General features: G+C 41.2%; 15 protein-coding genes across 20 annotated transcripts; 6 read left to right on the forward strand and 9 right to left on the reverse strand.

The window, feature by feature from the left end:
• Nucleotides 1-204: 204 nt before the first annotated feature.
• LOC140281661 (uncharacterized) lies at nt 205-3,718 on the forward strand. The gene is made up of 8 exons (XM_072376161.1): nt 205-432; nt 520-618; nt 1,280-1,411; nt 1,563-1,688; nt 1,835-1,963; nt 2,520-2,598; nt 2,912-2,938; nt 3,035-3,718. The coding sequence occupies exons 1-8, from the start codon at nt 205-207 to the stop codon at nt 3,565-3,567; spliced, it is 1,353 nt and encodes a 450-aa protein (XP_072232262.1). The 3' UTR covers nt 3,568-3,718.
• Nucleotides 3,719-4,115: 397 nt separating this feature from the next.
• Nucleotides 4,116-8,450, reverse strand: LOC140281874 (CD209 antigen-like protein C). Its single transcript, XM_072376377.1, has 6 exons — nt 8,146-8,450; nt 6,911-7,012; nt 6,219-6,326; nt 5,857-6,017; nt 5,344-5,468; nt 4,116-4,324 (listed from the first exon to the last, which is right to left on the reverse strand). Exons 1-6 carry the CDS (start codon nt 8,210-8,212, stop codon nt 4,207-4,209), a joined length of 681 nt encoding a protein of 226 aa, XP_072232478.1. The 5' UTR covers nt 8,213-8,450; the 3' UTR covers nt 4,116-4,206.
• A 724-nt stretch (nt 8,451-9,174) lies between these two features.
• Nucleotides 9,175-11,353, reverse strand: LOC140281994 (uncharacterized). Its single transcript, XM_072376522.1, has 3 exons — nt 11,121-11,353; nt 9,702-9,799; nt 9,175-9,567 (listed from the first exon to the last, which is right to left on the reverse strand). The coding sequence occupies exons 1-3, from the start codon at nt 11,278-11,280 to the stop codon at nt 9,508-9,510; spliced, it is 318 nt and encodes a 105-aa protein (XP_072232623.1). The 5' UTR covers nt 11,281-11,353; the 3' UTR covers nt 9,175-9,507.
• Nucleotides 11,354-15,928: 4,575 nt separating this feature from the next.
• Nucleotides 15,929-21,959, reverse strand: tp53 (tumor protein p53). Its single transcript, XM_072376928.1, has 11 exons — nt 21,653-21,959; nt 20,889-21,016; nt 20,727-20,808; nt 20,400-20,576; nt 19,144-19,318; nt 18,927-19,039; nt 18,480-18,589; nt 18,266-18,390; nt 18,088-18,179; nt 17,940-18,010; nt 15,929-17,257 (listed from the first exon to the last, which is right to left on the reverse strand). Exons 2-11 carry the CDS (start codon nt 20,957-20,959, stop codon nt 17,164-17,166), a joined length of 1,110 nt encoding a protein of 369 aa, XP_072233029.1. The 5' UTR covers nt 20,960-21,016; nt 21,653-21,959; the 3' UTR covers nt 15,929-17,163.
• Nucleotides 21,960-26,832: 4,873 nt separating this feature from the next.
• LOC140281931 (solute carrier family 2, facilitated glucose transporter member 4-like) lies at nt 26,833-39,569 on the forward strand. The gene is made up of 11 exons (XM_072376445.1): nt 26,833-27,088; nt 28,996-29,091; nt 31,732-31,892; nt 35,143-35,267; nt 35,385-35,500; nt 35,774-35,936; nt 36,867-37,054; nt 37,199-37,303; nt 38,220-38,321; nt 38,413-38,616; nt 38,714-39,569. Exons 1-11 carry the CDS (start codon nt 27,056-27,058, stop codon nt 38,936-38,938), a joined length of 1,518 nt encoding a protein of 505 aa, XP_072232546.1. The 5' UTR covers nt 26,833-27,055; the 3' UTR covers nt 38,939-39,569.
• A 778-nt stretch (nt 39,570-40,347) lies between these two features.
• On the reverse strand, nt 40,348-44,218 carry LOC140282001 (Y-box-binding protein 2-B-like). Of its 4 annotated transcripts, none has more exons than XM_072376533.1 (10): nt 44,060-44,218; nt 43,149-43,212; nt 43,024-43,057; nt 42,859-42,948; nt 42,525-42,767; nt 42,363-42,445; nt 42,075-42,285; nt 41,437-41,568; nt 41,294-41,357; nt 40,348-40,930 (listed from the first exon to the last, which is right to left on the reverse strand). In XM_072376533.1, the coding sequence occupies exons 1-9, from the start codon at nt 44,136-44,138 to the stop codon at nt 41,322-41,324; spliced, it is 972 nt and encodes a 323-aa protein (XP_072232634.1). In that variant the 5' UTR covers nt 44,139-44,218; the 3' UTR covers nt 40,348-40,930; nt 41,294-41,321. The 4 variants fall into 4 exon arrangements, with proteins under 4 accessions (XP_072232634.1, XP_072232632.1, XP_072232633.1 ...); XM_072376531.1 differs by having other exon boundaries at nt 41,294-41,360; XM_072376532.1 differs by having other exon boundaries at nt 40,348-41,357.
• A 3,150-nt stretch (nt 44,219-47,368) lies between these two features.
• LOC140282356 (eukaryotic translation initiation factor 5A-1) lies at nt 47,369-55,066 on the forward strand. Of its 3 annotated transcripts, XM_072376935.1 has the most exons (6): nt 47,369-47,764; nt 49,505-49,677; nt 50,153-50,257; nt 53,211-53,342; nt 53,459-53,531; nt 54,389-55,066. In XM_072376935.1, the coding sequence occupies exons 2-5, from the start codon at nt 49,510-49,512 to the stop codon at nt 53,519-53,521; spliced, it is 468 nt and encodes a 155-aa protein (XP_072233036.1). In that variant the 5' UTR covers nt 47,369-47,764; nt 49,505-49,509; the 3' UTR covers nt 53,522-53,531; nt 54,389-55,066. The 3 variants fall into 3 exon arrangements, with proteins under 3 accessions (XP_072233036.1, XP_072233035.1, XP_072233037.1); XM_072376934.1 differs by having other exon boundaries at nt 53,459-55,066; XM_072376936.1 differs by having other exon boundaries at nt 49,508-49,677; nt 53,459-55,066.
• Nucleotides 55,065-60,377, reverse strand: gps2 (G protein pathway suppressor 2). The gene is made up of 11 exons (XM_072376930.1): nt 60,240-60,377; nt 59,677-59,794; nt 59,202-59,311; nt 58,922-59,034; nt 58,759-58,838; nt 58,597-58,676; nt 57,931-58,102; nt 57,743-57,826; nt 57,221-57,297; nt 56,087-56,176; nt 55,065-55,855 (listed from the first exon to the last, which is right to left on the reverse strand). The coding sequence occupies exons 2-11, from the start codon at nt 59,768-59,770 to the stop codon at nt 55,763-55,765; spliced, it is 993 nt and encodes a 330-aa protein (XP_072233031.1). The 5' UTR covers nt 59,771-59,794; nt 60,240-60,377; the 3' UTR covers nt 55,065-55,762.
• A 775-nt stretch (nt 60,378-61,152) lies between these two features.
• LOC140281612 (gamma-aminobutyric acid receptor-associated protein) lies at nt 61,153-64,204 on the reverse strand. Its single transcript, XM_072376110.1, has 4 exons — nt 63,961-64,204; nt 62,522-62,600; nt 62,308-62,426; nt 61,153-62,163 (listed from the first exon to the last, which is right to left on the reverse strand). Exons 1-4 carry the CDS (start codon nt 64,048-64,050, stop codon nt 62,083-62,085), a joined length of 369 nt encoding a protein of 122 aa, XP_072232211.1. The 5' UTR covers nt 64,051-64,204; the 3' UTR covers nt 61,153-62,082.
• Nucleotides 64,205-66,308: 2,104 nt separating this feature from the next.
• Nucleotides 66,309-76,154, reverse strand: ctdnep1a (CTD nuclear envelope phosphatase 1a). The gene is made up of 8 exons (XM_072376338.1): nt 75,422-76,154; nt 72,783-72,849; nt 69,340-69,458; nt 69,172-69,243; nt 68,835-68,951; nt 68,628-68,739; nt 68,309-68,393; nt 66,309-67,591 (listed from the first exon to the last, which is right to left on the reverse strand). Exons 1-8 carry the CDS (start codon nt 75,524-75,526, stop codon nt 67,531-67,533), a joined length of 738 nt encoding a protein of 245 aa, XP_072232439.1. The 5' UTR covers nt 75,527-76,154; the 3' UTR covers nt 66,309-67,530.
• Nucleotides 76,155-76,751: 597 nt separating this feature from the next.
• elp5 (elongator acetyltransferase complex subunit 5) lies at nt 76,752-79,312 on the reverse strand. Its single transcript, XM_072376933.1, has 8 exons — nt 78,989-79,312; nt 78,837-78,897; nt 78,630-78,710; nt 78,093-78,304; nt 77,661-77,836; nt 77,481-77,576; nt 77,284-77,384; nt 76,752-77,196 (listed from the first exon to the last, which is right to left on the reverse strand). The coding sequence occupies exons 1-8, from the start codon at nt 79,041-79,043 to the stop codon at nt 77,088-77,090; spliced, it is 891 nt and encodes a 296-aa protein (XP_072233034.1). The 5' UTR covers nt 79,044-79,312; the 3' UTR covers nt 76,752-77,087.
• A 321-nt stretch (nt 79,313-79,633) lies between these two features.
• phf23b (PHD finger protein 23b) lies at nt 79,634-84,781 on the forward strand. Its single transcript, XM_072376931.1, has 5 exons — nt 79,634-80,149; nt 81,405-81,436; nt 81,549-81,641; nt 82,473-83,076; nt 83,161-84,781. The coding sequence occupies exons 1-5, from the start codon at nt 80,122-80,124 to the stop codon at nt 83,352-83,354; spliced, it is 951 nt and encodes a 316-aa protein (XP_072233032.1). The 5' UTR covers nt 79,634-80,121; the 3' UTR covers nt 83,355-84,781.
• A 9,541-nt stretch (nt 84,782-94,322) lies between these two features.
• Nucleotides 94,323-102,332, forward strand: LOC140282353 (phospholipid scramblase 2-like). Its single transcript, XM_072376932.1, has 8 exons — nt 94,323-94,437; nt 94,987-95,075; nt 97,494-97,750; nt 97,886-97,928; nt 98,184-98,404; nt 99,646-99,807; nt 100,381-100,542; nt 100,634-102,332. The coding sequence occupies exons 2-8, from the start codon at nt 95,063-95,065 to the stop codon at nt 100,691-100,693; spliced, it is 918 nt and encodes a 305-aa protein (XP_072233033.1). The 5' UTR covers nt 94,323-94,437; nt 94,987-95,062; the 3' UTR covers nt 100,694-102,332.
• Nucleotides 102,333-103,350: 1,018 nt separating this feature from the next.
• Nucleotides 103,351-113,128, reverse strand: tnk1 (tyrosine kinase, non-receptor, 1). Its single transcript, XM_072376927.1, has 14 exons — nt 112,908-113,128; nt 111,017-111,195; nt 110,198-110,262; nt 109,931-110,098; nt 109,155-109,307; nt 108,786-109,063; nt 108,567-108,693; nt 108,272-108,418; nt 108,048-108,142; nt 106,727-106,945; nt 106,097-106,167; nt 105,024-105,487; nt 104,832-104,927; nt 103,351-103,748 (listed from the first exon to the last, which is right to left on the reverse strand). Exons 2-14 carry the CDS (start codon nt 111,177-111,179, stop codon nt 103,572-103,574), a joined length of 2,223 nt encoding a protein of 740 aa, XP_072233028.1. The 5' UTR covers nt 111,180-111,195; nt 112,908-113,128; the 3' UTR covers nt 103,351-103,571.
• A 3,133-nt stretch (nt 113,129-116,261) lies between these two features.
• trmt44 (tRNA methyltransferase 44 homolog) lies at nt 116,262-134,045 on the forward strand. Its single transcript, XM_072376609.1, has 11 exons — nt 116,262-116,803; nt 116,876-116,993; nt 119,174-119,393; nt 119,475-119,543; nt 119,901-120,008; nt 121,027-121,098; nt 122,358-122,464; nt 122,815-122,998; nt 123,942-124,281; nt 130,918-131,034; nt 132,880-134,045. Exons 1-11 carry the CDS (start codon nt 116,467-116,469, stop codon nt 133,113-133,115), a joined length of 1,908 nt encoding a protein of 635 aa, XP_072232710.1. The 5' UTR covers nt 116,262-116,466; the 3' UTR covers nt 133,116-134,045.
• Nucleotides 134,046-138,026: the final 3,981 nt, after the last annotated feature.

Here is a 138,026-nt window from a genome sequence, read left to right on the forward strand (position 1 = left end):
ACTTATTTTTTCTCCACAGTGATTTGTGAGGAAGTCATCATGGAGAAGAAACCTAAGTCTAACAAAAGTGAGTTGTTTTTTTTAATGTTTATGTTATTTTTTTTTCATTTTGAATGAAGAACAACTTTGGACGCTGTGAGGAAATTATGTGGAGCATCATGGAATTAACATTCATTCAAATGCATGTCTCGTTTATCATAAGACATGTATAACATGTCTCTGCTGGTCAATTATGTGAAGATGACATTGACTGACACCCTCCTTACCCCCCCTGCAGGGGTGAGCATACTGCTGAATACGGAGGATGTCAGCAAAACCCAGAGCAGCTCCATCGGTGCCGTTCGCTGGACGCTGCCTGATGAGAGCATCCAGATTCACAGCTCGGCTCCCAGTATACACACCAGCTCAAACAGCCTCACAAAACGCTCACAGGTGAGCCGCAGGCTTAAACCCGTGCGTTTCTCCTCCGTCATCCAGGGTGTGATGAGAAAGTGAGCAGGTGTGTGTCCTTTCTTATAGGAACATCGTCGTCAGAGCAGCCTGATGGACCTCCGCAGTCTGCAGGAGTGTGTGCAGTTCATCCAACACTGGAAAGAGCAAGTGGACCAAGTGTGCAAGGTAGGACAGGAGAGGGAGTTATCCTCAGTCTTGTAGTGTAAATTCAGAGAGAAGGGTTCAGAAAAGTGGTGTTAGAAAGAAGGGACAAGACGAGGAAGTACTGATATTAAAAGTTTAACCTTTTTTACTTCAACAGTAACATTCAGTTTACATTGAATGTTTGGATAATAAACACTTGGACAGGTTGCTCTGCCTGGACAGACACATTTCTTCACCTCTAAGTAGAATAAAACATTTGTGACTTACAACAGGCTCCATTGTTCCCAGCTGAAACAGTGCAAGCATTATAAGTCTATGGGTCGTCCTAACATGTGGAAATTTCTGCTGATCTTCAAGCAGTTTGTCAACTTCTCTTAAAAATAAAATGCCAGAACAGGATCACGGGTTTGAATAAGCACTGTTTGAATAAGCTTTGCTATGGGAAATACTTGCTTGTTAGGGAAGGAACTGCATGGCGAGCTTAAAGTTTATGGAAACCTTTATAGCTCGGTTATGTGACCCTGCAGCTCAAACTGTAGACAAAACATGTAGAATGGATGCTGACATTTTGTGAATTAATGACAGTTTTATTCTTTGACATCTGCAAAACAGAAAATGATGTGAAAAAAATGTTACTTTTTCCCTTTGAGTTGAAACATGGCTGAATCTTGTGTTTTAACAGAGCGGAAGAGCCTCAAGGAAAAGTGTTGCTGAGAAAGAGAACCGGAGTTCAAACAGCCGTACTGAACGCAGTCTCGAGGAGAGCAGGAAACTCATCCTGGAGTGGGCTGATGAGCTCCGCCATGTTGACAAGGTCAGGACTCACACTGATATGTATCAAGAATGGGGCAGTTGAAGAGAAGTGGTCATACAACAGCTCCACATATAGAAAAGGACTCAATTGTGTTATACAGCAGATAAAATAGCTAAATTCATATATTTTCTCACTGATTTTGTGTCCTTAGTTCCTGAAAGACACCCCCTGGGCATCCGAGTATCAAGAACATGAAACGAAAGAAGGCCAGGATGCCGCAGAAAAGGCACAACAAAGGATCATGGAGTGGGCGAAAGAGTTGCACGAGGCGACTGAGGTGAGGAGTCGTACAAGTAAATTAAGTAAAGGCCCGAAAAAAATGTTCTAGGCAGATAATAAGCCAACAAAAATCCAGCCAAAGTTAGAGTTGTCTTGGAAAATAGAGCCAGATCCTGCAGCTGAAATGAGTATTTGTGTTTGCAGAGCTGCGGCGTGTCGAGTGACGAGCTTGGTAAAGTGCTGCGTCTGCTGGGCCTGAAGAAAAAGCGGCTGGTCAAGCTGCTGCCGCTGCTGGAGTTCATCACCTGGTCTCTGCTCAAAGAGGAGAGCACGGTGAGAAACGCACACATTTCCAACACAGAACTGTCTGAGCAAAAGGAGAGAAAATGTATGTAAAGGTAGACATATTTACATATGTATTTACAAAAGACATTTTGTTGCCTTAAAATTGTGTGAAAAGGTTAACAGAACCAGACCAAAGCACTGAGACAGTTTTATGCAACATGGAATTTGACCGATTGATGTGGCATCAATAAATGGACTTTGAGATTAATTTCATGTGATTCTAATCTGCCTCTGCACTGATAACCCTCAAGTGTCTTTGATAACCGGCACGGAAGATTCTGCTGGTTAACGCTGATGATGTTGGGTTTTACGTTACAAAGCTGGACGTTTGAGGGAATATTTTGCTGTTGTTGCCTGGACTAGAAGCCCGAATAGTTCACTTTAAATGTACCAGATATTCTGCAACAAGGCTTGTATTTGGACATCAAAAGCTATTAAAACTTTTAGGTTCCACACAGTTCTAGCCTTTAGGACTTTGGTCTACTTTGTGGTGATAGTTTAACAGTCTGTTATTGTTTTAATTTTCACGTTTTTTCCTTTACAGACAATGGTTCCACGGTTGTGGTTATTGGCAAAGCAAAGGACCTGGAAAGCAGGAATTCCAAGATACATCCCCAACTCAGGTGTGCACCTGAATTAAAAGGAAAAATACTATAACTGCAGACTGAGGAAAAGGGATTGATTAAAATGAGTTTTCAGAGCTCGTAATTCCCTTCTTTAAGGCAATCTGATCGTAAAAACCATAATCACACTTGTTTGAATCGTGCGCAGTTCTTTGAAGAACTTCCAGAAGAATACTGTAAAAGAACAGAAAGTTTTTGACAGATATTGAAATTAGAAACCCTAATATAATCCAACACAGCACCCCTAATCTTTGGCAGCTTCTGGTTTGTTGATCAAGTTCAAGTCTGATCAATTCTGTGTCTCTGTTTTCAGTTTGGAGTTGGATTTGCAGTGCAGCAGGTAAAATAAACCTACACGTTAACCTGACTTCACGCCATAGAACAAACCCATTAGACGTTTCAGTCATCACAAAATATTTCCTCTTTTTCCTTATAGCCGATGTGATTCTCGACCCCATGACCAACAACCCGTGGCTTCAGATTTCAGACGACCAGCGCAGGGTTCAGGAGGGCATCTCAGCGTCCGACGTGCCTGACAGCTCCCAGCGCTTCGACAGCTGGCCCTGTGTGCTGGGCTGGGAGGGGTACAGCAATGGTCGCCACTACTGGGAGGTGGACATAGCAAACAACGGCTACTGGCGCATTGGACTGACCACCGCTGATTCCAAGCGACAGGGCCGCCTCCCCATGACCCCGAAGGACGGCTACTGGACCTTGTGGCGAAGCACACATAATTTCTACGCCTGCAGCATCCCGGAGACGCAGCTGCCCATGAGCCTTGTGCCTCGCCGCATTGGGATCTACTTAGACTACAAGGAAGGCCAGATCTCCTTCTACAACGCAGAAACCAAAACTCACATCTACACCTTCACCGGAAGCTTTAGAGGAAAGCTGTACCCTCTGTTCGCTCCGATGGACGGTCGCACACTCATGACAATCATCCACCCAGACAAAATCTCTCCGGACTGACAGAGAGGAGCGTTTAAATGCTTATTTGGTCCTCAGGAGAATTCAGCTTTCCTTAAAAGGAAAATTAAGTTAAAATGATTTGACCTCAAGCAAAATTTGCAGAGAGCTGAAAAGGAAGATTTTATGAAAAGTCATCAGACAGCTTTCGGACTCTCACACATTTACTCCAATTCCCTAAATGTTACTTACTTATTACTCTCAATATCTCAGATAAAACCTTTGAGGACTGAACTGTATCAAAGTGCTAACGGTCTTGCTAATAGCTTTAATAGATCAACAGATCAACCAATCATAGCACTCTAAATATATATACATATCTTTGGAATAATGTTAGAAACTGAGATGTTTGCGAGACAATGAAGAACACAAACTGTAGACATGAAAATGTTCTGAATCTTCATTCATGCATGCACTTTATTCTGCACATAATACACTTTTCACATGAAAACGCATTTTGCGACAAACATTTCACACCGAATGCTTCAATGAACAGGTCTGTTTTAGCTTTTTAGCTTTCAAGCATATTGTCAACTTTGCATCACACATTGTAGCTTTAATTAACACGTGAAACTGTGTGTATTTTGGTCATTTTAGAGCATTTTGTCCATATAAAGAGTGGGAGGATGTTTGCAGTGCCCGTCAGGATTCTCTTTTACAGGCCCAGGGTCCATATGCTTCACATTCAGCTGCAAACAGACTCCTGTCTCCCCTCAGGTCTGCACAGTCCCTGTAGTCTGTGTCCCAGTGCACAGTCACCCTTTAAAACACACACGCACTTTTGTTGGTAATGAGAGTAGAAAAGCCACCCAACATAAACTCAGCATTTAAATCCACATAAACATAAAGCTCCTGAAGGAGACTGTAAATTGCATGTTGGTTTGTGTATTCAAAGTGATGGAATAATGTAAAAAGTGTGTGTGTGTGTGTCAGCGTACGTGCTGTATAAGTGATGTAATGTTACAATAAAAGCAAACAGTTTCTTAAAATTAAAACAGTCTCGAGTTTGTGTTTTACACAAATACATTGCAGAGTGTGTGAGCTACATGTTGAAATGCTTTGGCCTAAAAACCCCAGAATATCACATCAGTTCTGTCACAATGCCGTCCATAAAAAGATCTGGAAGCAGTCATCAGTGCATTTTTATTTATCGGCGCCCTCTTGATTCTTTAATCTATCCAGTATGCAGCCACCAGGATTTGAGCGTGTATCCAAAATGCCGATTCCTGTTTGTTGTTTTTACTCTGCAAAGAATTTTTCGAGGCTTGTTTTGGACATGTTTTATATAATCAATTATCGATACGAAAAGCAGAGTTTTCAGCAACAAATTGCTTTGAATGCAGCAGTTCTGTCATTTCCTTGGTGAAATAAAGTTACTATTAAAGTTATCATTTGTTTCTCCTTGAGTTAAATGAACTCTTCTTTTTTTATATATATACCTTTACAGTATGGTACAAAAGTCTCGAGCCTTTCCTCGTTTCTTTATATTTTGCTTCCAAACAGCCAGACTTTCTTCTAATCTTTCACAGGGGTCCAAAGTAACAGTTCTCCAGGCTTTCTGAAGGTCTCTGAAAGTTTTTCTGTGGGCATTGGCTGCTTTTTTCACCCATTATTCAGTCTAGTTCTTGTTCTATTTTGTTACTAGCAGTCTGTTACAGAGACACATAATTGCATCTAGAACACAGTCTGACAGACATAAAATCCATCAGATGTGTCCCAGATGGATTCACGTGTACATTTCTGCTCTTAAAGTGTTTTCAAGCTGCAGATAGGACTCACGGCATGTAGTGCTGGACATCCGTCCCATCCCACCACAGCCACTGTCCCTCCTCTTGGTTGTCTGTCAGCCCCACCCACAGGAAAGGAAAGATGGAGTACTTGCTCATCACTTCTTGAAGAAAATCCTGCAGTTGATGCAACATTTGCAGAACATTACTCTCATCTGTTATCTGATGTAATATAAATCTATTGTTTGAGTGTTTCCAGCTGATCACAGACATGCAAGAGACACATTTTTATTTTGAGAATTTGGCTTAAAAAGCCGACGTAATTCTAATTTATACAAGATCGACCTGAGAAAAGTTCGATGACTTTTCTGAGGTACTGATTGTTATTAAGTGTGATGTTCAAAGTGATTATTCAGTTGGTCGAATTAGTCGAATCCTTGCTCATTTTGCTCTGCTGTCTCTGGGGTCACTTCCCCTTTTAGGTGGAGTTTACTTCAGCTTTGGTGCTTCTCTCATCTCTGTGTAGAAGAATAGACGCCGGTATTCTTCCACAGTGCACAGTTACCATCTCTGCAGAGTCTCTGATCACAGCCAGGCTGCTGTTGTGCTGCTGGCAGAACTCAGCGCTCTCATTCCACCGAAGATTTTCTTGCTGCTCGGGTGAGAAGAAGTAGCAGTGACTCCTCCAGTACAGCCAGCCGTCGGGACACAATCTGCACCTGGAGTCTCCACACAGAAAGACAGGAGCACTTATCCAAGTATAGGGGGGGGACACCCCGCAGCCACCCGTCTTGCAGAAATGACCCCAAATTAGCAGTGAACACACCTGACAAAAGTACTTACTGTGGTTGATGCAGCAAAAAAAGACCCTTTGAGATGTCATGTTTTCTCGTATGTTCGGACCATAAAATCAGAGGCATATCTTACCTTTGGTGACAGTTTGCAGCATCTCGTTCAAGTCATGGCGCTCTCTCTGACACTGCTGCAGTTGCTCTCTCGATGTGTTCAAAGTCTGATCCACTTCACTCCGTGTCACTGACGAATTCATTTTTGAGTACAATTTTAATTGCTAACATGTTTGACTAAGACATGTTTCTCAGCCTCCTTTACAACAGATCTGTAAACTCGTCTCAGCCTGTCTGAGATGCTCCGGTCCTGTCCAGTCGTACTGACACCTTACGTGTAAACCCAGTCAGGAGACAGCTTCGTACAGTTTATTCTTTGCATAAATTTGAAATTTAAATGAAAATTTATGTGGTGCATGGGCTTTTTAAAATGTATTTATTCATATTATTGATCGACTAAAACCTGTGAGGAGATTAATAAAGGCACGTGAGGGTCTGCAACTTTATTATCATTGTAGATCATCAAGCTCAATTTGAACTTTGATAACCTTTTGTGAAAAAACATTTTTATAAACATCTTCCAGGCTCATGTTTTCTCAACTTTATTGAAACATGTTCATGACATGAAATGCCAAGTAAGCTAACACCCTTAGAGTTTATATGACTTGCTAATCATTGCACTCTCTTTTGTCTACATTTTACTCGTAACAACTCATAATCTGTCAAATGAATCATTACAGGCATACATATTTAAACAAATGAACTTCCACTCACCACGTAAAACGTAGCCCAAAATGAGACCTGCGACTAGTGCTGTTGTTGCTGTAGCAAAGGTCACTCCAGCTGTCACATACCAGGTTTGGCAGCATCCAGCATCTGTAAAGGTACAAAAATAAAGTTAAGTATCTCAAACATTTTGGAAATTATGAACTTTTGTAGACAAAAATTGGGTTTCTTTCTGTTTAGGGGCAAAGGTGTGTTTTAGTTAGTTCTAACAGTACCTTTGATGGTTATATTCAAACTTCACATAGTACTATGAAGTACTATAATACTGTGCAAACTCCTCATTTCCTTATATGTAGCCAAGAAAACAGGAAATAAGTGCTGAAATGTATTGGAACACATGCAAACATACAGTAAATACAGCATATAAGGCATAAACAGAGTTATTACAATTATAACAATGTTGCCTGAACCTTCTTAGACAAGCCTTCTGTCATTTCTTTAAGGAGTCTTCAGGAATAGTTCTCCGGGCTTCTTGAAGGACATCCCAAAGCTCTTCTTTGGATGTTTTCTGCCTTTTGTTCCGTTCTCTGTCAGATGATCCCACACTGCTTCGATAATGTTGAGGTCCGGGCTCTGGGGAGGATTCATCCCTCCATAAGACACTGATTTTCAGTCCACTTCTTGTGTCATTTGGCATAGCTCAGCCTTTTCTCCCTGTTTCCCTTCCTTAAGAATGGCTTCTTGACAGCCACCCTTCCATGGAGACCATTTCTGATGAGGCTTGGGCCAACAGTAGATGGATCAGCTGAAGGTCCAGGTGCATCTGTCAAGTCTCTGCTAATTTTTCTCCATTTCTTTAGGACATCACTGTTCATATACTGTAAATAGTTTGTTTCTTTTTTAGGCCTGCCACTTCTTTTGTTCTCTACTTGTCCAGTTTCATATCATAGCATTTTTGTAGATGCAGTGAAAGTAATGAGAACAAATGATTTGTCTTTGTAACAGGCTGCCTAAAGATGCACTTTCAAACTGGTTCTTTGTCAAGTTATCAGTTATTTGTAGACACTCCAGTTCATCCTTTGAGTTATGTGCCTTGTCCAAAGCACCGATAAACTTAGCTGTGCTTCACAGAAAAGAGTTGAAGTCAACTATGTGACTCTTTAATATCAGATGACATTTAGTTTTTCTACTTTCAGAGTAACACAATCCTAAATCTCTCTGATTCAAAAGCAGGGCCGTTTAAAACAACTCCTCTGGAAACTCAGGAAAGAGAATAATCTAACCTGCAGACTTGTCCCTCTCGTCATCTTCTCGGTGTCTCAGTGAAGCATCCATGCTGCCACTTGTCATGCTCTTTGTACCTTTACTGACCGTTTCCTTGACTCGTATACTTCTTCTCCTTTTCAGAGATTTAGCTGAACAAAATATATGCACTCAACAAACAGTCATATTTTAAAGGAAGTTGTGAAACTGTAAAGATGATTATTAATAACTGCGCCATCTCGGACCTTGAAGTGTTGTACCGAAGGTGTTACACGCGCCTATAATTCACAGGCTGCGTTCAGGCAGCTCAAGCAGAACTTCTTGTTTTTAGTACGACCCGAATTCATTTCTCATTGTAAGTGAGGCCAAAGTAGCAGTTTTTTTAAATTTTACTTCAAGTATAATCGATTTGAACATTTCTTCATTCGAGATTTGGGAGTTTAACATTGCTTGGAAACGTGAAAATGTGCATGTCTGCATGAGCTCAAGAAAACCAGCCTGCAGACTGCCCTGCGCAGCCGTGTGACGTTCAAGAGCGGCCCATTGAGTTAAAAGTCACTCCTGGTTGCTGGAGTGTCAAACTCACTCTCATTAATCCAACTCACTGATTTTTGTTTAGCCTCCTATCTTTATCTAATTCTTTTTTTTCAGACGTTACATAACTACATGGCCTTCTGCCATCTAGTGGTGATATTTCTGTTAAGTCCATACATTTTGTTTGTGTCGTTGATATATGGGAGGTGGAGGGGATGGGTTGGGCCAGTTGTGGGCCGGTGCAGTCAGAATTGTCCCGGTGGATTTTTGTGTCCCAGTAATTATGTTAACACCATGTGATCATAAATATCTTCCCATATAGATGCTTAGAAGGAGCAGTTGTGATGCTTTTAGAGAAGATGACCCAGATGTAGTCTGGGACAGATGTGGCAGCTCTGGAGCGCTGTGATCACTTGTGAAAATGGGAAATAACCATGAACAAAGCAGGAACTCTCCCCTCTCCTATAACTTACACAGACATTTCAATTCAAGACAAATTAAAAGTGACAATGAGCATCAATTCAGTATTTTTATTTTTCAACCTGTGTAGAAATAGATGTGTGCAGAATCCCGGGAAACAAAACAAATACCAAACATTACATTGAAAAGAATGCAGCAATCAAATAAAACATGCAAAGTGTTGTTTTTGTTTGTTTTAAATGCAAATGTCAGAGTACATTTTCATGAATTATAGCCTCAGAATTTTTTTTCTATGATCATAAAACAGCTGTTTCTTTCTCTGCAGCACAGACCTTTTAAAATGATCATGTTGACAAAAGGCAGAACATTTCTATGTCAAATAAAGGTTCAACAACACAATTCTGAGACTTTTTGCATCCTTTGTACTTTCATTTTTTGAGTTCCCAAAAAACCTCGCCCTTCAGCAGGTCATTGAAAAGTTTCTCCAACTGCAACAAAACACAAAAGCAAAGGTTCACTTTGAAACCAGACATTGTTCTGGATAACAACTACAGACGTTCGGCCTGCTTTGGTAGGAGTCCAAACTGGATCCAGCAGTCTGTGTGTTGACTGGCCCACCTACCTGTCCGTTTACATAATCTGCTGCGTATTTGGGATCACAGGCGTCGGCCTCCATTGTCGAGCATATCATGGAAAGACTGATTTCCATTTTGTCTGGATCTGCGAAACAAACAGATTCTGTGAGACATGTAAACATGAGGCCAAAAGAGACTCATTCAGAGGTCAAATTTGTAGAGGAATAAACACAGTCCATGTGCTGTGAGCAAAAAAACATGTTCTGTGTCTTTTGTCACAGTGTTAGCAGTTAGATAGATTATCACACACACTTAAAGATTTTCCAAACTTTGACATGATCTTTGCACGCTCCTTACTCACCATTCCAATCACAAGATTTCCTAACAGTTTGTGGACACCTGCTCACCTGTTGCTGCACTTTATCAAACACCTGGGCAGTGATTAAGGAATTTGTCCAGCTGAGAAACAAGGTCCCTCCAAGCTCCTACTCAATATTGTTATGGCCATGCTGAGTAACACATTCCTGTCATCGGTTCTCAGCAGCAGTTTTACTTCCATCAGGTGAGTCTCATGGCCACCAGTAAGCTTTGGCCAGAGAGAGTTCGACTTTCACGTCTTTGGATGAACTCTTAACAGCAAATATCAGCAGAGCATTCAAAGGATTCCTGTAAATGCTTTCTATTAACCTATCAATTAAGCCAGCGTGGGGAATGAATGAATGAGTTTCCTGTGTGGGGAGGATTTATTGCCTTTACTTTTTCCAGCCTGCTCACTTGATGATTTAAATGCAGATGTGTCCAAATACACAAAGCGCTGACTCTACACTGCTTTAACCTCCTGTGACCCACACAACTCTGAATATGTTTGCTGCCTGCCAACACTACCTCAGCACAACACAACTAAGGGTCTCTGATACTTTTAAAAAGGCAAGAAATGTCATCAGTAAGCTTTTCTTACATCTCACGTTAAGTGAAAACCATTTAAGACAACATGAAGCTGGTGAAGATATTAATGAAGTGTGTAAAGCCGTCGTCATAATAAGTTTGCTTTAACTCTTTTTGTTCCCAACATAAATCGTTATAAGCTATTTTATAGTTTAGAGTCATTATCATAGATCTATGATGTATCAATATAGAAATCTTGGACACATGTTTTACTGTCAGACACTGAATATCAGCTGGCAAATTATGTCATTTTCTTAGTAAGTGAAACAAAATAAAAAGAATTCAATAGTTTGTCTGGTTTTGGCAACCATTTAAGAAACAAAACTTGCTTAGTTGCCTCCAAACTGAAAACCTTTTGGTTAACAACCACCACTTTATTGTTTACATATCGCCTCAGTTTAACTAAAATCTGCAGGAACATCCAAGCAGGTTGTGGCAGATTTTTCGCACCAGGTTTGCGGCTAATAAAGCGTTTAAAGACTTGCACCAATTATGACGGTTTTTAGGTCTGACGTTCTCACCTGTAGATTCGCTGTGGATTCTTGGTTCACTTTTCCTTTTTCCTGCCACTGTTTGCACTTGAAATTGATACTTGCTTCCCGACTTCAAACCATCAAACTTAACATAGGTTTCACCAGAGACTTCCTCAGAGTGGCTCTCGTCCCAAAAACTAGAGGACATGTTGACCAAAAAGGTAGGTTTTATTACGTTGGAAGGGGCAGTCCACTCCAAGGTGATGGAGCATGTTGTTTTGGAGGAGACTCTAAGGTTGGTAGGAGGAAAAGGCACTAAAAACATAGAAGCAAGACACAAATAGACAGGCATTCGTCAGATTATTTGCATTCCAAAGATTAAATGTGATGTAATCAAGTTTGATTATAGTCAATTAAAATAGTGTTTTTTTTTTAACTAATCAGATACTATTCATCCATCCATCCATTTGGGGGGTGGGGGTTGGAGCTGGAGCCTATCCCAGCTGTCATTGGGTGAGACAGGCGGGGTACACCCCGAACAGGTCGCCAGTCCATCACAGGGACACACAGCCATCCACGCTCACACCAATTACCGGTGACATGCACGTTTTTGGTGGGATGAAGTACCCGGGGAGAACCCACGCATACACAGGGACTAATCCCATACTAATATAACATATATATATATAACATAAACTCTTGTCTATGTGTACTGCATTTCTACTGCCCAGATGTGCTTTTACCAATATAATAACAACTCACGGGTAAATTCGGATGCGTTCACTCGCAGGCTTTTTGAATTTCCACTGAGAGCAAACACAACCACGGTGTAATAAGACCCAGAAGCCAGTGAATCAAACGTCAGCTTAGTATCTGTTAGGTTTTTCTCTTTGAAACGTTTTTCATCCAGCCAAAGCTCAACGGTGTACTTTAAATTGTCCCCTGTGGGAGGATTCCAGGTGGCAGTGAGGGAGTTGTGTTTTGTCTGCACAGTCAGGTTTGAAATCGGTCCAGGAGCTGTGAAGGAGTAAAAAAAAAGTCCGATTAGTGACGTTAAACATTGTGCGTCAAAGTTTTCTGTAAATCAGCATTTAAGAGTTACCGGTATATTTGGCGATGGTCTCGTTGTTTCCCTCCAGGGTGTGGTTGGCCAGCGCTGTCACAAAAAGATAGATTTTGCTGCCGTTCGGCAGCCCCGTTACGTGCTTTGTGAACTTATCTTTGCTCGTATTTTCATCAAACAATTCCCTGTTATGAAGAGAGACCGTTACTGAACCACGGAACTAAAACTGCTGCGGCTACAAATGTTGGATGTCAACAACACCATCCGTGCCAAAACAATGATATAAAATATGATCTTTGCAGGTTATGCACAAACACGTACATATTATTGTGGTTCAAAGCCGTCACTCTGAAGCCTGTGAAGTTTCCCTCAGGTTTTGTCCAGTGAAGAAACAGAGAGTCTCTGGTAATTTCAGATACTTTCAGACCGGACACTTTGCCAGGCCCTGAAAGTGAACAAGCAGGGAAACATAAAACAGACAAAGCATCACTGTGTGCTTACTGGTAACAACTCAAAGTGAAACTCTGCAGGTGTAACTGGGTCAGCTGCAGCTCCAATTTGCCTTTGCCGATTTGAATTTTAGATCTGAACAGTTGCTCAATAGTGCTGATTAAAGTGTACTTCCTGTTCAGCTTCTGCACTAAAAAACAGAGAAAAATGTCTGTGTAAAGTGTTATGTGATGCAAACTCACTGGTACACGCTGCAATGCTCGATTCTTCACTCCAAATGGACTTCTGCTGGATTCCAGTGATGACGCTGAAGGTGTAGCAGCCCCCAGGTATCAAATTTTCAACCTCTGCGCCCTCTGTCTTTTCATCCATGTGACGATTCTGATATTCAACACGGTAGAAATCCCAGTTTCCACCTGGTTTCGCCCAACTCAGAGACACCGTAGTTTCTGTCACTTTGAGGACTTTAAGATCTTTGACTTTGGCAGGTACTGAAAAGAGGAGATGTATTTTTACTTTAAGCATCATCTGTTTGTGGAGCAGCATCACATAAAGTGAGATGACTGATCAATCAGAACATGTTTGAAAACGGCACAGAAACTCTGCAAACACGATTAAGAGTTTGATTCAATTCAGTTTTATTTATATAGCGCCAAATTACAACAAACGTCATCTCAAGGCACTTAAATAATATAGTCCAATTCAAGCCAATTGGAGTTCAATTCATTGTAATCATAATCCAATGAAATCCAATTAATTCATGTCAAAATAATACAGTTCATTCATATGGAGCCAATTCAAAAACAATATCCTAGCTAAGTTTGTGAAAATGGGCTCAAAGAAGTCTACAAATTACACGTAAATGAAGTCATTAAACTACTCCGGTTTTCTTTGTGCTTTCTCCTCTAATGTGTTGTAACACAGCAGCTCTATTGACCACATGAACTGGATGCAACTCACAGGTGTAGAGAGTGGTGCTCTGCGGGTTGAGGTCTCTCTCACACTTCACAGGGAACACCTGGACCGAGTAGAGGGTGCCTGAGGTGAGGTTACCCAGGTCATCGGTCATATCGGTCAGATTCTTCTTCAGGTCCATGCCGTCACCTTTGACCTCCATACGGTAATGGCTGACGTCACTGGGCCCACGCTGCCACGACAGCGAGGCGCTGTTCGACGTTAACGTGGTCACATTGATCTCGTCTACGAAACTATCTGTTTATAAAAGATAAAAAATATTTTGTTTGCATAGACAGAAACCTGGGTGAGATTTCTCATTCGGTGCCAACTTTGTTGCCTTTTATTTGAAAAAATAATCTGATATTGGACTAGCTTAAGGAATGCAAGATGCTATATTTGTGGTTTGTTCACCTTCGTAACAAATAAAAGGAAGACGCTCCAAGCAGCTCTTTTCAACCCATGGCCCGAAGGTGAGCATGGCCACACAGGAGTCTTCTATGTACTTTTCGTTGGTCTCCAGGACGACTGGCGGCTGCAGGGGTGAGCGCTCATATGCTGGTGTGGCCACGCAGGGTGACCCCGTGGTGTCTCTATGATAACTATATGCTGCGTTGTTCTCGGTGGTGGAAACTGTATCTGACGTGTTTTCAGCCGTTTCTCCTAAAAGTTCGATAACGTCCGTCGTGTTCTCTGTAAATACTGTAAAGTCGGTCACATTTAGGTTGGTGAAGGCAGTGGGGATGTGAGTCTGAGTGGCGGTTATCTTTGCTGGGTACGTGCATGAGCAGCTGCAGCACTCTATCTTTGGAAAAGAGGATTTAAACACAGGCCAACCAGGGTGCCAGTTCTGGAAGATCAGGGGATCCCTGTTGGCCCACCGGGTCCAGGACATATTGGACTCCATGGTGGAGTTCCTGGTGGCATTTCTGGATGAGTTTGAATTCTTGCGAAGTCCGATCCAGTGGTCAGAGTTGAGCATTTGGGTGATGATCTGGATGTTTTGTGGAGTCAGACTCACCAGGTCTTTGAAGCAGATCTGACCAGACATTAAAGACCAGTTATTTATTTCGTAGTTGAGCTAAACAGCCAGAGTTGCCAATGATAGAAGATGGATTTCGGATAACATTTTCATAAACATAGAGAGCGAGTCAAAGGAGCAGGAGCAGTTCTAATCATTTCTGTGATGGTGCTAAGTTTTGTTTCCCAGTAGAATTTACTGAGGGTTAAATTATCTCCCCAGAACAAAGTCGGGATCAATGCACAGGCCTTTGGTGATCTCATGACTGGCCCCGAGGTTTAACACAGACTATTAAGATCTCTGTCAGAAATATAACTGCCGTGCAATTTAACAATAAGGTCACAACTGAGGAGTTCCTTTGACGGACTCGGTGAGCATTTTTATAGTTAGAATTTGTGGAAAAGCAGCCAGATGCAGGATTTGCAAAAAAAAAAAAAAAAAAACTCCAGCACAGCTGAAGGTAGAGGTAATTTTTCTAATTACTGGTGGACACAGTGTAAGGATTTAATCTGATGGCTGCTTCTTACCTGGCAGTGGTTCCTGGCCTCGTCCCAGGTGAGCTTTTGGGGTACTGTGACGTACTCTCGCTCTGTAGCCGTGTGCATCAGCACCACAGCTGGGGAGGAACACCAGAGACAAGTCTTATCGTACACAAAAACTCATTTTAAAGAAATAAACAAGATGGCATGTTCTTTCACTCTATTTATCCTCTGGCACGTTTAGCTGCTTTTTGGGAAACACAATCCACAAATGTTAATGTACAACCAGCTTCGCAGAGGCTTGCATTTGTTGCCTCTCTCTTTTTAATGAAAAAAAAAAAAAAAAACAGAAATTACCAACCTATACCAGCAATAACTCACAACCCGTCCTTCTATACGTTTTTGAAGGTGCTGCAGACAGAACAACTCACCTGCAAATAAGGAGACAGCACACAGGAACAATAATTTTCTCATGTTGATGACTCGCTTCTGAGCTGCGTTAATGAAAAAAAAACAAAAGTGCTGAACAGAGCGACCATAAATTCATCCACCTTCAAAATGACAGCAGGCTGAAATGGCTGCTGGCTCATTACTGAACCTGGGTTTAGATGCTCCCAAAGGAAATGATTTACTGTCATACAACACCGCCCACAGATAACGAACAACCTATTTGAATATGATCAAGGCTCCCTTCAGCTCGAGCATCCGTATGCAGTGGATTTGCATCCATATAACACATGCAAATCACTTATTTTTGCTCACAGGACACAACAACCCATTGAGACAGAATCTCTTTATTTAGGATTGAAGCTTTATGTATGTATATATATATATATATATATATATAAAAAAAAAAAAAAAGACAATTAGTAAAAAAAGAAACAAACAAATCCATAAAATGCGAAAGAAAGTATTGAAACATAAACCTCTTATACAAAACTAAGATCCCATATGAATATAAAAAGGTACAGAAAACCCAGAAATGCCTCGACATGTTCTGTGGCAGTGTAAAAACAAACAGTGGTCTTTAAATCCAATGGACAGTGATTGGTCACAGAAAAACCGAAGTGCTGATAAATAATTTCACTGGAAACATAAAATCACAACCAAGTTGTGCACAGTGATGAGTTCAGCCCATGTTTGATATTTTAATAGCGTTTGCCCCATAAAAAAAATCTCAAGAATTCTCTTGAAGTTATATTTTTTACTTTCAAATCATCCATTTAAATGCCAGGTTATTGCTCTTCTCTTCATCTAAGACGTACACTGCGTTGGAAATAAAAATTTTTTTAATAAAAAATAAACTTTTTTTTTGGGATGTTCCTGCCAACCCCTTTAAAAAAAAAAAAAAACATCAAATATCACAAACATGTTCCTGATGAGCTAAATCATGTAAAAAAACAAAACAAATCAAAAGCTACTCCGATTACACTGATCAATGACGAAGTTATAGTTTATTTACAGCTTTGCGACGGGGAAATATAACGTAATACCATGTGGTGCTCAGCTTCAGTTTGGCTTAACGTTGGTGGTTTTTACAGCTTTGATTCGACGCTCAAACAGCAGGTACAATCAAGAGACACCAAGTCATAAAAATAGGCTGGTGTGGTTTTAAAGCCTGCGATTGTATGGGCTGCAGTGCAGTCAATACAGCATCATTAAAAGGAGGTAAACACTTTTTCAAGTTCAACAATTTGGACTTTTTCCAAATAAATGGCAGTGACTTGTTAGGTTTTTCTAAAATATATGAAAAAAATAAGCCTTTAAGCTGTATTTCCTGAATACCTAACAAACATGGAGAGAAATTTAAAAAAAAAAAGAGCCTTCCCTGCCAATTTCAGCACCCTTAGAGAACTGTAAAAGTAAACACCTCGAAGCCGCCCATGGAAGCAGATGGCAGCCTGCTTTGTGTTCAACTGCCCTCCTTTTGCATAATCCATTCCATAAATGTTATTAGACATAAAGACAGTGATAAAAATACGGGAAACAGCCTGTGTTGTACAGTAACTGGATCGTTTCATGAGTAAGGATGTGAACTGGAGTCAAACACAAACTGAAAAGTCGACGGAGACGAGATGGCTTGATGAAGGAAAAAAGGCCTGCGGTCATGCTCCCGGCGAACCTTCAGTCGCTGTCGCTTCTCTCTCCTCTCTGCAGGAGCCGCTTCCCGTTCGTCGGCACAGCTACTTCCGGCTTGACCGATGCCTTGTTTTTACGGCTTGGGAAAGAAAGTCGGATAAAACACATTTAGTCTAAAACAAGTTAACACGAACACGTAAGAGATCATAACAAAGACATGAAAAAGTACCGAGGATTTATCTGTGGAAGCACAGAAACTGGACTGTGAGGGTCATAAATTTCAGATGAAGAACCTTTCGCTGTACTCCAATTCTTAAAATCCATTTTCCCCTCATCAACATATTTCAACCCACAAAATTTGCCTTTTGTTTACACACCGGCTACCATGCTGGGATCTGTGTGGACAACATCTTTGTTCAGACAACAAACACATCCCCAAACTTTTCACTCTGGTTGCTGAACTCTGGTCACCTTCCAGTTAACTGGATTATGTGGAAGCAGACTGATAAACACCCATATTTAATACAAACCGTACGAGTCAAATCTACTTATTCAAAGTGAATGAGTGGCTGTGTCAAACTTCGATGAGCAAAAGACACGTTTTCACAGTCGACCCGCCTGCTGCAGGTTGAACAAAAACACACAGCAACCTCTAGTGTCCCGTTAAGAGGACAGCAACACAGATGACACGTTTACATGTCACAACTAGCCTGCTGCTTCATCTGTACCGCTCCTTAAAAGCCCCCCTCCACTCTCTGGGAGTCATTTCATGGCATGCTTAAACATAAACGATAAATAAAGTCCCAATAAGGACACCTTACCCGTCCTTCTCCAAGAGCTCGAGGCCGTCGTTAAGTTTCTTAAGCATTTCGTAACGCTCCCGACCGCGTACCTGCAGCAGAAATCAAAGTTCACCATGAAAGTCTTGCGACTGCGTCCAGGTGTGTGACAGCAGATGCATTTACTTACCGGCAGAAGAAACACCTCTTTTTCCTCCTCCTCCGTGCTCGAGGCAGACTTGGACTTCTTCACTGAAGCAGCTTCGGGCGCAGGGATGCTCTCTGAGAAACAAAAGCAAAGTCAGCGATGAAAAAAGAAAACAAAGGCAAGCAGAAACCACCCAGCAGCTAAAACAACAAAAGCTTACTTCTTTTCTTTGTTTGTTTGGTGCCGTTCTGTGTCTTGTTCTTATTTTCCTCCTCAGTTTTTCTGTCTCTGCCTGGACATGCACAGACGCGGACCTCAAAACACCGTCTGCCCAAAACCAGACCCCTGGAGGAGCAAGTTGACAAGAGTCAAAGGCCACACCAGGATCATTCATATCCCATTAAGATAGGATGAGCAACAACTCATCAACTTACTCTGGCGTTTCAAGGGTCAGGATGGTGAGGATCGGCCTGCGATTCATGCCCCCCATGCAGGAGCTGTTGCACATGAAACTAAGCAGGATTGTGGTCATCTCTGAGCCCAACTGAAACAGGAAAGAGAACAGATGGAGGAATAATGGATTAAAGCCGTTACCTTCAGAACTAAAATAAGTCACCACTGTAGAAGAACGTCCTGTGTTTCTAAGCAGTGGAGCCGTTATCCAGAGAAGACGAGGATCCACGTCGTTCTAATCCTACAAGTCTACTGTGGGAATTTACCTCCTAAACATAAACTTGCTCTTATGGCTGATTTACGGATTTAAACGATAAAAGACAAACGCAGAAAACAGTTTATACACTTATAAAAAAAAAAATTTAAATTAGATGTAGAAACCAGTCTAATTACCACGGTGATTTAAGGCACATTAGGGGGAGTCATACCTGTGGAGCCTCATAAGGAACAGTCACACTCTGTCTCTTGGTGACGAGATCCTCAAAATAATGGGCAAGCTGGCTGCCCTCCACCCTGATCAAATGGCTGCGATGCTCCGTGGCTGAAAGACGGACAGAAGACACGTCAGAACGGTTTTGCTTACAGTTTGATGCCAGTCACAAATATTTAAAACACTTTTAAGACATTTCAGAAAAGTTTCCTTACAGTCCTCGTTTTGGTGATGGGGACATCGTCTCACGACTTCGCCCACATGCTCAGTCTTTTTATAAACTGCTGTGGCCCTGACAAACGCACCCTGTGGAGGCTCCTTGGTGACCAGAATTTCTATCGGACTGGTCTTCGCAAGCTGGCAGTAGAGCTTATTCAGAAGCTCTGAGAACTGAAAGAAAGCACAGATAGAGACAAAAATGTCAGCATCAACTCACTTACTGCTTTATAATAAATTTAAAAAAAAAGAAAAGTAACAATCACACACTGTAAATACTTTGATCAAACAGTTTAACTACTGATCACTTCAAAGAATAAACTAAATGTCAGGTATGTAATATTAAAATCAGCTTTTTTAACCCTCTGAGCTCTGAAGGAAGTCTGCTCAAGAACATGTCCCGTCATGTCAGAGCTGTGCTTTACAACCACACTACACCTCTCCTACAGACCAGAGCACCAGTCGCAGGAGGCGGGTGTTTCAGGGCAGACCACCCTAAGATCAACCGAACTGTCCAACCACAGCACACAGCTGGATGAGTCACCCTGGACCCATACACACCATTGGCTCTTCGACAGAGTGACTTACTCTGAAGCTTTAAAATTAAGTAAATCGTCACAATGAATGAGACGCTACATGAATTGCACCACGAGAGATGCGCAAGAACGGACCTTCAATGCAATTCCAAGGTGAGATTTTTTGGCAATTGTTAAAGATCTTATATTTGACTTTTTTTTTTTAGATACCTGCGGGTACCAAAATCTCATAATCCTACCACAATCAAAAGCTTTTATTTTATTTGGAAGAACTTTCAGTTTGTGTTTATAAGTTTGTAAATTAAAAACAATCAGCATCATCAGTTTCAACATTTTACAACAAAATTACAGATGGAACAGAGTTCTACTCAAAGACGCCTCAGCCACCAGCAGCTGTTGAAATCCCTTGTTTCAGATGAAGTGCTCTAGCTTCGGCTTCTTATCATTTCTGGTTACTGGATAATCTGCAGCCGGTCAGACTGAACTGTTACCTTTTGAGGAGACTTATGTAAAACGGTTTAAACTATACAACTAATAATCGTGGAGTAGTGTGTTGAGTTCTTATCACGTTACTCAGAACAGACATAAAGCACAACCTGGTAGAGATACACTTCACTGTCCTCTGTGACGCGTTAACAAATCTTGTTTAAAAATCAGAAGAAAACACAGATACAATTATTATTCCATCATTTTTACGGGGCAGGTGAAGAACAACTTACGGTAGATGTGACAGACTTTGCTGTGCCAGACTGCTGAAACCGGAGCTTAAACCCATAATCTCCAGGGTAGTCTGTGGTAACGGGCACAGTGGAGGTAGAGGGGTTAAAGCCATCTTTGGCCACCGACTCGCTGGCCAACTCAAAAAGACCCTCATCGAACCCGTTTAGTTCCTGTTCCTTCAAGAAATACAGAAGAGGGAAAATTATTCCAGTATTATTAAATAAACATAAGTTTAGACTGAAATTACAATAATAACTGGACAATCTTTATACGTTGCTGTAATTTAGTTTTAGGTTTCAGTGTATGGCATGGACGTGCATATTTACCAGTAAGTACAGGTTGCCTTCTGCAACCCATTGTTGAGGCGCCTGATCGGACGTGGGGATAGAGGAGATGGAGGGAGTCTGCCTACAGAAAAACAACAGAGACCAACTGACAAACTTTCCTGGATGTTTTTAAATCGCTATGTGGTATGAAATTTTACTTACACACTCTCCCACAGCTCCCTAAATGAGTCTTGACTCAGTGGTAGACTTTCAAATTGGTCCTCTTCCTTCATTTTATCTCTCCCTCGTTTAGAGCTAAGAAAATCAGGAAGAGCCAGGCTTCAAGAGTGCTGTGGGGATAAACAGGAAGTGAGGACTTGTTGAGCACAAATTACGTCAAAAGTTCCACCACAGATTCAAACAAGTTGTGCCAAACACATTTGAGATGCAATTTCACACCTTTGTTATATTACCAATTTCAACGAACCCCAAACAGTGTCTAAATATTAAATGTTTGGTCTAGAATAATGGAAAAGTATAACTTCAAGAAAAAAACTTTAAGTAAAGTAAATAAATGCCAGTCTCGCGTTTAAAATATGTGGTAAAATGCTACTGACATTTACAAGTTCATTTTTACCCAATCATAAATACTATGTGTTACAAAAAAAGGAATTTACTTTAAACTAAGAAAGACTGAAGACCTGTTTTTATAAAAACACCTGTTAAGATACCATTTCAAATAAAAAGCGTATTACTAGAATTTATATACGGTTTAAAATTAAACTCCTAAGACAACACAAAGAGCACAGCATAAACAACAACAAACAAATCTACTTGCAAACGTTAGCTATCGTCCATTTTCTATCAAACCGGATCAACATCACTGAATGAAGCTAGCATCAGTTATTCGCCAAGTTGTTGTTTTAATCAAATTTCCATAAAGACATTTTGATTATAAGGGTTTCTACAGACAAATAATCACCGACCTTAACAAAGAGTCTTCAGCTGTGTTGTGTTTGCTAGCAGGCTCCGCGTTAGCTCAACAAGCTAAAAACGTTAGCGATACGTTGAATCGGCTGACTCACCGCGGCTAGCTAAACTGCTGCAAAACTTTACTTATAGTTCAAATAAGTTGCCCTATGGTTATCTTAACTTAAGTTACGTGAATGATCGAGGTGCTACTTTAAACGTCCAGCTATGACAATACAAGAGTGTGACTTCTCAAGCGTCGAAAAAGCCAAAATATTTTGGCCTAAAGCTGAGCACGTTGTCGGGGATTCCCAAAGACCAAGAGGGTGGAGGGGCAGGATATATGTGCGTGCGCAGTCCAATCATAAAGCGATAATCCATCGTGACGCAATGCCGCGCAACACTGCTGCATTTATCCCTATCGGAAATATGGCGATTATAAGATTTTTGGACTTAGTCAAAAGTTAACGGATTTTGTTATTGGAATTTTGCAGCGTATTTTAATGTTTCATCCCTTCGAGAACAAGTAACACGATTTTATTTTTTGTGTGTGTTTTGTTACACTTTTGACTGGACACAGAATTACAACTATGTCTTAATAGATATTACGCGACATAGTTCTTTTAGTTTGAGTTTTTGGAATTAAAATATTTAAGTAAATAGAAGGTGGTTTCAGTAAAGACTGCTGTTGCACCATATGTGAAACTGATTGGCAAAAATAATGCCGGTTAGACATGCGCAATTATTCAGTTTGATGATATGCAAATCGCGATTATGACAGCTTCTCAATGAGCACCTGAAGGCAACATATGGTGACGTCATGAAAAAAAAAGACAAATTAGCAGATAGCAAAGTACCCCTGGAACTTAAACATATGCCCAGTTTTAGGATGACCAAAATATGCTTTAATAACAGTGAGGCTTGTTGATTTTTTTCTGACTGACTGTTTGAATAAAAACGTTTTTACGTGTCATTTGCAAAGTTTTTTGTTTTTATCATGTTGTAAGTTGAAAACCAGCAGCATTTCTAGTAAAGCTGGAGCAGTTGACCAGTTTATGACTGATGGGTGAAGCCAAACTTCTTTCTCTATTCAGTTAGGTCAGAGGTCAGCTCTGAAAGGGGCCCTCAAGAGAGTAAGGTTAGCGTTTTACTCGAGGACTGTTGGTGTATGCATTCCTGGTCATGTTATTTTTTATATAGATTATGCGTAACTTTGAATTAAAACCAGAGTTTGAGTTGAAATAGACAGATTTCCCACATCAGCCCTCTTAAGTCTTTTCATAATCTATCCTAACAGGCTGGATGATGCTGCTTCTCTTTACTTTGCCTCCCCTGATGAGATGACTTCTGCACCTTTGGAGCCCAGAACTGCAGAAAAACTCTGCAGCTGTGTCATATGATTTGTGCAACAGAGCTGGTGTCTTGTCAAGAAGTGTCCACCAGAGTTACATTCAAACATTCATCTGTGCATGTTGGTTCTTGTCCATCACATGGCAGTTCCTGGTGCTACTTCGGGGAACTGTGTCGGTATGACCTTTGAATGAATGTGCTGATGGAGTCTGTGAGCCGTCTCTGAACTTGTTCCAGAGGGTCACTGTACATAAATACAATAGTGAGGTTTAACAGGCCATTATTTTATTCTTGTAATGCTGCAGCATAACATCGACCTAATCCAATGCTATGTGTAATGTAATATTTTCTCATTATGTTTATGCCATTACTGTGGGAACAAGAAGCCATTTCCAGTGGCTGCCAAACTTAAGCTTCAGACTGGAAACTCTTGGCCTCAGCATTGTTTCAAGGTTTTATTTGCTTTCTCAGAACCATTCAACACTTTAATGAAAATATCCCACGATTAAAGAAGTAAACATAAACATTTGAGCTAATTTCCTTTAATCCTCGCTTCCCAGTGCAGGTAATTTAAGGAACAGATCTGAAGCATTAAATCAACATCTTCCCTCTTTCTTTGCAGTACAACTTAACTGAAGAGTCTTGGAAATATGTTCATTTTCTTGCTGAAAGTTAGGGTCAGTGTTGCTCTGTTGATATGAAGCTACTTGAGAGTTGGGAGGAGTCTAGTATCTGCAGAACGTGCCCATTACTTGGTCAGATTTAGTCATTCCTTCGAGAGCCATCCTCGTCATATTTAAAGTTTACAGTGTTCACTGATAACGAGGCGGATCGTGGACATCCAGATGTCCAAAAAGAATCATCCATCTTAAATGACCTGAGGTACAGGAAGGTGGTAGAATTTCTCATTCTTGTTTTTATGAGACCACTGAACTCTGTTCGCTGACACAATCATGTGGTTAATAAATAGATCACAGCTGTTTAAACCAATTTCCCAACACATTCTTATTCCCAACCTGTCACAAATGGACAGCTGGCTAAGAGCCATTCGCATCAGTTCTCAACACGCAGAGAACCCCTCTACTGTCCCTTTCCAATGAACAGATGACTGCTCTGTAGCTTCACACTGCCAGTTACCCTTCAGTAGAGGTGGATTATGCACCGGCTGCAGAACTAGTAAAAGCCAACAGAAAAACATCATTACACAGTGATCACTTAAAAACAAGGAGGTCAGAGGCGAGTAGGACAGTCACTCCACTCCTAAGCATAGAACTCATGTTTGAGACTACTTTATTTGTCTGTTTCCATTGTTTTTTCTGGTAACTGTGTCAACCTCCTGCTTTATCTTTTACTTCCTTCTCATGTACTAATGTATGGGTTTGCATGTTCTCCCCATGCATAAGTGTGTTATTTGCTGGTATTCCAGCTTCCTGTCACTATAAAAAAAAACAACATGCATATTAGGTTAATTGTGGCCCTGTGATGGACTGGTGACCTGAATTGGATGAAGCAGATATAGAAAATGGATGGATAGATAGTTGGAATGTTTTGCTGGCTTTTTTTCCATATTGCCATGCTGATGTTTCCAGCAGCTGTCATATTACCAGCTTTGCAAATCAAACCCAGCAGAACGAAAAGGGATGCTTTACAGGTACCGTGTGTTCAACATCGACACGGCGGGCTCCTGAACCACTGGTCTGCGATGAGCTTGGAATGACATTGAATGGGTTTGCAACTTCCTTTTTATTGTACAGAGATTTCTCTGCAGTCTCTGAATGATTCATTATTTTCTGATGAAATCCAAGTTGTTTGTGATTTTATGTTAGGAAACATTATTCCTAAATTGTTAAATTATTTGCTCACACAGTCCTTCACAGAGTGGGGAACATATATAAATTGAAAATCTGAGCAATCTGATTGTTTGTTATATCATCAGATTAAAAAAAAATGTTTCTGAAAATGTCAATAAAAGACGCATGTTTAGATTCACTGTTTAACTCAAATTTTGTAGTTAAATCTAACTTTGCCATCATGATAAAGTGATTTGATCATTAATAATAACAGAACATATACGTGATATAAAGTGCCAAGTAATAAATTATACTAATTCAGGCCTCTTCTGGTGTTTGTTTCTTCTGTCTTAGATCACATGATCTCACATTTTTTCCCAGGAGACAACTGGACCAATAGTGCAGATTGATGAGAATGTGTGACACATGCAGTTCAACACCTGCCATCCATCACGCGACCCAGTTCGTTGTAGCATGATTTTGAACCAGCTGACCCCACCAACAACACACACCTTATATATAGGTTATGACAAGGAAGAAGGGTATTTACACATGCAGTTGCTTTGCATCACTGGAGAGGAGTCACGTGGTGGACGTGTGTGTGTTTGTGGTGGAGTGGCTTTTCTTTTTTTGGGTCAGATAAACAGTAAAACATACACTGACTGGCATCTTTACTTTAGAGACAAACCGGGTGATATTTAGTGATGTCAAATAGAAGCTAAATGGGTGTTTTTGGTTGAAAATGAGGACTGCATAATGCCACTTGTGTGTGTTAGTGTATTTATATCATTTTCCAAGTCTGTACGTGTGTCTCCGTCAGCGTTCTTGGCTCTCTCTGTATGAATTCATATGATATCCTCTGGACTATCTTGTCTTTCTCTTCTTGGTTGCACACACCAAGCCTCAAATGTTGGCGGGGGCTCTACGCCACTGCTCTGATGGTGTTAAGTTTCTCTGCATTTAGTCAAAGTCACACATGACTCTGCTTGGGGCCCTGGCTTTGGTTGAGGGGTGTCAGATTGTCCTACTGTTTCGCAATGTGTGCAGCAAAAGGAAATAAGCAAAGGCGGCGAGCTCCAAGGAGAGAGCGGCATGAGGTGGGGGTGTGTCTAAAGGGGTGGGGCTGAATTAATTTATTGAGTGATGTGGACCAAGTATCTTTCCAGAGAACTCTTTAGTACATCTCGCCACCCAGGAAGCCCTCCCACAACACATCCCCTCAGACCCAACGGTTGTCCCTCTTCAAACTTTCCCTGACCACAACCACACTGCTAACTCAGGTGCCACAGCCCAAATTTAGGATCCACCTGTTGCCTGCTGGGGGGGAGGATGAAGCTTTGTTGTGTGCAACAGAGAGTGAGCTGGGGGGTTGGTTATGGAATAGTTATGGTTATGGTGGTGTTGTGGGGGGGCTGAAGTGTGTGACCTCGTTGGCATGTGATCTGAAATAGAAAGGGATTTGAGACTGTTGGGAAGACAGACAATGACAACCAGACGAGCCCCTCTTTGCTGCAGATGAGAAATGTTGACTCATGGTGCTGGATTCTGACCCGAGTTCGCTTCATGCCCAACACCTGTGATAGATTCTGATATTTGTATGTGAAAAAAGTCAAATGATTCAACTTTCAGTAGACTACAGATCATGCACCTTGTGGGGGAGATTTTTTTTTTCTGCACCAGTTGGTAATTCTCAGCAAGGTTGGTTGTCATTATGTAACAGAGCTCATAAATTTGGCCCCTAAACCAAATTTAGCACTGTTCAGATCTGTGGAACGTGGGCTCTTGAGATTGATCAGTGATTCCTGATTTAAAGAGGAATCTAAACATTTAATCACACTCTTTGCTTCATCTCCTTCAGATCATAATATCAAGCAGATACCTATTCTAATTCACCCCAGTTTTCTCCCTCAACATGTGCTATTTCTCTTCAACCAATGACAGTTAAGGTCAAGATAGCTTCCTGCTTGCGTCTCGACCTCTGTCGCCGGACCTCAAGATCAGGCCTCCTCCCCTCCCCTTTTTCTTCCTCCCCTCTCCTGCGTAGTCTAGAGGCGTGCACGTGGCTGTCACTCTATCCCCAGCTGGACGGACAACACAAATTTAAAAAAAGGGAGGACAACCTGCAGGACAGGACGCGCTAGGTTTGTCACTTTCGGCTTCTCCAGTGGATTTAACAAATCTGTTCAGCTTTTGGTGCTGAAGCGTACAAGGTTTAAGCGTAATTTGGCACCATACGCATCTGTCATCAAGTGCCACCGGGTGCCTGGAGCTGTCAAAATCATGCCGGCCGGGTTTCAGCAGCTCGGGGGGGAGGTAATCTATATATTTGTTTCTTCATTTACTATCACGGAATTCATGTGAAGAGTTTTGTGTTGCAGGGAACTTTTGGATAAGCCCGTGAGTATTTCGATGGGAAGATTTTACGCACGGATATATCTCTGCTGCACTCTTCGAGAAATGTCATGATTTTTTGGGAACGGTCGTTTTTCTCCTGCAGTCCAACAAATATGAGAAGCAACTTAAGACAAAGACATGCTTTTTTTGTTGTTCCTCCTTTGAACTTGTATGATAGATTAAAAGCTCTGCATATACTGTAGACCCAAGAGGTGCTCTATGAGTGTGTGTGTTTCAGTGGGTAAATGTGTCCTGTAGAGAAAAAGTCCTTTCAGTGATCTCTAAAACAAGAAAACCCCAGTTTAAATGCAGTCCATCCAACTCCTATAATCTTTGGAAACATCTAATCCAGTTAATTGTACTGCACTGTTGACCAGAGTCTAAAATCATTGATGACTGAAAATATCACCAATCTATGATTAAGGCTTTTGCAACAGACGGTAAGCTTATTGGGCCATCAGAAATCAGTACTGTGAGCTTATCATCAGCCACAGAACAGGGTTGACAATTATTTGTGGTACCATAGAGGTGACAGTCCCTGAATCTGCTCCAGTAAGTTTGTGGACAGAGTTTGCACTTACATAGGTGACGTATTTAAGTTATTTTACATAAGATTAAGGGATCAGTGGAAGGTTTTAATCTATAGGGATATATCTATGCAGAGCATTATAATCTTAATAATAATATTAATCACATACAACAAGGCTATAACTCAATGGTGTGTGGTGACTTGGCCTACCAGGTAGCCCAGAGCAGGTAGAGAAAAATTCCTGATAGGTAATAAATAAGTTGTAAATCAATTACTGAGCATTCATATATTTGTTGTGGAATGCAGTTCAGGTTCAATAAAGGAGAACTGGCTACTTATGATTCACCTTCACAAACACACACCCTTCTGTTTTGGTTTTTAAATACTAAACAGCACTTATCCAAAGACTCAACATAGCAAGGTCAAGAAGCAGAGATAGCGACTTATTTGGACCTCTGACGCTCAGTCAAACTTTCGAGCTATATCTGATTTTAGTGTAAATATATAATAGTTCCCATGGTTTTATCACAAGCCCTTGTATGAAATTAAATCAAACAAGACACATCAGTCAGTTTTACTCATTGTTTTTCCTTATCTACAAAAAAAGTAATACGATACAAATTAAAGCTCAAATTTACCTATGAAACAGTTTTTTAACCCTTTTATTCTGACCAGGCCCACAACACCAGAAGGTCAACTTTTCAGGAGGTTTTGTTGTCACCCTGATGGGTGAGAAATTCTCTGTTTATCCAGCATTTCTTTTCAGACTTGATTAGGTCAAAGCTTGCAGACGACTACACTCCAAACACACGTAAACCTGAAGTCAGGTTTTCAGGCACGATATCATCTAACTTTGTACTCTTAGTAACTTGTGTGTTAGTAAGCGGGTGTTCCTTTGTGGAAACTTAAACTCTTTGCTGCCGGGGAGGATTTTAATTTCCCCAAGGTCATCTCATCTGTCACCGTGGAAACAGGTGCCCGTGGCCTGATGGGAAACTAGAGGGAAGCTAAAGTTCAGGCGAGTAGCCAGTGAAGTCATGAACGGCACTAAAGGGATTGTCTCTCATCAGGATCACAGTTATATATAGTTGATATTAGTTGAGCAGTGATATAAGTGTGTGTGCTTGAGTGTGTGTGTTAAAACTAATCCTATCTGCAAACTGAAGCTCTCAGATAATTTGCCATTAATACAGCGTTATAAAGACATTTCTCAGCATTATTCCCCGTATGAAAATTGTATTAGATTTTTGTTGTTATTCACCTCTCTGTGTGCTTTTTGTATGTGTTTGTTCTCCAGACGGTGACTGGAACCCTTGCTCTGTCAGTATTCACGGCTGTTCTGGGATCTCTAACTTTTGGCTACAACATCGGAGTCATTAATGCACCTCAGAAGGTAAAAAAAAATGGCATTGATCACTCAGATGACGTACACAATTAGCCAATGATATCCAGAGAAATCGCTATGCAAGTGCCAGCTTGTAGCATTTGACCGAATGTAAACTTAAGTGTCCATATTTCACCCTGACACATTCTGCATCACGTTGTTGTTACCAGGTTAACTGAAGCGTCAGCTTTTCAGGAGGTTTTGTTGTCACCACGATGGCGCTGTGGCTATTCTGTTTATCTAGCAGCTTTTCACATAGTTTCTCCTGGTTTCCTGATATTACAAGGTGGCATGTTTGACATCATAACACAGTTATAAGTGATATTTAGATAACAAACTTGAAGTAGAGAAACAACGCCACACCTGTTATGCTATGAAGACATCCAAAGCAAAGAGGATAAATGCAAAGGGATCACATGAATGGCTCATATTCCACGTGGGAGAAAATAATTATATTTTGGAACAACTAAGTTGTGTCAACAATATGATGGAAACAGACAGCAATGCCAAAACACGTCATATATTTCCTTATGAGCAAGGAGAGAATATACGGTTCTATAGATAGATATATGTAGATATATATGTGTGTGTGTATACATATATAGTTGGAGGCACAGTGTTCTTAAAAGACCAACTTGCTCTAGAAATAAATTACGCTGCTGCTCATATTGCAGCCACATCTGGTGTTCCAGCATGGTGGCATGCTCGGAAACTGAGTGGAAAAAAGTTTCTAAAATGATTTATGGGTGCTTAAATTGCACATCACAGAACAGTTGAACATCCACTTGGTTGTGGAATGATAAACTTAACAGTGGAGAGTGTTGCTTGGTATGTGCATGGACACAAGAAAGCCCATGCTAAGTCAGGCTTGTACTCAGCTGCTGGTATTCAGGGATCTGCAAATGAATTTGGTTTACTGCAAACACACTGAGCTGCTCAGTCTGTGGTATTTTCAGCCTGTTTTGTTCGCCATTACAGTTCACTTGTATTCACAAGAGGCTTGCAAAGCTTGCATGTGGCGACTGAGTGTTAACTGTATCTGATTCACTGATTATGTTTGAGCCTAATATATTAATTCTCACCCACAGAGTAGCTTTACATTTATGTATGCTTCATGCTTTATATGGACTTTTCTTGGCTGTTAAGCCCTGCCATTTATAGTTGTGTGGTTACAGTTCAGAGATTAAATACAGGCAATGTGGGGTGAACACACAACATTTACAGGTAACCGAGGTCACTGAGTCCCAGTGGATGACTCGTGGCTGAAAAAGGTTTAACCCCCTTCTCCACAATCCTCTTGTTTTATTTCAAGTATGAAGCCGAAGATAAGAACATTTTAGACACAGAGTATGTGGTTGAAATAGCTAAATCAGAAGCCATGTGATCAAACAATATTTTCGCAGCAGCTGATATTTAAGGGCTCAAGCTCTGAAGGTTGTGTAGGACACTACTGTATCTGTAGGGTTTCTCGTTTTTCTTTCTTCTTCTCCTTTGTTCAAAACAACTCAACAGCATTTAAGTTTTCTGCATTTTGTGTGTGCCTGCGGCAGCCTGGCAAATGTCTGGTGGTTCATCATGAAAAGGAAGCTGTTAAACACACGCATATTAGGTCTTAACAGCACCAAACATAACCCATGTTCTATCACTGTGCACATAAACAGAAATATGTGGCAATATGGCCAAAATGTCACAGCGCTGCCTACTGGTAATTATTTTACACTGTAATGTACTGGTAATGTACATCTTCCATCCTGTTGGCAGGATCCTCTTTAGATTTGGTCTGAACATATTTAGGGCATTAAATGATCCCTCTGAGTGAAAACTGACAGTTTGTGCCACACAGCATGGCATTGGTGTTGTGGCAAAGTGTGATGTTTCGCAGTTGTTGTTGTGATTCAGACATGTCAGTCAAATCTTGTGTCCGTTCTGAAACATCTTTGGGTTCATCAAATAGGCGGGACAAAGTCTAACGATGAAATATGAACCAGAAAAATGGTCTAACTTATCAGAGGAGCCCTGGTACCACTTTTGAGTGACATGTATGAAATTTATATGGCTCCACTATCTGCAAACACAAAAGCCTCTCGACCTGTCCCCTAAACCCAACAGAAAGTTAGCCGTTTTGTATTTAAATCAAGCTGTTTTGAAGGGTACGTTTGTGGTGCTGTGACAAATGTTAACGTTACACCATGACACTAAAAATTGTTATAGATTACACAGACATTATCCGATGTTCCCCAGACCTCACATGTGGGATAAGTGCCAAGGCTTGAGCCAATTTAAATGCATGTATTCTGTTGTATTTGCAGTGCCACCTAGTGGCAACAGGAAGTCATTATTTTTAAATTGGATGAATTCACAGTTAATCTCCTTGGAGACCAACTTGAGCCAATTTAGCCTTGGTCAGTCCTCAATGACGCCTCTTATTAAAAGTTGAGTTTCTTTACACTGTGGCCAGCAGTACAAACATTAAAGTCTCGTCATGACAAAAGAAGTTGTGAACACTCACACTTATAAAATCCTACCTAACATAGAAATCAATCAGCTTTAATGAACCCTGCTTGTTATTGAGCAGCTCTCAGAGTTTTCCAAACTTTGAAACAGCTCAAATCAGTTACATAACAGGACTTATCTTTGCATCCCTCATAGATTATTGAGGAGGATTACAACGCAACATGGTTGCTCCGATACGGAGAACCCATATCCACAGGGACCCTCACCTCCCTCTGGTCGCTGTCCGTAGCCATCTTCTCCATTGGGGGCATGCTCTCCTCCTTCTGTGTGGGTTTCATCTCCGAGTGGCTGGGCAGGTAGGCGAATACAAGATGTCACACATTACAACTGATTGTTGCCAGAGTCCTTAATGGAGCATGAACCTAAGCTTTGAAAATGCTTTCAAATGTTACCAACACAATCAAGCTCATTGATCTTTTATTCACTGTAAGTTAAGGTTTCCAGTTTAGTTGGTGGTTGCATGGATTAATGTGCTGTCTGTTAAAGCAAAGCATTCAATTGAACTCATCTTCCTAATTGACCAAGGCAATTTAGAAGTTCTGTTGTCATATATTCTGCCAGGACAAGTGAAATGCCCAGATCGATGCAAAGTTTGTAGGAAATGTCTTAAACTAAATGATCTAAAACAGAAACTAAGGACTGGGAGGAGCTTTCTGAGGTGTTTGCACCCCCCAGTTATTTTCTATGGACAAATACACCAAGAATTAATGCAGTAAAAAGTTTTAGCTCTAATTTTTATAGAAAATAGCTTTTATACTTCTATATAACATCTCTTTTGCTATCTTAGGCCTGGTCATCTCTTTTAATCTTCATCAATGATAACATTACTGTCTCCGTGTTCACTTCTGTCTATGAATCTAAAATTGATCCTTATGTTGAGGCTCAGTCATTCAGAGGGACCTTGTCCAGATTGTTTCATGCCGACCCAGTTTCTGCTGTAACCAGAGCTGGGATGCAAACTGGACTTCAGCCCTCAGCCTCCGTCGAGGCTGAAAGGGGATCTTAACAGAGCTGGCGGCACTGGGTCAGGAGGGGTGTGGAGGAGTATGGGGTGGGGGTGGGAGCGTTCATCGTGTGAAGAACACAGTCTTCCTAAAAAAAGCAGCTGTTACTGGTGTTGCTGGTAAAGCTGCCGTGACCTCGGAGGGCAAACGGTAGAAGCAACTCTAACCTCCTGTGAAAATAGAGGTCCTCTTTAACAGGGGTCTTATTGTTCAGCGGGTGACAAAGACAGAGGTTGGAAAACCTTCTAAAAGTGGCATTAATGTTTCTGCTCTTACTTTAGGGTTTAACCGTGTGTGCAGAAAAAGGGTAGCTCTGGGCAGTGGAACATTTCTCTGGCTCATCTTGAATATCAGGTTAAACCTTGTACAGCATGTGATGAACTTTGTGACATCACACCCTGAAACCAGCCAGCCTTTTAGAGTGCCACTTAAAGAAGTGGGAAAGCACCAGTGCACATTGTCCGAGAATGAACTTTTTAGTAAAGTAGGATTTAAAGAGTCTTACATTTCAAGCTTTTTGTGTATGAAAAGGGTTTGAAAACTTACAGAGAGTTAGTCCTCTTCACATAAGACTCTTCTCCTGCCTGAAACGACTTGTTAAGTCCGAGCTTTTCTTCTATTACTGAAGATAAATATTTTTCACTTCAATTCATTTGAATCTTTATCATCAAATTAAATTCAGTTTTATCTACAAAACAAATGCCACTTCAAAGGGACTATATAACATTTTTACTTAAGTTTGGCATAATCCAAACAAAACATAAGCGACTGCTTCACACCCCATAAAATGGTAATTGGACTGTATTTATAAAGTATTTTGCTCAAAATGCTCTGATACTACAAGCCGTATTCAACCATTCACACAGACACTCATAGCATTTTTCTGTAGAGGAGAGGCTACACTGGGCTTTTTCTCTATCACATGCATTTACACACATGGGATTCAGTTTCTCACCCAGGGACATTTTGACATCTTTGGGAAAGCCAGGAACCAAACCACTAACCATCCAATTGCCAGACAACAGCTCTTCCTCCTGAGCTACAGGCGCCCCAAATATAAATCTGCCCAAACAGAGCAGACTAGGTTTTACATATTATGTAAAAATCACTTTTTTTCTGTTCTTGGGACCATATATTAGAGTGTTGGAAGTCACCAGCAAGTGTAAAACCTAGTATTTCTTTTACTTCCCCTTTGTTAGAAAGTTCCTCATTTATAGCTATTTTGATTTTTTATTTCAAAAGCATGTCACTTGTCGAGATCACTCCATCTCCTCTGCCTGTGCCTCGACCTCTGAACCCAGTTGTCAGCTGTACTGAGGAGCAGGCATCTTACGTCCACCACCACCCTCAGAGGATATAAGAGCACAGCAGATAAACTCGGGTTAAGAGTCATGTTTCAACAAGTTAGTTAAAGACTGTGTATGTGCAGCAACCACTTTTCATCTAACTTTTAGAACAACTTGAACCAGTTCAACACAAAGAAAGACAAAGACAAACCAAAGATGGATCAGCTCCAACTGTCAGTACCTGGACTTCAGACCAGGGAGTGTTGGCAGGGTTCAGCACTTATCTCCACTCCTCAAAACAGACAGCTGTGAAAACAGGACAAGAGCCACTGTGCTTAAACCAGCTGGTATCTTCTCATAGGACCTCAGAAAATTGTGTCAAATAGTTAGAAAATACATAATATGTCTTATTTAAAGCCCTTTTTAGACACAAGTTATCCATGAATGGCTTAATAAATCTGTTTAAGCACTCTTTTATATAAATATTCCTCAGGTTTCATTCAGCATGGTGAAAGAGAACCACGGTCGCACAATATTTGCCATTTGCACAAGATTGGACAGTACAGCAAGTGAGATATGACTCTAAAATCCTGATAGAGTCCATATTTTCTTAAAACGTCATGCCATATTGCTGCAACAATTCATTTTAACATGTCAAGCCACTGTTGTTGAGTGAAACAAACCTGCTCCTGTCAGAATCTGTGGAAAATCATGCTTTCCTACATGTGTAAGTTTACTTACTTGTGAGGATTAACACTGTAATGAAACAAAGAAGGTTGAACTTTTGTAACAAAAAACAAGTTCTCAAATTCAAATGAGATCATTTGAATATATGTTAATGATGTCTGAGGGGATCATTATATTCTCTTAAAAGAACTGAATGCCTGTCACATGATTTGTGATGACGATGCGGCCGAATACTGCTTCAAGTTACCCTGATAGTTCAAAACAACTAATGTATCAATTTCCAGACCTTTTAAGATCTCAAATAAAGAAGTACAAGTAGTTTCACTGAGGAGTGAAGCAAATTGCTGACACCAATAGTGTTTCTGTGTAACACTGCCCTCTGGAGGCTAAATTCCCCACACAGTGTACTCACTGTGTGGAGTCACTGAATCAAGCGTTCATCTCTTTTATACTTACACTCTTTCATAATGAATGGGGTACACCTAGATCATGTTAGATGGGATTCAAACTGATGATATCTACCATTTGAGAAGTAACATTTCAAAGATGCTTGTCTGTGCTTCTTCCAGGAGGAAAGCCATGCTCATGAACAACATGTTTGCCTTTATGGGTGGGAGTCTGATGGGAATGTCTAAGCTCTGTAGCTCCTTTGAAATGATGATCCTTGGTCGTTTCGTCATTGGTGCCTATTGTGGTGAGTCTTCCACCGCTCTGTTCCCCGTTTCTTTCTCGTTATGTGTTCAAGTCTTTGCAGTTGTTCATCTCCCTCATGACAGATTTTCTTCATTCATCCATCTTTTCCTATGAACAGGGTTGGCATCTGGGTTGACACCAATGTATGTGGGTGAGATAGCGCCAACAAGTCTTCGAGGTGCTCTGGGCACACTGCACCAACTGGCTATAGTAACTGGCATTCTCATAGCACAGGTATAGAATGGGAGGCATATTTGGACTTGCTTCACTTCACTTTTCTCCCTCAACTCTCCAAACTTTTAGTTTTGTTAAACCTGTTCACAAGAACCAGATTCTTGAAGCCTTGCAGCTTCTTCCCACTTTTGATGCACTTGCTCCCTTTTCCTGTTCTTCCACGAAGTATTCTGTCCACTGTAGCACAAAAGCTCTTCCCTCGTGTTCTTTTTTGTGAAAGCGTTTACTTTTACAGACTATGTGCTCTTGAACTTGTTTCCTCTCTTCATTCAGGTCCTCGGGCTGGAGTCATTACTCGGCAGTGAGCACTTGTGGCCTGTTCTGATGGGTCTAACTGTTGTACCGACTGTGCTACAAATGGGTCTGCTGCCCTTCTGCCCCGAGAGCCCTCGATTTCTCTATATCGTGCGCTGTCAGGAGCACCATGCTAAGAGTGGTGAGTGAGACTGGAGCGCTCAACACAGCTCTGCAGACACCTCTTAAACCAGGGCTGTCCACATCACAGGCAGCTGTCCAGCAGGTCTGAGATGCTTCAACACACCTGATTCAGATCAATGCATCATTAGCAGGCTTGTGCAGAACTTAACAATCTTTTGAAGAGATCCCTTTAAACTAAATCAGGTGTCTTCAAGCAGGAAAACACCTAAAACCTGCAGGACAGCGGCCGTCGAGGACGGACTTTGGACATACCTGTCTTAGACCATAGTTTAGTATCATTATCATTCCCTTTTAAGAGTAACCCTTGCAACAGAATCTCGTTCAAATGTGCATTGGAAATGTGTTTTTGAATGACAATAAAGTCTGCCGAAGTCCTATAACCAGGGTTACTTTCATTTTGGGATTCAACATTAGCAGGTCAGGCTTTCTCTTAAAATAAGTGAGCATTTCGGAGGAAGACATGGTTTTATAAAACAACTAGTTGAGAAGTAGTAAGCAGTAAAAGTCATATCCAGTGTTTCTTGGACCACAATCTATATGAGAAATTTTTATTTAGGCTATATTCAACAGAATAAACACAAGAACACAGGAAGACAAATGTTACCAATAGCCATTTGTGTTTTTGCTTTGGTCACAATAGTTGGATTATGGAGCCCAACATTTTTTTTATGCTGTGAATTTTCCCCTGAATTCCCTTCATTAACCCAAGAAATACTAAATAGCCCCAACTTCTAACATGTCGAAAAGGTAAACAAAGAACAAACAACTCATTTTACTTTACTTTCCTTACTAATCACATTATGATACTTTTGGATCTGAATTTGTGACACTTTCTGCCTTTTCCACCCTGACTTGTCTTTAAAAATGAATATCTGAAATGCCCTCTTTAGCTGGGGTAAAACCCTCGTTACGTTCCTTCTTTGTGCAGGCTTGAGGAGATTGACAGGCCGGCAGGACGTGGGCGACATGCTGGCAGAGATGAAGGAAGAGAAGAGGAGGATGGACATGGAGAGGAAGGTGTCCATCCCTGAGCTCTTCCGTTCCCCTCTATATCGCCAGCCTATCGTCATTTCCATCCTCCTGCAGCTCTCCCAGCAGCTATCTGGGGTCAATGCAGTGAGTCTTTTTTCACTTGGATTTATGACACCACTCATTACTTTTTTCACCACAGTGACATCAGTGCAACTTACATAATGTCCTATTTATACATGTCCTAAAGGACGTTGACTTAAACTAAATGTGTGAAAAAAACTCCTGCAGATCTTCTACTACTCCACCAGTATCTTCATGAAAGCAGGAGTCCAGAGTCCAGTCTATGCCACCATAGGAGCCGGAGTCGTAAACTGTGCCTTCACCGTGGTCTCGGTGAGGAATCACACTAATATCCCTTTATCTTGGCTTTTTGATGTCTTCCTCACAGGGAATTTACCTTTAAGTGTTAAATCTGTTTCGGACAGCACAATAAAGACTACAGTCCTGCAATGAACTTCTCTGAGTCAATCAATGTCTCCATTACTGTTTAACATCGTTATCAAAGAGTAAATAAGATAAAAATAAAAAAAACAAGGTTGGTTCACTTCTTTGGCCAGATTGTCAAAATACTCCTTCATTCAAGTGGGTCAAGTTTGATTTGTCATGACGTGACAATGTTTTTGTGCCATTAAATAGGCCAAGAAATGATTTTGGGGTTACATGTCTGTTAGCAGCTCCAGCACTTTACACTTTTATGGATTACTTAATGTACAGAGGATGATTCCTACTTATTTCAGAGAGTCAGATTTTTCTTCTATCACTGCAAAGAGGCTGATATTAATTATTTTAAGTGAAAAGTCTTCAGAACTCTTAGCTAAACTGCCATGTTTCACAGCCTCTGTGAGAGGGGGTGTAAATTCTGTGTGACAGCTCTTTTTCTATCTAATAACATCTTTAAGTACAAATTTGTAGACATTATTTTATTTTATGATGAAGCGTATGTAAAACTCATTCCCGTTAGTCTCAGATGTAGTTGTTTGTTGCTAATCAGCCAACGCTAGCTAGCTAACATGATGAAATTGTTGTGAATAAGGTCAACATAATTTCTGTATGTGAGTATATTGTGCCTTATGTCCAAGCTCAGTCTCTAAGAGCTGTTGGTATGTGTGCAAACCTTCAACCTCCACAAGAATTAGATCTCACAACAAAATCAGTGATCAGCTAACTGAAGTAGAATATGTTCAACTTTGCTCCATTTGCCTACAGAGGATAACAGCATCCTTGTTAATCTATTTTCCCTTATGTACAGCTTTTCCTCGTGGAGAGGATGGGTCGACGGACACTCCACATGTTCGGACTGGGAGGAATGTGTATTTGTGCCATCATCATGACCATGGCTCTGGCTTTACTGGTGAATAACTCAAAGAGCTGAGTGCTCTGCACTGTTGTAGATGTTTCCAATCTCAACAAACCTCTGACTCCTATTTTCTTCTGCTTAACAGGACACTGTACCTTGGATGAGCTACATCAGCATGCTGGCCATCTTTGGCTTTGTGGCCTTCTTTGAGGTTGGCCCAGGTCCCATCCCCTGGTTTTTTGTAGCTGAGCTTTTTTCTCAAGGTCCAAGGCCAGCTGCCATGGCTGTGGCAGGCTTTTCCAATTGGACAGCCAACTTTATCATCGGCATGAGCTTCCAATATATTGCAGTGAGTAACCTCAATACTCAAAGAATTAACCCCATTTTTCTTTTTTAAATCCTCCTTTTCTAATTGCCTCTCTATTCATGGTTCCATCCTTCCCCAGGACCTTTGTGGGCCATATGTTTTCCTGATCTTCGCAGCACTCCTCCTTTTCTTCCTAATATTCACATTCTTCCGAGTGCCAGAGACCAGGGGCAAGACCTTTGACCAGATTGCAGCCAACTTTAATCAGCGCTCAGCAGGAGGGATGATGGACATGGACATGGACATGGACATGGACAAGCCCAGCACTGAGCTTGACTACTTGGGGGAGGAAAGCATCAACTGAAGAGTCCCTGTCAAATTAAAAAAAAAAAAAAAAAAAGGATCCGAGTATAACTTTGAGATGAACCTTGTATATGGACCCTACTCCAAACTTTTATTTTCTGACATGTATTTTTTTGAGATCTACTATTATATCCATATATAGATTGTGGTGCCAAAGCAGTGTTGAGTGTGTGACAGTTTGGGTGTTTTGGGATCATCCTTGGCTGGTACCACTACAGTAAAGTGGTAATTGTGTTGAATTCTGCCTTGATAAAGACTGCGAACCGGCAGGTTTAGAAACCGACTGAAAATACTTTCAAGGAACATTATGGACTGGTGAGGCTCCGACTGCCAATGCGATAGGATATTATTCCATGCTGATGCACTCAGTTGCTGTATTGACGGATGGGAGCGGAGAGATTTTGGAGTTCCTGCACTTTATAAAGACATCCAAAGCTTTCCAGGTTTGGAATTAAAGAAACTGTAGGAAGTTGATGTAACTTGCCCATTTTCACTTAAGATGGGAACACACTAAAGCAGTGTTTCCCAATCCTGGTCCTCAAGGCACACCGCCCTGCATGTTTTCCATGTTTCCCTGCTCCAGCACACCTGATTCAAACGAATGGGTCAGGTCTTTAAGCTCTGCAGAAGGCTGAGGAATCAGGGAAACATGGAAAACATTATGGGCGGCGTGCCTTCAGGACCAGGATTGGGAAAAATACTGCATTAAAGTATTGTGCACTCGTCTAAGTTCAGAGAACTTCGGATGAATGCAGTTTATTTCAGACAGAATTTGTAGAAACGATGCATCAAAATTCAGGCGTTAATCAGCTTGAAAATCTTTCAAACATGAACTCCCGCCACATGCCAGCTATCTGGAATTTACCACAACTGGACAGAAGAAACTGCGAAACTTTACTTTCAGTTTGTGTTCCCAACTTGTGTTTTTCTGATTAGAAACTTGTGGCACGACCTGCAGAAATACCACTTTCAAAAGAACATTTTGGTAAATCATGTATATAGTGCGTTTGTTGGGTCAAGTTTTAAATTCTTCATGTACTCCTGTTGGCGTTTGGTTTTGTAAACATGAACCCAATATGCAAAATGTGCAATCATGCAGGTAGATTTTGTAATCATGCAAGCGCCAACTTGGTGTTTTATCTTTACATCTGTCACATTTGACAGATGTCATTTAAAAAAAAAAAAAAAAAAAATTTCATTACCTTCTGAAAATTTGTTTTGCGATTGTTCAAAGGACCTGCAATTTAATGCTGTGGTTGTATAAGTGTTGTAAATAATTTTACTGAAAACACCAAAAGGCCTCTGTCAATTTTTAACGAGGAGAAACTGTCAAGTTCAATTTTAAGAAAGAAAAAAGTTCAGAGCCGATTCTGTTTCACACCTCAGTCACAAAGCAAAAGGACCAACTCATGAGAATTGCAAACATGATTTATTTTAATTAGCATTTTAAGTACTGAGATTGCACATAATCCCCTCTAAAGAAAAGCACAAATAAAACTCAGGAAATAAAGTTTTTCATCCATCCATCCTTAGGCGAGGAAATAAAAGGAGCTGATTCAGGTGGTAAGAGAACTTAACTGACTCCCATTATGTACCACCAACTGCACACCTGCTTGGGTTTCTCGTCAAATTAAAAAGCTAAATAAAAAACAAGGCTGGTTCCTCTAAACCACTTGATGTACCCCATCTGATCAATTAAAGAAAAAGGTTCTTTTAAGAGGGGTTGGAATAACTGGACTACCAAGCAGATTGTCCATTCAATTCCATTTTTCTTTTTAAAGATGCATTTCTATCCTCCAAACATGCACCAACCAGTATCCCCTTCTTCTTCACTCGGTTCCTCTCCAAAAATATGAGAGTCTAGACATGACAACACAAGACGAGGGGAGAAGGAGGTCAGAGGGGTTACAGCGAGACGGGGTGGGTTGGAGGATGGGGGGGGAGTGCAGGGAGGGGAGAGCAGTGCATAGGTCCAGTCCTCCAACCCTAGGACCTACAAGAAACAAAATAAAAGACACAAAAAGAGGCAAAGGGATTGAAAAAGACTAAACAAAAACAAGACACCTCTAATCCTGAAAAGAGGATTAGATACACTGGTCTGACATCCTAGCATCCAGAGTTTGAATCTAAAAATCTGTTCCCTATATTTAACAAAAAAAAAGATCCTTTAAGACTCTAAAATCCTTTCATCCCTTAAATGCCATCATCCCACCTTAAACTTTACTTAACAGCCTTTTAATGTCCATCACAAGGCCCTCTGAGTGGAAGCCAATGTGGCACGAGGAGTGCAACCCAACCCCGCTCTGTGCCCACCCTGCCCAACCCGGGGCTGCTCAGCTTTACAGCGGGGTCCCACCTCTTGCCCAGGATCATGAGAGGGGAAGTCACTCTGACGGTGCTTCAACTGGTGTGGCAGCTGCCTGCTAAAAAGCAAACAATTAGGAGTGCCAACACAACAACCTGCACAGAAAAACAAGGCAGACAGTTCCAACACCTTACCTCTGGTGATGGTGATGTTTTAGGAGAGGTTTTTGGGGAGGTCTTTGGTGATTTTGAAGTGGATTTAGGGTCCGTTTGTTTAGATGACTGAGGTGGGGTTCCAGGCTCTGATGCAGACTTCTCTGTATCATTCTTCAGAGAACACAAAAAAGATCTTAAGTTTTAGGCCTTTACGTTAATACCTGTAAACAAAGGGTGCAGGTCAGATACAATGGGACGAACCTAATACAATCCCAGTGGTATGTGTGAGAATTTAAATCCAAATTAAAGATGGGATTTTTTGCATGATACACACCTGAGATGCTACTGATGTTATTGTGTAGAGGAGCATGGTACAGCATTAATTCTGATGAAATCACTAAATTTAGTAAACCGCTACAAAGCTGACAGCATACTGCTCTCCATGACTGCCGAATAGTCACATTATGGAGCTCATAGCTCAATTCAAAGCCTAGTCCAAGACAATTTTGTTCGACTTTGAAGTTGCCTAAAAGGAGCCTTTCGGCTCAAAACATGAACATTCATTCGTGTCCTACAGATATTCTGCACTTGATCAGTCAGTCGTATTTAAGGAGTGGCTCACTGAACATTACCTTTATTCATCATCCAAAAACAAGGAAAAAACAAAACACACTTGCTTTTGAGGTAGAGGACTCAGACTGTCTTTGCCTGCGTCGTCTGGATGGGCGCCGTGGTTTCTGGCCTTGGCCCTCTGCCGTCTCTCCGTTGGTTTGGGGGCTCACGGAGGCCTCCACCTGCTTCACCTCGCCCTGGTCCTTGGTGTCCTCCGGAGCAGGTGGTTTCTGGTCGTCTGCAGACTGATCAGGAGGTGGGCGAGGGCGGAACGGTCTGATTTAACAGAAGAGCAGATTGAAAAGTCGAGAGTTCATAGGAGTTTGGCTTTTCTTTGAGAAATGTTAGGTTACCTGCGATATGGGCGCCAGAATCTGCGCCGTGGTGGCCTCTGCTCGCCGTCTTCAACTTCAGCCTTCTGTTCTCCAACTTCATCCTGACAAAGAACACCAAGAGTCACGATTTCAACTTCAAGTTATTACAAAAGCAGCACCCCCCCCCATTCTTCCATTTACATTTTGTGTCGGCGGCCGCGGTCTACGGGGCCTGCGGCGGCGCTGTTGAGGCCTATCGGCTTCATTCTCCACTGATCCGTCTGCTTCAGGTGCAGGGCCTTGGCCATCAGCTGGCTTACTCTGGTCACCAGGCCGAGGGCTGCGGGGAAAGAATCGCCGGCGGAAACGACGTTTGTTGGGGGCATAGCGGCTGCCTTTTACAGGAACCCCACCTGGACCAGTCACGTTGGCTGCTTCTGAGCCCTGAGGAGACAAAGGGACATAAATGATCATTTAAGTCGTTTTGAACAGTTAAGAAAATGCTACAATAATCCAAAAATCCCTCGATTCTTACCTTAGCTGCCTCAATTACGTCAAACTCTACAACCTCCCCATCTCCAACGCTGCGAAGGAATTTCCGAGGATTGTTCTTCTTAATAGCGGTCTGAGGACACACGTTTATCATCAAAAAGGGAAGTACCATCACATCATATAAAGATTAGTTAGAACATTGTGTCACCTGATGGACAAAGACATCTTCTTTAGTGTCATTCCTGTAAGAAACAACAGCTGACTATTAGCAGTGATGGGGCTTTAAGGTAAATACTTTAGTTTGTTGGGTCCAAAAAACAAAAAAAACAGTACCTGTTTATGAAGCCGTAGCCATTACGCACATTAAACCATTTCACTGTGCCTTGAACTGATGTGGCTGCAACAGGAGCACAGGATTAAGAAGAGTCCCACATTCACAAGTCACATAAGACACCATGATATGCAGGAATTTCAAGAACAAACTGTTATCTTGCTTGGAATAATGGCAGTCTGACTTACAACATCAATCATTAACAGTAAGACTTTGAAACCAGGCCTGCACGAGGTCATGAGGGAGAGGTGCTGAGCAACAAAACCAGATCAACACCTCAAAAAAGTAAAGTCGCACAAACAACTTAACCATTAACCTTCCTTGCGAAGAGCAACAGCGAGCAGATGGCTCCGAGAACAACTTAAGGCGTTTAATTAGTACTTTCGCCCTTTACCACAATGACTTACAGCTGTGAGGGCGCGTGCACATAAGCGCGCAACAGCTGATAATGTCAAAATTTAGGTCAAATGTTTGCAATATCAGGTCAGCAAGCTCTTTCACCATATTAACTCACACAAAGCTGTAATAAACCAAACTAAGTCATTACCTTATATACATGCATTTTAAAGTTTTATTTATTTTTTGCAAGCCTCGTGAACCCCGAGGTTTGATTTCCTTGGTTGAATTACGTTCCACAAAAACATGCTAAAAACTCACCCAACACGTGTAGCACATTGGAAACACACCATGGTGGCACAGTGATTTATTGTCATCGGTTGACTCATTTTCGGCCAGACCTTGCTGTGGCTACCAAACAACTTTCACACGTCAGTGAGTCAAAAATGACAACAAACCACTTTGTGGGGTTTATTCAAACTAAAAACTCATACAATTCCGACGGAACTTAACACCTGTAACAATTCCTAGACAACCAAACGGACTAATTAGAAGTTGAGTCAAACCACACACCCACCTATGACTTTCCTCTCCGGCTGTGATTTGTCTTCCACCGGCGCCGATGGTGGAGCGCTCTGCGCCTCGACGTCGCTCATGCTCGCTGCTGGACTGCTACACACTCACACACTCTGCCCTCTATCCCCTCCCTCTTGCTCCTCACGAAACTTTTTTCTCCACCACTGCTAAGTTTTTATCCCAACAACCCTCCGCGCTGCCGGTCGACAGCCGCGCGCTCATTGGTTTCGCAGGAGCTCGAGGTGGAATCTGATTGGTCGTGCGAGGTCGGCAATTGGGTGGGAGAAATTGACAGGTGGAGGACAGGTATGTCTCAGAAGTGCCTGATTTTTTTTCTTACACTGGAAGGCCTGTCACATTTTATTGTTCATTTTTAGGAAAAACATTTTTACAAGAAGAGACTTTGGCCAGATGTTTTCTGGGCAATGTAAATATTCAGCTTCGTTTGTTGCAAATTGGTGCGTATTTTAGGCGTGCGATTCAAAACACAGGCCTTTAACAAGCTCATTTATGATGTTACAGTAAGTATAACTAATTATTTTTAATGTGTTCTTGTTATTGTCTTATCTTCTTATGAAAATGATTGATAAAATGTGAAAAATCTGACCGCTTTAAACAACAATATATGCTAGTTTTCTTATTAAATTGGTCGAATTTTCCACAATATACTAATTAATGTTGGATCAATAAAGAATTACCCTCTGAAGGATACATTTTGTAACACTTAGAGGCCTTGACTTTTACAGTTGCTACCAGTTATTTGGCAGGTTGGTGTAAGTCAGACTGATCACTTTTTACTCTTTAGATAATTATGCAGTAGAATAAGACCAAGAAAACGTAGGTACTGCGTAAACCGTATTATTATTATATATTATTAATGATAATTTCACCAGTCTTTTGCTCTGGAGATACAATAAACAGTTATTTCAGGTTTATTGGCAGATCCAAAGGTAAGTTTCAACCTGTTGAATCACCTCATTAGAACAATACTGTTTTCAACCAGCAGGGGGAAGGAAACTCTGTGAACGCATCCAAGACGATGGTGATGAGGGCTCTATTGTTATTTCTCTGGTCAGGGGAGCTGCATATGAAGGGCTAATGTGTTCAGACCATTATTAAATAAATAGATGTACTTGTTGATAATGACCTTTTTCCTTTCCTGAGCTCAGTGAAGAGTTTCTACAGCTCTCCACAGAAGAAAGGTGACCCTAAATGTCCTTTTATATTGGAGTGGATTACTGGATTAACCTACATGCCGCACATGTAGAAGCTTAATAGATATTTTATCATTATTTCACCCCGTGAACAAAATACACTATTTAACTTTTAAAGATAGTCCCTATGATGACCAGCTCGTTCGTTTTTTTATCCTTTGTGTTTAGAGCCCCGGCTTCATCTGACTGCAATAACTTTATTTGAATTTTGCCTTTAAATACAGCTCACATAGGTCATAGGACTCCAATTTCACGGCACTAAATTTAACTTAGCCTCTCTGAGAACAGCCAAGTTCAACTACACTATTTGCTGCACGCCTGTGGCCACGAGTGTCTTCACAGACAAACTGATTTAGAGTCTGATTGTTGGTTGCACTGCAGGAAAATTAAAAGCACCCTGGCGACATGGCAGCTCTGACACTGGGGATTAGAAAAGCTTTCAGTGAAGCTTGGTAAAATATAACAAGAGGAATTTGGATCCTATCCTATTCGCACCCTGATTAATAACTTGTACCTTTAGTTCAATTTGATACGCTCAAAGTAAATCGTATCTGGAGCGATTTAATGCGAATGTGGCAGAGATAAAATATCACTCACGATAAAAACTTGTGTTTAGTTTTTCATTCAATTTCAATTCGCTGCGAAACCTTTGAGAAATATCTCTAAAATTGTTGATTAGATCAAAAGAGACGGCGGCCGTAGGTTTTATGTACAATAACAGCCAGAGCTGAGCGGTACATGCCGAGCGAGAATGAAAAGTCACGCATGCGCACAAGACGCCAAATTGCTGAGGTTTCTTTCATGGGCATTTGTATTAAAAGCAGCATCAAGCTACCTTAAAGTAGCCAGGAAAAGACAGGAACAGCTTTCAGCCTTACTTTCATTATAAAAGCGTGTTAGTGTTGAGGGAGAAGAAGAAGTTTTACATTTAAATAACTGGACAAATAAAAAATGCATCTGTCAGTTAAATTTCATGCAGACAACCACACTAAACCTGAGCAGTTTCTTCCTAAAACATAACCTTTGAAATAACTTCTTGTTTTGAATATAAATACCGAAAGCAATCTAAAACAGTATCATTTTCCACAAACAGCACTCACCCAGAACCATTCAGAAATAGCTTTTAATATTTCTAATTAAAAGTTAAAGTTGACGTCTTCCTGTTGGTGGTTTGAAGTCATCCTTCCTTCCATCCATCCATTCATTTTTTTTACATCCATGTTATCTAATTCAGGGTAGCAGGGGGGCTGGAACTTATCCCAGCTGCCATTGGACAGATGGGATAGTGATAGGCTACATCAGAGCATTACCAGGAAAGTATGTTTACTGTATCTAAATCTGTCTCATTGTGCAGAGAAATATTTAGATATAGACACTACAAAACAGAAATGCAATGTAACTTATATCAAAACCAGGTCATTTTACATTATACATTCCATAATTTGTTAATAAGTAAGTTAGCTAGCAGCTCTAGTTTGGTAATGTACCTATTCCTTTCCAACTTTAATATCTGTACCCTTACTGCTGTCTTAATCTATGAAATATCACTGAGACAGAAGGTCAGGCTCGGTTTCACATTCTGAATCACTGCCAGTTCATTGTGGCATAATTTCTGGAGGAGGATGTCACTTCCACTCCCTAAACTAAAAGACATCTGTCTATCTTTATGACAAATGTGTATGTGCAGCTGTGATCTACATTCATTCCACCCAAATGACCTGCTGACCGAAGAGCGACTGTGTTCTGCCACATTTGGGCGGATTAATTAGTTCTTTTAGCCACATTCAGCCGGCAGTGGAGCAGAATATGGTGGCGTGGGATCCTGAATTTGAGAAGATGCAGAACCGGTTAAATCTCAGCTATTTGATTTGGCCTGGCCAGGCGGATTTGGGTAATTTAGGGGGAGGTGGCGGGGACCCGGGCTACCTGGTCCTTGAAACATCCTGTAAAATAACCCTTTTTTCTTATTTCTAATTATTCTGGGGGATTTGTTACAACGACCCAACAACACTGTAAGAACGTCCTGTTTTGTGAGGATTTTATTGTGACATCTCCAATGGGAAGTGTGGCTTTCACATGTTCTTTGTTTACTATGTCCAGGCGGAGGTGGGGAGCTGGAAGAGGGAGAGACAGAGAAGGTGGAGTGTAGGGTACAGACGGTACATACGCAGCGGGGTTCGGGGCTCTGACTCTCCGGCCCGGTGGCTGACTTTATCGGTTGTGCACCTCTGCAGGAGGAAAACGGCGATCTGGATTGCACACAAGGGGGAGAGGAGAGGCGAGTGGAAACGACTGGAATGAAAGAGAAATAATAGAGATAGCTAAACGCTAACAAAAAAAAAAGGGAGCGACATCTCAAACGAGCCACCCAGCAGGGACCAGACCCCGGCCAGACGACCCGTTAGCCCGGACACTGAAAGGCAAAGAGGTGGAGGAGTTAAAGAGTCGAAAGCTGACAAATAACACAACAGAGGAGACCCATTATCACTAGAGTAAGTTTCCAAAACATCCAATAGACGGGGGCGTGTTTGCGCCTGAGCAGATGAGTTATCCTCTGCACATGTCTGTATGAAGCGGTGTTATGACATATTCCCTTTTAATTGTGTGGTTCACAGGGGGGACTCTCCTCCTAACTACCAGTATTCAAGTCCTACTGGGAGTTTCATACTCGCTTGTCAGCTATAGTGGGGGAAATACCAAATGTTTGCACGAATGCATGAAGTTTTTCAATCCTGCAAGAGTTGGCTCTGTGTAACCACCACTTTGGTTGTTTTTGCACACACCCGGATGCAACTCATCCTTCAACTTGATTGAACTGGATAACGTCTCCTAAAGGCGCCGGTGCTTGTCGTGGCCAAATACGAGTATTAGCTTAGTCATTACTGTACACTAGCGGGCCAAAATGCAACCATTTTCCACGTCTGTGGGCGTTGTAGCGGGTTAAGATCATCACAGGTTATCACGAAGGGCTTGGCTGCTGGCAATAAATGTAGTTTAGCCAAGTAAGCTTGAATGTCTTCGGCCTCGGCCTGAGTGCAGTCAGTGCGCACGGATGTGGGGACACTGACCGCACACGTTACAGCTGACTGGCCGTGGCGCGCTCTGTGCGCAGTCTGTAGGCCGCACACAGCCCCGTCTTTGTGACGGACGTACAACGCAACGCATTGCCCGGGGTGTGACTTGCTCCAAATGTTCGCCTCAGAATTTAAAGGTTCACGCGTGGAGACGCCTGCTTGAACTTTGATTTGTGGGTTATTAGCGCAGATTTAACGGCGCCGGTTTAATCGGTGACCGTCCATTCTATTAAAACTAAACTTAAAAAAAAGAAGAATTAAACTGAGGTTGTTACCTTGTTCTCTTGCGTCACGTTTAGTTATTTCTGTACAGCTGTGAGTCAGTGGCAGCTTTTATTGTTAACGGTCAGGTGCACGGCCTCGTGGCATGGCAACATAAAAAGTTTGGCTGCTTTTTTGTCACCACCAAGCAGTAACCGCGATGATAATATGACTAATTGTGTTAGAAAAGCTGAAATTGATCGAACAGATTGGCAAGCAGGTTTTGTCCAAGTAAAACTGGTCAAAAGGGGCTTAGTGGCAACATTTAGAATAGCATTGGGACTTTTACTTGGTATTTTCATGAACTAGATGTAAAGTTTTGGTTGTATGGATTCGATCATTTTAGCAAAAACTAAAAATATTGAATGATTACATCCAACTAAGAGTATTTATCCAGCTAATTGAATCACAAGCTGTTTCCTGGATAAGATCTGACCATAGCTTAAGTATTTGTCCATCAGTTAAGGAGACAAAAGGTCCGGAGTCGATTCCAAATGTGAAATTCACATTTACAAGCTGTTGCTGTGAACCAGATGGATAGAAGGAAGATTAGGAGAGGTCATATGAACAGTCTGGTACATTCTTTGATTTAAAAAGAGAGAAAAAAACGCACTGGTAATAAAAAGGTCTGGATGCCATTGGAAGATAGTTGTGGATGATGACAGGATCCTTTTCATAGCAAAAAGCCTTTCAAAACACCCAGACGGGCGAAGCACTCTCTCCAGTAAGAGAGTAATGATGCCATTCACTTTCTGGTAATAAAAACTAAAGAAACTAAAAGCCATCAACCCATGAGAGACATCACTTTAAGCCTGGATTCACTGACATGTTTTGGTCAACAGATAAAAGTGCCCAGATGTTTTCACACGTGCATGTCCTGTGTCTTTGCCTCTAAAGCAGGGATGGCAGATGCAGAGCTGGATTTCCAGACAGGTGATGCAGGAGCCTCCGCCACCTACCCGATGCAGTGCTCTGCCCTGCGCAAAAATGGTTTTGTTGTCCTGAAAGGCCGGCCCTGCAAGATCGTTGAGATGTCCACCTCCAAGACCGGCAAGCACGGCCACGCCAAGGTCAGGAAATCACCGAAGTGCAGTCACACAGTAGATGACCGTGATCAGATTTTAGAGTCAAATATTTCTTTAGCTAATAAAGCTAAGGCGGGAGAGTACACGCAGTAAAAATAAAGTTAAATGCTGAAGCTTTTCTCTAGCATTTCACACGAAGGAGGAAAAAGACAGTGAGAGTCACTGAATTACTATGCTCCCAATCCACTCAGTTCAATCATTAATATTAATGAACATTAATGGAGATTCTCAGTCTGTACAAAAACATTATGCGTCCCACTTGGGCTCCAGTTTTCATCTTTAAAAACAATCAAGCACTTGAAAAAGTTGGCGCTATAAATTCTGCTTGAATGTGTTCCAGTTGGCAAAATAATCATCCTTTATAGATGGTAGAAGGTGGCTCTGAAGCTCAGTTTATTCACAGGAATTATGCTTTTCCTCTCTGTTATTTATTCTTTGTATGTGTTTTGTTTCTGTGCAGGTTCACCTTGTTGGTATTGACATTTTTTCTGGAAAGAAGTATGAAGATATTTGTCCCTCTACCCATAACATGGACGTCCCCAACATCAAACGAATGGATTACCAGGTGAGGTTCACACTCGCCCACAAAAGACCAACAACTAATAACTGAATTATGAAGAATGCAATATTTGGCATTATTTGAAAGTTGTAATCACACCATTGATACAATAGTGATGAACAGAAATAAGGACAAAACTTTTAGAGATAATTCCGCTGCGAGGCCATTGAACAGTGGGAGGATAACTTGAGAAGTTGTGTCTTTGTCAGTAAAGAGAAAATCAAACAATAAACTTCACTGAGATGAGCGAGCATTGAGAGAAAAGCAGCTGGCGCCACTTCTGATGCCAAAGGGAAAGTGCCGTTCACTTTTTAAAATCCTCCTATTTTTATCCATCATTTGTGGGTAAATGGGTAAATTTATAAGATTATATCAGTGGAGGAGCTTCACGATGCAGACAGTGGGAAATGGCGGATACTTTCTCTTAATTGAAAGCAGCAACTCTGACAGCAGCAAGTCAGAATTGAGAAGCCCGTGAAATCAGATCTGAGAGACAACAAGCTTACTTTGTAACAGACATGTCGACAACAAAATCACAAGTGTAAATAATTAAATGAATAATGTCTGATACTTCAGTTTCAGTGTTCTGCTACAGTGCACATGAGCTCCCCATCGCACGGATGTGGCTTATGTTGCGTTCTGTTTAATTGGGAGCTTGGAAGTTGGTGCTGGGAATGCCACCAAACCCGGGTGTTTGCCTTCTAGTGAAACAAGTCAGACAAACTGCCAACTGTCAACAGGACTTGATAAGAGCAACACATTATTGATGTACTTTGTGCATTCAAACGTGTTGCAGCGTGTCTGCAGATACAGTTGGACAGTATTGTGTATGACTGATTTAATTCATCAGAATGATTTTGTTAGACCGCCCAAAACAGGACTTATTTTGGGCCAAAACATGTTGGTGTGTTCAAAATCTCATGAAATGGAGCTCACAACCCCAGGTAATGAAGTTCAGGATGGAATCCCTCCTTCATGTAAACACTTAAGTGTATATTAACACGTAAAAATTCCCAGTTCAGCTGCTCGCACTCACATATTTCTCTGTTACCTTTGACAGACGGCTAAATGTGTCAGAATGTGTGACATAATATCTGCCCATTATTTAAGACCGCATGTCTGGGTCTCTTAAAACAGTGTCGCTCTGCTCTAATAAGATCCTGATTTTACAACCGTAGCGTGCGAACGTGTTCACACATACCTTGATTTCCTTCCTGTGGGTGTAAACTCTTACAAGGTTGCTAAGTCAAGCTGTGTAGTTTGACTTGACTGTGCATGTAACTGCTCCAATTAGGACAGTGAGACCCTTGCAGATAAACAGTATGTGACTGCAGCTCTCCTCACTGTTGACTGGATGTGCAGCCATCTTTGTTTAAGTGGGCGAACTTTCTGACACATAAACTCAACTTGGGGGAACGGCATTCAAGGTGCAATTCCAGTGGGGGATTCAGAAATTCATCTTCATGGTGCAAATAGAGGACACTTTGTAGAACAGAGACACTTTTAATGTCAGTTGTACAAAAACATCTGCCGAGCGAGGTTCAGATTTGGTGACAAAATGAACAAGTACCAAAGTGCTGATTTGTATTCAAATCAGATATTTCACAGCCACAATAACTCATTGTTTTAGATAAATGTTATTTCAAATCCGAGCAGGTTTGCTTTAAATCTAAAACGAATGAAATCACCCACTCTACATCTGACTTGACCTGAACGCCACTGTGAGCCTATTTATCATACAGCTTGTCAACACGTGCAGATATAAGAAAACAGCTGCCCTGATCAATATTTGTACACGTGCATCGAGAAATGATAACATCTATCCACTTGTGTGTTACTTAGGAGGCACAAGCCCAAAGAAAGCGAAGGACTGTGTCATGTATATTAAAAGAAAATGAACTCGTACGTCACTTAGTACATCACTTCTGGTGCCTTTACTATAATCGGTTCAGCTGTATTGATTTGTTCCAGTATCTTGCACAGTTGTGACACTGGAGCCCAAACACTTGCAAAAAAAACCAACCCAAACCCATCTTTATAGTAGTTCTGCTTCAGTAGATGCACGTTTTGCCATTGTGATGCACAGTTATGCACAAATACACAGACTCACAAGGTGGTAACAGTTCCAGTCATCCAACCCTGCTGCTGCACACTCTCTTAAAGTGTCTTTCTTTGTGGCTGCAACGTTGTTTAGATTTTTTCACGGCTCTCGTGTGTTGTTGTCAGAGAAAAAGTGCTTCAGAGGAAGTGCTTATAACTGCTATTTTCTCACCTTTGAAAATAGCTTTACTGGAGCCTTATGTTGGGGGTGTAAGTTGCTCTGAATTTGCTGAACATAATGTATGAATAAGCAAGCAGCTGTTTACAGTATCATTTTAAAAGATGATCATGTGTCATTTGAATGTGGAGATAGTTTATACTGGACAGTCTGGGATGCTGAACACCAAAGCAGCCAATGAAATTTAACCACTCGTGCACATTTTTTATTTAGTCTCTCCTGAAACCCTTGATGCACTGATGGGAGCTAGATTACTTATAAGGAGACGCTGACGTATTAACACATAAGTGTCGAGCGTTGACGTTGCCAATCGAACTGTAAGAGCTAAAACTTAGTGTTTGTAGTGGAATGCTGGCAGCTTGCCAGACTGGAAAGTAAACTGTGTAGTATTTGCTGTTGAAGTGAAACCATACAGTCCCAGTGCTCCTTCACAGCTATGTATGCCAGGAAGCTCGTGTCTTCAGAGCTCAATTCAGTCACAGCATCAAGTCACTGACATATGATAGTGGGAACAGTTCAACAGGGCAGGGCTAACAGGAACACCCTCAGTGGTCTGCATAACGAGGACTAGTTTATAGTTCAGGAATTACCGGTAAATATTGAGCAAGAAGAGCCTGTAAGTATCCATCCATCCTCTATGTGATTTGTTCTTCTGATTGTTATTCCTCGGTCCTCTTCCAGCTCATTGGGATCCAAGATGGCTACCTGTCCCTGCTCCAGGACAGCGGGGAGGTGCGAGAGGACCTCAAGATTCCCGAGGGAGACCTGGGAAAAGAAATCGAGAGCAAGCACGAAGCTGGAGAGGAGATCCTGGTGAGTGCCATCGTCTCACTGGTCACTCTATTTCTCTTCTGAAACAGGTGCCGTGCCACAGTCATTTTCACAAAACAAGTCTGACGAAGCGTTCTCATCCCTGCCCGCTATTTCAGATCACTGTTCTAAATGCGATGGATGAGGAAGCTGCAATAGGCATCAAAGCCTTGGGTAAATAAGCCACTGCAGGTAAATACAGAGCTGCAGCTGTTCTCTCACCCCACAACCACCGCTTGACCCAAGCCTGCCTGAAGAGGAGCGTGTGCTATGTGAAATTATGTACGAGTGTGCGTGTTTGTCCGCGTGTAACACCGCCAGCCACCTGCATGTGCCGTGCCACTGCGATGTGTGATGTCATGATCAGCAGCAAGGGGAAGGCAACTCCAGCCACCAAGCTCCGAGGCTGAGGTTGGTTTAGATCAGACCTTTGGTATCTTGCACACCATTTTAAGTTGTTGATATTTACAACTCTGCGTATCCATTATACTGGAATATATCTGTGTTATAATAATGCACCGCGTAACTATATCTATGTATACACATGTTTTAATTAAACATTCTAAGGTTTTTATCTAACTAAATGCAACAAATTCAATGAGTGTGCTTCAAAATTTACAGATAGTTGGAGGTAATGTTGTTGAGCTGTGCGCCACAGTGGATTTGCCTACCCCTTAATATAAGTTTAGTTATATTTTGACACTTTTATGAGCTTGTGCATTGTTTTATGTAGGATTATGGAACGAGAGCTCATGGTTCACTTTGTATTTTGGAGCGATGTTACATTTTTTTTTTTGTCTGTGGGTTGCACTTCATTTTACAGCCTCTTCACCTGTACTACTTTGTCCCTAAGAAACAGCTCGTAGTTTTGTTGGGCCAAACTGTTTTAATGCACTTTCTTCTAATTTTATTAGAATTAAGAGTCACAAAAGATGTTGTTTAAAGATGTCGGTCGTTTCTTCTGTAGAAGCTAGTATCTTCCTTTTGTGGTTCCTCACTCTTCCTTCCTCTGTCCTCCCCCTCCATCCCGCCCTGTAATTCTGTTTTAGGGCCACTCGAGATGCACTGGACCTGGAGAAAAGGAGGGGATGTTGCATCGTCAATGCTATTCTCCCTCTTCTTTTCTTTCTGTCTTTGTTTTTCATACTCTCTGTCCTTCACTCCGTTTTCGGATCCTCGTTTGGGCTCAATTAGAGAATTTTAATAAATAATTGGAAATGTTTAAAAAAAAAAACATTTATCTGTATGTTCATGCACACAATAAAACCACATCCGAGTCCAAGTGTATGTACAGATGTGTATGCACACTGTGGTTTGAGTTGGTTTTCAAGGGCAAGCTGTTGATAATGTCACAACTGTGTAGTTTTTAGATATATATATATATATATAAATTAATATATATATACATTCTCAATTTATCAAGGGCTTCAACTCTCAATCTGCATTGTTCTGTTGAGGCTTGTTCAGGCTGTTTATCTGAACAAATCCCTCCCTTTACTGTTTGTTTTATCACCTGAGACTTGTCTGTTTAACTAAGGTTGCCAATATGGAGCAAGGTTCATGACATGACTGGAGTATTATTTCATGTACTCTTACACTTTGAGCAGTGGTTTCAGGAGGAAGACGAGTTGTGGCAGTTTGGTATCCTCTCTTGTGTTCATACAGCCAGTCCAAACTTCTGCAGAATGTCTCCATGGACAAAGAAAATAAAGACGACACAAACTGTTGATGTGTTTTATTGTTTATTTTGCCTCATTTAAGCAAATGCTTCACATTAGGATACAGCTTGACTTGATTGGATGACAGAAGGAAGTGGATACCGTGTGTAAAATTGCTAGTAATCACAGATTTGTGGTAACAAACCCTAATAGGTGTGGCGTAATTAACCAGCAGTTAGCAACGTATTAAATTACTCTCAGTTAGGATGGGTTTTAAACGTGTTTAAAAGTGTTCATCAGTGTGTGGCTGGAAACATACCGATTGAATTAATATACTTGATAAAGAACCACTGAAAGTTTAAGGAAATGTTCTTCTATTGTGGATTTTGTGACATTTTCAGTGAGCAAAGCCTTTGCAGACACACTGGATCCTGCACCGACGTCGCTGTGGCCCGTGCAGTCCGGCATCACACCAGATACAAACAGTTTGGTGCTCATCTACACCTTCGTAACGGCTTCATAGCGTATGCAAAATAAGCTTTTTTTTTACAAACAGTATTTCCTTGAAATTGTGTAAAAATTTGAGTTTAATGCTCACAGAAGCACACAACGTTGATGACAAAGTGAAAACAAAGCTCAATTAAAAAGGTACTGTACAGGGGGACAAAACATGGCATGGTCAAAGACACAAGTCAGTATGTTACATGTCCTCACAGCATCTCCAGAATCTTCAGCGAAGCACCAGATTTTGAACATGGCTGGGAGTTACTTGCCATGGTGGTAGAACCTCTGCCCACTCTGGCTGTGGGGCAGGAAGCTATGACGAGGGGCGCCCTGTGGAGAGCTCTGGAATTGGGCCTGATGATAGAAATATTTAAAGAAAACCACAATTTTAACAGTAAATAAAAGGCACATGAATGACAGCTCAAGGAGTTTAACATCAGGAGCTGCTAACTTCAGATATAAATGTAAATTAAGTATAATTTCCAAGCAGCAGAAACATTCTGTTGCTATAATGTGGAGAAAATTAGCGATAAATTCAACATGAAATAACCAGCTGAATTCCATGGAAACCAGCTGTTTGTTTACCTTAGCAGTAGGGATCTGAACCATGGGTGTGGGCAGCAGGCCTGGAGCAGAGGGATGCATGGCGGAGGGATGCATCGGCCGCAAACCGCCCTGAAACAACATCAACGTGTCACAGATCAAACAACTCGATTAGTAAAGAGGAGAGCTGGTCAGGCGGGAAGCTCCAGATAATTATTCATAGCACATGAAATAACCATAAAGAGCAACTCATTTCAGTAACTATTTACTAACTTAGTCAAACATATCCAGGAATATCTGATCCTAAGGTAAAAAATAAAAAAAAGATCAATACTTAAAAATCATGATTTTAGATTTAGGAAAAAAAAATGGACCATTTGAAATTATTTACATAATTTTACATAAAAAAGTAACTACATGCCAACATTTAACACATGTTCACGCCCATTAAATCAGAAACAGGAGTTCCAGATTAAGTACCAACGATTAGAGCCTCCAGCTGGGACGTGTCTAATTAAAACCTCTGACAGGGAGAACCTGCACTTCTCTCTGCTGTGTGCCCTGATCGTGCAAAAATCTAAAAAAAAAAAAAAGAAACACATCCCCAAGGTCCGAAAAGAAGTGGTCGATGCCTCCGAGTCTGACAGCGCAGATTTAGGACAACTGCTAATTTACTGAATACCAAAGTCAGCAAAACAAATGTCTAAGGACAATCACTTTTGATCCCAGGATCTTCAGGAAACCGCAGCAGCTGCCAATCTGCACGAGTCTATAATCAGTCTGACTTCAATGTGAAAAATAAACTGCAAATCAACTTTTCAACATCAAGAAACCAAATCTTTTAGAGTAATGAGCTCTGATAAAAAATCAAAGGTTTGGTCACCGTTACAGCAGAAAAACACCTTTTCAGTAGCAAAAGCAGCTGTGAAGCACGGAGGTGGATGTGTTCTGGGTGGAGGTTGCTGCAGTTCTACATTAGAAAATGGTCTAAAATGGCTTCGAGAGCTTTACTCTGTGAAAGAGGGCAGTGGCAGCCTCCTCTAAAGAACATTCAATCTTGCTACGATGAAGAATTAAACGGCACATTTCACCTTTATCTGTAGACGCTGTGTTGATCAAGTTTTCTTGTTTAAATGTGTTTGGGGGAAAAAAAAAGAAAAAGAAAGATGGTCTTACTGCATCGGTAAAGCCAGACTGTTGGTTGGCGTGTTCCAGCTGCTTCTGCAGCGGTATTGATGCTCCAGGGATGTATCCTGCAGGACACGGACAGACATTTGTGATTCAACGATAGTGGAACAAGCAACAAAATGCTAGTAGAGGTGAGACATCCTTCTCTACATTCAGGAACCACATGAAGACTCTCTGCAGAACACCCCCCCCCCCTTACAAATCTTACAGAACTAACAGGCAGCGATGCCTTTGCATGTTCTACTTGTACTCATACCTTTCTAACTTGCTTAGCACTTAATGCTTATGCCAGAGTTTCCTACTGTATTGAAGACTAACTATTGTTCCTCACTTGTAAGTCACTTTGGATAAAAGTGTCTTTTAAATAAGTCAAATTAATATGATCAAACAAAAAACGCCCACTTGTTATAAAGTCTAAATTAAAGTGACGTTCAAATTATTTTTGGGTGCAGCATTTTTGGAGAGAGACATCATTGAGAACCCGAGGGCATCAACAGTGACGTGACTTGCCTGGCTGGGACGTGAAGTGAGTATGAACGGGGTAACCAGCCTGCTGATGAGGAAGGTACTGCATTGCTTGAAATGCAGACGCACCTGAAGGAAAAAGCATTTCTAAACCAATCCGTTTCTTTACCAGTCCAACTTCATCTTAACACAACTGATAGTGGATTTATCTGTGAAAGATGGTGCTCTCCTACCTCTGATCTGAGAGCTGCTGGCGAAACTGACTGGTACAGAAGGTCCAGGTGCGTAGCTGGAAGGATGCTGGGCCTGAGCCACTCCATAGGGCTCATGGACCCCTTGGCCTCCGCTGAACTGCCCGTGCTCTGCCGAGCCCGAGCTGAATCCGGACGTCTGATAATGACGTGCCTAAAAGGGGACGAGGTAAATACAAGGTACTGAGCAAACTCTGGTTGCTCCAAGTAAAGCTAATGTTTTACTACACAAAGAACAGTGTGGTAGCCCTCATATAAGATGTAAATTTACAGGATTTGTCATTTAATTTCACTGTTTTGCTATGGATAAATATTAACTGGCAATATTCTGAGGTGTAAGATAGCATTTCTAAGCTTACTCACTTCATTTATTTGACGGTATTTCTATTGTAATCTCCAGACACAACATCCCTTAATATAAGAACTCAAAATGTGCAAACTCTTTACTTTACTTTCAAGCTGACTCCTTCTTTCTTTGGAAACAGTGAACTTGAATATATGTATATATGTTACACATCAAAACATTTTGAATCAAGAACCGAGACAACAAAAATCGGAATTGCACGTTACCTTAAGACATAATTCCCTAAGAAACAGATATTTGATGGAAGCGCATTAGTTAATTGAGTGAAGCATCACTTTACTTACAGGGATCACAGAAGCAGGAAACAGCTGTTTGCTCCTTTCTCCAAGCAAAGCACCAGGCCGACTGTGGCCGACTGGACTGCCTGAGACAAGAAAAACAGCTAAATGAGCTCACCCCACAACACTAATGTAGGGAAAGGACTGCAGCGATTTCTGACATCCCACCTTGAATACTGAGGAGGTGCTGTCCGGCGTGCATGGGCAGACTGGGCTGATAGCTGGCTGATGTCAACGTTGTGATATCACTGAAAAGCAGAGGAATGCAACTGACTTCTGACAGTACTTTCATAGAATTACTCTGCTTGACAACAGAAAAAAGGAAGAATACCTCTGCTCCTTTCTTCGTCTTTTTTCCTCCTCATGAAGAACTTTCTTGAGCTGTAAAAAAAGCTGATGTTTCTCTTCTTGGAGTCCCTGCAGTTTTTCCCCCATCTTCATTACCTGATGTCAACATTCAGGCAGGGAGTCATGCGATAAGAGGTTAATAGATTAACAGATTGCTTTGTATTTTGAATGACAGTATCTGTTGCAACTAAAAGTCTGAGCATAAAATGATGTGCAAGTGGAAACAAACTAAGCCGTTTGTGTTTCGAATCACATTTCCCAACCTGCTCTTTGGTTTCCTCTAATGACATCCTTTCCTCAATTTCTTTCGTCCTCTTCCTCTCCTCCTCTTCCTTCAACTTTTGCTCCATCATTTTGTCCACCTCCTCCTCCTCTGAAAAAAAACAATAACAAAAACATTAAGTATTTAACAATGAAAAACATGTGCATTTTGCTAAACCGGGGAAAAAAATCAAATAAATAAACTATGTAAAAGTACCTCGGTTAGAGTACAGTTATCTGGCTAAAATCTTCCCTGGTAAATAACATAAATGGTGTAATAAAAGTATTGCATGGCAGCAAAAGAGGTTTCTAATTTTAGTTTAGTAATTACAGCGTAAAAAATGGGTTAAAATCTTAGTTTTTGACAATTTCTTGAGTATATGCTACGAATTAGGCAGATTAGAAGCACAGTTCGGTTCATTTGAAGTACTGAAATCGTGACAGAGTGTGCCAAATCAGCCTTTCCTGCACACACACCTTGTCTCTTGCGCTCTCTCTCCCTCATGATGTGCTTGTGGAGGGCTCTGGCCATGGCGTTGGACAGCTTGGGTCTCTCCAACAGGGCGGGCATGGTGACAGGCAGTGGAGGGGCCAGCTGATGTTGGTTGAAGTTACAGTTGCAAAAAGGTTACGACAACTTAAGGGATGTGTAAAGTAAACATAAATGCATTCAATTATTTACTGTCTACGCTCCTAAGCAGTGTACATAAATATAAAAGTAATAGTAAAATAACAACAGAAATACGTGTAACGACTATAGGCCTAGCTAACGTGCTGCAATCCGCTTGATGCTAAGCTAGCATGGCCTGTAGCTCCTCCAGTTTTCTACGAATATTTCTAACAACAACCCATATACAAAAACTGCAGAATTAAAAATAATACAGGGTCAAGCTGAAACACGCGAATCTGTAACGTAGATGTATCTTCAAATATTCCGGGGAAAAAGGTTAGTTAGACCCAGCTAGCTGATGAGCTCTTAACTACGTTACCTATTTTGTGATGCATGTGTTATTTTTACTTTAATCGTCTGAGACGCTCACCTTTATCGTTTTGTGAGTCTTTTAATCAGAACCTAACCGCCCAGCGGTTTTCAGTCTGCGATTTCCCTAATCTAACGGGCGCAGTCAATAAAATTATTCTTAACTTGTCCAAAATATAAACAGAGGATTTACGCCCGGTTGAAAGTTAAACTTCCGGTGCCAGGAGCAACGTAGGCTTTCGAAGTGCATTCTGGGAGTTGGTGTTTCACGTTGTAACGTGGTCGATGCCAGATTCTGAAGTCTGATCAAGTAAACTCGAACTTCTATACCCCGACCTCTTTTTCTTCTTTAAATTGATATTCCTCTATTGCGTTGCAAAAGCATTTTCATACCCAAAATAATGATGAAATTCAATAAAAAAAAAATCCAAGGCTAAAAATAAAAAGTATCTCTGCATTTTAATATCAAGCCATTTACTTTCATTGTCCGAAGTCCCACTAGAATTATCTTGCAATTATTGGATAAGAAATTAATTCAAAGGGATATCAGACTATTATTTTTGTCTTCAAAAGTCTAAAACTTGTGTAAAATTGCTTAATTCGAGCAACTTTGTTTGAATACATTTTCTTTACTCTCGATAAACCTTTACCCTCCAGTTCCCGTTTCCCCATCCTTTGGCTTTTTTCTTCAACTGTTGTTCCCTCTCTTTTAATTTTGTCATTCATTTGAATGAAGCTAAATTCAATTAAGTTAATGTTTTCTTCCAACAAACCACATTCTTGCAAACCAAAAAAAAACAAAAAAAGAGCTGCCTTGGAAATTAGATAACGCACATTATCTGAGCAGCCAAAACTAGCTGATATGATAAGACAAACCATGCGAATATATGAGCAAAACCTGGGGAGGAAACCCCCAGTTAAAGGTCTTATATCTTATTCAAATTACAGCATTCAATAAAGACGAGAAGTACAAATGGATTTTCATCACATTTTATCATGTATGGTCATGAGTGGAGAGAAAGAGCCAGTTATGCAGCGGCATACAGAGTTCAAATTGTAGTCTTTTTTTTCTTAAAAAAAGAGACAAACTTAAAAAATAAACAAAAAAAATTGCACTCAGCTTTACAATACCTTTAGAAAGTAAGCCATCTAAAATTAACAATAACAACAACAATAATCATCGTAGCAGTCAACGTAATAGTCTCACCACTGAAAGCAGGAATCGATTGTGTAGTCTGAATTCTATCGTTCTCTTTACTAAGATCCGGTGCAGGGCAGCTCATATTCTCATTCACAGATATGAATGGCCAGTAACACCCCCCCCCCCCCCCCCCCCCCCCAAAAAAAAAGATAACCTAGCCGCTTCACTTGTTTTTTCTACGAAAACAGCTGCTTCAAATAAGTTTTCCTCTACCCTGCCACAAGTAAAACTACCTGACTTTAAGTGTTGAGAGCTAACGATTTCCTAAACCTAAACTCAACTAAACAAGCTTTATTCCTCAGCAAGTCAACAAAACTGGACACCCAACAATTAGGTTTACTGTTTATTTATAAGGGCTCATTTCAAACTACACATTGCTCTTTTCTTCCCTTAACCCTGATGTAGCTCTAATTACAACCTCACTCCAAGATTAATTGATGATTTCTTCACATTCCCCCTCCCACCAGGAAAAGTAACTGGCCATGAGGTTACTTAACCAGAGTTGTTATTGAAAGTAGAGGCAAAAATACAATTCAGACTGCAGAATAATAAAGACATGAATGGATGGGAGAAAGGTGTTGTATTGGAGGTGAAAGTGCATTTGACATATTTACTCTGGGAACTATAGGCTGCTGAGCTGGATTTAATATTTAAATGAATGAAACGTGGAGGTCTCAGAAAGGTGGGTAGTATTAGAAGGGGATCATATTTCCCTTTGGCTGTTCCCATACACGCTCTCATCACTGTAAGCAATGTAGAGGAAAAAGTCCTCTTCATGATGCTCCTGAGAAGAAGAGGGAGAAAAATGTTGGCAGGACATTAAAAAGGCATATAGAGGCTCACTTTGATGGAAGCAAGTAACAAACAAAGATCACACGCCTGTAAAGACACAGTGTGAGAGCAAAGTCATAGTGAGTGAGAGTCTTGCCTGGTACAACAGTCCCATGGTAGCTGAGGTGGGTGGAATGACGTTGTTTACAAAGAAGAAGAGAGCATCCTCGGCCCGCAAGTGGATTCTTTTCCGGATGAGGAAGTAAAACTGGCCCACTGATAAAAGAGAGTACAAAGAGAGAACATTTTTGGTGTGACACGCCAATATTTGTACAATACCGATCTGATTTTTAACAAACTGCAGTGGTTACCTGTCAAGTCGGATGGGACAAGGTATTTCTTCTTGTCCAGATCTCCTATTCTCGCTTTAGGAGCTTTCTCCACAATTACCTAAAGGAAAAAAAAAAGAACCTTTGTACAATGTGCCCTTAACACAGTTTTCCTCAGTTCTCGTCCTCATGACCCTCTGCCCTGCATGTTTTCGATGTTTCCCTCCTCCTCCACACCTGATTCAAATGATCAGCTCGTCATCAAGCTCTGCAGTGGCCTGATAAGGAGCCATTCATTTGAATCATGTGTGGTGGAGCAGGGAAACATCGAAAACATGCAGGGCGGTGGGTCATGAGGACCGGAATTGAGAAACACTGCCTTAACCAGTGACTCAGTCAGATTTTCAACTGAACAAAGGCTGCATGAGAAGTATTTTTAATACTACATTTCACCTTTCTCAGAAAAGGGATCTGAGAATTTACCAAACTGTCAGTCAAGCATTGTCTGAAGTAGCCCAAGTGTGACTTTAGATTTAACCATTATCAGAATAAACACAAGCCAGAAGGGGGGAAAAACCAAGTGTGACTTGATGCTTATTACGACACAATTTTAGGTATTTTCTCTATATCTCAATCTTAAAATAGTACTTGTAAAGCACTAAATATCCACACAGAAATGATCAGCAATGATTTTAACAAGGTATCGTAGCCAAAATGGTTAAATTGTAACGTGACCACCACACAAATATCTGAGTATTAGACTTCTGATCAGATAAAGTAAGACATTTGGAAATGTGACGTAGACCTCAGAACTTGTAATAAACATTACGGAAGACATTTGAGAATCTGATTGAAAAGGAAATTGTGTTTGCATAAAAGCTACTGATAAACAGCTGGGAAATGAAAGTCGATGGAAAAGAAAAACCCAGACAGTCTTGTGAAGTCAGTTTGACACGAAGTTAGCCAAAACCTGTGGACTACACGATCTATAGGTGAGAGCCGAATCGACGTAAACAAGTTACCCATTTGTTGACACCAACTACTTCGTGGAGCAGAAACAACAATATTGAGCCAGAAACAACCCCCAGGTGTTTTGCTTTATAACGTGGAGGTTAGCGTAATCGTAACAATGTCGTGTAATTTAGTCACCTGACATATTTCACAATGATCCAGACATTCGGGGCTCACACGGAGGGAACATCACTAGATGGCCTGTGAAATGCGGCCGCATTTTCGGGCTGGTTAACCTCTATCGTTATTAGCCATCTGTTGTGACATTTACTAACGTGGCACCCAACACGGAAGATAATTATATATGGCTACAAATCAGGATACTTATGTTTATATTTCAAGTGACTTCGCTTTTTGTTACAATCACACAACTAGCCGTACAAAAGCTTGAGCTTGTACTCCGAAATCCTGATAGCCTTGAAACAGCTAACAACACAGATCGAGCTACCAAGCTAACGTTAGCTACTTACTGGAACCCTGTCCGGGTACTTCTTCCTTATTTTCTCGCCCTCGGACCGCCTTTTCTCGAATGGATGCTCCTCTTTGTACTGAAACTTCATCGTTGAAAGAGATGACAGACAACAAAGTCGGTCCCTCTGGGTTTGTACGATAGCTGTTTGCTCAGAGAACGACTCAAATCGCTGACACACAAACACAGGCGATGGTTACTTGCGTTAGCTTGCCACAGCTGTTTTCCTAGTGCGACTGCAGCGGAAGGATACAATAACAACATGACGTAGACATAGTATAGTTCTTAGGGTGTAGCTCGTCCTGTTTGAGACCAAATTTATTAGATGCTTATTCAAGATTAACTCTTTATTTTTTACAGAAGATTCATTTTAAGAGTGTGAGTGTTAACTCGTTAAAATTTCCAGAAGAGATATTTTATTTTTGTCAACAGCTGCGCATAAAGACAGGCCGTTGAGGAGGCGCCTGCCCTTGTCATATGACCGCGGCCCAGCAGCAGGAGCTGAGAGGGGAAACTCCAAAACATGCGACATTCAACCATACTCCAGGTTGAATTCGTTATGTGATCCAACTCTTAGGAGATATTAGATTATGGAGTTTTTAAATAGTCAGATAATGACAATTAACATGTATTTATTCATTTTTCTTACGGTGATTTATAATTACCACTGTGAATTGGAAGTTTCGTCATTAAGTTGCCAGTAAAATAAATTAACCAATCTCATCATTATTCTACAGCTCAATCCATTTGGTGATCGGTTAATGTCAAATTTTATATATACAACTTTCATCTCGAAGTGGTTTGGACACAGATTACCAAAACAAATAAAAATATATATTCCATCACATCTAATGCAATTTTTTGTTTGTAGCCCACCAGCTTTCATTTAACGTTTCTTAAATGGCATTCAGTGTTGATAGGAAGTTGGTCAAGATTACTTTTTTAGCAACTGGTAATTTAGTTAGATACTCAATTATAAATCTGGTGCACTGGTCTGTTAAAAAAAAAGTAGGACATTTCCTCATGAAGCTGAAACCTGACTGACAGCTCAATGAGTCACTCAACATACTCATGTGATACTCTGTTTTTTTTTAAAGGTGTGAGGTGATGAGGCAGTCTGCTCATATCTAAAAACCCCAGTATGAAGTAACAGCAATAATCTCATTGACAGTTTTGAAAGTTATGTACGTCAAACTAGACAAGCTCACTGCGAACTCAAAGTTCATTCATTCACTCATTTGGTAAGTTTGAACCTCCCTGCTTATGGTGTATTTTTCAAAACGAAGTCTTATCTAAAGCCTGTAGGTTTTACTCCATTACTTTCTTCCTGTCTCAAAAGATGCATCTTAGATTCAAGATAACAATTCTCTCTACCATTGTCCTTATCTTCTTCTATCTCTTCAGGTATTTCTCAGACTCAGGTCTGGGCCCTATGCCCCCCCCCCCCCTTAAAATGCTGATATGGCATGCTCTCATCTATAATGTTGTGTTTGCTGGGCGACTGAATAAAAATGCATCTGTGGAATAACTGGGTACGCTGTAGATTCCCAAGAGGATGGAGGAGAAAGGGAAAACAGCGATCCCAAAAAGCCACTTTCTTCAGGAATTGTTGACAAAGACGACACAGGAAGTGACATTTCACAAGGTTGTAGGAATAGAGGCCTTTTTTAAAGCTAAAATCAGAAGCAGCAGGGAGTGTAAGGATGTTAAATGCCATGTTTTTACTGATTTAACCTCGCACTGCTACTGTACTTCTTCCTCTGTCTCACTGTGACACATAACATTTGACTATTGATGAACGTTCACGTACCTGTTTGTTATAACAGAGGTTAGTTATCACACCGTAACTCCACATAGTTCGACAATAATCAATTATCAGCATTTTGCATACTAATGAAATTAAGACTAGTGCCTCTGAAAATGCTCATGAAAGAGGAAGATGTATAAAAAGTGATTTAATAACCAACGTGACAGCCAGGTATCCTCCATCTGTTGATGGAGAGCAAGTGATGATTGGACTCTTCAGCACTTCTACAGAGGTCGTTTTTATCAACACGAAATACAATCCGCCGAGCACATCTATCATTTTTGTCTTCATTTAAAAACGGGGGAAATCTCAAAAGTAAAGTCAGGTTTGTTTTTCCTCCAGCAGACCGGTGCAGTTTCCTCTCACACCACATGATGGCAGCAGATTATAGAAACTGAATTCTGGCTTCTTGTTCCAGGGAAGTTATTCACCTGACAAGCTGCACAAGTATTATGGCTCAAATATGAGGATTTAAAGAAAAAAAAAAGAGAAGGGAACTGCAGGATTATTAGGATTAAAAGAAAACAAGCTGAACTGGTAACTGGTCGATACTGACAAGTGTTTTATTAGTAACACAGACATGGAGACAGAGCCGATAAGAAGCCGCTGTGAGCCTTGACGAGACTGACATTGTTCAGAAGGCAATTAAAGATAGAGGGTGTTACTGTTGAACCCATACAGTAGGGGGAAGTGGGCAAAAACAGAACGGAGAAGGCTGCAAATCTGAATCCAATAGAAAACAAACTGCAACAAAAACAGAGGGGGGAATTAAGTGCAATTCCTATTAGACAAAATCAGGATGGCATCAAATGTCAATGGGGGGAGCAAAATGTCATGGTATGCAGAATTCATTCTATAATATATCGTGGTAACAGAGAAACAATCAGATATGGAAAGGCGGCACGGCAGTCCACGTATCGTTACAGCCATTCTTTTTTTCCTCACAACTTTCAAGTCTTTATCAGAGTCCCATTGAGAGCTTTTTTTTGGGGGGGGGGGATGGTTGTGGCTGAGGGAAAATAAACTGAACTGTCCAGAAAAAAAAAAAAAGAAGAAAAATGCATGTGGATGGTTTGTTGCGAGCAAAAGTTCAGTTATTTTATTTTGATCCATTCTTGTTGGGGGAGAGAAATAAGTACCTCAAGAATAAATGAAACGCAGCAAGGGGCAAGAAGCTGATCCAAAAAGGGGTCATTTTCTATTTTCCCCTACTCATTGGTTCCGAGAGGGTAAGACAGTCAATTGATGAGTTGTTGACTGAAGTACAACGATGGTGACGGAGAAGAAGAAATAATAATACAGAATTGTCTTTGTTGCTTAGCTGATCCTCTTTTTTTCCCCCTCCCAATCTTCGAAAAAGTTTAAAAAGGACTAACGAACTCGGCAAGCATACTCCAACTTGCGTACACAAGGTCAGCTCCATACACACTCAGTCAGTATCAGGAGCTGTAAGGCAGAGAGGCTCCGTTTGTTTTGGAAAAAAATACAAATAAAGAATCAAAAAGGGGGAAAAAAACAAACAAACAAAAACAAAACAAAAAAAGGCCGGCTTCCTCTCCTTTCCCCATAGTTTCTGGGTTCCGGTGATCCCGTACTGTTCATCCCGAGCCAGGCGGTCACCCCAACCCTAATCTCCTCAGGACACGTCTGAGAGGCTCAGAGAGGGCTGGTGGGTCGTCTGCGTGGGAATGGAGGGCAGGATGGAGGCCAGCGGAGAGAAAAAAAAGGCCGGTCAACAGGCCCCGCCCCTCTCGATTCAGCCAATCACCAGAGCCGGTGTTGGTGGAGGTTTCGACTGAGGACGGAGCGCACATCAGCAGTGAACCTGTAAAACAGCAAGGGGGGGGGGGATTCAGCTGCGTGTGACTGAAGGCTCCATCATCTGAGTCATTAAAAGATTGTTGTTAAAATGCATTTATTCAGATCTTTTATTACTTTGTTTTTAGTCAGGATAAGTACAGCGACTGGAAACAGGCTGGAGCAAACAGCCTCACACTTCCCAAGTTAAAAATGATGCCCATCAACCCTTCAGTAACAAACACTCTGCATCCAATCTGCTTCACCAAGACATCAACAAAATATCAGGCTGTTTTTACTACTTTCGCTTACAGTCGTAATGCTAAACTAGGCTAACTCAAACCAGTGGGAATCTGTCACCCGAGTACACACATTCACTCTCATCTATTATTAGGCACACAACGATATATCAAAGTACTCCTCAGAGCAACTGGAGGAAAAGTGTTTGCAAATGTTGGAGTAGAAGTACCTTAAAGGTATTTTGTATTCGCAACATGACACCGTAACTCTTTGGAGTATTGTTTTCTTAAGAAAAAGATGAAAGAGGTGTTACTTGGTTGGTTGTTAACATGTAGGGACAACTTTAAACACGCAAGTCAGTCGTGGTTGTTCCCTCAAACCTCTTAAATGATCGTTTCAATTCAGGAAGGGTGCAGACGAGATGAAACGATGGATAAAGTAAGCATCAAGTTCAGGTGTTTGCACTGTCTGTTTGCTTTCATGCCAACTTTATTACGCCTGTTACCTTAGTGCATCCAGCATAGGCAGCAAATTAAGAAGTGCTGTGTCACTAGGGTCGCTGAACCAGGACTTGATGGGTATTGCGTTGTCTGGAGGGCAGAAAAAAGACAGTCATAAAGATACATTTTCCTCAAACTCCTGTTTCCATGTAAAATACTCAAATTACTCAGGATCACACAGCTTTACCAAAGCAGAAACCCTGACTTTTATAAAGCTGAAAGGGTAGAGATGATATGCTTTCCTCAGTGGGTGGAAAAAGGTTGGGCAGTGATTAATGAAAGTTAATGAAACAAAAAGGCACAGAGAAACAGGGAAAGACTTACCTGGATGGCTACGATAAGCACCAGGCGAGTTGTCCAGGATAACAATACTGGACAGGTCATCATGTACTACAGACAGGTCTTTAATATAACTACCTAGATCCAATGTACAGTGCTGGCAAAAGAAAGAAACCACAGAAGTTACAAAAAAAAAAAAAAAAGGACAATGAACACGTGTCAAAGCGTCCTGATTACAGCGTAGTGAGGTACCTGTCTGTAGTATCTGCGTTTCAGGATGTTCCTGTTGTTGTCCAGCTTGTCTGCAACTGCTGAGCCATAAATCTCCATACTGGCCGTGAAAACCACCAGCTCATACCACTGGCTCACCTGTGCACACAAAGTGTTTAGGGTACACAATACTCACTGCACACAAGTTAAAGTCAGTGTTTAATAAACCTCTATACAAAACAAATATTAGTTCATGACATCAAGCAGGGTAACTGAGTCAGGATGAACTGTAACCTGACCAGAGCAGCGGTGTTTGTGCGCTTGGCTCCCCGCTACCATGTTACAGTAAGAAGATCACAGCAGAGAGACGGACACTCACCACTTCTAAAAAGAAGTCAACATGTGGCCTTTTATGAACGAAGAATCTGACTGGATGCTTATCAATGACGACCTGCGTGGCAGAGTAAACAGATGGTTCACATGGACGACAACAGGGTTTAAACTTGAGTGTACTTGTGGTCATATTCATACATCAGATGGCTCATACTTTGAGGATAAAGTCTGGCGGCGTGCCAGGCCTCACTGTGGGCCTGAGGACCCCATCATGGTGGGAATGGATCAGTGTTTCATCCAGATCCAGAACCAGAATCTTCCTTTTTACTGCATCTAGAGTTTCATGGAAAAATACAGACACTTATACTAAAAATATACAAGAAATCTACATGTAGTGGAAGCACAGATGTAAGAACGAGCATATAAAATGTTGGAACTGAGACTTTATTGTTCTGGAAGAACATCTAAAGAGGAGCAGGACCATCCAGCTTTCAATCAGAACACAGTTCAAAAGCTGGCATCCGCGATAGTACAGGGAAGCATTGGTGCACAAGCTTAGAGTAACGTGCACATCTGGGAACGCACCATTAATGCCCAACGATAAATGCAGGCTTCGAAGCAACTACCTTTTAAAGAAAAGACTTTCTAGTTTCAGCAAAACAATGAACGTAGCAGTCCAGGGGCCTCATGTACAAAGGGTGCGCACAAGAAAAGTGGCGCACACACTTTTTCAGGGTTTTTTTTTGCAGTTAAAGTTGTAGGGTACTTAACCTAAAACTGGAGTCAAAGAATGAGCCAACAGTGGAACAGAACAATGGTTTCATTTTCTTCCTTTAGGTGGGTAAACATGCTACAGCAAATGCATTTGATTCTTTACTATTGCCACTTGTACTGTGTTTACCCTCAGTGCTCTGGAGGCTGCAGTGCATTCAGAACCGGTCTTGTAGCTGCAGCTACATGCCAGGGCGCAGCACCCTCACTGAAAACTAGCTTTGTTGTTTGGGTTCCCGCCGAATGAATAAAAACTTGGACCTGCTGCAGAGTCATTTGATGAGGAATGACTGCGGATTAAACGCTCTCCCATTGCATTTTAAATCTAACTGTTAACAAGTGTTACTGGGTTTTCTGACGAGTATAAAAATGGCTTTAAAGTAGACCCCCCCCCCCTTTTTTCAGTGTGCAACAACAGATTTGTTAAGACTACAACCCCTGGCTAACAAGATAAAAAAAATCCCCACACGGAGGATTCACTCAGTTTTTGTAAATTAAGGCATTTTTTTCTACTTTTTTCTGGTAAAGTAGAGGGAAAAAAATTGCAATCAGCTTAGAATTTAGAACTGCATGTAAAAGTCATAACATGCAAATTAGTCTGCAGTGAAAAGAGAGCGCTGGCAGAGTGTAATGAGCTGTTGATTGTCAGGGAACAAGGCAAGACAGACGTCAGTGGAAAGGATTATAAAACTCCTTCGAGATGTAATTCAACAAAGAGTGTGGGGAAATCTAAAATCTAAAGCAAGTACAAACAAAATGAGGAGGTTGTAAAAGGGAAACAAAGGTCAGGACAGAAAGCTCCCGAAAAACAGAAAATGTACAACCAAGGAAATGGAGAGAAACAGGAGTCGATGTTGACCAAACTGTAAGAAACCAGCTGAAGGAGATGGGATCTACATCCTGAAAAGCCTTAACCACCTGTAACACCTAAAGAGAGGAAAGCAGGGTTACTGCGGGTTGAAGATGATTGGATGAAAGTGCTGTTCAGAGATGAATCTGCACTGAACACGGAGCTGACGTTGGAACTTTAGTTTGGTGCAGGTCCAATGAAAAGTATCAAGACGAGTGTCTGAATCACTGATGGTAAGGAGGCTGATGTCAGGTAAAGGACCAGCGGAGATGGCAGCCATTTCCTCTACAGTCGAGGTGGACGTTAGAAACTTTGGAGACTTTTCTCATTCTGTCAGCTGAAAGTAGGTTTGGTGGAGCTGAGGTCGTTCTTCAGGATGATACAGAGAGTGCCACAGAGTGTTCAAACGTTTCATCCACTTAAAGGCACAGCCAGCCAACAATCTGATTGTAAATTTATGGTGGAAAAGGCTCCACCCTGAAAATCCAGTCTGTCAACTAGTTTCATTTTTCATTAGTAAAGTCCAGGCCACAAATCTGTCTTTAGTTTAGCTTCTTAGAAAATAAAAACTGAATGGATGTCCTCCAAGAGTGGGGATTTTATCATTTTATCACTTCAATGTTTGACTGAAAACAAGTTGTTGCTTTATGATCAGGAGAAGCTTTTACTTGGCACGCTGTCATTCAGAATTTACTGAAAGTAATAACAACAATATCAAAGATTTCTCTTCAAAACAGGCCATGTGAAGTGTAGATTTAAAGACTACTTTTAATTCTGCCTACTGGCGTGTCAATACGCACGATACAGACAAACGAATGCAAAGGAATCACTCATTCAGTGGAGACTGGATCTGGATCTCCAGCTGAGGTCAGAGGGGTGAATGAGCGCCAAGTCAAGTAGAACTGAAATACAATCCTTCCTCTAAGTCAAGAGCATGCTGTTGAATGAGCTCTCCGCCGACAGGGGAAGCCATTCAGAGCGCACACCGGTCTGAGCTAATGTAAGAGCTGTCTACACCATTTGCGTTTCCTCTCCACTTCCAGACCACTACCACCTCGTTCCAAAATTCATGGCAGGAAACTAAATTTCACACATTCTCCCCTCCCCATCACGCAACAGTTTGAACCGTACGCTTCTTACTCAGCTGTATCTGAGGAACAGCAGCTGTTTGTGTAGCAGTGGACACAATCAAATTAGACGGAGCAGAACTGACACCACAAGCACTGAGAAACACTTCGGTGAGCAGTAGAACTTCTAATGTAAATGATTGATTACATTATCCAGCATTGATACAGAACTCTCGGCTATTTACTCATGAATTCAAAATCAATTGTGAGTGCCTTCTATTAGCATGCTTCATTAACAGGGCATCCTCTCATTAAACTTAGACACACTACAGCTGAGCAACAACACTTTCAAGTGCTTCTACTTTCTGGAAACTCAGGTACACAGAACAAAATCATTCTTGCTACTCGACATATTTGGCTCTCAACTGTATTGTTGTAAAACGCAGTTTCATTTTTAGCACTCGTAAGCCCAAACAAAAGCATTTTTTGTTGGTATGTTATTAAAAACTCAGAACCCAACAATAGACAAGATAATAATAACTGGATTGAACATAACCATCTGATCCACCTTGGAGCCATAACCCCCAGAGTCATGACACATAAATGAGTTTGTCAGAACTAATCAGAGTCTCCTCGTGAGGAGAGAATAAACAGGATTATGGAGTTCTGTCTGTCTGAGCTGGTGGTCTTATACTTTGAGGGGAGGAAGTGATACAAATGTCAAGCTGCACGAGTGTGACATGTTTAAGAAAATGTTCCTTTCTGTGCAATGACTTCCTCCAAGACAAACCGGTTTAACTCCTTAATTTCATCCCGCAAAGTTGTTGCTATTGTGTCTCGACTCCGTGTCATCAAAACCAGGACAACACCAATGCCTCCCAGTAATGTTTACAGTTTGTTTCTGGTTTTCTACAGGAGCTGAGATGCTTTAGCAGGGCGGTTAAATAAGGAAAGCAATTGTGTACTCACTGAGTCTGTTTCTGGAGATGGGCGACAGGGGCAAAGTGTCGTATCGCACCGTCTGATACTGGATTATCTGAAAATGAATGAGGCAAATGAGACAGTCTTCAACAAACCAGAGTTAAAACAGCACAACATACAGAGAGCACACAGTAGGCCAAGACAAAACCTAAAAACAATTATTATAGAGCCTTCCAGCCTCCAATCTTTATTTGCTCTCATCCACTAAAAGTGGATCTTTATTTTAAATCAGGCAACTGAGTTATTTTACATAAAACAGTTATCTTCTTATGGAAAAATAGGATCAAGACTGAAACTTAACTGTGCTCAGGATAACCTGGGGCGGAAATTTCTTATAAACCAATACGTTTAGCTACATATTTAACCTGTTTACAACAAATAAGTCCCGGTGGATGAAGACACCAGAATGAAAAGTGAAGTTGGTTTTATACACCCTGCAGCTCCTCCTGTGCAACTTTCTGGCCCCCGACCAGAAAGGACTACAGTGACTATCCTTTTGAGCACCAGGAGCTCTGCACTTTTCCTCACAGGGTTATTTTTATCCCCCCAGCTGTCGGTGGGTGTCAGCGGAACATGGGGCACGCACACAAAGGAAGACTTGCAGGGTGACTTTGACTGAGCTGCTTGCTTCCTTACCGGTGGACAGGGCCTCCCTGTGTGTCCCCTCCCGCTGCTGCCTGGCAGAGGGAGCTTGGGGGAAGCCTACTGGTGGTGGCAGCAGCTGCTGGGCATCACAGGGGGGCCTCAGCCACAACTCAGCACTCCAACAGAAACCATCTGGATCCCTGGCCAGTAAACTCTGACTGTCCTTTGCTCCCAGATCAATTAACTATCTAAATATTTTTTGCTTGAAGAATCTTCTACTTGTAATCACACATAACTTGGTTAACCAGGAGGCAACTAACCAGGACACCTCTATCATTATCAACCGGCAGGTCTTTTAATTCATTTGTCCATTACTGTCCTAAGTGAGTGATTAATGATTAGTTCCAGAGCCTGAGTTGGTGTAATCTTAACGTTTGTCTTACCATAAACGACACCTCAGACTATCTCTGACATATCTGAATGAAAATCTCCAGAAACGATAGAGTGATTATCAAAATTGTTGCAGTAAAATTTTTGTCGATTAAGCAACTAATCATTTGGGTCCTGCCACCACCTCAACGAAGTTGGGAGTTTCGTGTGCATTAGCAGACCGTTTGTGCACGGACACCATATGTGGCGACTGTGGCCATATCACGCAACACTCGCATCACTAAGTATAATAAACAATCATCTCGTCACTTGTTGACAGTACAGTCGAGTGGCGTGCAAGGGATTGTGATCAGCTTTTCATTTTCATAATCCAATAAATCTTTTATTGATCCACCTTTTTGGATCAGGCTGCTCTGCGTTATGGCCCGATTCACTCAACGGGATTATTCAATTTATAAAAAGAGGTTATTTAGAAATGCGAGTCAGCTGGATCAAAGTAGACACCTCTGATATTTTCCATCACACATTTCCGACATCTACCTAGACCAGTCTGCTCCATTTCGACGCTTAATACGAACGCGCTCCCTGGATCATGACACCCTTCCAGTGCATCACAGACTGTAAACAACAGAGCTAAACTGCTGGTGAGAAACAGAGGGAGAGAACAGTGCACTCTCTGTGCTGACATAATCCCTCTCACTTCAGCCGTAGCGTGGACTGAACTACTCACTCTCAGGGCCTGCTGACAACCCACAAGTGTTACTGCCACACAATAAACTGCGGACAAACCTCAAGCAGCAAGATGATTACAACACACAGGGCACTCCTCCAAGCTTTGTTAGTTTGACACGCTGCAGGAGTCGAAGTCCACTCATGTTACACCACACATGAGAGTCTATTAGCAACTCAGAAACACCTGCGTGCTAAGTTACAGGCAGGTGAAGCCGGTCAAATTAATCACATCATCTGTTTTTTGTGGAGGCATTTAAGAGCAATTAAAGGTTACCAGCAGGCTTGTGTTAGCTGAGATTTACATGTGACTTGAAAGAGCAAGGTTTTGACTTCTGGCTGGAGCTGGATTCAGGCACAATCTGGTCACACAACAACAACGCCCAGATAGGTGCTCAATCAATCAATCTGATGACGGGCCAAAAATAAATCTGCAACAATTTTCATCATCAGCTTGCATTTTCATACAATTTTTTTAGGTCACTATTCAAAATCTCACTACTAAAAGACTTTAAGGACTTTACCTGAAATTCTCCCAATTAGCTGGAATTTATGGTCTAAAGTGTTACTTCACAAACAGCTGTTTATCTGTTTAACTTTATCGGTTTAAAGATAGATCAATGTGTAAGTAATCACGAGTAGAAGCTCTCCATTTGAATAGATACTGAATGTAGTCAATGGGTTGACACACTTGAATATGAATAGAAAGTAAACACTGTTTAGAAGTAATCGTATCTGTTGTTTTGTTGAACGGTAACTCATAGAAATCTACATATTATTTGCCAAAGATCATCTTGATGGATGCACACTATGAGACAGAAGACCACAACCCAGGTGAGAAACATTATTTGGGTTCCTGGCGACGTAAAGCCTTGGCTCACTTGTCAGGATCTATTGACACGCACGAATAAAACCCTTCTCACCGTTCGTAGGTGCTTCCTGAGGATGTACATGATGAAGCCCCATATTCTGGACGTAACACTGAGGAAAGTGCGGATGCCAAGTAGACACTGCCGGGTCTTCAGCATGTTGATGAGCACGTAAAGACCCCACAGACACTCAACTTCAATTCTCACTGAATAACGCGCTTTTGAGCGAAGTTGCTCTAGTAATTACAGAGGGGGGGCTTGCTTGCTACACAGTCAAAATCCGTCTTTAGCCTCAGCCGCCAAACTAGCAATTTAAATTTTCAAGAGGCCAAGCAAACGTGTGAGTACCTCGCTCTGCACACTTGTGGCACAATTATCACCAGATAAAGAGCATTCGCATTGTAATACAGACAGACAAATGTGGACGTGGTCAAAAGAAAAGCCGCTGCACGGCGAGCGCTGCTGTATGGACCTTAGCACGCAGCTCGCTGACAAGCTAGCTCTGGAGCTAGCTGTATGTGTACTAACCACCGTTAGCTAATAGCCACAGAGCTATCGCTAGCTCGACAGGGTGACCACCTTGAACCTAGGACAAAAATACCCCCAAAAAGCTGTGGGGCCCTTCCTTGACAAGCACCGGTTCAACGCGATTTCGGTCTGTGCGGCATCCGAAGAGAGACAGTTTTGCAAAAGTTCTCCAAAGTCTAACCGGTCCGGTTAAAATCAGTTTGTAGTCCAGTGGAAATCCGGAATGAAACTGCGAGCCGCCATCGCCGCCTTGCCGTCACTTCCGCGACGAGCTCCTTGGTTGCGCGCAGCACGTCCACGTGGAAAGAAAACAAACAGATGTGGTCGAGCAAGCGAGTGTGTCCCATTTAAAAAATCTTGTTTAAATCAACCACTTGTATCAGTTTTCAGTTTATTTTCTGACTAATTAGCTTCGTGTTGAGTTATTTCAGCGCATTTGTAAAAAAACTTGATGAATAATATTTGCTGTTACGATAACGGTGGCTTAATTGGTGCCAATAAACCATATAATAATAATAATGTGGGTTGTGTTATAACATAATAAAACAACTCAAATTGTCACTGTCCATTTACCGTGCCAGATTTCATAAATGTAGAAACATAGACTTGCCAACCTATAACTCATACTAAAGGTCATTAATTTCATGATGCCATGAATATTTCAAATCCTGCTACTGAACAGCACAGATTGACCCAAGAGTAATTGTGTTTGTGGCTATGAGACACTCTTTGTCGCTCTCTCATCACATTTCTAGCACTGAGACAGTTGTGAGCAATACATCTAACTTCACAGTTAAATAAGGAACCCTAAAGGCTCCTGAGAGGGGACAAATGAAAAGAGGGACTTTTAGGGAAATGTCAGAAAAATAAACATTTATTGTCACAGAAATCAGTTTTCCTGTATTACTTTAACCATCACGTGAGCCCTCCTCATGTATTTTTCTGAGCTCTGAAGCACAAAGCAGAGAAGTATCACAGAGAGATAAAAATGGTTCAAATAAAATAAGGCAACCAATAAAAATAAGAAAAAGTCTTGGATTTTACAAGAGACATTATTCTACATCTTCAAAGTTCCTTAAGGTGGTCTAAGGAATTGATTCTCCACAACTGAAAATGACTTGGTGTCTTCAATAGCTAAGAAGATCTGACACATGGCTCTTTGGTAATATCAGTCAGTTTTTACGCCCTAATTTTAGACATCAAGGTCATCATCAGGGTCCTCCTGGTCATAGTCGTCGTTGGCATCAGGTTCATACAGAATTCTTCCTGAACCCGGGCCTGAATGGAGCAGAGCTGTTTTCCTGTGGGATTAAAAAAAAAGTGTGTTAAGATTTCTAATAGTTATGGAACGTAAGCAACTAAATATGTTGGTGGTCAATTTTTCTGACTTCTCTTTGCTGAAGACAAAGGGAAGCGCAAGTTTTTCCTTGGCCTTTCGCTCTGTGTCAGACAATCGAAGATTGAAAGTCAGGTTTGCTGTTGGGTCCACCTACAGAAACACAAAGAGGACCATTTTCAGCCCTGTATATCCTGTACATTCATCTGCGTATGACATTAAGGTATCGAGCACGTGTTAAAACTGCACCTGCTGCTCGATAGTGTCACTCTGTTTGTGTTCAGGATTGCTGGGTTTACTCTGCACGGTCACTGTAAGATCCTCATTGATGCTGAATATCTCCTCCTATGGATGAAAATACAAAGCTACCAATAATACAAAATAGGAAACATTAAAAAGTAATCCCGGAGGAAAAAAAACGCTACTTACATCTTGCAAAACTTTCCCCGATTTTGAGCGCTTTGTTAGTTTTGCCGTTGCTTCATCCCCCTTCGTTCCAGGTGCCACGGTGATGACTGAATTAGCCAAGTGGCAGACACTTCCCACAGTGCCCCGCTGATGCATGTCTGCATGGAGCAGGCCAATTATAGCTCTCACAGCTCCCCCTAATGAAAATACAGAAAATGATCCTTAAATAGACGAAGCACTGCACCATCTTACAGTTCCACTTTACACTAAAATGGGTCAGAGAGGAGGTTATGATGTTGGAACATACACAGAAGAACCCTTAGCTTTTTCCGGCAAAGATCAACACACTGAAGTAACTCTGAATCCCTGGAAGACGTACCTTCCTACATTTAAGCAAGACTACAAAAAAGACTCACAATGACAGTGTCATGTAGATTAGTACAATTGTTTCACCTTTCTTGAGTTGCTGGAGCGTCTTGCAGACAGCAGGCGAACTCACGTGTCTCAATATCCATGACAGAGAGTCGATTACTAACGTCGCTGGTTTTGTGTGCGATGTTTGTTTAACCAGATGTGTAAGTTCCACCAAATTGAACTGGTGAACAGTGAAAGCTGGGTGATCAGACCACCCAAGGGGGTCTATGTAGGCATTGTGTATGTGGAGCCTGAAATAAGACACAGGATATAAATAGTTATTTTGATTTGAAGTTATAAAAGGCAGTCTAATGCTTATTCTGATTATTTGACCAATCACTTAGTTTCGAATACGTCTAAAAACTGCGACAACATGTCTGGCACAACTTTTAATAAGTCATGGTAACATAATTGCAATATTTGCCTGAACAACACATGAAAAACCAAAGAAATTCAGTTTCTTAGATATGAGAAAGAGAGATGAAAACACTCACACAGGAGTTTAATCTAAGTGGGTTTTTTGGTAAATTACTTCAAATCCAACAACAAAGAAACGTAATCACTCATCTTAATTACCTCTGAGTAACGGATGTTTTCAATCCATCTTTCAGTTCTTCCTCACTCACGTCAAAGCAAAGGACATGTACAGTTTCCTCCCTAATATTAAATAAATATGTGAAGGGACATCTTTGTAATTATGCCTTTACTGAATATATACATTTAACACATTAGGTGAAAACACGTACACGATTCGATAGTCATAGCACAGATTTCTTTAAATACCTGTTCAACGCAGCATTGATTAAGCTCTTCAGGAGGGTTCGCCCGGAGCAACTACAAGAATCTATCAATACATTATCTTTAGTCAGAATAGATCACAGGCATGGTATTGTTTCCAATGTAAAAGGAAATTATACGACATTAAAAAAAATCACCTTGTATTACGAGAAAACCTCCAGTATCAGTGCCTTGCAGTAGCTCAGCCAACATGGTAAAACTCGACTATGGTAGACGCGGATAGCTTCAGCTAGTTAGCATTCTTCTGAATTATCAACTAACTAAAGGTGAAAACTACGACATAAAATAGAGAAATTTTAACGGAAAAGGAGCGGCATGGTCCAATACAAAGAATAATCTGTACTTAAAGTTGCTGTTAGCTATTTTTTAAACGAATAGAGCTTTCATTGCAGGATCAAAATCCAGTCTGTTTCGTTAGATAGCATGTTTGGGTTGCTCAGATTCAAAAACATCATATCCCATACTTCCCCGGAATTCAGTGTCACTTACTGCTGGGAAATGAAGTTTAACATAATTTAGGACTACCTGAACTGAAAATGAATGACCACGTAAATAAAACTACATTAACCAGCATACAACACAGGAATGATTTCGTAGGAGCTTCAAGAAAGTTGGGACTAGATTGGATCAGCTCTCTTGACAGACCCAGCCTCCTCCCGCTATAGGAACCTATCCGCTTGCTCACTTCAACCCTAAGGACCAATCACAGTTTAGCATCCCTCCCGCTGTGTCCTTCCAGATGATCCAATGTAGCATCGACCACTCAAGAGGTTTCTGCCGCGCACGGAGAGGACCGTGCGGAAAAAAACCTGAACTCTGGCCGTGTGTATGCCTACAGAGAAGGATCGAAAAACTTCAAATGAGAAGTTCCTATCATGGATCAACAATTATCGCCCGCACTTATTTAATAAGAGTTTAAACTTATGCTGTCTTTTCGGACCGATGGATTTATAGATGCATGGGCGAAGAAAAGGGAGCTTTAAGTGTACCACGTTAAACGACAGTGGAATTACTATTTTGTTTCTGCGACGTTAACGGTAGCCGTTATTACGAATCCCCATCGGGGGGATATTACAGCTTCGACTCAAGCAGAAGCGTGTTTGAGGAGACTGCTTCTCATTACCCGTGCCCTTGGCTTTTTTGTCGCGAAAGTTACCCGGGAATAAGGTGCAGTCACACCGGGGAAGGCTCCCAGCGACGGCCGCTACGCTCCGGCTAGCTCGCAAACTGCTTCTTCTTCTCGGATCGAGGCCTTGTCGGTGAGGCGACAATGCTTGACATAATGTCTGATCACCAAGGTATGTCTCATAAGTATTGTCGAAAAGTAATTCACTTGACATTTTTAATGTGACGTTACTATTTTCAGAGTAAAACTGTCGTTTTGGGAGCTCTAAGCTTGCTAATCTAATGTTAGCGTTAGGTTTGATTGCGTATGCTGTATTAGTAGCATGGTTCACACCTAACTGATGCACTTCTTATTGTTAAATTTCCAAAAAGCGATGTCTTGTGATTTGTGCGTAGTTTTGATAAGATTTATGTATTTGGCTAACCGAATGTTATATTGTTCAGTTCAATTAGCTTGCTAGTTAGCTAACGCGCCGAATCACCTAGCTTACGTTACAAGCTTACTGATTAAGCAATGTTACCATACCAGCGAAAACCATATTAACTGGTCACTTTTAAACCTAATAAGTCAAACAATCCACTTAAAATGGTTTATTAAAACATTAACTCGAACCTCGTAGTTGACAAACCTGACACGCCCGATGCAATTTTAGCAACGCATTGCTAACACCAAGTTAGCTCTCAAGCTGTTTCTCCTCCAACTTGAACCTCCCACTACCATTTCAAGAAAGCGTTTTTTGCAAGTTGTCTGATTGTTTGCCCAGCTGAGATCTCTCAGTAATCAAAGTTAGTTGTTAGCAACGCATAGTTGCTCAAATTAAGTTTGGATGTGATTAGCAAACTCGAAGCTCAACTCATTTACCGTTGCCGCTGCAAACTGCATAACCTGTTGTTAGCTTCCCCTCTGAATGTCAGCTAACGTTAGCAGATGGAAAATAGACATTTCAAAATGACAAGTTCTTGACATCGAAACCAAACTTTTGTCTTGTCTGTGGTGTTTAAATCGATGAACGCGTGCTTGTGGTCGCTATCTGGACGTTAAGAATGCATTTGAAGTTCAAAGATGGTGACCAATTGACACCGGTTGCCGTTGTTGGACGCAGACGACTGGCGTTGGCGTCCGCGGGCATATTTTCTAAATATTTCCCTACTTTTTTTTTTGGTTTAACTATTAAAATATCATGTCGATTTAACGTAACTAAACACGGCTCTTGAATAAGCTCAACATGCTTGACGCGAATAATCCCGATTAAGTTATTGAGCTGTGTTAGCAAGCTAATGCTAATATTAGTCTACTCGGTTTCTCAACACACCCCTAAGCAAACCCTGCACTTTGTCATTCTCTGGCTGTTTCTGATTAAACGTTGAGCGAATGAAGAGTGGTCACTTATCACTTACAGAAATATTTTTTTCTCCCCTTTGCACCAGATTCACTCTTGACGTGCAAAACAGAACCTTTGGTAAGTCTGTTGTAATGTTGCTGTTTATAATTTGATTCAGTTCAACTTTATGCCTTGGAGGCTTGAGCAGGTTAGCTTCACTTTCTCTAACAAAGATCTTTACACTCCGTAGCCCCCAGAGAGGAGAAAGAGGACAGTTGAAGACTTCAACAAGTTCTGCAGCTTCGTCCTGGCTTATGCTGGTTACATCCCCAGCCCAAAAGAGGTGAGCAGTTCTTCATGTTACTGACAATACTAGAAGGAGAGCGAATACCGGGGCTGCACAATATGCTGCTACAGCAAGGACATTGTGATCTGTGGAAGAATGAAATGATTTTGTTATTTGTCACGTGCATTGAAATGAAACTGGGACCTCACCGTCAGCCGAGTTAAAAATGATGTGTGCTGAAAAATTAGAATAACAATGTTCTAAAGCTACATTTAAAAATGAGGATACTTCCAGACAGGTTCTGTCATGGCGCAGCAATTACTTGTTTGTTTAATTAGATAAACTCTGCTCTTATCAGATCTGCATGCCTTCCAAACCAAAAAGAAAAAGCTGTTACAACATGTTAAATCATAAACGTTATTCTGTAGTACAATAGACTGGTATTGGAAATAAGAAAGTATCCAATCAGAGACATTGTTGCAACAGTCATGTCTTCATACAGTTTTATTTTTTGAAAGGTTTTGTTAACATTAAAACTGAGGAAATTATAGGTCACACAGTCTTCTGACTAAAAGGTCGCTGTGGTTTCTGAATGATTCTTTAATTCATTCAGATGATTTTAAAATCCATCTTTTATTTAGTTTGGGCGTTTAATCCTTTTTAGAGCAGCGTATCATTGGGAGTAAACACCGCTCTTAGTCTGACAATCTTTGTTTTTTTGTTTTTTTTTAGCAGCTGTTTGAGATTCAACAAAGTTGGCACTTTCTCCTTAATTACACTGAAATGTCATTTTTCTCTAATATTGTGCTTCATTAGTAATTACCATCAATGCCCAGTTTACTTAAAGTGTGAAGGTGAGCTAACATGGTTTCCTTTTTTACCCCGCAGGAAAGCTCCTGGTCTCCAACTTCATCCAGCTCTGCACACAGTTCAGGGCTGTCAGCAGATGGAGGTGGTGGAGGCAGCAGCTCCATGGGCAATACTTGGGCAGATGGGAGCTCTGACATTCATACCATCCACACGTTTGTCCGCAAAGCTCGAGCAAATAAGGGCAAAAATATTCGTCGCATGCACTCTGACAGCACTCTCCTGGACAAGATGCGCCTTAAAGACTCCCTGTACGAGAGCCAGGCCACCACAAAGGCAGAGCGCAAAAAGGATAAAAAACTGAAAAAGCTGTCTCTGGGCTCTGCCGTGTCGGCGGCAGATAGCGGCAGCAGCGAAGGCGAGAAAAGAGCCCGCATAAAACGCAGCAAAAACTCTTCCAAACAGCCAAAACCGAAGAAGCTCAAGAGCTCGGCTGCTCAAAGCGAGACAGACTCTGAGGTACGGAATTCAAGCACCGAGGTACGAGCTGTCAGGGAGGAGCTGGCGGCGCACGGGGGCTCCACCTCCAGCATGAAGGCTCAGCCCGACGAATCCAGGGAAGCAGAGATGAGCTCCAGTGAGGGTGAAACGTGGATTGCAGACGAAGACATCATGGTTGAGTCAGGTATGTGCTTCTGGTAAAATGTGAAATAACTTCTAATCACGCGTTGCCTGATGTCCTCTAACTCTGATCCCTTTATCCACACAGGGGATGATTCATGGGACTTGATCACCTGTTACTGCGGGAAGCCATTCGCGGGGCGGCCGATGATCGAGTGCAACCAGTGCAGCATATGGGTGCATTTGTCGTGTGCAAAGATCAAGAAGTCAAATGTTCCCGACATCTTTTACTGTCACAAGTGCAGAGACGTGCGGCGGTCAGGACACAAAAAAGACACCTAAAAGTGAAGAAAACACAAGGAATGAAGAGCACTCTTCTCTCCTCCTCTCCTCCTCTTTCCTTCCTTTATTCCTCTTTTCTTTTGCTGTCCACCGACTCTCACTTCTCTGATGCCTACAGCCAAAACAGCCTACATCACCACCTGGATGGCACCTGCATCATCGGTTCCCAGTAGGATTCCCTTCGACAATCACAACAGTTCTTTATTTATCCCTCACATTTTTAAAATGTTTGATTTCTTTTTGGCTACTGTGAAGAACTTGACGGAAGACAACGGTTGAGAATCACTCATTTGTTTGATTTACTCCGACATTAATTGGCTTTATTTTTACGTACCATGATGTGCACATAAATTTTCACACTTTGTCTTCACATCCACTGAAGATCCTTTTTTTTTTTTTTTATTATTATTACTTGTAAATTAGTCTGTGAAGGAATATAATTCTCAGTCTGACGGCCATTTCTTAACTTAAAACCGATGCGAAATTTAAACACTGACAAAAGTAGAGCCTATATATTCTATATCTTAAAGAGACAAAAGTTGTCACTCCTTATTTGTTCAGAATATTTCATGATGATAGATGGGCAGCTCTTTATTTTTTATGGTATTCTTGAGATTTATTTTTTGCTGTCGGTGACGATCACTGAACTTGAAAGTGTAAGGTTCCTCTTGACTTAAGCGATAATCAGCATACGCATCCATATAACGAAGTTTCAAGCTGCACACGGACGAGTCCTTTCAGCGGCGCACTGTGAGAGTAGAGACCCCGGCACCGTTTCCACCTGGTGCGCACCTGGAACTGGAGAATCTGAGCTACAGTCGATGAGATTCTGCATTTACGGTTTCTGACCGGCTCGTTTAATCGATCGACAGCCGTCTGCTACGAACAACATTTACATTGAAAGCTGTTCGGTTTTGTTGTTTTTGTTTCGTGTGGTTTTTGTTCCATTTCTTTTTGTCATAAAGTTACAGTGCTTTACGTTGTCAAAAGTGACTGAGGCTCGTTTATGAATGGTTGTAAAATATTTGTTTTATCGTTTCATGTCATTGTTTGTTTCTTAGCTTTCTGAGAAGCGGGATTAGAGATGCACCTGCGTCGGAGGAAGGGCAGGATTTTCTCACGTCGAGAACAAAGTTGTAGTGTACAGAAAATACGTTGAGGCTGCGTAGGTTGTGGCGTTTGTTCATTTGTTTTTTACCACATTGTTTTTCTTTTCGTTGATGGGAGAGTCTTGGCAAGTCTTCAGTAGCAGTTGCACTCTCTGTACTACTTCAATTCTGTGTACATATCCTGTTCTTTGACAACTGTACATATGTGAAAGTGAAAAGAAAGAGAATACCCAAGCAAATTCTATATTTTCTGCAGTCTGATATTGTTTTCTTTAATTGTAGCTTGAAAAATAAAAATTCTTTGGGAACATAAAAGCTTTATTTACGTTTATTTGTATTGAATCGACACGCAGACAAGAGGAATAAAAGAGGCAGGTGTCACATTTTCTTTAAATTAATATTGGCACACAGCAAAGTGTTTGTCATGTTTGTCCTCCACCACCAGAGGGAGCTAATTGGCAATCTATAAATCAGTCAAATTAAATAGAAGCAAACGAATAAATATCCGGACGTACAAAGTTCCCACATAAGCTTCAGTGCAGCTGTTGAAGTTTTAGTCCATGTAGTCTTCCCGGTCCACATCTGGCTCATCCTGCAAAAACAAATTCAGTGTTAGTGCCAGCTCCTCATGAGGTCTTTATGACGTAGTAAACTACCAAACTGCTGTTATGCCGTAATTACACCAGCGCTCATAGAGTCGTGGGACACCAGAACGCACCATGCTGCTCGATAATTGTATGTGCTAATATAGGAAAAAATAAATAAGCCAAAACATGGATGTGGTACTGATAGCTGAAACCCTTGATAGTACAGATTAAAGTTGCACTATTACCGCTTCAGACCAATACTGGCCCTCGGTGTGAGAAGGTGGAATTTATGTTTCTGTACTGCAGGTTGTTCGCTTAGTCATGAGATGACTGTAAGACTAAATCCTCTCAAAGTAAAACAGTGTTCTAGGGTTGCAACGCCACTGGAGTCTGTTTCTTATTGCTCACCTTTCGGTTTCGGAAACTGGACATTTGAAAGCGGCCAATGGAATCCAGAGGAGCGACTTTCCTCCTGCAGACACATCAAGAAGAAATACAAACTTAATTAATTCTGTGATTCGTCCTTTCTTTCTACTTTTGAATGTGAGCCCTTAAACCTTCATACTTTGGAGAAGTGAAATAATTTTAAAAAGCAATTCTGATTAATATCAACTCTTTATCAGCGTCTCTACATTTTACTTGAACTGTAATTCAGGTTGAATTTTTAAAAAGATCGTCTAATATATTTAGTAATAACACGTTGACATAAAATAAGTTTCAGTTACCAAAGTTAAAACCACATATTTAAGCACAGTTCAGATCTTAGCTGCACTTCTGCTATGATGTGCGTCTGTGCACAAAAGGCTAAAGCAGTTTCCTGTGTCCTCACCTCTTTTCGCTGGCTTTACGGTTTTGCTGGTACTGGTTCTGGTGTTGGTGCTGGACAGAAAAGTGCTCTGTCGGGTCAACAAGTGACCCTGAACGAGAGGGATGACGGTCCACATCCCTGCTCATCTCCCCAGCGTCACCCACTGAGAGGTCACCCACGTCTGCGGGGTCAGAAAGGCGAGAAAAGACCTCTTGGTCCAGCCAGTTAACTTCCTGTGAACAGAAACAGGAGATCGTAAAGAATCCACTCGACTAACTCCTGTTAGGGGTGGCGAGACAGTCTGAAATAAAGCTTACCCTTTTGTTTTTGAATGTGCCTGGTAAAACTGCAGCAGATATTTGCTCCAGCAACATGTAAAGAGCCAGGGAAGGTAGCAGAGACCTGGAGCAAATCATCTGAGAAGATAAAACACTCACAGTCAGTTGAATCACTCTTAGATTCAGGGTGAAGATGCAGTCGCACTGGAAAATGTGTTTAAATTACCTTCGATCTTTTGCTTTCTCTGTGGAGTTCTTCCTCAACAATCTTGGTTGCTGCTCTGCGGGTCTGTGCCGTTGACCAGAGCCGTGGATATTTGTAGCCATTCATCAAGGGTGGGTTTATATTATGGGGCTATAATGGGGCTGTTTAGGCGAAGTGTGTTAACAATAAGATCTGCCGCCTTGCTGACCAGCATTGCCATCAGTTGTTTCGAGTCTCTATGGCCATTCTTAAGTGATGACAACATGCCTTGACACACGTACATACATACACACCACACACACACCCTGGATGAGGACAGATGGGAGCATGATAAGGCCAATTTGTTGAGGATGTTGTAGTTTTCTGTTTATGGTCTTTGGGGCACTACATTACCCTCAGGCCAGTTTCAGCTGGTTCTGGCTGTTAGATCCTCTCATTTCATTAATACAGTTAAACTATGGGTGAAATCAGTAACTTGATTTATAAAGATTATCAGTATCACACTGTAGGGATTAAAGGAAAGCTAATTTAATGTATATTTCCTAAAATTCCAATGTTTTTGTTGCACTGTTGAACTTTTCTCCTTTTTTAGAAGTTAAAAAAGATCAAGAGAAAATGAGAAAAACAGTGTCACTGAAAGAAATGTTCTTTTATTAAATAAAGATAAAGATTTGTTTCCTCCAGCCTGTCTGCGTTTGGGTCCACCATCATCTTCATACTCACAAGTACTATGATGTTATTAATGAAAACAGAATAAAGGAATTTCATGCAGGGAAAATAAAAAAAGAGCAAGCATGAGGCCACAAAAGGACTGGAAACTGATGGGAACAGAGACAACAAACACTAAGAGAACCATGAGCTATATATATTAGGAGGGTTAATGGGTAGAGTGACAGCAGGTGAGTGATTAACGGGAAAACAGGTGTGTACAGAGACGTGGAACAAGAGGAAGACAACTGAGGACGTCCATGGACAATGGCATGGAAAGGGAAAAACTAAACTAAACCAAAGACTGAAAAAACAAGAAACTAAACAGAACACACAAGGAATACAAACCCAAGTTAAACGTGAGCACGAATACAAAGACATAAACACATAATGACACTGAGAAACAAAAGCTGGAGACAGAAACGGACAGCAAACTAAAACAGAACACACAAAGTATAAGTAAGAATAACTAAACCAGGAAACTGAGCACAAACCAACGCATTGATCATCATCAAACTCAGATTACTGAAGCGAACAAAACATGGAAAAATTAAGAAACTAGAATACCAAAATGTATAAGCTAAAACTCATTGGAACACAACAAAAATCCACAAACCCAAACAATACTCCGAACAACAAAAGTCCCTGAGCATCTTCCAGCAGTATGCAGATGGATCATTGGACCATTTTACCACTAACAGCGATATGTGAGAGTTTCCGTCTGCCACGACTTCACGCTTGACCTTTGGATCTAAAATGTCACCGTTTTATCCTGTGAAACGTGGGCGAAATGCCGTGATAATTAGAATTGAATTCCTGACTGAAGGCCAGAAAGTACTTTGCGACGTTGCCGTGACCTTTAGCTTTTGACTGCTGCCCGTTAAAACTGAATCCCTTTAACCGGGAATCCATTTGATTGTGCCACATTTGAGGGAATTTCCTCAAGATGTTGCTGAGACATTGACACCAATGTATGACTGAGAGATCACCGTGACCTAGATGTTTGACTGATTCTACAGCAGACGACCCCAAAAGAGCTAGAAATCGTTTTGTACAATTTCCTACAATCCCCATGAAAAGTCTTCCACTATGTATCACTCAGACGGGTGCCATGGAGGAGCCATTTTGTTATCTTTCACTACAATTCAAATGACAACACTGGATTTGAACACTTCTACACCAGACAGTTTCTTTAACCGTCTGTGTTAAAGTCAGGTTGCAGCTCCGGGCTGAAGCGTGTTAATTGAACCCAGAAAAACATCTTGATGTTACTGTCTCCTTTAACCAACTCAAAGTACAACATTTAAGCCTTCAATCTCACAAAAACTCTTTATAAGCTGTCGAGCTGACGAATAACTGATATGATGCAGTCAGATGCTCCTAAAAACCAGAGTAACTAACTGAAGCTTCTAAATCTATAAGCATTTTAATTGAAAAGAATAAGGATTTTAAACCAAAGTTGAAGTCAGTTCTCTCATCGATTAATCCGACTTTTAGCACCTGAGCTGATTCTGAGAGAGAACGGAGGAGAGGGTAACTGACAGAGCTCAAAGATAGTATCTGAACCCCAGTGTGTGTGGTAATCTGAAGGACTCTGTTTCGCCCGACTTCACAGGCAGATCGCCACCCAATCCAGACCACACACACAACACCGACCACCCCTCCTCATCCTCCTCATCCACCCGCCTGCCTGATGCCGCTGTCTCCATAAAAACAAAACAGAGGGGAGACAGAGTAGCTGGGATGGATGGATAGATTGGCAGAGGATGGGGCGTGGAGGTCTTCGAGGAGGGAATGCACATTCAGACACGTTTTCACTTTTCCTCTTTTCCACCCTGTCCTAATTATTTCTATTTTGGAACACTAAGGCTCACCAAACATAGAGCCAGTGCTGATAGATCGGTCGAGTATAAATAAACCATGACAAGGCTGGCGGCATGTCAGCAGGGGCAGAGGCCAGATAGGCTGCACTGATTACCTCCATTATCAGGGACAGGGCTCATTAGGAGGCTGGGTGTGTGACATGTGAGTTCTTTTATTACAAAATAGAAACTGATGTCTTAAAAAGTTTGTCAAACCTGAAAATGCCTTTTAAATTGACCCTTTAGTTACAATAAGTAGCACGTTAATACTTTATTTGGGCTTGATATACACATGAAATGACTATTTCATCAATGATTAATGGTGTGCGTCCTTAATGTATTCAAATACTTTACATTTCTGTTGTACCAAAGTACATACAGTCATGGTAAAAAATCCTCTTTCAGTTCTAAGCATTTATGTATCAGGGTATAACAAAATATCTTGAATTAGGTAAATAAAACCTCAGTTGAACAACACTATTTCATCATTTATTTACCAAAAATCAAGAGAAACACAGAAGGAAGTCCACTTCTACTACTACTGCTTCCACAGGAATTAAGAGGATAAGTAGCAGCCAGGTGCTGCTAATCAAATGAACATGATTAATGGTCTGGAGCATTTATGTGTGTGTTAACACAATGTCAAGGAGGAAAGACATCAGCAATGATGTAAGAGAAGCAACTGTTGCTGCACATCGATCTGGGAAGGGTTATCATCAGTCCATCATTCTACAGAAAGATTATTCACAAACAATGTTCCCAAGAGTGGACGACCCGGCAAGTTCACCTTAAGGTCGGACTGTGCAAAGCACAAGACTTCTGGAACAATGTCCTTTGGACAGACCAGAGCAAAGTGGAGATGTTTGGTCATAATGCACAGCAGCACGTTTGGAGGAAACCAAACACAGCATATCAGCACAAACACCTCATACCAGCTGTCAAGCACGGTGGTGGAGGGCTGATGATCTGGGCTGGTTCTGCAGCCACAGGACCTGGGCACCTTGCAGTCATTGAGTCCACCATGAACTCCTCTGGATACCAAAGTATTCTAGAGTCAGATGTGAGGCCATCTGTCCCACAGCTAAAGCTGGGCTGAAACTGGCTCATCAACAGGACAATGATCCCAAACACAGCAGCAGATCTACAACAGAATGTTTGAAAAAGGAAAGAATCAAAGTGTTGAAAAGGTCCAGTCAGAGTCCAGACCTCAATTAAAAAAGGGTGGACTAAAATTCCTCCCCAACAACATGAGAGACTGGTTTAGGTGTTACTCCGATGTTTTCTCAGTCACTTGCAGGGTTTTAAATGAATTTATAATGAATGCAGTCACTTGATAGCACAGTCGCAAACATGAGGACAGCTTCATCCGTCTCTGTCTGTGTGGACACGATTATCTGTTTATGAGTCCTGTGTGTTGCTCTTTCTGCCTCTGGGTGTGCGTCTGTGTTTGTGCCGAATAATTTTCCTCATACTCCGCCCCGGGCCTGTACCCTATAAGTATCAGGCACTACAGTGGGTGCCAAATATAGACTCATAGATGCTGTCCTGCCTGCAAACGTGAACGTTCCCTTCGAAGAGTCACAGAAAGGAAAAAAAGGCCTCAAAATAAACAAGATTCAATCTCTATAGAAATTATATGTCAATCATTTGTGTTTGTGTTGTTCGTGGAAACATTGATGGGTTTACAAAGAAAATTAACTGTATCCCACAGGTTGGCGGTTATAAACTATATAAAAAGGATCGCAGGCAGACTAGAACGATATGCAACTTTCACGGCTAAAAGAAAAAGTTTAATATGTGATTAAGTGAAGTGAATTCAGCCTTCATTAACGATTCTGTTGCTAGATTTCACAAGTAAATGTTTTGTTCCAGTATGTTTATTGAGCGCTTATGGTGCAGAGTCCAGATTTATCTAAATAAACCAGCTGTGGTTCAAGTAAAGAGTTTAAACAACTTCCACTTTGACCAGATACAACATTATAGGAGTAATTTGATGATGAAGAACGTAACAAGGCCCGTTCTGCTGTGCAGTAAACAAGCTCACAATTGTTGTCAGTTTTATCACATTTTATTGCTAATTTGAATCTAAATCTGAATAAAAACACGAGTTTTACTGATACCTTAAGGTTTTCTCTGCTTGCGTTGGACAAGTTGATAAACTATGCAGTGTACACACAGATTTAATCTGATTTTTTGCTTTTTTTTAATCAAAAGCACATAAAATTCATAAAAGTTGCATTAATCACCTTTTTGCTGCTGGGACCCAAAGGAACTTCAACAGAAAGCTGATGACCTGCACGTGTGAAATAATGTTAGAATAAACTTTACAGGACGTTGCACCTCCTGTCAACTGATGGAATATCAACTCTCTTGTCAAGACAAGATTGAGGAGCTCCGCAGTTAGGATTTAATACTGTTCATCATCAGGGAACCAGCAGACCGATCTGCACCACAGTTACAAGAGCAACATTACAATTGGTGCTCTTGTTGTTTTTCCCTTTTAGGTGCTAAAATACAAAAGTTCATGTCTTAAAATATGCATTTGAAAGGATTTAGGGTCAAGACTTATGTGATTTTTTAAGTTAAAGTAGAGAATTTGGCATTTTTTTTGCTCTCTGGCTCCCCCTACAGTTGTGGGATGTAACTCCAAACAAATCTTTGTGCAGTCCTGCACATGTGCGTCCATAAATGAACATGTTGTCATGCTGAAGAGGCTACAAAGACGCATCAAGATGCCCATAAATATTTCAAGCGACCGTAAAGCAAAGCTTGAAACAAAAGTTGCGAACAGTGGTATCTCTAGGGCAACTTCAGGCCCGGGAATGTGCTTAACAACAGTCAAAGTACGTAAAAATTAGTCACAAGCACAGAGTTTTTAAGGTTCACAAACTTCTCCAGAGTTACTTTAAGGGTTGGTAAAATGATTAAATGAATTGGTGTGTTTTATTAAAACAAATGTCAGTTTTAGGCCATTTTAACTTCCATCGTAGACTAAAAGGAAAAGAAAAACAGAGAAATAATCTATATTAGTACTTTATTCACTGAATTTTCTATTTGATCAAATCTTTTATGATAAACAAAAACAGCAGAAAACAGCATGTTTTGCTTTGTTTTCATAACAAAACAAAAACTGCTCAGTTTTGCAGATGTGACGCCTGTAACGTGCTGTTTTATGCCTGTTTTTAAGCACTCACTGAGGTCAGCAAATGCCACAATTGCCTGTTCCGCTCTGGCTGTAATCAAGCCTGTAACTCAGTGGTTAGTCATAGCTTGGGGCTTAGAGGAGAAGCTTGATCCTGGGAAGGTGCTCGTTCACATCCCTGACAAACAGGCAAAAAATGTAGCACCATCCCCAATCGAGAAAGACACCCAACATCCCCCCCGATCATCGTCTTTGAGAGCTCATGAGGAGGAACAGGAAGTTCAAGCCCTTCCATCGATATCACCGGCAGACATAAAGAAATCCCACCAGGAGCTATGCAAAGAAGCTCTGATTATGGCAGGACAAGAGTCATAAAGGCAGGTGTCTGCCACAGCCGAAAGGCCCCCTGGAGCAGAGATGCCCCTGAAACTGCACAGAATCAGCTGATTGTGAAATAATGTTTGAGAGATTTAACGATATGGCTTTTCTCAGTCTGCTTTTGCCAGGGTTTGTGGATTTCTGGTATGTTGTTGGGTTTTTTTTGTTTATTCTTTAGCCTTTTAGCCTCTTGTTTTCTCATGTTCAGTTAACTTTATCATCATTGCTTCGGTTCAGTCTCTGCTCTGTGTTTTGGGTCAGTTCCTGTTTGAGTTCTGGTGTTTTGTTTGAGCTTTATTGTTTTCTGCTTTAGCTGTCAGTCGTCTTTGTTAGTTTCTGTTCATAGAGTTTCCCAAGTCCTTGTTCAGAGTCTTTGTGTGTATTTAACTCTGCTGGTATCCATGTTCATGTTTTTCTTTCATTTGAATTCCACTTATGTTCTGTTTAGTGTCTTATTACTTTAGTTTTTTTACTCTATTCCTGCTGTTGTCTCTGGATGTCCTCAGTTGTCTTGTTCTTGCCCTTTCTCCAGTTTTTCATGTTGTTTTTTAAATGAATTCCTTCCTTTTCAGTGTTGTGTTTCTTAAATGCAGCAGTTTTGGACATCTTGTGTATCATGAAAACTTTCTGTGTTATGCTACATGTTGTCTTTTCTGATTTATTGCTGTTGTCTGAGCTGTGTTTTCTGAAATATTTTGTTGTTTCATTTTGTCTTTCATTTGGAATTTGTGTTGCATATCAGCATCAATATGAATTATATGTTAGAGGCTGTAAACCCTGATAAAAATAAGTATGTTAAGTACATGAAATGTTAGTATACTTCAGTGTCCATTATTATATGTAAGTACATGGCTGTGTACGCACTAATTTACACGCTTGATTCGTGAAATAAAATTTACTTTCTTTGTTTTATCATTATACAATGAATTTATATTAAGTTTGTATAATCTGTATTAAATGTGTATATTAAGACAATATGTAATTGATATATTCTTTATTAGCAGTATGTTCAATTACACTTTTCATACATTTCTTATTTAGAAATTAGTACTTAATGGTGACTTACCAATTTACTTTATTATTATTTTATGGGTTGAAAAACAAGTAGGAAAGGTGCAATTAAAATGACACAAAAAGGTCTTTCTAAATATAGTAAAATATAAGGGTTTCAAAACAAATATAGTAAAAGTATCCTCTGAGTGCTCTGTTGATCTCTGTTAAGATATACAAAATGCATCTAACAAAATATTTTCAAACGAATTAACTTGCAATAGATGCAACTGCAGATAACTTCAAATGTATATTTTCTTTAAATATATTTTAACAATGGTTACTATAGTATAATTATTGTAAATATATATATGTATATATATATACAACACATATTTCTAGATGGTACACTTTAAAAATGTGAATATGTTTGAAAATCAGTTAAGTATTCTTATTTTTCACCAAGGCAGAGAGGTACATTATGAGTAACTTTATCCTAATTTTTCTTGCACACACTTTATTTTACTACACTTTCCTAACTGTTTCTGTTTCTGTGGTGACTGATGGACGCTCATTTATGGTGTTTTGGCGCCCTCTGGTGGTTGTTGCTGATTTGGTGTCTAGCAAATCAAACCCCTCCTTCCTCCTGCTGCTTCGAGATGATAACATGTTTCGCTCTCCATTATTGTAAACACGTACATATACGCTTCCGTGGCACTCAAAAAGACACTTATTCTGTATTATAAGTAGTCCTCAGCCTCCAGAGACAATATTTCTGTTTACTCCGCCCGACAAGGCCGCACGCGGAAGCCTTAATAAGCGTCTTTTGATACCGAAAGGGGAGGAGAAGATTAAAAAAAAAAAAAGAAAAAAAACTTGTGGGAGGGGGAGTTAGGGTAACGACACAGCTAACATAAACAGAAGAGGAAGAGGATAGAAAGACGTTTGTTTGGCTCCTGGTTCTGCTTTTTTTCCACTTTCTTTGCATTTTCTTTTTCCGACAGCCGTGGGAACAGGTGAGATATCTGTATGATTTTTCTTTTCAAAAAGCGTGTTCATCGCGGTTGAAACGTGTTTTTTTTTTTAAATCCGTGCTCATATTGTGTATTTGGTGGGCGACATGGCAGCAGCTGGGAGATTTTAAGGAGTCGAACTTGTTGATGTGAGCGATGACTCTAAGCTTCGCTCCTGTGTGAACTTGAAAGCTTAAACGGAGGCACAGAGCAGCCGCAGATGGGTCAGAGTGGGCCAGAGTGGAAAAAGTAATTACCAGCATGCCACACCCACATTTTTTTCCAAGCTAATCCATCAAACATGCTTTTTTTTTTGGGGGAGAGGGACATTTGCAGGCCTGGTTTTCTCCCTGCACCACATGACTTCCCTGGTGTTGAGCAAACCTGACTCTTGTGCTACATAATGCTGTGTACAGATACAGCCATTAACCCGGAAAATGACAGCTTGACTGGGAGCTGTTTAGACCATCCTGTTTCCACTGTTTCACTACACTCCTCCGCCCATGCTTGATTTGTATCATAACCTCCTTTACCTGTTTCTCTTCCCCTCAGTTTCTAAGAGCGAACCTCGAGGGGGATTTCAGAAGCGGCACTTTTCTTCTTCTTGCCTTTAAGCCAGATCCTCACCATGTCCGCTCCTGGTAAGCAACTTAAAACGCTGGCCAAACATCTACATCTCTGTGTGACACTTTGATGACCTTAATGCTTTCCTCCTCGTGCGTTTCTTCTGTGATGACGCTGTGTCGCTCTTGTGAAATAACCTGTTTTTATTTCACTTGCTTCACTCGGTATTTCCACTGGAAATTATGAATGAGCACCTTGTCCTGCCCCCAGATTCCTCCTGTGGCCCTTGGGGGAAACGTTAATGTAGTGAAATGCGAAAGGTATTCCTAGAATGCTTCATCAACTGCAGGGAGTGAGCGGGAAAGATTTCTGAGCCTTCATGTGGCCTTGTTGGTGTTATTTGCACACAAAGGCTGTTTTGCTGCGATTTTCTGTGTTTGTTTTACTTCCTGCAAAGAAAAGGAATGTGGACAGAGGTGGAGGAAGAAAAAGCCCAGAACGCCACACAAAGCCCAGCTCACTGCTGGTTTTAAGCTGTCTGACACAACAGGCAGGAGGGGTTGTTTGCTCATGTGACTAACCGGCATTCATTTAGCTCTCAAACTGTACATCTGCGCTCTGGCGGCCTTTAACTTGGTAGTTTAGACTCACTGCTGACCTTTAAGCAACCAAAAACCAGTTTGGTCAGTATCAGGATGACACAACTCTCTCCCTGCAACAACTAGATGATACATGACGCCATGTGGAAGGTTTCGGGGCGGGGGAGCCGGACAACGGCACCTCCTTTGCTTCACATTTACTGTAAATGTGAATGCGACCGCACACATTTCCTCTGAAGGCTGTCCCACACACAAGCTGCGGACACGAGTTCAACAGCCAAGCCCAAATATAAATATAGAAACCGTGTCAGGTTGCTTTCGACATGTTGGAAATCTGAGTGTCTCAGGTGATGAGGAAAGTGACAAATAGCGGTCATGTGGCCCTTGTCGTCGGGTCACATGACCGCCCGACTCGCCTGTGGTCATTGTGCAGGTGTGGAGCCAAAACCTAACGTCCTTCAACTGGTTGACTGTTGAAGCTCATTATTCATACCTGCGTTACCTGCATTAGTGTTATTTCATCTGGCTGCTGTTGTAATTCGTTGTTAGAAGAAAAAACTGGAAGGTTTAATCACTTATCATGTAGGTCTACGTCTGTGAAACTAAACCACAGAGGGCGATCTTTCAGGCAACAGGTGGAAAAAAAGGTTACACAGGAATATAAGACTTATCAAAACCAGAAAAAGGGACAATCTGTGGAAGGAAACTGCTCCCAGGTCTGCTGGCCCTGCAGCAATGACTCCTGTGTTACTTGACAGAGTGAACGGGTTGGGACTAAAGATGTTTTTTTTCATGTATCACCATAAATATCAGTTCAGTGTCCCGAGCTGCATGAAACACCTCATTTGTGTTCAGGCCTTTTTGTTGTTTTGTTTTTGATCTGTATCACCATGCGATCCACTGGCATATTTTCCTCAATCCCCTTCCTGCTGCATTTCAGGCTATTCCCACACAGTCTGACTGCCTATACAATAGTTCCATTGATTTAGCATCTTCTCCTGTGTTCTACTCAACGTGTGTCTGCATATGTGTTTATGTCCACATGAGATTTACAAACATTTTACATAGTTAATAACAGCCCAACGTAGCACTATCATGAAGCCACAGTTGGAGAGAGATGTAGTTTATTTATATTCTGTTGTTACTGAATCGAATGCATGCATGAAAGGCCAGTCAGGGACAAAGGTGTTACACACTGGATTGGATACTGGATAATACTAAATGTTTGTTTTTTGTTCCCTAAAACTGCTCCGACGTGTGGACGATGGGCTCAAACACATGGAAAAATCTTCAGTTCAGATGTCAAAATAGCTATCTAAAATCAGAGCTCAAAACCTTAGCACTGCTCGAAACTGGAGGTGGAAATCCTCACTGATGAGTGGCGTTTGTTCCAGCTGGTGCCCAGTGTTTTCCTGTAAATGCTTTCTGTCAGGCGGTAATTAGTTCTGCGCTTTCCCGCAGGGGACAAAGCAACAAGATCCAGGCTAAACACTCAGTCCCACTCATGAGCAATGCCAGCTATCATTCACACAGACGGAGAGCACGCTTGCTGCCTTCCACTGTGCATGCGGCGCTCTGGAGGCCTCAGTGCTTGTGCCTGAATGTCCGCAGAGCCGAGGAACCCGAAGGAGCCCAGACATCGTCGATCATCTGATCATGAGATAAGAAGCCAAGAGGCAGCTGTTTGACTCTGGTGGCTTCTACAGTGTTTCACCTCCGCTGAGGAGGGTTGTTTGTTAGCCGAATTATTAAAGAAGTTAATGAAGGATTTGCAGGACTCTTCTCACAGTGGAGGAACAAGCACCAGGTTCTAGACACCAAAACTTTGACTTAGCAAACTCTCCCAAAAATTCTATAAATCCATTTAAGATGAGCAATTCTTTTCTTTTTCTCCAGGTTACCCAGGCTCTAACCAACCACCCTACCCCATGTCTGGCCCCTATGGAGACGCCAGTAAAGCCCCTCCACCAGGCTTCAACATGGACTACAATCAGGGCCAACCTCCTGTCATGTACCAGCCAGGCCCTCTGGGCCCCGGCCCAGGTCAGGGGCCAGAGTACGGGGGCCCACCGGGCGGCATCTCCCCAGCCCCACTCAGCGGTCCAGCTGCGCTTCCCGTTGGGGTCCCACCAGGCCTCGAGTATCTTACGCAGGTAGGGGATCCATGTGATGCAGTTGCTTCTCTTCTGTGAAGGACAGAAATCTCAGAATGAGTCTTTAACTTAACTTTTGGGTTCAGGCTATCACAAGCTTGTGTCGTTTTCCGTCTTTCTCTCATGTGCTTTTAGATCGACCAGATCCTGATCCATCAAAAAGTTGAGCTCCTGGAAGGTAAGTCACGCGACTTGTTTTTTTAAAATGATTATTTAATTATTCTTATAGCGCTTTCCACAGATAAAATCACAAAGTGCTTTATAATGACATATAAACCCCATTTAAAAACACAACTCCATAAATTAAGGTAAAACAAGTAAGAGCTCTATAAAAGGCTAACATCGGATCAGATTGTTCATCCTGTTGTTGAAATTGTTTATCTACACCTCGTAATCCAACTTTTCTGTCCTCCTTTTTTCCAACCCCACCCAGCATTCATTGGTTTTGAGACGAACAACCAGTATGAGATAAAGAACAGCCTGGGCCAAAAAATCTACAAGGCCAAGGAGAAGAATGACTGCTGCACCAGGAACTGCTGCGGCTCTCTGCGCAGCTTCGACATGAAAATCAAGGACAACATGGACCGGGAGGTCATCCGTCTCATCCGACCTTTCCGCTGCGTCTCCTGCTGTTGTCCCTGCTGCCTTCAAGAGGTCCGTGCCTCAATACAGAATACAATCGTATTGTATTGATTTGCTGCACCCAGACTAATATTGTTCCAGCTGAATCACTCATTCAGTGCAGAGCACTCCCTCCAGATAAGGATAAATACTTTACACTTAACCTAAATGAGGTGTTATATTGTGGGTCATTATTATTACTGTTAATCTTTAACCTCATTAGTTATTTAAGAGGCTCTTTTAATTAAAAGCAAGAGGTTAACACAAGTAAAAATGTCTGAAATAAATAAAGAATATATTTATTCACTCAAAATATTAAAAGCATAACATGATGATATAAAAATAGTACAGATAAAAACCAAACCACATCTAAAAAAGTCTCGGTGAGGTTAAAACGACGTGTCATACTTCCTGAACCGCTGTTTTTGTCTATAAATCTGGACTCATCAGACCATACAATCTTTTTTCCATTGTTCCAGAGTCCAGTCTTTGTGCTCCTTAGCTAGTTGAAGCCTCTTTCTTTTTAATTTTATCAGTTGGTAAGTGGTTTTCTGCACAGCTTTAGTTCTCTTTTTGCATTGAGCATGTATAAATTCTTATATCCTCCCAATTAAACTCTGTTAGCAAGTCAAAGTAACACTCTCAGAGAGTGCGATGATGAGTTCTTTAGATGCTCTCCGCTGCTCAAATGAGCCGAAGTGCTCCATCTGAAGCTTAAAAATCCCATCTTTTTGCCTTTTAATTCCTCTTTCATTTAGGGTATTTTAGCCTAAAGAACCTGGATCCTCCCAGCGTTTCAGAGGTTCATACTTGAGGGTCTCTGTCTGCCCTCCTGTTGCCTTCCTGCTGTGCGCTGTGTGGATGTCTCTGTGCACCACTCTGCTCAAGCAGGGGTTTGTTGAGAACATGAATGGCCCTTTGTCCATCCCAGATATCTCCTTGACTGCCTGATCCTCTGCTGTTCCTCCACTGAGGCATCTCCCACCCCGTTCAATTACATCATTATCAGTCTGTCCACGTTGCCGTCCGCTGGCCTGAGCCCAAGCCAGTCCTCTCACATACTGCAGCTCTCTGTTCGCCGCTCAGCCAGGCGCCATGTGAGATGTGTTACCTTTTGTTATGTGGTTTCACAACGGAGCAGTCAGAGAGTCACTTTACGTCCTGTGTGACCAGCAGTTAGGTTTTAGTAATAGTTATTAGTGTCGAGGCATGAGAACTTTGTCATTTTGTGTTGGCTATTGCCTGCTTGTGTAACTTGAGCATGTGGCCCACAGATGGAGGTCCAGGCACCACCGGGCACCACCGTAGGGTACATCCAGCAGGACTGGCACCCTTTCCTGCCCAAGTTTTCCATCCTGGGAGCAAATAAGGAGACCCTCATGAAGCTGGAGGGGCCCTGCTTCGCCTGCAACTGCTGCGGGGACGTCAACTTTGAGGTAAACTTGCAGATCTGTAACAAGTTTATTGGCTTAAAGAAATTGCTTGACATTTTAGAACAGAAACTCGTTTCCATGAGTGCAGAGACGTTGATAAAAAAGGGCAAAAACACTTGCATGTAAACGCTGACAGTAGTCCATTAAAAATGAAGCAAAGAAACACAGCTAACAGCTAAATCTTCCTACTATCATATGTCATATTATATCTTATTTGTTTAGGCTTCACAAAAATGTCAAAGTAAAAATAACTTGTGGTTTTGTGTAGATTTAGCCGGATGCAATGCAAGATTCCAGGAATCTGAACTGTCGTACGTTACACAAATAGGAGAGATAACATGTTAATTAGTTAGGCTCAGCATTGCTGAAAGGCAGAATTTGTTACTTTATCTTTATGTGCCTGTTTCTAACCACCCACGAGCTTCATATTTCTACTCAAAAAAGCAAAGAAGTGTGACTATTTCCCACCTACGTTTGTCATTTTTTGGAAAATCTGGATTAACACTTTGGAGCTTTTTGCAGAAAGAGGTTGTGTTTAAACTTGTGACGAACTGAACACTGGCGTTTGCTTTCCAGCTGAAGGGGAAGGAAGGTGACCAAGCCATCGGTCGGATCAGTAAGCAGTGGAGTGGCCTTCTGAAAGAAGTCTTCACCGACACGGATAACTTTGGCATCCAGTTCCCGCTGGACTTGGACGTGAAGATGAAAGCTGTGCTCATGGGCGCCTGCTTCCTCATCGTAAGATGCCGAGTAGCGACAAGTGCTGATTTTCATGCTCTCGGATCTCACTTGGCGATGATTATTAATTTATTTTTCTGTTTCTCTGCAGGATTTCATGTTCTTTGAGAAAGTCGGAGAAGCCAACCAGCGCAGCTCCGTATTTTCGTAACTGAAGACGAAGGAGACGGGGGGGGGGGGGGGGACACACGCATGAATGGAAGGATCCTTTTTTGTGATGCTTTACTTTTTTTTTTAAGCCAGTCCCACGTTCCACTTATAGACACGCAGTCCGAGAGAATAGACTGGAGATTAGGTTGCATACTTTAGTCATCTGGCTAAGCTCAGTGACTCATACTAGCTGCCAATTTGCCAGTTTTTCTTACACTCGTGACGTCTGTAGATGGTTGATCGTACGTTCACTTACTCATACATCTTAATCTTACTTGAATGTTTTTTCACGTTTTCCACATGTAAGAGATATTTCTCTTTCTGCTGCACTTGCATTGACATTCACACCATTTAGTCTGTTATTGTCTATTTTTGTGTAATCTTGCTGATACTATCTGACCAGATCACAATAGATCCGGTGTAAGTGCAGCACTGTTGTGGATCTGTGTGTAACTGATGATGGCACCTGATGGCAGTATCAGTTTGAAGCTTTGATTAAAACACTCGCCAAACAAGATACATTCACTAAAGCTTCAGCTGTACCTGGTGCTAATTAGCTAATGTAAGCATGTAAACCTTTAATACCACAAATATTACACCTATATACTACATTATATTGTCATTACTCAACCTAGTGCACTGCCTAAAAGTACTGCCTAAAAGAGCCTTACCATGGTAGTAGAATTTCATTTATTATGCATCCAGAGCTTTACTGGAAGCTTGTGCGTTGTTTAGCTGCTGTAAAGATGTGTTTTTTGTGAGAGCGCCAGGGTTAGAAAGGTGTGAACACAACAGCTAGCTCATGTTTACCAAAGCGCTCTTTCTCTGACTCGCTGATGCCTTCACTTGAAGCCACCGCTGTCTTCAGCCATTAGTCTACATAAAACTGTTGCACAGGCTGAAAGAAATGCTCAGTTACTCCAAATGGTAGTTAAATGGTTGCCACGGACACCGGTGCCACTGTCAAACTTTGCCCTCCAGTTCTCCAGACACCCCCAACAGGGGAAAGCTTATAGGTCGAAAGAGGAGGGAAAAACATGCGTACAACAGAAGAAAGAAAGTAAAAAGTTGAGGTTGTTGAAGCTGAAATTGAGGAAGTTGAGGTTTTTGAGCACTGCAGTGAGGTTGGAAACCACCAGTGACATGTTTCTGGAAACATTGTTTGTGTAGTTTGTCACGAAAACAGACCTGAATGTGAACTTTGAGCTCACTGTGCTTTACGATGTTTTAAAACCAGCAGGTTAATGTTTGCAAAAATGCTGTTCTGCTGTGCACTTGTTATGCATTCTTGTCTTTCCTTTGGTATTCTTGTCAAGATGAAATGGGTGTGCCTCCTGTTTGGCATCAGTACCACTAGTGCTTTCTCATCTAGACATTAACGTCAGGAACTAAATCTGTCATATATGTCATGAATCTCACCTCTGAAGGAAGCCAAAGTATGTACAGACTCTTTAAAGCAGTTGCTGGTTTGTTCATTTGCAGCATGTTTGTTGTATCAGAAATATGAGCAGCTAGCAGGAGCTGCTGCTTTGTTTTCCATGGTTTTATCTACTCGTCTCTCCGATTTCTCAGCTCACGATTGTACATTTATTTTCTACAGAAACATGCAATTCAGAAGTAAAGCAAATGTCATACGATTGCTGGCGTCATTCTTTTGTGTTCACCTCCAGTGACCGTGCAGCGAAATGGAACATTAGGGGAGGGCCCTTAGAAGTCTGTCTGAATGTGGAACATCTGGTTTCATTTCTTTTCTTTTCCTCACAGGAAAAGCCAGGCTCTCATTCCCTGCCCCAGAATGAGTCCAAAGTCAAGATGGACTTTATTGGTGTCGGTGCCTCCATCCTGATATCTTCTTGTGTAAAACTGTTAACATTTACAGAAAGATAAGATCCTACTTTAGAGGCAACAACAGGAAAAAAGGACCTCTGTGGCTTGGTGAGACGCCAGCTCTGTTACTGCTCCACCTGCTGGGAGCATGTGAGAAGTACATGCACAAATATTTAAACATGTCAGCACGTGTTCAGATAAGGCAGTTACTCCTGAGAAAAAGTTCACAATGTAATTAACCCTCCCATAAAACAATGTGTGGCTTCACAGAGAAATCAGCTGGTTGTCACGCTGGTTCATCTGACATTTTACCAGCTGTTCAGCTAAACTTTAAACCAGTGTGTCAATAGACATATGCCTCGTTGAGTATTATGGATGATGTCTGATTGACAAACTCACAAGCTTTTGAGGCACTTAAGGGTTTACATTTACTAAAGAAAAGAAATCTTTCAAAAGACCAACAGGTCAGTACAAAAGGAGTGTCTTTACAGTGTTGTACGGTCATAAATCATCACTGTGGGTGTGACAATACCAAGAAAATAGGTTGTTTAAAGTCCTTTTCATCAAAAAATCACTCAGCAATGCATTCTGTTTTATGCATTTCTGTAAAGATAAAAGCATCAAAGTCAACCCAGCAGAACCACAGATGATTTTTCCTTCAGGTAAAAACCTGATGGCAGCATTACCCACAACAGCAGCTTATGCCACATGGTTGAAGCGATCATCAAGTTTATTCAACAAAACAACTTCTAACACGAGATATTTACAGATATAAAAACGAATGAGCGGTGCTGAATGATGGCACGTTACGAATATGAAAACAGTGGTTGGGAAATTCAAGTCTTTTCAAAAAAAAATAAAAAAAAAATCCTGTGTTTTAAAACATAGTCAGTGGCACATTCATCCTCCTTTATCTTTGTTTAGGGTTTAACTGCTCAGCCCATAGCAGCTGCACTCAGTGGCTCCACGTGATGAAATGAGTCACTAAAGCAGGACGTCAGGCATCCAAACATCAGTAAAGAAAAAAACTAAAAGAGTCGGCAAAAATCTCTTCAGACTCGTCTTTCTGTGCTCATCTGAGGTTGTTCCCTCTCGCCGGGGCCTGGCCTGTCGCCCTGAAAGTATTTCAAGATATAGCGGCTGGCCATCTGCAGGTTCCACTGGTATCTGGAGAGGACCTTCAGGCAGTCATCTCTGGAACAGAGGCTCAGCGAGTACAGCTGCTCCAGCTGAGGAGAAAGAAACACCAGGTCAAGGCTTATAAAAAGCATTTCTAGAAAAGGAAAAAGAGAGCTAAACCAAATGGCAAGTCAGGAAACGGTTATTTATGGTTATTCACTTCCTGAGGGTTTAAGTCTCAAACATCCAACCATCACAGTAACTACCCGCTTATCTTGCAGAGTCAGAGGGGCTGGACCCTATCCAAGAGGGGAGGGTCCATCCTGGAAGTGATGCCAGGCAGCCAAACACATTCCCTAACAGCTACAGCCAAGTTAGAATCATACATCAGCCTAAAATGCACGTCTTTGGACAGTGGGAGGAAACACACACAGGCACAGAAGGAGCTTGTAAACTCCACACAGAAAGGCCAGCAGATTGGGCGCCTCTCTGCTGCGAGGCCACCGTGTTAACCACTGCGCCACCACATCTTTAAACATTCAAATGTAAAACAGAACATTACACATACAGAAACCCAGTCCTCAATGGTCAATGCATCTATAGAACACTGCATGCACATTTTTAAAGAATATACTATAAACGTTTGCTAAATATTCATCACCAGGTAGACTTCTGACATTAATTCAAGTTAAAACACTCAATAAAAAAGACTTTATGGGCACCAGCATGCTACATAGCTCTGCTTTAACTTCAAACACTGGACAAATTTGGTCTCCAAGTTTGCATTGAGAGCAGTGCACATTGGCGACAACCCATTATCTTTTCCAGATAATCAAATCCTGCTGTTTTATTGAAGCTGGCAGAGTCATGTTACAAACAAAGCACCTATGAGCCATCAGCCCACAACTGTGCTCGATTTACTCCACTTGATTCCAGGCTTCCTGTTAGTTTCACTAGTTACAACTTGATTAAAAACAACTTACATGAGCACACTGTCAGTTAAAATCACATCACTTTAAAACTAGATTCAAACACCTACAGAATAACTGAACCTGATTATCGTATTCATCAATGAAATCTCCTTTCATTGGGCTATAAAACTTCAGCTTAAGTGTTTGTCTTTTTCTTTATCAACCTTGTGCTTCCATCTTATCTTTGTTTTTTTGGCTTGAGAGTTGTTTTTTTAATCTGACCTTGAGTTGTTGCTCAGCCCGCACTGAGTTCCAGTCATTATGCTGAAGTGCACTCTGAACCTCTTCGATGGTCACTCCATGAACTGCCTCCATCACCTGAGCAGAACAACAAACAACAAACGCGTCTTTCCTTCCACTCAGTAAAGTGTCACCCAGAAGAAAAGGTAAAACAGAAAGCAAACCATGTCTTACCTGCGCAATGAGGCTGTCTTTCATGCTCTGCACATTAGATGATTTCTCCCGATCTCTTAGTCGCTCTCGTTCCTTCTCTTTGGTGTCCTCGTCCAGCTGTGGCGTGGAGTGTGCCATCTGAGCCATTCTCGCCAGGTTGGAGCCTCCAGGGTTCTGCTGAGGTTGAGGTTGCATCTGCGTCCGTGGTATTTGGCCCATCTGCGGAGGCCACGAGGTGCCTGGGCTCGGGTGAACTGTGGGTCTCCTCTGAGCTTTCATGTTCAGGCGTTTCAGGTTGGGGGGCGGCGGCCGAGGAGGGGGAATGATACAGGCCTCGCTGAAGCGGCGAGGATCTTGCTGCATCAACACGCTACGAGCTGCCATCATGGGCATGAGTCTGCCCTGCTGATCCAGTCTGACAACACTTACTGTTTGAGCCCGTGGCCGAGGTCCACTCAAGACTGACTCCAGGCTCTGAGACATACCTAGAAGATACATGGAGACGCCTTTTTAATGCAAAAAAAATTAAAATCTGACCTCCCTCTGTCTGTTGCTGCAGAAAACAGATGATTTCTCACAGACTTGTTCCAGACACGTGCAGCACATTTAAGTGAAGCATTCTCACGTGAAGCACGAAGGAACTGACAAGTTTTCTAATCAAGCCAAGGAGGGTCAGACCGTTGAGAAAGTGAACAGAATATTTACAGAAAAAAAAGTTCACAGTTTACAAGGGTCTGCGATATTCTGGAGATATCCTCAGCAGTGACATCAGTGTAAAAGCAGGCAGCATGTACAGCACGAGCATCCAGACATTCAGCAGTTTTATGCTGTAGAAAATGAACAAATAAACTAAACATAGGCTTTGTAAAAATGTCTAAATGTGCAGATTAGTCTGCATTTACACAAGAGTGCTGGTAATGAGTTGTTGCCCCTGGCTGATTGGCAGGGGACTCAGTCTACACTCAACAGAAATTTTAAGTTTTAATGTTTAAAGTGTCATGTTTCCAGTCAGCGGAGCCGTTAAGTACCCAGAACTAACAGCCAAATGTTAGTGGGTGTTTGTTGCTGTGTTCGGTTGTATTCTTAGTTCCTACCTGACATTTTCTGCAGATTGGATCCCTCCCTCTCCCTCTCCCTGCCGGGTCCTGGCCTCCAGTTGCCGCTGCTGCACAAATAACAACAGTAAAGCGCATCAGAGTGACAGCCTCGGCTCATGAACTTCATTGACTGACAGCAGGTGAAAGTTCAGGGCTAGGCTGCGGTTAGCATTTTGAAATAAAACCTGGTGACTCATGATATGTACGTGTTAAAATAAATTGCTTGTTGTTTTCTGCAACAAGGTACGAGAAGAGGACCAAAAAGAAGCTATTGTTAAAACAGCTCCTGTGAAAAACCTTTACACTTGACATAATGGTGTAGTAATAGCCTGAGTCAGCAGCTCCTTCAAGCCACAGTTAGTCAAGTCATTTTACTGCCATAGTTACCGTTTATCACAGTTATTTTTATCGCCGCAGACAACCGGCCAACCATTCTGCATGTGTCAGGATACTTTCAGTTTCAAGGGCAGGCATTTATGTGCATTCAGAAACAACAATGATGAAACTAAATGGGAAGTGTGGGGTCCCTTCAGAAAAATTTACAGCTTTCTGTTCATTTCTTTATTTTAACCAGCACAAAATTGACTAAATCTAGATAATGAGGAGTGAAAGAGGAAAATCACTGACTCATCCAGTCTCTCTGGTGTTCCCCAGGAGCGATCAGGGTTGATATCTCCGTGCCCCGTGTGATGCAGGCTGCCCTTCAGTGGGGCTGAGATGTGGGCAGAGCTAGCAGCGGGGTTGGGCCCGCTGCTGGAAGTGGCGACAGGCACCATGAGACTGGCAGGAAACCAGCCAACAACCAGCGTCCTCTGGTTCTGGCCGCGCCACTCACTCAGCTCCAGACTGCACAGGGACAGGGACAACATTTGGTTAGTCTAGTCTACGTGCTAATCTGACGCCAATGTCATTCAGTTTACATCCTGCATATATTTTAGAAATGTTAGGTAACATTATAGGAAGTGGGATGATTGAACCTGGAGAAGTGGATCCTCACTGACTTTTCATGTAGGGCTACTCTTCTGATGCCTGACATCAGGGAGCAAAGATTAGTGTCCTAAAACTTCATGTCTAAATCTAACCAAACCAATCTGCTGAAGACAACTATCAAGCAGAGATGGGCAGGTCATCAAGAAAAGAAAAAGTCATCCTTCTGAATGTGATGCATGTAATAGAGGATTTAAAAGTAGGTATACCCAAGAAAAACTGAAAATTAAGAGGGTATAAAAACTTGGTCAAGCAAGTTTTGGTCAAGCAAGACCAAGAAAGGGATTAGCAATACAACTCCACCCTGTGTTGAACTGATCGTGGAAGAGTTTCACTCCGGATTTAAACTTAAAACCCAGGATTTTTTTCCAGTATAAAAGTCGTAGAAATGATCTGGGGGCTGAGAGGATTCCTTTTTCCCGTATGTAAAGAGGCAGAGAAAGCCTGTCTAACAGCTGATTCAACCCCATTTGCAGAGTAAGACAGTGAAATGCTATTTCACCTTTAAAGTTTATACCACAGTCTCACCTTGTGGTGTGTATTCAGCTCTTTCACCGATATATCCTGTGTGCATTTCAGTAAAGTGTTTTCCTAAATTCCTATTAAGTGGCATGTAGTTTGAAGTTCTAAAAGATTACTGTACATTCTTTGGATTTAAAGAAAAAAATCCTTGTGACAGAATAAATGACAAACTGTCGGGAACACAAAACAAACCTGCAAATAGTAACACAATGGATATAATCCCTACATTAGATCCATCAAAGCAGCACAGTGACGACAGAGTGAAAGCTGCTAAACTTGTTTAAGAAACAAAGCAAAACGCATTCGAGGACTCGATGAGATTACTGCTGGAATGCACTTTTGAGAGAATGCAGATTCAAACCCCTGCATCATCCAAACAAAGGCCCATTGTAAAGTTTTTTCTTTCCCCTTTTGTCCCGCTCTCATCACCCTCACCCACCCACGGTCCACGACTGTCACGACGTCGCTGGCTGCAAGCGGGAGTTTTCTGGGCTCTGCAAAGTCTCTTGTTGCCTGGACTTCTGCAGGTTTTGCCTGTTGATGAGAAGAAGAAACGAGGAGAAGTGACACAAACATTTCAGACACTGACTGGGCCATCTGATGAGGATAGATGAGCAGCTCTAATTTCATCACTACGGATAACAAAAACTTGACATGTCAGACCTCTGCCACCATTGTGGTGAGCTGAGCGAAGCTTGGCCTGTCTGAGGGGCTGCAGGCCCAGCACATCTTCATGATGGCGTACAGCTCCTGAGGGCAATCTGGTGGTTTCTCCAGTCGCTCGCCCTCCCGTTCCACCCGCCACAGAATCTGGAGCGAGGAGAGGAAATGTTAGTGAGTCTGAAACTCTGAGTCACAGAAAAACAAGCAGCGTAAGGGAGGGGACAAATACTTTGATAGGCATTGCTATAAACAACAGAGGCATGGCATGCATGTTCAAACGCTGATAAGTGCTCACCTGCCGGCCCGACAGGCCGAACCAGGGCTCCTCACAGTAGGTGAACATCTCCCACAAGGTGACGCCAAACATCCAGACATCCGAGAAATTGGAGAAGGAGCCAATACGAAGACTTTCTGGAGCACACCTGGAGGAAAAGCAGGTAATTGGTGAGAAATGTGTGATTTATAATTAAGTAATTATATCCTCCCCAAACTTTGAATTCTCCCAACCTCTCACCATGCAAATGGGATCCTTTTGTGTGCCGTCATGACGTAGTGGTCTTTCTCTTGATTTAGGCCTCGCATCAGACCAAAGTCCCCAATCTTCACCATCTCCCTGGAAGCCAGCAGCACATTTCTCGCAGCCAGGTCCCTGTGGATGTATCTCCGGGTTTCCAGGTACTCCATACCTGCCGCAATCTGGGTAGCGAAGAGCCAGAGGCGGAGCAGGGGATACTCAAACTGACGTGAACGGAGGGTGTCGTACAGTGAGCCCAGTGGGGCCAGCTCTGTTACCTAAAGGAAAACAGGAACAGGTTTGGTGTGCATTTAAGCCCAGAAAAATATTCTATTAGTTAGAATATTTAATGCTCAAATATCATCTTACCATCTTGAGGGGCTGTGTGAGCACCACACCATAGAGTCTTATGATGTTGGGGTGGTCTAAGGACTGCATGGTGGTGACCTCTTGGAGGAAGTCGGTCAGTGTGTCTGTCTGCCTCGACATGCTGCTCCTCAGTGACTTTACAGCCACAGGCAGCTGAGACATAAAAAATACACACAGGCACATAGAGCTTTACTGCATCCCACGATAAATAAGATGAAAGAGGATTAGATGTAAGTCAGTGGATAATCATCTGTGGATCCAGTCTATTGGTTACAGAAGTAACAAAACGCTGGTTTCAGAGACAGCTGAGAAGTAATTACAGGATTACACCACAGGCAGGTTTAGAGGAATCTGGATAAGCAATCTGGGATACTTCCACTGAAACCAGGACGTTGCTTCAATCTTTCAAAATGTTCAAGATCACACAAGTGATCAGAAATCTGGTTACTGTGGCAGCTATTTGAATACCATCATTTGGATAGTGACTTATTGGTTTAGTTTCTGTAAAGACAATGTGAAGAAAACCGGGTTTTAACTCGTTCTTTGTCGACAGGATATGCTGATAAAACTGTCAACTTGTTTCTAAAAAAGAGACTTTACAATGAGTTTAAAAATCAGCTTTTAACTACAACCATAAAACTTCTTCCTAAAAATGTTGAGTTGATTTGAATCAACACAAAGATATATAATCTATTTCAAACTGCACTGACTCTTAAAGCTGTTTAATTGTTAAATAGCACAAGACATCTTCAGTAGTAGAAGTATTAGAGTCTTACCACCCTCCCTGTGGGCGTGTGCCACTCTCCCCTCTTCACCACCCCAAAGGACCCCGAGCCCAACTTCTCTGAAAGAATCAGCTCATTGTCTTGGATGAGACTAGGAAGAGCCCGGCTGCTGACCTCCTGAGCACCTGCGCTGCTCGGCTCGTCAACACTTCTGGACCCCTGTGTGCATCAATAAACTCATTTAGAAAAAAAATTAACCTTACTGTCAGGTTCATGACATTTCAAATTAAATAAAGACCGATGATAGATATGTCCGACCTTGGTCAGCCATGACCGTGAGCGTGTCTTGCAGCGTTTCAGAGCATCCCATAATCTTCTTTGTGCTGCAAGACAGAACATCTAGGCTTTAGATTTGAAAGCCCAGCTCTGACAAAACATTATAACAATTTATTGGATGAAAAATATCACAAACACTCTTGATTGGTGAGTCAAGGAAAAAACGCTTTAATGTTTAACATTCAGATCATTTTATTTGAATCTACCAAATCAACTTTTTCTGTTAAAGGACTGCTAAGTCAAAACGACACAGCAAAAATGAGTCAAATAAAACTTTCAATAATTTATGAATCCGAGAAAATGCTTCAAATGTGAAGATTTGCTGAGACGATTGTTGGTTGTGGCTGTAGAACGTCAACTGAAGTATAACGTTTATATCTTTAAAGGAAAAAAAGATATCACTATTTTCAAAGACAAAAAGGAGCTAAAATGAAAATAAAAAGACAGAATCAGGATGGTATGACTTTGATCCTTTCAATTCCTGAACATCGTGGATCCGGGCATATGAAAGAAAGAAATCTCTCCATTTAAAAAAGATGCTTTTGAGCTTTTAAACTTCATCTGCTGACAAAACCCATTAAGGTGAGGCGTAAAGAAATCTATTATCTTTTTGAAAAACACTTTATGAAAGAGCACTATGAATCCATCAATAATATACACCCTGCATTGATTTGTGGCTTTTTAGAGACAAACACACTAAGTGGAGCACTTCTAACCCCTTCTTTGTAAGACATCCATTACTGAACCAAAGCAGAAACCTCTTCTGACTGTGGGAGGATGCGTGGATTAATTAAGACTCACCGGGTTTGCTGATTCCTATCTGTTCCAGATCGGACTCCTTGACGTAGCCGAAGTGCTCGATGCGGGTAATGTTGAGGCCATCTCTGATGCGCAGGTAGAACTTCTCCAACTGGACCTCAGCGAGGAGTTGGTACAGCCACTGAGTGTCCTGGTCCATCAGCATGACCCTGCTGACCAGCCTGCACAGGGAAACAAAGGGGAAGAGGTTTTAAACCCATAAAAGGGACCTTTTGTGCAGGAGCTCTGATTGTAAGCCTACATTTCTCTACTTAAATGTTCTTTGTTCGTGTTCGTTTGCGCTTCCACTTTGGGGGTGTAAGATAAAAACCTGTGGAGGCTGGTTAGGAAAGGTTGCTCTGTCTCAGCGTTGGTCTTCTCATTAAAGCCCATGTTTAATAGTAACTGCACTCCCACTCAAGTCTTGTTCAGTTGCCATGGAGACCTAACAAAAAGCCCTTGGTGTGTGATGCCGAGAGGGGCATTGTTCAGCTTTTATCACAACGAGACAACAGTAAGACTATGAAAATAACTTCAGTAGACTGTTTCCTATTAGCTACACTTACTAAAGTTATTGATAAATAGGTAGCTGCCCTAATCTGAGTCATGAGTACAACATTGTGGGCGAGTAACTCCTTCTTTGTTATTAAATTAAATTCTTCGTCTTGATAGAATCTCAACCTCCTCCTCTTAAAGTTACAGAGGGGCTCTTACTAGAAATCACCTGCTTATCAGTAAACAGAGCTCAGCAGGTGTGAGTCAGTGATAACATCAACACTCACCTGTCAGCTATTCTCAGGGAGAAATAGCAGTCCCGTCGAATTTCGAGCAGGCCTAAATGTTTGGAGCTATGCGGCGGTTGATGATTCAAGTGCAAAAACATACAAGACTGGGCTTGTGTTAATTTCAAGGAACAACTCCCAATAAAATAATCACAAAAGCTGAGTGAGCGGGAGGTGGATTCTTAGCATTTCATGTCTGAATTCAGCATGATAAAAACATCACACAAAGATGCACACAGGTAAACAGACAGGTCTACGATCAGTCCCTCTGTTTACAGAAGGATGAATGTTTAACCTGTTCGGCTACCGACGAGTCCTCTCAGGCTAATGGCATGTTTGACCAAGAGCTTAATTATTTCTACTACCGCGGCATGCCCGAAAAGTCACCTGTAGAACTGGTGCGACTATAATCTGCGATGTCAAAAGCTGTGATGTTTCTCCTACATGTGCACCATGTGTTTACTCTGCTGGTGCCAGCTTCCTCTGGCTGAGCTCAACCCTCAGAGACGCACTTGATCCACTCCATTTGGGGCAGATTTAAAGAAGCTTGATTTCTACCGACTGGGGATCACTTTCACAATAACTGTAGAGTTAGATTACACTGACATTCTGAACTATTACGAAAAACATGAAGGGTGTTCCTCCTACAGACAATATGAGTATCAGCACACTAAAGAGTAGTGTTACATTAGAACTTATGATACTGTTATCATATGGGGATTTTGCATTTCAGAGGGTTGAGGTTAAATAACAATGAGCTCTATAAACTGTTGTGCAGATTTACTTATATTAATGAATCTTATTTTCTAAATTGGCACAAAATCAGAGCAGTCACAGATATATATGGTCGTTAATTGTTTTCCATGCAAGCCATAACAGAGTAAAGCAACATAAAGAAATGAAATATTTGAATTACTTTAGCAAATTCAAATATTGCAGCACTTATAATGACGCATCTGACATATCTGCAATTAAAATGAGTTCTGAATGATTTAATAACACGGGACTACTGTCCCAAGAAATTTAAACACAATCGATGAGCCCTTTTGAAACGTTGACGTTTCTCGACATTTCCTGGCCTTGCGTGGACTGATATAATGACTGATATTTACCTTTAATCAAAAATGAATAGGCGCCCACTTTGTTGATCGTTTCCTCAACCACACACACCCAGGAACAGGTGATCCATGTCGGCATTGAAACCCCCAGAGACGTCGAAAGGCAGCTTTGACACAAATCTTAAATTCCTTTTGAATCTTTAACTTCCTTTTAACAGACCACCGTGCGATAAATCCAGGCTTCCGATCTTTGTTTCGGTATGTCTGCGTTCAGTGGACTTTTGCTTGCAGCTCGTAAAAAATGTACTTCTGATCTACCTGACTCTGTTCAGTCTCGCAGCAGACCACACCCCTTCCTGACTTACCTCACCTGAGCTTTCAACGCTGAAAGCCTGCACACAGTTTGAAGTCGTCTAAAGACACGTCATAAACAACCTACACAGATCAACTCTTGTGTGATGTTGTGGTTTACTGATTTTAGAGATATTCAATATACATATTTTATATGGATGCAGTTTTAAAAAAAACACATTCAAGGCGAGTCTGATCAGTTGATATTAAAGTGAATGGTACAGTGAGCGATTAAAGGTTGAAACATTTAGAAAGTTAGGGGCCTAAATGGTTTGTTAACAACTGTAGAAATTCAAAATAACTGAGTTTAAGATTGGATTGATAACTAATGTTAGACGATTTAGCTGAGTATGCTTGACTGTGTTATGTTCAAGGGACGTCGTTAAAACCATAGACATATCTAAGGAGCCTAAAAGTGTAGTAGCCGAAACTTTTTTTGTGGCTAATCTTGACAAGAGGGTTAGAACATTGTTTGCCCATGCACAAATGGCAGGTTATGAGTTTCCCTAATTAATTAGCTACATTATACTTCAAGCTAAGGATAGCTACAACGGTTCTAGCTAACGTTTGCTCTGGAGCTATAGCATGAACTAGTGGCTAAAATGGCGTCATGAATCATATCCATGACTTAATAGTCATGTGCTGAAAATGCCATTTGAAGGCCGCCCAGCTATGAGTTGGTCAAAACATTGCTAAAGTAACTCTGACTGATGTTAAATAGGAGTCTAAGATATTTTGTCTAAGTCTAACTTCCTTAAAAGCATTTTATTGTAGCGTAAAAGCTTAGGCTAAAACCGTTCAAGCTAACGCAAGCTAATGGGTTAAACAAAGTGTAAGCCATTTCATAATCTTCCAAGACTTTGGACTGGGTTAGACTCAGTACAGTTCGGCATTAATAAATTATTATTATTATTATTATTATTATTATTGAATTGTATTTATTTATTTTTACAATGTTTTTGCTTTTGTGGGAAGTGTCGACCAACAAACTAACAATTGTAGCTATTAGTGAGATTTTTAAATGATGTTTTTGGCCAGTTTTTATAGTGTTTTTATAATTTACAGTTAATTAGATTTTAGATATATGTTTCACCATTATCCAGTCATCATTGTATCCCAGTATTTTGTTCTGAGGCAGTTATGATGAGGCTGTTGACAATAATATTAACACAAACGACAAGACATCTTACATTTTTCACAATATTTAATTTCTAAAATTTTACCAAAACATTATTTTAAGATCATAATCTTTACATAGATAGCAATTGGCCAGTTATGTATTTATTTATTATTAAAGAGAACATAAACAAGCCTACTGTAATAGTAATTTCTTGGCAATTAAGTTAAATACTCTCTTACTAGGCAGCTTTTTTTATTGCATTCTTATTATAGTTTGTTGTTGACCTAGATTCATCACAATACATGCTCTCAGCTGACACATAAATTGTGTTATGTTTACCTGAATTATGACTGGCTCTTTCCATTGTCATTATTTAATCACATCTAGACTCAGACGAAACTTGCCATGAGCGAGTGAGTCAAATAAAGAAGTTCAAATTGTTTTCTGTCTTTCAGTCGCTATCTTCCATACTTCCTGTTGTCAAGCAAGTTTGACAGGATTCTTTCAGCCAGCAAGTGACCAACCAGCGCAGTGGAGGATCTGTCTGAACTTTGCACTTCCTTGTACAGTTTATTTCCAAGTCACTCCTCCCTACTTTCCTGACTGAATAACTCAACACACACAATGGACTTAAAAAAGATATGCCATTCAAGGAGGCAGATATGAGCAAGAATCTATTTTCAGTTCTTTCATGCACTTTTGAACTAAGCCAACCATAGAGGCATAAGAGGTTGTTGAAGGTGACCTAGCACAGACATGAATCTGTGGCCTTAAACAATAGACATGACAAACACAAACGATGACCAGGTGAAGAACTGACGTACTAGAATTATTCATAACTTCAACAATGTCATCCATAACCCACTGGACAGGTTCTGAGAACACGTGCTGTTATTTACATGTCGAGCTCAGCAGCAGGAGTCTCCAAGGCTAACATACGGGCTGTACTGTATTTTTTACTATCCTGTTGTTTAAAATCCTAAAAAGTTTCCCAGTGTCAGTTTACAGTGGGTGAAACTCTGAGTTTCATGTGTAAGAAACAAGCCTGACTGAAGCTGAGGTGACTTGGCACACAGTGATCAGAATTTGGTAGAGTGTCAAAAGAGGGAAATGTGATAGTCCTCTGAGTTTTCAGTATGTAACATGAACAGACAAAAAGATACAGAGCTGCCGCAGGGATGGGTAGTGTTCCCCTTATGAATATGTGTCATAGTCAATAGCTCAAAGTGGCTTCTGTGAAACTGATAAACAAAACTGATAAATAAATATAAGATACATGATGGCAAATTCATAAAAAAAGGTCATCTTCAATGTTTTCAGGCAATGAAAAGATTTTTCTGACATGTATGATATAAAGCAATCAAAGCATTTTATTCACAACATCCACAAATGGTGTTGTCATACAATTGCATTTTACTGACTATACAATGTCGTACCAGTGAAAAGGAAATAGATAAAGGAAAGAACAATTGAAAACAATTCTTAATTAAAAAGCCATTGTTTATATTATAAAAAGGACTCAAACAGATATAGACACAACACAGAATTAATGGCATTTTGAAAGAGTTTATTGATTTATCTCAACATTTTCTAACAGCAACCAATAATCTGATATAGCGGCTTACTTGTTGAGTTTATTAACCTATCATAATTACTGACACTGACTTTTAAAGTAAAATCAGAAGTTCGTTTATGATAGGAAGTCTATTTGGGTTATAATAATGACCTAATCACATTGATTTTTAGTAAATGATCAAATTAAAATGTTCATGTTATTTTCTACTAAACTAGATCAACAGATAAAATAAAATACAGTACTAAGAATAAATTGGCTGCTGATCGCATGCGTATAAAGATATGCAACGGCCTCTTGCTTGTTACTGTGACGTCGCTTATTTTTGTCGCTTTGCCAACGTCATCATTCAGCGACAAGATCGTGCTGCTTCCATAAACAATGAAGTCAGTTTTAGATATTTTTTTCTCCATTCATAATTCGAAAATAGTTTGAACTTCGTTTACTGTCAAGCTATATCAACAAGTACACGTTTTATAAAACTGACGTACGACGTATAATATAAAAGTTCCGGAAGTTCAGTCAGTGACCGTAAACACAAAGTTTGTGGTCTCCTTGGGTTCTCAGGTATGCCCAAACTGTTCGATTTCAAGTTTCCAGGTGAATGTAAGACACTTCCCGAAGGCTTCTGGTCAGCAATAGACGTGTGGATAAAGAAGCCTCATGTTGTTAATAAACGTCTTTGCGGAGCTAAGGAGACAGAGAGCCGAGATGTGGACCGAGAGGAGATGCGGTTCCTGTTGGACAATGCAGAACTGTTTCAGGATGTAATTTTGTTCCTCTCCAGCGGCGTTTCACCGGCACAGACACACGAAAAAGACAAACCATGGTCCTTTAGTGTCAGAACCTTCATTCCCAAAGTAAACTGTTACGGAACAAAACTGCAAAAAGAAGCCATACTGAAAGGTAAGAGCTTAACTTGAATTAAAGACTGTGTTAGCTTTGTGCACTTGTGATGTCTTTTTAAATCCTTTGCAGACTTTGACAGACAACAAGTGACCTTTCTGCCGTTTGAAGAGGATGCAGAAGGGAAAGTGTCATTAAAGAAAGGCAACATTTATCTGATTAAACTCCTCAGTCATGGCTGTGAAGAATGGTGAGTATGAAATCTTAATCTGAACTCAAAGTATCAAAATCGTGCAAACTTTAGTTACACAAATAAGATAAGATACCAATTTGTTTCTGCATTTCAGTTCCTCAATATCACAAACATTGTATCAGCAGGGGGTCTTTACATGTATAAACAAAGAGTAGTTTTAATGGACTATTGTCTGCAGTCTAATATGAATATAAAACACAACTCGTGTAGAATTGATCTAATTTCTAACCCTGTCTCTGGTCTTGTCAAGATCTCCCCTAAGATAAACACAGGCTTTCACCATTTTAGCATCAAGGACATACATAGTGGAAAAATTACATGATAATTGAATAATTCCTCATTTTTAATTGGTATTGATAGAAAATGGTTTATCAAACCTTCATTTGCAGTAAAACAAATTATTATAAACTGATAATATTTAAGTACCAAGTAGATTAGTTCCATTTTTACAAACCCTCATGCTGATATTTTTCACAGACTGGTAAAAAACATGATTTCACATTAGTATTGACATATCTGATCTTACTTTAAAGCAAAACAAGAATTTCAAGCTGCATATGGCATCGTGGAGCAGCAGTGAAACACAGTTTACCTTGAATGTTTTTGGGGTTGCTAGCATATTACAGGATACAAGTATACTATAGTAGAGTATTTATATTAGTCCTTGGGATGGAATTAACATTTAACTGATGGTTAAAATAATCTACCTCATTTTCAGGGAGCTGGTTTAACCTTTAGAATATATATTTTGACTTATTGTGAAAGAAAAAAGCACAGCTGGGAGACATTTTGTGTTTGTCCGTTCCATTACTTGTTCTTTTTTTGTTGATGCCTGATGTTTAATATGATTAAAAACAAATGTACAACATTTAGGTGAGCTAGTTTAAGTAGTCTAAAGTGTTGCTCACTGCCCTGGAGTATGGTAGAAGAGTTAAAAAAAACAAACAAAAGAAAAACCTACCCACTGATGTTTTTCCTAGCATTCTTCCTCTACCTCATTGGAAAATGTTATGAGGTTTGGGAAAGACTGTATGTAAATCGAGTGCCGCTTTGAAAGTTGCGGTCGCATGGGATTGTGGAGCAAAATTATATCTTTCCGTTTAACAAAAGATGGTGCAGTGTTTCCTGTGCCAGAAGGGGTTACTAAGAGAGGCACTGAAGCTCCTTTATTTTGCATTTAGAGTATTCGACCAGACCCACAGTTGACACAGAATCTGGTTGAAAAGAGTCGTGGGTTTATTGAAAGATGTTTGGAGAAATTCACAAGGACTTTGGAAAAGATGCAAAAACTGTGCTGCAGTGAGAATCCCACCACATTTACACTAAGATGTGATGCGGTTCTGCAGCACTGAAACTACAGATGTTGAATAAATATTATACAAAAGTGCTTTAGAGACTCCATCTAATGCAATCTTATCACGCTGTTATACAGGGGCTAAATCATATGGAGCTCATATTAGTATAAGATATGAATAAAATATTTATTATCAAGGTTGATAATCCTAAAAATGAAAGAAAAAGGTGAAAAACTTTGTTGTTGCAGGCTTCTCACACTGTCTATGTTTCCATACTCCATATTCTACTCCAAAATTGCAGCTGCAAGGAATTATGGGATGAAATAATCTGCTGCTCATTAGATAGATCCAGTGTTCAACATATAATCCAGGTTTTCTCTTTTAGTCAGCAGGTGTCACATAATGTTAAAACAGAAACAAACGGTACATATGAATCCTACGTTAGCTTTCAGTTTTGGTGGCTAACTTTTAGACTTTCAATGGGTTTGTTTTTTAAATTGCATTACACTGGTCCAACAGCTAATTTTACTCAGGACTGTTGTTTTTTTCCTGCAGTATCGTACAGAAGGATTCTCTCTTAAAGGAGGTCTGTGTGAGCTGTCTGCTCATTTTCACACTATCACAACTAACTGGGACGCTTGAACTGCTGGGAGCCGTTGTTGATTGGGATTAGCGGGGTGGCAGAACTAAAAGTAGCATTGAACCTGGGGGTTTATAGCTGGTGTTATTTCACCATTATTATTATATTTTTCCACATTTGATGAAACGCGGTAACACAAAATCCACAGTAAATAAAATGGTTAGTCCGTAAATTGGTCCTGAAAATAAGAACACCAGGAAAGATGAAAAACAAACTGATACCAAAGTTGACTCCTTTTTCAGGGCTTTGGAGCTGCATGTGCTGACATTGGACGCGTGGTTCTCTGATGGCGTCGCCTACGCCAGGCTGGCCTGGCTGTCCTCAGACCTGCTGCCTAAACTGGTGCGCTGGACCGGCGAGTGCAAGAGCAGCGAGTTCAGGAGCACGTTGTCTCTGCTGCCCGTGGAGAAGTACAGCCTCATGTACCAGCAGCTGAAGGAGAAGTACAAGGCCATGGTCAAGGTGAAGAGGACTGTCTCATCTTTTTACTCACCGAATGTTTGGATGTCTTATTACTTTTAATGTTTTTATCACAATTTCTAGGTTTGGCCGGAGGTTACAGATCCTGAGAAGTTTGTGTATGAGGACGTTGCTATCGCTACATATCTCCTGGTGGGTTCAAACCTATTTATTAGTGTTAATTGAGTATTAAAATAATTAATTTGGTGTATTAGATATCTTGGTTTCTGCCTAAATTGGGACTTGGAGAAAGTAAAGTTTTAAATATGTTTATATTTGTCTGTGTGTAAATCCTTTTACATGCTGTCAGGTTATGCAACTGAAACTAGGTCAATCAATTTTAGAGTGAACCCACTGAATCAGTTCATACGTCATGCTAGAGGCAGATGAAAGGATGTCAGCAGCAGTTGTAGCAGGTGTCACGCTTCAGCTGTAAATTGGATTTTACTACAATGATTGAAAGCCCTCTGACCTCACAGTAGTATTGAATCTCTGTCACTGTGGCTGCAGGTGCTGTGGGCTGAGGAGAGAGCAGAGAAAAGCCTGACCGCCAGGCAGTCCTTTGTGGACCTCGGCTGTGGAAATGGCCTTCTGGTTCACATACTTACAAATGAAGGGGTAAGTTAGGGGCTGTTTTTTTTTTTTTTTTAATTGATTAATCTTTCATATGAAGACGTCAAGCAGAACTTAACATTATATGGCACTGAATGAATTATTTGGTTCTTGCATTTGATTTCCATTCAAGCACTTAAGACTACCGTGACTGGTTGACAGAGAAAATACACTGACATTTGGATTAAGTTCCACAGAATCATCTGAAAACAGTCACATCCTGATGGTAATGTTTCAGATTATAGTTTCAGACCATAGGTTGCATATAAAAGATGGACGCAGCTGCTGTGTTGTTACTTTTTGGTTTTCAGACTGTTCTCTGACAGAGAACTGGGGGACTCTATTGCCCTGCATTTCCATTGTGTAACAGCTCAGCTGTCACTCAAACATTCCAGTCTCCTGCAGCTGGAGTCAAGTGCCCATTTTGGGAAGTTCTCCATCTTTTTTCTATACCTGCTTAATCCAGTTCAAGTCAAGTGGACCGAGAGGAGACAGAAGTCAATTCATCATTGGGCCACATAGATATAAACAATCATGCACTCTCACGCTCACTCCTCAGTCCTCAGTGTTGAATCAAGTCATTTTAACACCTATAAACCTAACATGCATGTTTCTGGGTGGTGGGAGTACCCTGAGATAACCCACATCAGTCGGGATTCTTACCAGGACCCCATCTTGCTGTGGGGGGATAGTGCTAACCACCACAACGCCACGCAGCTCAAGGAAGTTTCCTCGTTGGCCTAATTTTCAGCCTCAGAGGTTTGCCACTTGTTTCAAGCCTGATAACCCAACGATAACCCTGCTAAGCCAGGTCTTCACTGGTAGACTAATCGATGACATGGGGCTGGTCTGAGTCCAGGTGCGCGGACTCATGTCTCTGAATATATAAAATCTCCTCCACTGTGAGGCTGTAAACACCAGTCCAAAACCAGGACAGGAGTAATTGAAATTACACACCGTTGTCAGTGTGTAAATTCGTCCGAGTGTGATAGGCCGCTGACCGTGTTGCCACCTTGTGTTGCAGCACCCTGGAAAGGGCATTGACGTTCGGAGGAGGAGGATCTGGGACATGTACGGCCCTCAGACTGTGCTGGAGGTGAGTGAGCAGGGCTCGAAGGGGGAAGATTAAGTTTTTCATTTTGTGTTGTCATTTCACATGAAAGCGGGAACTCCCATAAGTGTCAGAATCTGTATTTTCAGCAGCATGTTTCTGCTTAGTGGTATTACTGCTCTTTAAATCGCATCGCATGACCTTAATCTGCTGACGGAGTGAGATCATCTGGCTGTCGGATGAATCTCAACCTGACTCAAATCTGAAGCTTTGTCTGAATAATTGAAGTGGTGCTGTGAAATGATTGAAAGCTCCTGAAGTGCTTCTAAATAGACCTCGGCGAGGTTGCTGTGTTAATTGTTGTTTGCAAATCAAACACTTCTTTTGGAAAGCTTTTTTTCTTTTGAGAAGGATGAATAATTGATTAGTTAATGAATGGTTTAAACAGCGATACATATAAAACATTTTTATTGTTGTTAGCTGTTTACTTTTTAAAATTGACTACTGAAACCTAAAGAAATCTGCTGTTATTGTATATTTTTAAAGATTTAATTGATGCTAAGTTACAACCCCAGATAGAGTCTTTAACACTCATTTTTTAAGGGGTAAAAAAGGTTATTTGTCAGTTATGGAACAATGATATTTTTAAACTGATCTCACATGAAACAGGCATTAAACATACTTAAGAGACTCTTGGTATAACAATCTGTTCTCTAAGCTCCTCAAAGAAAATAACGCTCCCACATTGGGCCCTAATGCACAAATTCAGGCACACATTTGCAGAGAAGCCTGTCCTCTAAACACAGTGCTTCCCTGTCTGCCTCATGGCCTCAGTCACTCATTTGACAACAAGCTGCTGACTGCTCCCATCTCGAGTCATCTATTATTGACTGATTTTTTGTGAGCGGATGTGGCAGACCAATATTTCTGAGCCCTCAGGGGGTGTCGCACTCGGTGCTGAACCTTCATTTAGAAGATCTCCTAACCTCACATGCTTCAGCGCTCTTAACTTGGATCATTTTTTACGTTAATCGGGCTGCCCGTTGAGATATGAAAGGGTTTCTATAAATTCTGAGGTAAAATACCATTGATTGTTCCACTGTGTTGTCTACAAATTTTGAAGAAGGACACAGTTAAATTGAATCACTTTTTATCAATCTGACAGCGATGCATGCTATGATTAGGTTGTCGAGAAATGTTCAGACAGTTTCCACTAAGTTTTTAAATCAAAATCATGCCAATTTGCAACTACCCTTCTCTGAGAAGCTCTTGTGCTTTTATTTTTTTGGTCTTGACTATTTTAGGAAAAGGCAATTACTCCAAGCGAGAGCTTCTTATTCCCGGGTACAGACTGGCTGATTGGGAACCACTCGGACGAGCTCACGCCGTGGATCCCCGTTATAGCAGCCAGGCGAGTCATCAGGAAAAACAGACACTCAGCGGCTCAAGTGCCAGCTGATCTCTCATATTTAAAATATGTTTATTGGCAGGGGAGGATGTGCGTGAGTGTGTTTGTTTCCATTAGTGAGGCGGCCACCTGATGGCGATGTTGAGCTTCTTAGTAGTAAATCTGCTTTTCCCTGTACCTGACTGAAGATGATAATTTGCAGTAATGGCTTGTTGCTTGCTGTCTGAATACTTTGAGAGCGTCATAAAACTGATGGGAAAATGCTGAAATCTGATAGAGCTCATCACTCTACATTTCCTCTAACGGTTCTCATGTGCACTGGGTAGAAATGCTTTTTATCTTTCACATTGCAGGTCATCTTACTCCTGCCGTTACTTTGTCCTCCCCTGCTGTTTCTTCAACTTCTTTGGAAAGTACCAGAGGCGTCAGTGTAAGAAGTCTCAGTATAAGGAATACATTGACTTCATCGCAGAGGTCAGCCGAGTCTGTGGCTTCAACACGGAGGAAGACTGCTTGAGAATACCGTCAACCAAAAGGGTAAGTTTACAAAGACCAGAGGCGGTATTACAGTAAATACATCTGACATCTCACAGGCTACTAGCTCAGGTATTTGTGGCTTTGATTTATAATTTTTTTAAAGTTAAAAACTAAATATTTTTACTGTGACATTTAAATTAGGATCCAAGCTGCAGGACATTCAAAATTCTTCTATCCTTGATTTCCCATAATTCAGCTTGGCCATGTTCTCTTGAAAACTCCAGCAATAAACCACAAACACTGGACCAGTTAGTCGAGTTGGTACCTGCTGATTGAAAACATGCAGACCAGAGTTGCAGAAAGGTACAAGGGAAGAAAAAAACACAAAACTACGTAAAATCGAGAGAGACGCAAAGTTAATTACACGCAAACATTGGAATACAAGTGCATGAAAAGAAAGACAGGAGACAAGAAGGAAGGAGCTGTGAAGGTCCTGAAGCAGCCTGTGTCTACAGCAGCATAACTAAGTGATGGTGTGGGGTCATCTGAGCCAGAAGTAACTGTAAACTTCACGAAAAAGGAAAGTTTTAAGCCTGATCTTAAAGGTCGAGTGGGTGTCTGCCTCTGGTAAATGTTGTGTTTACCGGAGGCAGTGCTATTGTATACTAAATTCATCCACAGTGTTTATATCAGTCTTTTCTCCACATGGGCCTTGTTAAGTAGACTAACATAAATACATCAAGTTTTTATTGGCCCCAAAGAGATATTTGTTTCATAGTTAGAAGCCACTTGTAGCTTCGCGAGACATAAATACACCAGAGTTGTTTTACTGAACTCATTATTTATATATATATATATATATATATATATATGTGTGTGTGTGTGTGTATCCAAAATCGTGTGTCTCGTTACTGTGTCTCTTGACAGTAATGTTAAAGAAAATCTTCAGTTTTCAGCAATGCATGAGAGTCACTCAGCTGACCTTCAGCTCCTCTGACTGCAGGTTTGTCTGGTGGGAAAGTCGAGGACCTATAAGCAGTCCGACGAGGACGAGTCAGAGCAACTAAGAGCTCGCTTCATCCAGAGTCACCAGACTGCCCCTGATATCACAGTTCAAAAGTCAGACATCAGGAATGACGGGGACTGTTGCAATGTGAAAGCAGACTGTGACGGGACCCCAGGGAACACATGGGGAGCTGGGTTCCAGCCCAGAGACAGGGTTGAAACGGTTCGAAACTGCGCCGCTCTCCCGCGGGACTTTGTGGAAAGAGTCGTCCTGCAGGTCGCCAATGTTCTTCTGGGAATGACTGGCGGAGGGGCCTGCAGTGACTGGAACCAAGGAGGTAAACTGCAGCACAAAGATAACAATAGATAAAGTCTCTCAGAACTTCTAAATGCATGTAAATGTGGTAATTTGACTGAAATCATACAAAACCAAAGCTCTCAAAGTTGGACTAACACATCAGGACAATGTTCTTGGGAGTCAAATCGCTCCTGCATGTACACGCTCATTTCCCCTCCAGTTCATGTAAACTGGGAAAAGAACAGTGGTCCAGTTAAGAGGCCAAGTTGAGCTATAGCTCGCCTTGGGTTTGCATTTCAATGTGCTGACTGAGAGATCACTTTGATTTGTTTTTCAGTGCAGCGAATGAGCTTTAACCTAACCTTAATTCTTTATAAAAGTTATTATTATTAGATCATTTACACAGAAACACATGATTTTTGAGTATAAACATGTTAAGACATACCTAACAGAGCTAGAACTGTGTTGTACACTGAAAACTATATTGATAATGACTTGACTTTATGTCTTCTTTCCCAGGAATAGTTTGTAAAATTTTCTGTGAGTTCAAGTTTCTTTTAGCCCAGACACAGCAGGGGGTCTGATCCTCAAAGTCAGTTTGGTGTCAACGTCTTAGCGAGCGTTAAGCTGGTGCAGGGACACTGTTGATACGATGTTGAAGGAACAATACAGTAAAGCTGCTTGTCTGTCCCTGCAGTATTTATATTTAAACTCAAAGTCTCATTTAGATACAGTATGCTGAATAATGTCCTTTCCAAAGTGCACGTTTTCACATTTCTTCAGCTTAATATAGTCTTGACATTTTGTGAGAAAAATATATATATTCCTAGCTTGTCTGCGGGGGTCGACAGCTCCTGCAGCCTGAACATCTTGTCTGATCCCCCTCCCTAATCCTGTCTAACCCCCCACCTCGCTTGTCACCACCCCGTCCCGTTTCACCATCAGTCGGCAGGGCCTTATGACACCGAGCGACGGCACTTTGAACTCTGCATCTCAGCCTCCCTCCGCCTCTTCCCGCACCGCACGGTTCAAATAGTACCAAACACAAAGTTTCACTCACACGCCACCCACGCGTCACCTTTGTCAACGCCTCTGCACCCCCGCTGCCACACACGCAGACAAAGATGAAGACTACTATCTTTAAAACAGAAAATTCTCTGTCAGGCTGTCAGTGCTGAAATTAAACGCAGAGAAAATGACGGCGGGTGAATAGAGGCTGACTGTGTCTCTGTAGAGATGACTGGATGAATAATGCACCACTGTCTGATGATTTATGCATGAGTGTGCACTTGTATCGAGGTATTCCACCAGTTATGTGTTGTGTAAGAACAGCGAGTAAATTCAGGAGGCAGCCTGTGTTGAAAATATTCGGAAGGATCTCAGAGTCACTTAAAGGTCTTTGGGATTTAGTTTCTCTTTGTTCTTAAGCATCTTCAAACACGATAAGCATATTCGATGTGTAATTCGATTCATTTTTGATATTTCAGGTTGTACATAAAGTGTTGCCTTTGGAACAAAATGAGAAGCCTTTAAACTCAAACCCAGCCCTGTTGCTGTTTATATCCTGTGATGTCGGTGAACTAAACTTAGACTAAATCTCACAGTCGACGTGTGAAGCTGCTTCCTCTAACTTTGAAGCGAGTCCCTAATTCGTGCAGGCTTCAGTGCTGACCCGGCTGGCTCACGCTGTTATGTAATCGTGCTGAGAATAAAAAGGTGTATACGCAACACTCAACATCAGCTCAGCAGAATTTCACAGTTTCAGTAAATACACTGAGATGCACTATTGTACTCGACAGAAACAGCTTGCATGGAAGAGGCGGTGGATAAGAAGTGGGTAGAGTTTGTTGTTAACTAGTGAACGCCTCGGATCACACTTTTTTCCTGTTTAGGCTAACAGTCCCTCAGAAATCTCAGCAGTAAGATGTGCTTTAAAGTTGAGAATTAGCTGCTTTTATTGGCTTTCTTTCATGATAAATAGCTATGGATTTATTGGTCTCAATGGACTTGACATTGGGGTGTCCTTGGATGTTGGGTCCTAACGCCCCGTGTCTCCTGGTCCCAGCCTGCCCCTGAGAGCAAAAACCTCAGTGTGGTGTGGTAGTTTTACCCTGGTTTGCACGACTCCAGGTTCTCTCCTCCTTCCTCTGGTGGAAGATCGGAAGCTTTGGACTTGAAAGCCCTCAGTAATCCGTTTGAAAGTTTCAAGAATGATTTGGCTGGAAAGGTGGGATGATCTTTGACATTACAGCCCATCCCAGACATTAGTGAGATAAATTTATAGCGTGTTTCTGTGGGAAGTAAAAGCGGAATGAAGGGCAAACCCTGAACTCCGGAAACCAGCAGTGGGTGGAAGTTAAAAGAAAATCAAATTTACTTAAAAGATAGTCATCCGAAACACGCATTTGAATGAGTAAAAAGAATGTATTTATTGCTCAGACCCCTTTTAAAGATAATTTTATTATAGTAGTTGCTTTTGCTAATCCTTCAATGTTTATTTTTAATTAGTGAAAGTTTTCAGTCTGAAAGAAATTAAAACAGCTCCAACTAAAGATAATACTAGGAAACACACAATTTCAAATGAATGCGAGCTAATGGTAATGCTCACAGAGGTATGATGGCAGCTGTTATAAGATGTAGTTCAGGTTAATTAAAGGAGCAGAGAGTGAAATAAATGTTCAGTTTAATTAGCATCACTCGCCATATACATGCATATTTATTGGAGCTAACTCTAAAATAGCTACCAGACCTGGTGTCAGAGCTCTAAATCCTCACAAATAGCTTATAAATGGTTTGTCCTGACACACACAGACACACAGATATACTGTACATAGACTGCCCCCTTATACACTCTTTCATTAACACAACAAATACAAAAATACAAAAAAACTGGAATAATGTTTTTTTTTATAGTTTATTTGATTTTAATATGTTTAAATAGTAGTTATAAAAATATAGAAATATCTATGTATAAAAATATAAAAAAGTTTAAAAAAACTATCTATAAAATATCAAAGAAATAAATATCTTTCATGTGTGTGAAATAAAAAGAATAAATAAAGGAAACTTAACAATAGAATTGCTGTACACACACACACACATATATATAATATATATGTGTGTGTGTGTGTATGGAAAAAAAAATAGAATTGCTATACATATATACACACATTTATATGTATAGCAGTTCTATTGCTTTCATTCTGGGGATATTCATGCCTCCATCTGTGAGGCTGCTGCACTGCCTCTGTAGATGGAGAACGGGGGTGATGGAGAGTCAAAGTCGAAGGGTGTGAGGGGACTAGGATGGGGAGAAAAGGGTACATGAACAGGGGAAGAAGGAGTTGAAGGCCAGAAGGGGAACCGCGGTGTAGCTTCACTTGGACCCACAACCTCGTCATCCTGGATTCTGATCTTCCTCCTTCTCTTCTTGCCTGGGCTCTCCTCTCTGTGTGTTTCTGGTAATTGAGAGCAGAAACTCGTCAGCTCATCATCTGAGGAGTCTGCCTCATCCTCTCTTTTGCGCTTGTTCTTGTTCAGGCTCTTGATCTGGATGTGGCTTTCTAAGGCTCGACATCTCATCATCCACACATCCTTGGACTCCCTCATGGTTTCTACTTGGCTGCTCAGTGAGGCAATCTCTCTGTCTTTGTCCTGGATAATTCCTTCCAGCTTCTCTACTTCCTCCTCGAATTTTTCCTCGGCTTCTTCAAGGTGGGACTCCAGCCTGGCCTCTTGCACAATATAGTCCTGCAGAATCTCACTTTGCCGCACATAGTTGTTTGTCAGGGACGTAAGCGAGGATGACATGAAGGGGTCAATCCTGTCGAACGTTGTCATTCCAGTTTGTCCTCGCTGTTTTTCCTCTATCACCTTTCTCCAGTAAGTTGCACACCTATCTCTCGACGTTTGTAGCTCAGCGGTGACTTCCTTCGTCCGTTTTTGTTCCTGACTGAGACTTTTCTTGAGGCCCTTTATTTCTCCTTTCTGCTCTTTATTTTGACGCCACAGGCTGACATTCTTTGAGGACAGAAATGTGTTTTTGTTCTTCTCTCTCAGTATAGACCACTTAAGCCTCTGAACTACTGCAGAAGAATCAGTTGAGTGTCCCTGATAGGCAGGCACCCTATAGGGTTGAAGTCTGTTTTTCTTGCCTGTCGTTTCCATCTTGAATATCCACAGATTGTTTTGGTGCAACTGATGCCGTTTATCACGAAGACCAGTAACTCTCTCAGGTTCAGCTCAAATGACTGAATGCAGTTAAGATATGGGGCAGTTGATATATGCATGTGTTCTAGAAGTATGATGTCACAGATGATGTCATCCTTTGTGATGTCAATAAGGGGAGGAGCCTTTTAATCTTCAGAATTCTGTTCTGTTTCCATGGAGATAGTTTACAAAAAGAATGCATATATTTTTTAAATTCTCTTTTAACTTGTTAAACCTGTAATTCAGAAATAATTGCAGAACTAATCAGCAGTTCAGATTGTAGCCGTCCGCTGGTGGTGATGTTGGAGTGAAACCCGAGGCCTTAAATGTCGGGTGAAAGCCTAAATTCAATGTTAACTTGTGCGAGCTTTCGTTGAGCTGGTGGCAATGTCTGTGAGTGTCTCAAATCGAGCCTTTTGTGATGTTGTGGAGCAAACGTGTGACTTAAGCTCGGTGACAGCGCAGAGCGGGAGGAGACCACCTGCTCTCACACCTAAACGCCTCCAAACACGACACTGTGCTGCAGCAAATGTAGCATCAAACTGGACTAGCTGTTGCTGATGTTGACAATAAAAGAACATTTGAAACAACAAACTATAAAATGATCACTTTAGAAGTGTCATTATGTTGAAAAAACACGTGGACAAAGCGAGTAATTTATATTAAAAACTTAAAGTTTATTATTTTAAATGTTAATGACTTTAAAGGGCCGGTTTGAGGGAAGCCTTCGGTCTGAATGTGTTCATCTGTATGTCATGTAGAGGATGTGCAGTGTTGTCCATTATGGTGTTAAGCTTGTGCAGCATTCTTCCCAGAATCAGCTCTCGGGTCTCTGGAGCAGAGTCGGTCTTCTTTATCAGTTTGTTGAGCTTCTTTGAGTCACTGGCCCTGATTCTGCTGCCCCTACAGACGGCTGGAAGAAAACTGCTCTTATTAAAGCTAACTTTCAACCATCTCTCCATGTAGGGTCACATCCAGGGGTTATGTGCTGTCAGCCTGTGTGTGTTGCCATGAGTCGCAGATGACTTATTTTTCTGGCTTCAGTCACGTCTTTGGATTGATTACATTTGAATTACTTCTACATTCAGCAGAGACTCTTCTGTCTCACCAGGAAATTTATGAATTTGAAGAATTTTTCCTTTTTTTTTTATGTGCGTGTGTGTTTTGCATGTATTACTTATGACCTCTTAATAGCTAAAAGTTGTTTAGTTTAAACCTTCACCTTTCCAGTTAATTTATTCTCACTCAGCCTTATTCTGGAATGGCTTTAGCAGCAAAAAACAATCCTTCACAGCCTGCAATCAATGACTGGCCATCTTTCGCTCAGGGGACATTCGACCTTAAGCAAGTCCATCAAGCCAAACCATTAATAATCGTCTGCACCTGGTCTAAGTCTAAGCTGAATCTACTGTGTCAGTACTGTCCCTCTCCCATTAATCCACATTAACATTGTGGGCTGTAAAGGGCAGCTCTAAATGGTGTATTGATATTATATTAAAGCCTGGAGCTGCCTGGCGTCTGCACGACGACAGTCTGCAGTTTCACACTCAGCAGCAGCATAGGACCATGTTTGGCTTAACTTGTGTCTTTTACATAATTCAGGGTTTACCTCAGCAATTTGACTAGCAACTATTTAACAAATGTAGTAATTAAAAAGTAAATTGATGGTTCTGATCATCGATAATCTCAACAGAGGATTGGCAAAGACGACAGTATTAACATATCTGCAACATATCTACAGATTAAGGTCGAATGTGGTTATGGAAGAGCAAAAGAAGCGATAAAATCATGGGGTGTGTCCAGCTCCAATATGTCAGAGGACAGAGGAGGGAGATTGTCATCTGTGTAAAGCAAAGGGCAGCTCTGATTTAATTCTCCTCGGGGTGGGAAAAGGGCAAAGCCACAAAAAGAAAACTCATGAAATGGAGCCTAAAGTTGGAGTGATTATCTGCTTACAATCTACTGAACTTGAAGATTAGAGCTTCTGTCAGTTACAGCATCCCCTTCTGTACCTTTTTGCCCCTCAGTAGTTCAGATTTGCGTCCCAGTGGAAGCGAGACAACAGTGACTTTGGCTCTGAAATGGCCGTTGGGAGAGGCAGCACTGAAACGCATGCTGGTTGTGTTGACAGCTTGTTGGAGCGGCTTTAATTGAACACACTTCACGGCGCTGAAAAACACTGTAAGACACTCTCTGAGTTTTTTTCAGCTCCTCCCTGTGTGAAATGGTCTGTATATAGCATTGATTGCCTTTCCATAGAGAGCAGTTTAAACAAAAGCAACGTCGACTGACGCCAGTCAGCTGCATCGGGTGCTTCTTTCTTAGTCTGAGTAGTTTAAAATTTATTTCTGTGCACGCCTGAAGCTGCGTGTTAATATATTGATGATTGTAACATCAATGGACCTCCATCTGCTCCTTTGTCTCATATTTCTTTCCACCGTTCCCTCCCCTTCTCCCTCCTCTTCAGGCAGTCTTTCTGTGAGTGAAGCTGCTGGGCTGTTGGAGCAGGAAACCCTGCAGCTCCTGAAGAAAGAGTGTGGAGGCCTTCAGACACTTCTCAAGAACAACCATCAAGTCTTTAGAGGTAGTTGGACGTCTCTACATCATCATAGATGGTCCTCAGGAATTTGGAGGAGAGCTAAATCAGATGTTTACTCATTATTTATGTCTGGTAATGATCTACATAGAGGGCTTTTTCCAGCTAAACCAGATTATTTGAGAGAAAAAGAGGCCGAAGGTTAAGTGATTTTCTGTTTTTTTTTTTTTGTTTAAACTTAATTGAGCTTCTTGTCTTCAGCGGTGTTTGTTGTTTTAATGTTGTTTTAATCCAGTAACGTGTTTTCCATCTTTCCATCAATTTAATCTAGAAGAAGTCAGTTTTCTGTCTGTTCATCTTGCCATGAGCCCTTTCCATGTGGCAGGAATCAGTAGAAACTCTTAATAAGAAACAACAACATTTTGTCACCCGTCAAATGCATCTTGTGGCTCCTGCTGTGATTGACTTTCACTTGAGGGAGTAACTTCACAGCAGAATGCAAAGCAGGGTTTTCCTGCCCTCTCTGTTTGAAAGTTTAAAAAGGACCAAACATGTTGCCATTTCACATTTCGGCAAAAAAACACTCGCCGTCTACTTTCAGTAGGTTTTAGCAGTTTCCAAACGAATGGGGCTCAGTATTTAGTTGCTTTATGGACCTGTTTTGCTTTCCTTTCTTCTACTTTAGGAACACATGCACAAATGACTTAGGGGCCACACATGAATGTCAGTATCCTGTTTCACAGATGCCTTTTCAAGCTGGGAACGATATGCTTTTGTTGTGCGTCTCATCGTGTGTGAAAGCACTGAGGCGGAAAGGAGGTTGAAGTTGATCTGCCGCTGATACGCCTCTGGAAGTAACAGAGGAACGCTGAGCCGCCTCAGACATCTAGGACAACCGTACAGTGGGGAGATGCTTTATCTTCATAAAAACATCACATTGTTCATCTAAATTTTCTCTGCAAACTGGTGTCTCAGTATCGCCGGTCTACTTTAGTAACGCCGTTTGAAACAACAGTTGATGTTGGTGAATGTGTCCCATGTGCAAACTGGTACAAACAAGAATTACACACCGTCTCCAGTGGGATCCATAAATGCCAGCTGACAATATTTAAACACCCGACAATGTCAATAAGCTGTACGTTACGTTGGGTAGCATCCACAGATGCGACTGGCAGCTGTTGAAGCTAATTTATCTTAGTTGTTGCACTTGAACTAAACGGACCAAACCCCACACTGGGTCTGGATTTTGAAACATCACAAAGTGTAGTTGGTCGAAGCGACTCTTTGCTCTGGTCCAGAAAAGAATTGGCCCAGTGTGAAGCACCAGTTTTTTGGTGCTGGAGTCAGATCTTTGGCTGTTGAGACAGGCAGAACTGGTCAGTGTTCTGTGAGGTTAGCTGTGCAGCGGTTCTCTTTCCAGAAGAATTCTCAGCATATCCAAAAGGTTGTGACTGTGCAAACATGGCCTCTTTAAATGCACAGTTTGTGAATACAGACTCTGTGTATTTCCATGTAGGCTGAGTAGTTTGAAAGCTGCTAGAGCTGCTTTATTATCTGAAATATGTAGATGTGTCATTACTGGAACTTTGTATTAAAGACCAGAGTATTATGTGCCCAGACTTTGATTGAATAGAGATCTTTATAATATGTCATTACCTAATTTCCTGCCATTTCTAATAAAACTCCTGCTCCCCTCCAAGCTAAAGAATAACTTAGAGTCATCTCATGTACTACTGACTCAGTATTGAGCCATTCTTGTCTATTAACATCATCTGGATGCAGAAAATAGACTTTGGGAGCCTGGATCTGCTCTGAAGCTCTTTTGAAGAAGATTAATGTGGAAGTATTTTACTCTGACTGATTTTGTATATGCCTGTCACTTGTCTCCGTCAGTGGAAGCAGGGAGAGTCCACATAAGAGACTGGCGGGACAGGAAGTCCTCCAGGGCCGATAGCCAGAGGAAACCCATCGCTCCCGGTGCTCTGAAAACCCGGCCCTGTTGGTTTCACACCCACCACCCTCAGGGCTGCCCCCTGCAGGCTCAGAACTGTGCCTTCGCCCATGGACCAGATGACCTCCGACCCTCCACCAGACCTCTAAAGAAGATAAAGAACTATATGTTTTTTTAATTACTTTATTTAAACTGATCTGTTTAGTTGATTCTTTTTAGTTTTTATTCTTTTCTGATAAACTGATCATGTTTTCTCATTAAAAGGCTACGCTCTGTTCATTAGCAGCTGAACCTGCTGTGAAGAAGACTCTCATCCAGAGGGATGTGGGTCAGGTCCACAGTGTGAGTTTAATTGATGAAGTATTACAGAAGTTGTTGAAACCGGGGTCTTTAAATTGCCGCGTAAGCTTCTGTGTCAGAAGTTCCACTGCTGGATTGTTTCGAGATGGTTGAGTTGTATGAATTTGAATAACTGCGGTCTATAAGACGCAGCTTTGTATTTATTTAAAGGTTATCAGCTCTGTTGCAGCTTTTCTTTCTGTAAAGCACTCAGAGTATTTTCAACTTTTTCATCCATAAAAACTTTAAAAGCCTCTGCATACTTTCAGTATTCACGGCTGTGCAGCGCTGGGACATTTCATTCACTTCAGACGTGTACTTTGAGGTTCACAGACGGGGCGGCTGATAAAGGCTGGACCGCGTTCGAACAAAGTAAATGTTAGCACTATGAATTATTTGTTAGCAGGAGTTGAAGGGTGAGCTGCATGTCGTCCCCCCTCAATGGGTGCTCGCTGCTGTGTGTCTCTAACACAGTTTGCCATCAGCGTGCGGCTCAAATGTCAAAGACGGTAAGGTCCTCCAGGGTTTGCAGCAGGGCAGCGAGAACAGCCACCTTGCAGGTTTGTTTGTTGATGTGCCAGAAAATATTCACACCGGTGGTAGAATAAAGACCAAATTTGTATCTGTTCACCTTTGCTGATACAAAGTAATGAAGGAGATTTTGTATATTTTAGGAATTTTTTAATTATGTTTCACTTATCGCACAGGATGGCTAACAATGTCCCGTGGGCAGTTCTTTCCATTACATTTCATATGTTTACATATTTCTGTTATCTCATCCCACAAATGTTCAAATTAACAACTGAAGCTGAACCCAAATAGTTCAAAACTATGATTAAAAACGTCAGATTTCTTAGTATCTTACAGACATTCTTGATAAAAAATTAAATGTAGCTGATAAAATGAATTTAGTCTGATGCATGAATGCCAACCACTGGGATAAGCCTGCTGGTTGGCTGCTCAGTTCCAACAACTCAGTTCCGTCTTTCAACGGTGGCTCCAAATGTCACTGCCGGAGCATCAGCTGCATCTAAATGAGAGTATATACTGTATGAAGTAATGTTTTTGATCATTTCCCAGTAAGACTTTGATTTACAAACTTATATATACTTTATAGATATTTCTAGACTCATGGTTGATCCATTTATTTGACAAATATGTTTTTGTGGTTTTCCAACACAGACTTCCCAGATGTTTAAATCTAACAAACCATCTGACCTGTGAGATTAGACATGGAAGCTCGGTCATAATATCAAAAATCATCACCAGCATCTAGTCCATCATGGGTTAAATGGCTCTGACTTTAGGTATTTACATTCCAAAGTTCAGCCCGTTTAGCTGTTCACATCTTCTTTGATCCAATGTGGAACGGGTGTTGGACAAAAGTTCACGTCCTGTATGCTCCTCACAATTTACCCCACATTGTTCTTGATTAGTTGTATTCCACTGTCAAATCTTCCGTCTCCAGATGTTTAAATGAAAACAAACAGACAAAAAAAACGGAAAATCTGCTGGTCAACATCCCAGAAAAAGCTGTGGTTGAAAAGGAAATCCCCAGTGGCTGCCACTGAATAATGATTCATTTGATTTCAACACAGAAAGGAAAAGACAGCATCTTACAAAGAGAGCCAATAACTATGTCTTAAAAGATAAACTGCTTGTAATCACAGGTTATTGGGACACAGATGACTCAGCTGTGATTGACATAAACTGCGAGACAAGTGGAGCTGAAAGAGAGTGTGGTTATGATTTGACAGCCGCTACTCAGTCACGATGTACAAAGCTTTGTGTGGGTTTTAATGACCTCTTTAAGTCATTTCTCTGTCTTTCACTCTTCCCCCAACATTGTCACGCTTTCTGTAAAAAAAAAAATCAATTCATGAAAATACTCCCTCTTCTCCGGGTCTGCAAAGGTCATTCGATCCAATGGACCTGCTGCTCCACATCTAACCGCTGAGGAGCGTGACGTGGCAGAGAGCGGAGGCATCCACCCATTCTACGCAGACTTGTAGTCGATGTTGTCATGACCTTTTGTCTCAGTTCCTTCGTGACTACTGTCAGATACACTATGATTATGACTTTGTTTGTCCGCCTCACTCCAGTGCCCTGAACACTGGAGGAGAAATGACCCCCCCCGGCCCTCACATAAACACACGGCAGGAGGTCTGCTGCTCACCCATCTGACGAATGTGTCATCGTGCCAAAAACAACGATTTTCTCAGCACATTACAGGCACACTGGCATGGTAATTTACAGGTCAAAATGCATCTGGGAGTAAAAGCTAAAACTAGACTGCAGACAAAGGGAAAAAGATGTCAGAGTTTGGTACATATTAAAATGTCATCAAATGATTATGGAACCGTTTATCATAACCTGCATGTTTGATCCTAACGTCAGGTGTTTAGGACTCTCCTCAGTAAAGTGGTATGTAAAGTATTTATTTTAACAGCAATCTCCAGCAGTGTGGCAATAACAAAGAATAAGAAATTCACCTAAACCTTGATTATAAGTAAACAAAAACTGTCCACATGTTACTTTTTGTTTCTCCTCATTAGCTCAGAGGAAATACTAAACTTTTTAAAAAAGCCCAGAATTTCATTATATTGAGAGATTAGCCAGAAAGATTGGCAAGTTATTTGATAGCCTTTTATTGATGCATGTAGTGAATGTCCCACATTTGGCTGCTTGGCCCCTTTTAACGAGTATTAGTATGAAATTTATAATGATACTGACAAGTATAATCTATTTGTCGCACTACAAGCCCTGCTAATCATTCTATTCAGCCCTCCTAAAAAGCATTTACTGGGAACCAGAATCAGATTTTGAGCACATGGATGCTCATATCTGGCATTTAGAAAGGCTAGAGGAGCTCTGTGAACATACTCTCAGACAAGGTCAGCGATCTCTTGTGTGGCCACTGCCGGGATTAAAAAAGATTTCCCATCTGACCAAATTCCTCTTATTCAATGCTTATAATTCCTCCTAATGATGACATCCTAAACTTAAGTCATGAGATCCGTCCTGCATCTCATAAATATTGCCAAATGTATCGTATATGTCGTTATTGTTTTATAAATGGTAGCAAAATGATTTCCCAATTTTGGCTCGATAAATTATTCAACCGAACAATCAAGTGTGTGTTCTGGTTATATCACAGATACCTCAGTTATACCACATGGTCATTATCAGCTCCTGGACTTTGTTTAAATGTCAGAAGCTCTTAAGAATGAATTCACAGCTCTTTGTTTCTATATTTAATCACAAGAATAACTTGGTAATAACTTCTGGATCCTGGAGATGAATTGAAAATCTGCACAAACCTTTTCTGGAACATTTAACCCAAAGTAATCAGTCATGATTATGAAGAAATATGTAAAATTATAATGTAAAATAATTTAACTTATGTAGGACAGCCACTCCCAAGATGGGGACCTTTCTGTAACAAACTAAGAGTTTACTTGAACACATGACGAAGAATCTCACATGGGTTTACAAGAGCTAGTTTAAATAAAGGTAAATTGTTTGGTAGAATCCTGGTGCTGTTTCAGTCTAAACTATGTGAATCATGTGAACTACTGAAACAAAAGGCTTCATTTTAAAGTGAAGATGTGCATTGCAGTGCCTGATGCTTAGTGCTCCCGCATCTGCTGCTTCACATGTTTATTTTTGTCCGGTAATTGGGAGAAAATCTTACCCAAATATAGGTATGTGTCTCTTCTCATCCAGTGTTTGGACCATGTCCATCAGCACCGAGGAATAAATGAGGCGATGGTAAAAGCAAACGAAAGGAGAACACATTAGGAGATGGAATTACTCCACATACCTGAAATCTAGGTCAGGGAAAAATGGCTGCATCTCTTCGCCGAAGCCAGCCACTCTCCCTGTGTTTCCCTCATACTTCATTCATTGTGACACCATGAGCCTCGATGTAATGCACCATCTCCAAGAGATTACTTTGGATGAACAGAGATCTCCCTCAGCAAAGCAAACCATGCTGGTCCCTTGATGCTGACGGCTGTCACAGCCAAGAATTCATTTGACTGCTGATGCCTCAGAAAATCTTCTATTTGCTTCTCAATTTTGTCACATCTGAGAATTTTCTGGGAAGACGAGTTGTTTACATAATAGTGTTAATATCTGTGCGTGATCTGTGCAGCAGCAGGATTAGAACATGCCTATTAATTTTACCCTCCGTTCACCAAGCTTGTTGCTACGCCTGTCAAGATTTGACATTTTAAATTCCTGGTAATTTTCTCGACACTGATTGATTCCACGCATTGGTTAATGAAAAGAGGTGAAGATGTGGCAGGAAAAAGACAAAAAAAGAACTGTCCAAAAGAAAGAACACAATGCACCAGTACACATAATTGACCCAACACATAATTTCACTGCTGGATCCAACAAGTTCCAGCAGAGAAAAACTTTAGCATCTGTGCAGCATGGTGGTGGAAATGTTATGGTCTGAGGTGGCATCACCGCCACAGAAACTGGACAGCTTGCAGCTCGGAGCTCACTTGTGAATTCTCCATCTTATCAAAGAGTGCTTGAAGATACAATGACAGTTGAAAGTGAACTTTACTCAAAACAAATCCACCTAAAATTGACTTAAAAAGAAGAAATTAAAGACTTTGAAATGCTTTGAATCCAACTGATGCACTGAGGGGATTTAAAATGTTTAATGTAAGATATCTTGCAACTGAGGTAAATGTGCAAGGAAGCCAGCAGTTTTAATCAATATATAATGATGAAC

This window comes from Leuresthes tenuis, unplaced genomic scaffold (genome assembly GCF_036924035.1).
Source record: "Leuresthes tenuis unplaced genomic scaffold, fLeuTen1.0.hap1 SCAF_22, whole genome shotgun sequence".
In the NCBI taxonomy this organism is placed as follows: domain Eukaryota; kingdom Metazoa; phylum Chordata; class Actinopteri; order Atheriniformes; family Atherinopsidae; genus Leuresthes; species Leuresthes tenuis.

Bases quoted from the DNA above. Each gene is read 5' to 3' on its own strand.
- LOC140281931 (XM_072376445.1), top strand. From the start codon at position 27,056: ATGCCGGCCGGGTTTCAGCAGCTCGGGGGGGAG. The intron at 35,501-35,773 runs GTATAGAATGGG...CTCTTCATTCAG, and splicing joins CTGGCATTCTCATAGCACAG to GTCCTCGGGCTGGAGTCATT. The intron at 38,322-38,412 runs GTGAATAACTCA...TCTGCTTAACAG, and splicing joins CCATGGCTCTGGCTTTACTG to GACACTGTACCTTGGATGAG.
- phf23b (XM_072376931.1), top strand. From the start codon at position 80,122: ATGCTTGACATAATGTCTGATCACCAAG. The intron at 81,642-82,472 runs GTGAGCAGTTCT...TTTACCCCGCAG, and splicing joins ACATCCCCAGCCCAAAAGAG to GAAAGCTCCTGGTCTCCAAC. The intron at 83,077-83,160 runs GTATGTGCTTCT...TTATCCACACAG, and splicing joins AGACATCATGGTTGAGTCAG to GGGATGATTCATGGGACTTG.
- ctdnep1a (XM_072376338.1), bottom strand. From the start codon at position 75,526: ATGCTGAAGACCCGGCAGTGTCTACTTGGCATCCGCACTTTCCTCAGT. The intron at 69,459-72,782 runs GTGAGTACACAA...ATGAAACTCTAG, and splicing joins CATCTCCAGAAACAGACTCA to ATGCAGTAAAAAGGAAGATT. The intron at 67,592-68,308 runs GTAACAGGCGTA...GCTGTTTTACAG, and splicing joins CCTATGCTGGATGCACTAAG to GTTCACTGCTGATGTGCGCT.
- LOC140281612 (XM_072376110.1), bottom strand. From the start codon at position 64,050: ATGAAGTTTCAGTACAAAGAGGAGCATCCATTCGAGAAAAGGCGGTCC. The intron at 62,601-63,960 runs GTAAGTAGCTAA...TTTTTCCTTTAG, and splicing joins AGTACCCGGACAGGGTTCCA to GTAATTGTGGAGAAAGCTCC. The intron at 62,427-62,521 runs GTAACCACTGCA...CTCTTTTATCAG, and splicing joins TGTCCCATCCGACTTGACAG to TGGGCCAGTTTTACTTCCTC.
- gps2 (XM_072376930.1), bottom strand. From the start codon at position 59,770: ATGCCCGCCCTGTTGGAGAGACCCAAGCTGTCCAACGCCATGGCCAGA. The intron at 58,839-58,921 runs GTATTCTTCCTT...TCTGCTTTTCAG, and splicing joins AGACGAAGAAAGGAGCAGAG to TGATATCACAACGTTGACAT. The intron at 57,298-57,742 runs GCAAGTCACGTC...CGTGTCCTGCAG, and splicing joins TCACTTCACGTCCCAGCCAG to GATACATCCCTGGAGCATCA.
- LOC140281661 (XM_072376161.1), top strand. From the start codon at position 205: ATGTATAACATGTCTCTGCTGGTCAATTATGTGAAGATGACATTGACT. The intron at 1,412-1,562 runs GTCAGGACTCAC...TTGTGTCCTTAG, and splicing joins AGCTCCGCCATGTTGACAAG to TTCCTGAAAGACACCCCCTG. The intron at 2,939-3,034 runs GTAAAATAAACC...TTTTCCTTATAG, and splicing joins TTGGATTTGCAGTGCAGCAG to CCGATGTGATTCTCGACCCC.
- tnk1 (XM_072376927.1), bottom strand. From the start codon at position 111,179: ATGCTGATGGACCAGGACACTCAGTGGCTGTACCAACTCCTCGCTGAG. The intron at 109,308-109,930 runs GTAAGACTCTAA...TTTATGTCTCAG, and splicing joins ACACGCCCACAGGGAGGGTG to CTGCCTGTGGCTGTAAAGTC. The intron at 108,143-108,271 runs GTCTGACATGTC...TCTCATCAACAG, and splicing joins TCACCACAATGGTGGCAGAG to GCAAAACCTGCAGAAGTCCA.
- trmt44 (XM_072376609.1), top strand. From the start codon at position 116,467: ATGCCCAAACTGTTCGATTTCAAGTTTCCAGGTGAATGTAAGACACTT. The intron at 120,009-121,026 runs GTAAGTTAGGGG...CTTGTGTTGCAG, and splicing joins ACATACTTACAAATGAAGGG to CACCCTGGAAAGGGCATTGA. The intron at 121,099-122,357 runs GTGAGTGAGCAG...TGACTATTTTAG, and splicing joins GCCCTCAGACTGTGCTGGAG to GAAAAGGCAATTACTCCAAG.
- LOC140282353 (XM_072376932.1), top strand. The intron at 97,751-97,885 runs GTAGGGGATCCA...ATGTGCTTTTAG, and splicing joins GCCTCGAGTATCTTACGCAG to ATCGACCAGATCCTGATCCA. The intron at 99,808-100,380 runs GTAAACTTGCAG...TTTGCTTTCCAG, and splicing joins GCGGGGACGTCAACTTTGAG to CTGAAGGGGAAGGAAGGTGA.
- LOC140282001 (XM_072376531.1), bottom strand. From the start codon at position 44,138: ATGAGCGACGTCGAGGCGCAGAGCGCTCCACCATCGGCGCCGGTGGAA. The intron at 42,949-43,023 runs GTGACACAATGT...GTGTGTCCTCAG, and splicing joins AAGATGTCTTTGTCCATCAG to ACCGCTATTAAGAAGAACAA. The intron at 42,446-42,524 runs GTAAATGGAAGA...GTTCTTTGTCAG, and splicing joins CGCGGCCGCCGACACAAAAT to GATGAAGTTGGAGAACAGAA.
- LOC140281874 (XM_072376377.1), bottom strand. From the start codon at position 8,212: ATGACAAGTGGCAGCATGGATGCTTCACTGAGACACCGAGAAGATGAC. The intron at 6,327-6,910 runs GTGAGTGGAAGT...TGAATTCGTCAG, and splicing joins TTTGGGCTACGTTTTACGTG to TGACACGGAGTGAAGTGGAT. The intron at 4,325-5,343 runs GTGAGTCCTATC...TGTGTTTTAAAG, and splicing joins GATGTCCAGCACTACATGCC to GGTGACTGTGCACTGGGACA.
- LOC140281994 (XM_072376522.1), bottom strand. From the start codon at position 11,280: ATGTCCTCTAGTTTTTGGGACGAGAGCCACTCTGAGGAAGTCTCTGGT. The intron at 9,800-11,120 runs GTGAGAACGTCA...TTTGTTTCGCAG, and splicing joins AATCCACAGCGAATCTACAG to ATCCAGACAAAATGGAAATC. The intron at 9,568-9,701 runs GTAGGTGGGCCA...GTTTTGTTGCAG, and splicing joins CAGATTATGTAAACGGACAG to TTGGAGAAACTTTTCAATGA.
- LOC140282356 (XM_072376934.1), top strand. From the start codon at position 49,510: ATGGCAGATGCAGAGCTGGATTTCCAGACAGGTGATGCAGGAGCCTCC. The intron at 49,678-50,152 runs GTCAGGAAATCA...GTTTCTGTGCAG, and splicing joins GCAAGCACGGCCACGCCAAG to GTTCACCTTGTTGGTATTGA. The intron at 50,258-53,210 runs GTGAGGTTCACA...GTCCTCTTCCAG, and splicing joins TCAAACGAATGGATTACCAG to CTCATTGGGATCCAAGATGG.
- tp53 (XM_072376928.1), bottom strand. From the start codon at position 20,959: ATGAAGGAAGAGGACCAATTTGAAAGTCTACCACTGAGTCAAGACTCA. The intron at 20,809-20,888 runs GTAAGTAAAATT...GTTTTTCTGTAG, and splicing joins AGGGAGCTGTGGGAGAGTGT to GCAGACTCCCTCCATCTCCT. The intron at 18,590-18,926 runs GTATGACTCCCC...TTCCTGTTTCAG, and splicing joins TTCCTTATGAGGCTCCACAG to TTGGGCTCAGAGATGACCAC.
- elp5 (XM_072376933.1), bottom strand. From the start codon at position 79,043: ATGTTGGCTGAGCTACTGCAAGGCACTGATACTGGAGGTTTTCTCGTA. The intron at 77,837-78,092 runs GTGAAACAATTG...TATTTTCATTAG, and splicing joins GCTCCAGCAACTCAAGAAAG to GGGGAGCTGTGAGAGCTATA. The intron at 77,197-77,283 runs GTCAGAAAAATT...TTAATCCCACAG, and splicing joins TTTGTCTTCAGCAAAGAGAA to GAAAACAGCTCTGCTCCATT.